The sequence below is a fragment of the Crocuta crocuta genome, unplaced genomic scaffold, assembly GCF_008692635.1.
Source record: "Crocuta crocuta isolate KB4526 unplaced genomic scaffold, BGI_CrCroc_1.0 scaffold70, whole genome shotgun sequence".
In the NCBI taxonomy this organism is placed as follows: domain Eukaryota; kingdom Metazoa; phylum Chordata; class Mammalia; order Carnivora; family Hyaenidae; genus Crocuta; species Crocuta crocuta.
The window spans coordinates 944,730-1,087,838 of NW_027528417.1; the positions used below are offsets into that span (position 1 = coordinate 944,730).

General features: G+C 48.9%; 1 protein-coding gene and 1 non-coding gene across 2 annotated transcripts; both read left to right on the top strand.

The window, feature by feature from the left end:
* Positions 1-9,450: 9,450 nt before the first annotated feature.
* TRANK1 (tetratricopeptide repeat and ankyrin repeat containing 1) lies at positions 9,451-82,852 on the top strand. Its single transcript, XM_077754258.1, has 23 exons — positions 9,451-9,658; positions 13,839-13,965; positions 17,141-17,288; positions 20,501-20,619; positions 22,117-22,200; positions 22,441-22,579; positions 23,964-24,098; positions 31,193-31,363; positions 40,204-40,365; positions 42,541-42,795; positions 44,498-44,674; positions 45,313-48,231; positions 53,764-53,963; positions 54,277-54,414; positions 58,629-58,775; positions 60,662-60,818; positions 63,722-63,810; positions 67,919-68,022; positions 68,119-68,251; positions 72,986-73,131; positions 76,287-79,339; positions 80,403-80,501; positions 81,554-82,852. The coding sequence occupies exons 1-23, from the start codon at positions 9,528-9,530 to the stop codon at positions 81,652-81,654; spliced, it is 8,934 nt and encodes a 2,977-aa protein (XP_077610384.1). The 5' UTR covers positions 9,451-9,527; the 3' UTR covers positions 81,655-82,852.
* On the top strand, positions 28,634-28,718 carry TRNAQ-UUG (transfer RNA glutamine (anticodon UUG)). Its single transcript has one exon. It is a non-coding gene; the product is annotated as a tRNA-Gln (tRNA).
* Positions 82,853-143,109: the final 60,257 nt, after the last annotated feature.

Here is a 143,109-nt window from a genome sequence, read left to right on the forward strand (position 1 = left end):
TTGGTAACTAGGAAAGGGCAGGGGAGCAGCGGGCCTCAGAGGCAGGGGAATGTGGGGGGAGCCCCTCTTTCCGCCTCTCCCGCTCTCTGGGTATGGGTACTGTGTTCTCTCAGTCCAGAGTGGCTTCTCTCGGGGGGCGGGGGAGGCTGCTTCCCTCCGGAGCCTCCTACCTCAGCTGCCCGTGCCAGAGGAGTGCTTCCCAAAGGTCAGGGGCAAAGTCTCAGGGAGGGTTCTGTCAGGGAACACTGGCCTGCAGGTCTGCCCCACGGAGCCGGTGCGAGGCCCCGGGCTGCCTCTGCGCACCTCACACCTGCTGTCGGAAGGCCTCTGTGACGAGGCCGGACCGCGTTCACGCAGGCGACTGTCCTGCTGACAGTTTATAGGTTCCTTAAGGCCTATTGCAGGTGGTGGGCCCCTCTTTTCAAAGGAACAGTCACAGCAGAGAAAGAGAAACTTGGGGGCCATTTTCAGATGTTACAGTGCTGACCCCCTCTCACCCCTCATCCAAGGCCTTGAATCTCAGATTTTCTCATCCGTAGCTTCTTAACTGACTGATAGTTTCAGGGATCTCCCTGTGGAAACGGGCTGTTTTTGCACCAAATATTTTCTCTTTGCCGGGTAAACAAAGCAAAGGTTCTGTAAATGTTGCAGGGATTACACTGAAATAACCTACGGAGGTTGTCATGGCCGGTACCATGAACCTGAACCAGACCTGGGTTCTGGCCCTGGCATTCCTGCCCACGCCTCCGCCACAGGCGGTGTGGACCGGGGTTCCGGGGCCCGGGGTGCAGGTTTCAGCTCTGGGGCTCACTACACTGTGACTGTGGTCAGCCCCCCCAGATCCTTGAGCCTTGGTTTCCTTGCTCTGGACATTTTAACCCAGTCGTGTCGCTTTATTCAGTCCTTTCTATTTATAGGATTCTGTGAGCATATGCAGCGACGTGTCATGCTCATTTGGGGCTGCAGTAACAAATTGCCACAAACTGGGTGACTTAAATCCATACAAGTTTATTCTGTCATAGTTCTGGACTATGCTTCCCATTCCGAGGCCTACTCCCCAGAGATAACCACTCTTGTTCGCTTCCCAAGGCCTTGCAGAACTTCTCCCGGTAGATCAAGTGTACACACACACACACACACACACACACACACACACACCCTTAAGCTTTCCAAGTGGCTCCACAGATTGTTCTCTAGCTTGTTTTATTCACCTTCATCGCGCATCTTGACATGGCTTCCTTAGATCAGCCTCATGGCTTTTAAAAAAATTTGTTTATTTTTGAGAGAGAGGGAGACAGAGCACAGAAGTGTCAGCATAGAGCCCGACAGAGGTGGGGGGGAAAGGACTCAAACCCACGAACTCCGAGATCCTGACCTGAGCCGAAGTCGGACGCTTACCCAGCTGAGCCACTCAGGCGCCCCTCTTTCTTTCTTTCTTTTTAAACACTTTTGTAAGACTTCGCCGTGGGGAGCTGCACTATAATTGATTAAACCAGTCTCCTGTCAATGGGCATTAATGCTGGTCCCAGTCTTTTCCTATTACCAACAATCTGACAAGTGAGTAATCTTGTATGTGTTCCATTTCCGGTGTGTGCACTCCGCCTGTCAGACGGATTTCCGGAAGTAGAGTCGCCGGCTCAAAGGTTGTCACTTGGTTCAGTATTCCCAAATTTCCTCCTAGAGCAGCTGAAGATGATCCAAAATGTGTTCCTACATTTTCTCTTACTGCTTTTATGGGTTTTTTTCTCAATGTTTTTTTTTTTTTTTTAGTGAGCTATTTGCACGTAATAAAAGTCACAGATTTTAAGCGCACTATTCAATGAGCTTTAACAAGTATATATCTCTGTGTGGCCACCAGTCAATCAAAATGTAGAACATTTCCATTCCCCCCAGAGGTGCATGCATCCCTCTTTGTGGTCCGTAGCCCTCCCTCCCTAGGCAACCACTGTTCTGATTCCTGAGATTTGCCGGGTCTAGAACATCGTCCAAATGGGATTGCACAGTATGTACTCGTTTGAGTCTGGCTCCTTTCACTCATCATATTTTTGAGGTTCTTTGTGTTGCTGTGCCTTTATTGTATGATTTGTGTTGGCTTTCTATTGCTGCCACATCAAATGCCACAGACTCAGTGGCCACGTAAATGAGTTGTGTCACAGCCTGCAGGTCCGAAGTCTGGGTTAGCGTGGCAGGTTCCCCAAGGCTAAAGTCAAGGTGTTGCCTGGCTGGGCTCCTACAGGGAAGGTCTGCAGAGAAGCGCCTTCGAGGCGCATTCACAGCGCAGGCAGGATCTCGTTCCTTGCAGCTGCAGTGTTGAGGGCCCTGTGTCCTCACTGACTGTCACCCAGGGGCCTCCCTCAGGTTCCGGGGCCACCTGCCTTCCTCTTGATGTTGTCTCCTCTCCATCAGCAAGGCAGCCGGTGATGGATCTGGGCTTTTCCTCGTTCCGCATCATCCGCTACCTCTCTCTTGCTGTCTTCTCCGGCATCTTCCTGACTCCAGCCAGAGAAGGTTTCCTGCTTTTAAGGGTCCAGTGATTAGACTGGGTTCACCAGATAACCCAGGATCATATCTTTGTCTAAAGGCCTATAATCTTAAAAATACGTCTACAACGTCCCTTCTGAGTTCCCAGGTTCTGGGGATTGGGGCCTGGGTGCATGTGGTGGGGTGGGCGTGCCCATTGCTTAGCTTACCACACGCTGGGAGTTAGAAATTGAACTTCTTTTCCAGATATTCAGCCAGTTGTACCAAACCGACTCCTTCTTTTCCCGTCTGTTAAAAATCCGTCTTTATCACACATGGAATTCTTTGATAGTAGTGTATGTTTGTTTCTGGATATTCTATTCTGTTCTACCGATCTGCCCACTGTCATGTTACTGTCATCCTTTTAAAATTCAGTAAGTTTTAGGGGCGCCTGGGTGGCTTAGTCGGTTAAGCGTCCGACTTTCGCTTAGGTCATGATCTCGCGGTTTGTGGGTTCGAGCCCCGCATTGGGCTCTGTGCTGACTGCCAGCTCAGAGCCTGGCGCCTCCTTCAGATTCTGTGACTCCCTCTCTCTCTGACCCTCCCCTGCTCACGCTGTCTCTCTCTCTGTCTCCTAGAAATAAATAAACATTTAAAAAAAAAATTCAGTAAGTTTTATAAATATATTTTAAACTGTTAGAGAAGATTTTCTCTGGATCCTTTTTGTTTCTTTTTCCCGTAGACTAGATTTCTACTCGGTGCATCCCTCACGGTCACACGTGACCCACTCTCAGGTTTTTGCGTATTTCCCCAAATTGCATACTTCACACCATTCGAGTCAGTGGCATTGAAATGGCTGTCCTCGGGGGCTAGGCTCTGTGTGTGTGTGTGTGTGTTTGTGTGTGCGCGCGTGCACGTGCGCAGAAGATAATTCAACATTCAATCCATTTATGGATTAATAGCCAGAGCTCCTATTTCTGTCATGCAAGGTAAATTTTGACAAAAAGCTTTGGAGTTGACCCTTCCTGCCCTGCCGTCCTATGGAGTGTGGCTGCCTCCCGAATGTGCCTGACGTCAGTTCATGTCTCTCCATCTTGCCTGCAGCTGGCCTGCTGCGCTGACTTTTTGTTAATCCGCAACTCAAAACCCTCTGGCGCTGTGCTCCATCCGGTGTGGTAGCCGCATCCAGTATGTGGCTATGTAAATTAAGGTTAGGGAAGGTTAAATAAAAAATTCACTTCTTCAGTTGTCCCATCCCTATTTCAAATGTGTAACAGCCACATGAGGCTAGTGGCTCCTGTCTTGGATAGTACAGAACAGAACATTCCCATCGTCTTAGAAAGCTGGAGCAGATGGGGCTGCTTTCCCAATTGTAGTTAAGATGAATTCCGGTACCCCTGCCTGACCTTCACGATCCCAGATTGTTTATCTTTTATAGCCGTTACCTACCTCCCAGCCTCATTTCTGTCCCCTGGCCCCTGGCAGTTCTTGAACTACGAAGCTCAGAGCCTTTGCCTATACTATTCCTTTGGCCCTATTCTTCTTCCCTGGGCCAAATACTCACTATTGGAACTTGGCTTAAATGTCACTTGCCCTCTCCATTCTAAAGTTATATTCTCACTTTGTATGCTTTCTTATACCCTCTACTTTTCTGCTTCAGAAGAAAAATCCATTGGCTATAATATTTGTGTGGTTATTTATTTTATGTCCATCTCTCTAACAGACAGTAAACTTTCACCACCAAACCCCCGATGCCCAGGACAGCGCCTCACCCAGGTTAATTCCACGTAAATATTAAAGTTGGAGCATTCTAAAGTTCTAGGTCCTCTTGAGAGGCACAAATATGTTGGGTGAGTAAGTGAAAATCTCATCAAAAGAGGCCTAGATTTAAACAAATTTTTAATCTTTATTTATTTATGAGAGAGAGACAGAGTGTGAGCAGGGGAGAAGCAGAGAGAGACACACACACAGACTGAATCCAGAGCAGGCTCTAGGCTCTAAGCTGTCAGCACAGAGACTGATGTGGGGCTTGAACTCACAAACCATGAGATCATGACCTGAGCCAAAGTCAGACACCCAACCAACTGAGCCACCCAGGTGCTCCAGAAGAGGCATAGATTTAAAAGCAATCAAGAGACCCCACATTGTTATGTATGGTGGAGATTGTTATCTACGGTGTTTACTTTTTGCTGGGAGTATGGTTTTTAGGATGTAAATTTCACAAGGGTAGTTTGGAGCTGGACTAGCCCACTGGTTTTTGAATCACCATCTTGACTTTGGTGTATGGATAGTTTGGGGTGACTGAGGCTATAAATTAAAGTGGAAGTCATTTAAAACTGATGGATAAAGGGATCGGCTGGAGTGGGACAGCCCCGGGGTTTATGTCAGGCCACTGAGCTGGGCTTCCGTGGGTTGGGGCAGGCTGGTGAGACCGCTGAGGGGGGGTGGACGTGGTGATCTGGTCTTTCTCGTTCTCCTTGAACACCCAGGTAGGAAAAGCTTGGGCCCAGCACTTCATACTTTTCACAGGCCTTTTGAAAAAAATTTGGGAGAGTTTCTTAAGAAAACCTCTACTCCCCATCAGCATTTACAACCCTTCTCCCAGGGAAGAAGGAAACAAAGAAAGAAAGGCCAAGGAAACATATTGGAGTCTCCAGAATGAGTCCTGACTTTGGAGTCATATCCCAGACTGTCTGTGGCCACCTTCTCTCCTGTGGGGAGTAGGGAGAAGTCTGTTTTAAGAATGTTTTCCCCTGGCCTGGGTTCTGAACTATCTCTATCCCTAGTATTCCAGAGTTCGTCTTAGATCAATGACTGTCTTTGGGGAGGTCTTTGGAAAGGATTTTCATAAAACAGGAAAAAACCCCAGGAACAAGACAAGTGAGTTAGCTCTCAAGGTTTCGACCACTCAAATGACGCACGCTGGTGAAGCCTCCCTCCCTCGGCCATTTTAGTGGCCACACACCGAGCCTGTTTGAAGTTTTCGCTCTATGCCTGTAAGTCAGTTGCAGGATTTCATGTGTAGATACACAAGTCATGAAAGCTACAGCAGCCTGGGTCTGCTTTGTTTCAGACTTGCTGGTTTAAAAAACCTACTGCGTGCACTTGTATTTTTCTTATTTCTACTTCCTTGGGTGTAGCCAGGCAGCCCATGACCCCTCCCCACACTGGACCTTGAATCCTGCTGGGGACGCGGTGAAAGTGACTGAAAGCCAGAAGCACAGCTGTGAAACTCTCTGCTTTTAGCTTCCATCACACCACAGCAACTGGAGGTGAGGGCTCAGGGCCGCCACATCCCCACACGCCTTGGGCACTGACTGGGTGCCGACCTCTGGGCCCGTCTTGGCCTTTCAGACTGTAGTTGAAGGTCACGTCACCTCGGTGTGCATTCTAGCGCTGCCACTTTCCATGTGACTGTGGCAAGTAGCTGAACTTCTCTCTGCCCCAGTTTCCCTATGTGTCAAATGGGGATACAATCATGACCATCTCGTGGGTTTTCTTGTGAGAATGAGGTGGCGTGACTGACATCAGGCACATAATGGGTGCGTGGTACGTATTAGCCGCCAAACGTATGTCTTTGCCACTTGTATTTAACAAGCTTATCCTATAAACAGACTGCCCAGTTGTTTTATTTATTTCCTTTTTATTAAAAAGAACAATTTTTTAATGTTTACTTATTTCTGAGACAGAGAACGAGCGGGGAAGGGACTGAGGGGAGACACAGAATCCAAAGCAGGCTCGAGGCTCCAAGCTGACAGCACAGAGTCTGACATGGGGCTTGAACTCGCAAACTGCAACATCATGACCTGAGCCGAAGTCGGGCACTTAACTGATGGAGCCACCCAGGCGCCCCTGCCCAGTTGTAAAAAAAGAAGATTCAGCAACCAAGCCCTCTGTGTTCTAAGGAAGAGATAGAAAGCATTCTTCCCTATAATGAGAATGTGGCAGCCAGTATATCCTATTAAGAAGCAAAAAGCCAGGGGGGCGCCTGGGTGGCTCAGTCGGTTAAAGAGTCAGACTCTTAGTTTCGGCTTAGGTCACGATCTCACGGTTTCATGAGTTCGAGCCCTACATCGGTCTCTGTGCTGACAGTGTGCTTAGGATTCTCTCTCTTGCTTTCTCTGCCCCTCCCCCACTTATGCTATCTCTGTCTGCCTCAAAATAAGTAAATAAAAACTTAAAGAAAAAAAGAGGCAAAAAGCCTTCCTTGTGGCTGGCAATCCCCCAATTTCCTGTGATGTGATTTTACCAAGAAAAAGCAGAAACAAGAGAAGGAATACATTTGATGTTTGCTCACGTGACATTAAAAGCTCACTCTTGATGTCTAGAAGAATATGAAAGAACCCCAAAATTCTGACCTGAGTTGTTTTTATTGTTTTTGTAAATATAGTGGAAATGTTTTGTGTTTGAATTCTTCACTTAAGCCCTTAAAGACTCTCATTTCAATAACTGATTATGAATAACATTCTGATTATTAATGTTGTACATTGCATGGGAGCTGGAAATTCAAAATTAAAACCCTGCCTAATCCTGACGGTGTTAACATTTTGGCATATTTTCAATATATTATATGTGTTGAAAAATCAATTTGGGATTATACGTCTACTTATGTAGACTGTATTTTTCATTTACTAGCATAGCCAATCACTAAATGTTCTTCTACAACACGACTTTTTAATGAATTGTGTGGTGTTCTACCGTATGGATAGTCTATAACCGATTCAGATCCATTACAAGTTATAGGACAGTTAGGGTTACTTCCACATTTTCCCTGAGGCAAACATCCGTAAAACTTAATCTGTCCATGAGGTAGTGCATTTCCCCTGTAAGCAGTGTATCACAGCCCCCAACACTTGGGGTCATTCTTTCAATTCTTTAAGTATTTTCCCATGATACATCGTTGCTGTAATTCTTCATTTCTTTGCTCTCTGGTGAGGGTGGTCTTGTTTATCCACTCTCCATATATTTAGAAATTACTTGTGTTCCTCTGTGAACTGTGGGCTTATGGCCTTACACGTTTTGGACAGATTTGTGGCTTTTTCTTGCAGTGGAAAGGTATTTCTTTTTTTTTTTTTTTTTAAAGAGAGAGAGAGCGAGCGAGAGAGAGAGAGAGAGAGAGAGCAAGTGAGCTAGCAGGGGAGGGGCAGAGAGAGAGGGAGAGTGAGAATCCCACACAGGCTCCGTGTTCAGCTCAGAGCCTGACATGAGGCTTGATTTCACGACTGTGAGATCATGACCCGAGCCAAAATCAGGAGTCAGACGCTTATTAAGCAGCTGAGGCGCTCAGGCGCCCTGGGGGAGTATTTCCAGAAGAGGCATTACTGGGGCACCCGGCTGGGTGACCAGTAGATCATGCCATTCTTGATCTTGGGATTAGGAGTTTAAGCCCCGCCTTGGGTGTAGAGATTCATAAATAAGTTAAAAGAGGCATATTAATCCTTTGTCAGATGTTATGATGATTTTTTCCCCAGTTGTGTGATCACGGCCAGTTTAAAAAGCTGGACATACAGCTGACAATACTCAGAAGAGAAACATGTTTATATTCTGTCGTCAACCAGCTCTGGAACATTTTTTCATGTTCTCTTCAGTCATCTCTGTGTAAATTTGAGCCATGGAATGGGAGAGGTTACTTAGTGGGAAGTGTGGGTGAAGTTTTGTATTTGCTTAGGAACTACGTACCTCCTTCTGATGCAGTTCCTCTGCCTGATGAACGCAGCGCTGTTCCAGAACCCCATCCTCAATAAGCTCATATGGGTTTAAATAAGCCACCACTTATGTCTGCTTGGTCTGCTTCTCCCGTCCCCAAACTCCTCACCACTACTTGAAATGACACGGTTAATAGGAATCATTATCTATCCAAGACGGCTGATAAGATCTGCCATAGATTGTACCGCCTGCCCCCCCAGGAACATGTCCTATGCAAGCGTCTGAATTGTCCTCATAGTTAAGACCNCCCACTGCCGTCCTGGGAGGAGGAGGTCCATGGGCAGGCAGGGCTCCGGACACTTGTCTCCGACCACACACTAGAGGGAATCAGTAATAGACAACCTTCTGGGGGCGCCTGGGGGGCTCACTCTGTTGAGCGTCCGACTTCAGCTCAGGTCATGATCTCACGGTTCGTGGGTTCAAGCCCCGTGTCGGGCTCTGTGCTGACAGCTCAGAGCCTGGAGCCTGTTTCAGAGTCTGTGTCTCCCTCTCTCTCTGACCTTCCCCTGCTCACACTCTGTCTCTCACTCTCAGAAATAAATAAAACATTTTTTAAAAAGTTGTTGGTTTTTTTTGTTTTTATTTTTTTTTTGTAAAACAGACAACCTTCTGGGTTTGGCATTCCAGTCTATTCCACCACGAACACTTAAGTGGCCATTGGAAGGTAGTCTGGGGGACCACAGCAAAGAACGAGGCAGAAGTTGCGATGTGCAGGAAGCAGCGTCAGGGACACATACTCTGGGGGCTGTATTATAGTGTTTTAGGAAGGGAGGGAGAGGCTGTGTCCCTGTGTCCCAGCCCCTTGTATCTGGAGGCCCTAGAACGTTCCCCCTTCAAGAGAAGCCAAGGGCTATCCACTGAGTTTCGCCTGTACCAATAGTCCATGTGGTGCAGGGGTCAAGAGCAGAGACTTGGACGTCAGGTCAGACTGAGGAATGCCTCTCGCAGATCCTGAGGCAAGTGACTCGCACCTCCAGGAACCTCAGCGCCCTCCCCTGCACAGAGGGGACAGTGGCTCCTCGGGGGCCGCGTGGCGGCTAAAGGAGAAGCCACCCGTGGTGCCAGTTACGGGGAGAGCTGCCTGCGGGGGGGGGTGGTCCTGGGCGCCCCCTCCCTCAGTGCCCGGCCGGTCACTAGCACAGAGTCAGTGGAATGGCTCTGGCCCTGCTCCCCCGGGGCGGGAAAGGACTGAGGGAGCCCAGTGTGGTCCCCTGGTGGTGAGGGGCGTTGTCAGGATGTGCTCGCAGCAGGTGGGCGGGGCCAGCGTGAACAAACCTCCGGCCACACTCCCAGCGATGCAGATGCAGCCGTGAAGGGAGCTGGGGCCCGGCTCAGCCTCCCCTCCGCTCTCTCCTCCCAGGATGGACCCCGCAGCTTACGCCGAGCTGTTGAAGGAATCTGGCAACCAGGTTCTTAAGAGCGGGAACTTCTCTCTGGCCATCAGGAAGTACGACGAGGCCATCCAGATTCTCCTGCAGTTATACCAGTGGGGGTAAGTGCTGGGGGTCCGGCCTCCTCTTCCGTTTTGGTAGTAAATGGAAACTCACTCTGCTGCTAAGGTTTTCTTTTCCTTTTCTTATCAGCCCGCCTGGCTTCTGTTTTCTTTCTCCCTCACTTCCTATTTGTCTGCTCTGGACTGTGAGCTCAGAAGCTGCACAGAGAATACCAAGTACTTGGAGGAATGGAAAGTGAAACATAGGACACTGTTGGTAAACACCGCCCCGTTTCCCCTTCTGTCTGGTTAGCGGAATCGGAGTTCCTGGGATGACCTAAGGCTCCAGCCTCTCAGTTGCCACTTATTTCACTTTCTTGGTGATCCTTGCCGGTTACCCGCAGGCTGCGGTGCGCACCCCGGGGGGGCTCAGGCCCACCTCCTCCCCCGCCCCTCCAGCAGACCTGTTTCCAAATATTTCAGTATCACGACGCACTTGGCCACTACAGAGGACCCTGAGAGCAGCTGTCTGTGTAGCTTGTAGCTGTCAGTAGAGCCTCTATTTGAATTTAAAGCTGAGATGAACTTAAAATATATTTTCGTCATCTATTTAACATGTCAATAATAAGCTCATTATTCATTAGCATAAGTAACATTTTAATGAAAAATAAGTATGTTTTCCCAAACTGAAAATTCAGTCAGAAGGGTGGCCGGCACAGTTTTTATTTTTGCAGATAGATCTCTTTACTCTTTATTTTTTATTTTTATTTTTTTTAAATTGTGTTTTATTTATTTTTGAGAGAGAGAGAGATAGTGTGAGCAGGAGAGGGTCAGAGAGAGAGGGAGACACAGAATCTGAAGCAGCTCCAGGCTCTGAGCTGTCAGCACAGAGCCCGATGCAGGGCTCGAACCCACGAACCGTGAGATCACGACCTGAGTGGAAGTTGGACGCTTAACCGACTAAGCCACCCAGGTGCCCCTTTTGGAGATCTCTTTAATGTCAGTCTCATTAGAAGACATCGACTTCTCGTATCTGCTTCTGTTTTCAATCCATTGTGATATCACGCATCATGTAGCCTCTGGAAGATTCCCTGAACTTGGCAGAGAATGTGTGAAAAAGGCACGTACATGGCTCCCTGTTACCGCTGTGACTCCTGACCACAATTTAGTGGTGTAAAACATTTATTATCCTGCAGTTCTGGTGGTCAGGAGCTGAAATGAGTCTCCCGAAGGTAAAATCGAGGTGCTGGGGGCTGGTGTTTTGCAGAGGAGAATCCATTTCTTGCCTCTGTCGGCTCTGGGTGGCTGCCTGCATGGCTTGGCTCTTGGCCCCTTCCTTCATCGTCAAAGCGTCTCCTTCCCCGTGAGCTGCCACATCATGCCACTCCCTCCTGTGCTGTAGCCGCGTCTCCCTCTGTCTCTGTCCCTCATCCAGCACAGTCTCCCCCCGAGATCCCTAAATCGATCACATCTGCAAAGTTTCTTTTGCCAGTAAATGGTAACATTGCTTATGCTTACGTGCCACGCCACTATCGTGAAAGTGGTTTGACCTTGTGGCCCACCCGAAATGGTCTTGAGGAATCACCAGACGCCCCCGGACTGTACCTTGGGAACTGCTGCAGTAGAGGCGAGGTCGGCACGCGTGGGGTGCCCACAGCCTACACCCGTACTGGGAAGCGCCACTGAATTAAACGCCTGACGTGCGGTCCCCACTTCCTACCTCTGTCACCTCGGTGTCTACACACTAGCTGGGTGTGAGTCGAGTGCCATTGGTTTGGGCCTGTAATTCCGCCCCTCCTGGCTCAGATCAGAGCCGGGCCTCGAGCGCCAAGCACTTCACTTTCTTAAACATGCAGCGGTGTGCGTGGCGGCTGCAGGCTGACGTAGGGATTTAGGTGCCTTTGGTTTACGGAGCCAGTGCTCTCGGGAAAAGCGGACTGAGGGACGCAGGATGGGGGCAGGGAACGGCTGCGAGCAGGGAGGCGGCTTCAGCCTGATGGGCCCAGCCCCACCCTGGAGCGTGAGCTGCTCTGGGGCAGGGGAGCTGACCTTTCGGCTCCCAGGCCAGTCGGCCATCAGTTGGTTGCAGGCTGTCTGCCCGGGGAGCCGTCCTAAGAGTGGGGTTGGGTGGGCATCACACCGCGCCAGTGACTGGGTGGGGCAAACAACAGGAACCTATTTCTCCCAGTTCTGGCGGCTGGGAAGTCTGAGGTCAAGGTGCTGGCCAGTTCAGTTCCTCCTGAAAGCTCTCTTCCTGGTTTGCAGATGGCTACCTGAGGGCCCCACTTCCTGACCTCCTCTACACCCAGTTACCTCCTGAAAGGCTTCCTCTCCAAATACCATCACGCTGGGGGCCAGGGCTTCAACGTAAGGTCGGAGGGGCACAATTTCGTCCACAGCGGGGGCCCAACTTCCAGGAGGGAGGGCAGCTCCCCCGAGGCTCAGGGTGAATCTCAGGGCCACGGGAGCCCCTAGTGGCAGCCACGCTCACTGCGGCCGGGGGTGCCCCTGCCCCTGGTGCCCCGGCTGGACACCCGCGGTCACAGCTCCCTTGCTGATCCCCCACTGACGGCCCTCCTACCTCTTCTGTGCACTTCTGGGGCCTCATCCCTTCCCCTCAAGGGAACGACGGGCGGTGACAGAAGCTGGAGACAAAGCACTGACGATGGGGCAGTCGTAGAAGTGATTTTTACTTTGCTTTTTATTTGTGCTTATCTGCATCACCTAACTTTTCTATAGTGATTTGTATTGCTTTCACAATGAAAATATTCAGTAAAAAGGAAGTATAAGCCTTGCTTTTTTGCCCTCGTGTGTCTTGAATCTGATGGCACCCAGGCTGCTTCTGACACATTGTGGTATACTTTGTGTTGGTCTCCACCTTTTTTTTTTTTTTAACGTTCACTTATTTTTGAGACAGAGAGTGACAGAGCATGAGCAGGGGAGGGGCAGAGAGAGAGGGAGACCAGAGTCTGAAACAGGCTCCGAGATATCAGCACAGAGCCCGACGCGGGGCTGGAACCCACGAACCGTGGGATCATGACCTGAGCCGAAGTCGGACGCTTAACCGACTGAGCCCCACAGGCGCCCTGTCTCCACCTTTTGGAGTGGTTTCGGCCCTAATCTGGTAGTTGTGTTATCCCTAGACTAACTGAGCAAGAGGGGCCCTGCCCTGGCGGGTTTCGGAGCACCCTCTTCTGGCCTCCCTCCAGCTGTGCCCACCCCACCGGCAGGAGTCTGTGGGGCCAAGGGTTCTACCCGCCCGGAATCTTTGCCTCCCTCGGTCCACACCACGGATCCCAGGACCCTGGAATTCCCGCCCACGAATGGGCCTTTGCAGACCTCCTACCCGCACCCCACTCATCCGAGGGCCGACCAAGTTCGGGGGTGTGGACAGCACTTGGGACTGTGTCTCTGGCAGTGCGGGAAGAAGGCGGAAGCGCGGGGGGCGGGCGGGGGTGCAGTCCCGGCTCCCTGGGCCTGGTCACACTTCCTGCAATTCTCAGTTTGAATGAGTTATTTTCAAGTAGGAAGACAGAATATATTATATTGAACCCATTGTAAACTTGATTTGTGACCTTCAAATACGTAGACTAGCCCTGTCCAATAGGACTTTCTATGATGACAAAGATGTCCTATAGTATACAGTGTGGCTCCTGAGTACTTGAAATGTGTGGCCAATACAGGGAAAGAACTGAATAAAAAAATTTTTTTAATGTTTATTTATTTTTGGGAGAGAGAGAGAGAGAGAGAGAGAGCAGGGGAGAGGCAGAGAGGGAGGGAGACACAGAATCCGAAGCAGGCTCCAGGCTCTGAGCTGTCAGCACAGAGCCCGACGCGGGGCTCGAACCCACAACTTCTGAGAGCATGACCTGAGCCGACGTCGGAAACTTAACTGACTCAGCCACCCCGGTGCCACAGGACCAGTCACCATTTCCACAGCAGCTTCACCAATGGTCTCTAAAAAAATGAAAAGATCCATGGAGATCAGTCAGAGGTAGAACGAAGGTGCTGAGGACATGTCATGAAAAAGAGCGGGGGGTTTGGGGGGGGACGAAGGACAGACTTGGACTTTGCCAAGGCCCTGGGATTTCCGGGGGGCTGGAGGGTCCGATGGGCTGGGTGTCATCGGGATCATAGCCGGTGATGGTGGCAGCCAGCCCCAGAGCTGTGGCCTCGCAGGGCGTTGTCTGTATTTGCAGACAGATGCTTCTACTGACCATCCGTTTGTTCTTTGTGACAGGGTCCCCCCCAGGGAGCTGGCTATCCTGCTGTGTAACAAGTCCAGCGCCTTTTACAGCCTTGGGAAATGGAACGAGGCATTTGTGGCGGCCAAGGAGAGTCTCCAGTGGGACCCGACCTACGTGAAGGTAGGGTGACAGCTGGGGTGCCGCCTCGGTCCTCCGACCAGCCTCCGTCCCTCCCTTCCTTTTAAAATGGAAATGCGAGGAGCGCATCGCGTTCAAGTCTTTGCGCGGCGCACAGATGCCACAGATGCCGTAGGGCCGGTGAGCCGACCTGGAGAAGACGCAGGACACTGAGGGCAGGTGTGGAAATGCCCCGGTAGGCGGAGCCCAGCTCCGTGTACACAGGCTGAGCTGTACCTGGATGTTTCCAAGTGCCACTTGGGCAGAGCTGTGTTTCAGCTGCAAGGTGGGTGGACCGACCTGGACCTTCCATCGAAATCAGCTCCACTGGAGGGATCGGGAGGCTTGAAGGGCCAGTCATCCCCCCGCGAGGCGTTAACAAGTATCAGTAAACGGGCATTTGTTTACTGATTTTTGTTTTCCTCTGCGAAAACGCGGTCAGTGCCCCGTCTGCAAGGCCCCTTCAAGCTCTTCGTGCCTCAAGGCAAACAAAGGACTGGAGGACACCCTCCGGCCCTTGAGTAACTCACTCAAGTCGGGGAGACGACAAGAAAGCACAATCAGGGACCATAGGGGGCCGCCCTTCTGGAGCCATCTGAGGCACGGACAGTTAGTGTCACGTTAGCCAGAAAGACCACTTACTGCGTGGCTCCCGGGTCAGAAAAGCACAGGTGCCTCTCCGCGGCGCTCCGCTCTGCCGCCGACTGCTTTCAGCAGCCGGGAGGAAATCCTTTTCCTTCCGTAAGGCTTCCGTTCCCCGAGTGTAAAGGGCGTTGCGACCTGCGTCTTCGAGTTGCTTCCAGGATTAAGGAGACTCGGCTCAGCTGTCGGCACGCGGTATGTGGGAGGGAGTCTGCGTTGTCTCCTCGGTGGTCTGCGCTTCGTGCCCAGAGCAGTGGGAAGGGGCGCCGGGCTGTGACCTGCGGATTCTCTGTCCCCGAGGGAGGGATTTGTCTATTTTGCCTTAAGTCTTTTCTTTAAAAAATGTTTACAAAATATTTACTCATTTTTGTGAGTGAAAGAGACCGAGCGTGAGCGGGGGAGGGACAGGGAGAGACAGGGAGACACAGAAGCAGCGCCAGGCTCCAAGCTGTCAGCACAGAGCCCGACGCGGGGCTCGAACCCATGGAGCCCGAGATCACGACCTGCGATGAAATCGGAAGCTTAACCGACTGAGCCACCCAGGCGCCCCTACCTTAAGCCTTTTCTTTTGGAGCAGGGATACTTCAGAAATCATTGAATAGTTTAAAAAATGGGACGAGGAATGACTCAAAGGCATTTTAGGATTTCCCCCCATCTTCCAACTGGGATGGCGAGAGGAGGTGTGGTGTGTGGACTTCCCCAACGGCCAGAAGGACTCATGTGCAGTCCCAGAGCAGCACAGTGACCGGGACCCGCCCCCACCCTCAGTCCTGGGTGTCTCCCTCTCTCCCCATTCCTACTCACCGCCCGTCCTCCCCCACTGTCCTCTGTAAGGGAGGGGGAACGCTTTCCACCCACCTTCTTTCGGTTCGGTGGCTGGGGCCCTGCAAACTTGACCGACCAGGGACACATTAACAAGAGAAGAACATACAAATTTTATCTCCCGTTAATCTCCACACGGCGCAAGGGTCTTCCTCGGAAAGAAGCGAAGGCCCCCGGAGAAGCACATAGGCCAGAGGGCTTCGTACACTTAGTTTTAAAGTTTATTTATTTATTTTGAGGAGGAGTGTGCGAGTGAGGGAAGGGCAGAGAGGGAGTGAGAATCTCAAGCGGGCTCCACACTGTCAGCACGGAGCCGGACGAGGGGCTCGAACCCACGAACTGTGAGACGGTGACCGGAGCTGAAATCAAGCGTTGGACGCTTAACCGACGGAGGCACCCAGGCGCCCCTCACATACGTTTTTAACGAAGAGTGGTGAAGTGTGGACACGGGACAGACCGCAGAGGGCGTGACAGTCCTGGGGCTGCGGACTGTGGGCACGCACACGCACACACGTGGGGGACAGTCATGGCAGGGAATGAAGGCTGTCTGAGCAACACTGAGCAGCGCTGGGCCGGCTCAGGGCCCGTTTCCATCTTCCTCGTGGCCGTTAAAATTCCCTGGAGGGGGGCTTATGGCAGTCCTCGGTTCTTAGACTTTCTGCTTTGACTCAGAGAAGAGAAACTCCAGGAAGCTTTCCTTCTGCATCTGTTGAATCTCAAATGCCTTGGGCTGAAGACAACCCTGAGGCCAAAGTGTTCATATTTTAGCCCGGCAGATTCTGACCCCCTTTCATCTCCCCACCAAAATAAAAGATGAGAGAAACTTAAATCTGGAGAGGCAAAGGAAGTGGGGGAATTCTGTACGCCGCTTACTACGGGGGTGGGGGGGAACACACACAATCTCCCATCCCTTTTTTTTCCCGATTGTCATCGAATGACGTTTCAAACAAATCAAATAGAGAACAAATCAATAAATAGAGATTTGGCGTTAAGTGGAATTTCTAGGCGCTCGCTTTTTTTATGAACCCGGTTGGTGAACACCCTTCATCGTCTTAGAATGTTGTCTCGGCGTGGATTCCTTCAGAGAACCCAGGAGGGCAAAGGCGATGATACTTTGCTCCCGCACCATTTTACGTAGGCAAAACCAAAGCGTTTTCCTCTGTCCGTCGTGGCAGTTTTCCTCTCCACGGGAGTAAGAGCAGTTTCGCCTCCGGGGTACGATGCCTACGCCGTGGAGCTCGACGCATCTCAGTGTTGTCGTGACCCCTGTGCTTCCCAGCTGTGCGCCCCGTGGAAGGCGTGTTCGCTTTCACTGGAAGGGGCAGGGGCGCCTTCTGTGTTTACACGACAGTCTCGTTCTTTGCCGCAACGCCGTTGTCCGAGGGCTTCGATTCCCTTCCTGCCCCGGCTGTGACCTGAGGCGTGAGCCACGGGGCCGCACGGAGGGCTGGCGGCTGGCATCTGTGTCCTACGTCAGATGCGGCAGGAGTCGTGGATTTGCCAGGGCTGCTCTTCTTGGCGGTGGGAAGGTGACAGGAAACCTGTGGCCCGGACGTCGCGTGGACATCCCGTAGCCAGCGCCTGTTAGGAGTCTGCTCACACCGGAGGGAAGCCGCGCCAGCCCACTTCCCGGGTCCTCGGCCCTGCCTTTCCGGGGGTAGCAGCTGGTCGGAAGGCACGGGCGAGTCACGGCTTTGCTCTTCTTCTGTCCCAGGGCTACTACCGCGCTGGCTACTCCCTGCTGAGGCTGCACCAGCCATATGTGGCCGCTCGGATGTTCTTCGAGGGCCTGCGACTTCTCCGGGGCGGCCGCGACCAGATCCAGNCTTCCTTCCTTCCTTCCTTTCTTTCTTTCTTTCTCTGTTTCCTTCCTTCCCTCGCTTCCTTCTTCCTTCCTTCCTCCTTCTTCCTTTCCCCCCCCTCTCTCTCTCTCTCTTTTCTTTCTTTCTTTCTATGTCCTTGTTATTTTATTCGAATAGTTCCTTGGGGAGATAATTCCAGGGTGTTTCCTTGTGGCTGATTTACGTAGCTTGAATGAAACTGATTTTCACATTAGAAAGCATTTTGGAAGCTGGGGTGGCTCGGGTCCTGGTAAAAACAGCAACACGGTTTGGCAGAAATCACTCAGGGCTCCGCCACTCTTGTTTCTGGCTTCTGTTTTCTGTGTTGCTGCTGAGGGAGACTTCCCTACTCACACTGCTCATTTTATGTGATTTCTGCTCTTTCCTGTGATTTTTGCATGTGTTTCTCCAACACGCTATTTTTGTTCGCTGTCAGAATAGCCTGGAAGGGCCGATGGAGGTTCCTGCGGGCGCTGACGCGGCGCTCGGGGTCTCGGCTGCTGCGGTCAGTGGCGCACAGGGGCCTTTTGCGTCACTGCCTTGAGTGATTACTCTAACGACCCGGCCCGTGAGCCGGCTGTGTCAGTGGCCCGGATCGGACGGGGACAGGAAACCGTGAGACACCATGTAATGTTCTCGCTGCGGGTGACCAAGGACCTCTGTCCGTGTTTATCCTGGCGCAGTCTGAGGCTTCTGCCGATGACCAGGCCACCGTTTCCAGTGCTGTGCTCGGCCACATTTAAGATTGTACTGATCTAAGCCGTGCCCCTGGAAAACGCTCTGCCACTGAGAGACCAACTCCGTCATCGAGAGATGTTAGGGTGTGAAAAACGGCACGTGCTAGAACTGTGGGAAAATGGTCTGGGGCTTGCAGAGGCGGTGAAGTAAATTCAGCTGTTACGGGTCCAGCTGTTCCCACTGGGCGTGTGGGAAAGCAACTTTCGTGGCGTGTGGCCAGCATGCCTCAAATTTTGGCACGTTTCGCAGACGGGGGGTGAGAGCCATATCAGGTAGTGAGTGGGGGGGGGTTGGAGGTGGACACAGCCGAGGCCCCCCCAGCAGAGAGGTGGCAGATCCCAAGATGATGGGGCGCCTGGGTGGCTCAGTCAGTTAAGTGTCCGACTTCGGCTCAGGTCCTGATCTCACGGTTCGTGGGTTCGAGCCCCGCGTCAGAGTCTGCTGACAGCTCAAAGCCCGGAGTCTGCTTCAGATTCTGTGTCTCCCTCTGTCTCTGCCCCTCCCTTGCTCACGCTGTCTCTCTCTCCCAAAAATAAAATAAACATTAAAAAAAATTAAAAAAAAAAAAAGAAGATCCCAAGACGAGTGCTGCTGGGTCACAGCTTTCCAGACAGCCTTTTGCTGCCGCGAGGAGCCCCTTCCCTTTCCTGGGGGCCTGATGGCTCGGCTGCCCCCCTTCCATCCCTCATGTCTCTTCTGTAGCTTTGTAAAGTCACTGTCCTGGGTGACTGCTCCCCTGAGAAACCTGGGTGGTTTCCATCCTGCGCCCATCCTGAGAGCAGGTGCTTCTTAGGACCCCTTCCAGCACCGCACACTTTTACACCGAGGTCCCCTGTCTGGGCGCTGAACGTATGCCCACGGCCCAGTTTCTAAAATTTGAAAAATATATTTATGGAAATGTTGTGTCCGTTTTTGCAACATCTCTATCGTGGTATGTACCTCGCTTTGGAAACGGATAATCCTGGGGCAGGCGCCATGCTGTTCTGCTACTTGCCCTGTCTCCTCGGACCATGTCACCCCTCAGCCTGAGAAATGTGGTTTGGAGGCTCACAGGCTGCGATGGGCCAGTCGGTGAGAAGCACACGTACGGAATAGGAGAGGTGTCTAGGTGCCCGTCTGTTTTTGTCGTTGACTGGTCGCACAGTAGGCCACAAAGGCTGACCTCATTTGTCTTCCTTGCGCATTGGTTGGGTGAAAGTATATTTGTCACATTTTTCTTTTCTTTTATATAATTTATTTTTAAAATTTACATCCAAGTTAGTTAGCATATAGTGCAGCAATGGTTTCAGGAGTAGATTCCTTTCTTTTTTTAAAATTTTTAATGTTTTATTTATTTTTGAGAGAGAGGAAGAGAGAGACAGAACGTGAACAGGGGAGGGGCAGAGAGAGAGGGAGACACAGAATCGGAAGCAGGCTCCAGGCTCTGAGCTGTCAGCACAGAGTGACGTGGGGCTCAGACTCGTGAACCGCGAGATCATGACCCGAGTGTAAGTTGGACGCTTAACCAGCGGAGCCACCCAGGTGCCCCTGGAGTAGATTCCTTCATGCCCTTCACCCATGTAGCCCACCCCCCATCCACAACCCCTCCAGCAACCCTCTGTTCTCTACATTTAAGAGTCTCTTATGTTTTGTGTCCCTCCCTGCTTTTATATTATTTTTGCTTCCCTTTCCTTCTGTTCACCTGTTTTGTATCTTAAATTCCTCATATGATGTCACATCTTTCTTTTTCTTGATTTTTTAAATATTTATTTATGAGAGACAGTGAGAGACAGAGCATGAGCAGGGGAGGCGCAGAGAAAGGGAGACACAGAATCCGATGCAGGTTCCAGGCTCTGAGCTGTCAGCTCAGAGCCTGATGTGGGGCTCCATCCCATGGACTAGGTGTCACATCTTTCTTAAGGGAAGTGAGTTTTTTTTTTTTTTTTTAGCTTTTTTGAGATTCTATTTTTCCCTCTGTCAGTGGAGATAATAGGCAGCACCTTGTTCATATGTTTGAGGGATTAAATATTAGTACATATCACTGGGCTTGGCATATAGAAGAGCTAAGTGAGTATTAACTCACATTATACTGCTTAACTCTTGGAGCACTGGGTTTATAGGTGAACTTAAAACGATTGTTACTTCAGTCAATTACATAGGACTTTTACTATGAAAATGCCTCTCTTTCTTTCTTTTTCAGAAAGTTTATTTATTTATTTTGAGAGAGAGAGAGTGTGTGTGAGCAGGGGAGGGGCAGAGAGAGAGGGAGAGAGAGAATCCCAATAGGCTCCTCACTGTCAGTGCAGAGCCTGATGTGGGGCTCCAACCCACAAGCCATGAGATCATGACCTGAGCCTAAGTCAACCGACTGAGCCCCCTGGTGCCCGAGAATGCCTTTCTTTCTGATATCTTTAATTTGCCATTTGTTCACGCTTGGTGCTAAATGGAGGACTTTCCCCCAAATGTTCTAGACTCTGCCTGGGTTAAAATTTCTAACCTACGGAACTCTCTTCCAGGTGACCCCATTGTTTTGCAGAGCTTCTTGCCTTGCTTTGATCATATTTTTACTACTGGATTCTCAAAAGAAGTGTGGCAATCTGTGATAGAAAAGTTGGCAAAGAAAGGATTGTGGCACGTAAGTCAAAGATGAATCTCTTGTGGGAAAAGCACATTCTTGATTAAGCAGATTCTTTCTGCCGGCCCTGGCGAGGGAACTGTCATGTATTATCTGGGCATCTTGATGCCGAAATAACTTTTTAACTGCAACATCCTCAAAGATGGAAAGTCATGAGGTATTGTCATCACAGAAGCGTAAAGTCCAGATGCTAATGGTGATGTGGGATGAGGAAAATAAATTGCTGCATGTTCATCTTCATATAATCTTTTTTTAATGTTTATTTATTTTGAGAGAGAGAGAGGGAGTGTGCGTGAGCAGGGTAAAGGCAGAGAGAGAGAGAGAGAGAGAGAGAGAGAATCCCAAACAGGCTATGCACTGTTAGTGTAGAGCCCAATGCAGGACTCGAACTCACAAACCGTGAGCTCATGACCTGAGCCAGAATCAAGATTCGGACACTTAACCAACTGAGCCACCCAGGCGCCCTCATATCATCCTGTTTATATTGCATTTGCTAGTGTGGGCTCAGAAGGCCTGCCTGGGCCGCTCTGACGGCTTCCGTGTAGCTTTAAGGGACCGCTGCCCGCAGGTAGCAATGAAGGAGCCACACCCAGGGCTGGAAATCCACAGAAAGGGGGAGCACAGAGCCCCTCGAGCCTGGGCGTCCGTGTCACACAGATGCCTCCTCGAAGCATAATCTTCCACTTTCTAGTTTGGACTAAGTATTTCCCCTCTGAGCCTCATTTCCTCATTTGAACGTTTCAGGTTATAAACTTACACCAAATAGTAACATTAGCTGTTGTTTGTCGAGGGCTCACGATGTGCCAGGCATTGAGCTCACGGAGCCTCATCATAGCTGGAATGTGCTAAGTGCCCAGTGAGTACTCGTTGTCATCGGTGGTGGCCTCTCAGTGCTGGTGAACAGGGCTGGCCGAGGGTGGGAGGTTAGGTCAGGAAGGGTCTGGGGGGCTTTCTAAAGCTGGGAAGTCCAGAAAAGTCACCCTTATGGCAGTTCATAAGGACTCTAGAGCCAGGCAGGGCGAATGACTTCAGAAGCCGGAATTCTTCAATTTTTAGAAAGCTCAAGGATTCCCCGGGAAGCCTAACGAGATCGATGGGGCTCGCTCTGTATACACACACAGTTGGGGCTATAGATTCAGGGGGTTCATGGGAAATCCCCTAAAATCCAGCCACGAGCTCCCTGAGACTTAAGCATGTGACTTCGGCTCAGGTCATCATCACACAGTTATTGAGTCTGAGCCTCGCATCAGGCTCTCTGCTGTCAGCACAGGTCACTTCACATCCTCTGTCCCCATCTCTCTCTGCCCCTCCCCTGCTGTGCTCTCTCTCTCTCTTAAAAACAAATAAACATTAAAAAAAAAGAGAGAGAAAGACAGGGCTGGAGGGTATTTTGTTTCCGTTTTTGCTTGTTTGTTTCACCCCAAAGGTCACGTTTGCTTTAATAACCTATGTGGAGAGCACTATTATTCCAGGTGTTTCTTTCTCCCTTCTCCTCAGTCATTCTTACTTCTGTCGGCGAGAAAAGACCGACTGCCCCGAAATATCCACGTCCCAGAGTTATCACTGAAGAGTCTCTTTGAGGTAAGGTGGCTTCTTGAGACATATGGTGCTAAGTCCGGCCACTTCGGGCTTGTCTCTGGGACCTCTGCTGGTGTAAGGGGACTTCAGCCGCCTCACTGTGAATTTGTTATTTGTAATAACGTCAGGCGTGGGCCGCAGTGAATCCAGTTGTGCCGATCCCCAACTTATGAGTGAAGGAGTTTGACGTTTATAATGATGTAGTGACTTCCAGGATCCTCCCTATGTGTGTTTTCCCCCCAGAAATATGTCTTCATTGGACTTTACGAGAAGATGGAGCAGGTGCCCAGCCTGGTGCAGTGGCTTATCTGCATCGGTGCAAGTATCGAGACGATAGGACCTTACCCCCTTCATGCCCTCATGCGGCTCTGTATCCAAGCGAGTGAGTGCTCTTCCGTCTACACCCCGCCCCAGCCGCCCTCCCAGCTCTGAGCTCAAGAGAAGTCAGGATTTAGCCACTTGAAGGCGCAATACTCAAAGGATTTGAATATTCAAATGGTTCGATTATTCAAATGATAAAGGCAGCAGGGAGACAGCATTGTTCTGTTTTTGTTTTTTGTTTTTGAAACACTTTTTTTAAAAAAATTTTAGAGAGAGAGGGAGTCCGAGCAGGGGGTGAGGGGCAGAGGGAGAGAGAGAGAGAATCCCAAGCAGGCTCCACACTCAATGAGCCTGGGATTTCAGCCGAAATCAAGAGTCAGACTCTCAACTGACTGAGCCACCCAGGTGCCCCAAACAGCATTGTTTTTTTAAGTTTTATTCATTTTGAGAGAGAGAGAGAGAGAGAGAGAGAATCCCAAGCAGGCTCTGTGCTCTCAGTGCAGAGCCTGATGCTGGGTTTGCAGTCAGAAACCATGAGATCGTGACAGGAGCCAAAGTCAAATGCTCAACCAACTGAGCCACCCAGACACCCTAATTTTAATTTCTTTAATGTCTTATTTATTTCTGAGAGCGAGAGAGAGGCAGTGTGAGTGGGGGAGGGTCAGAGAGAGAGGGAGACACAGAATCCGAAGCAGGTTCCAGGCTCTGAGCTGTCAGCACAGAGCCTGACGCAGGGCTCAAACCTACAAACGGTGAGATCATAAGCTGAGCCGAAGTCGGATGCTCAACCGACTGAGCCACCCAGACCCTCAGGAAAATAATTTTTAAATATATGTCGTATCAGGGTGCCTGGGTGGCTCAGTCAATTGAGTTGTCCAACTCTTGAGGTTATGATCTCATAGTCATGGGATCAAGCCCACATCGGGCTCCCTGCTGAGCGTGGAGCCTGCTTGAGATGTGGGCTCATGCAGATGCACTCATTCTCAAAATGAAGCAATAAACATTAAAAAAAATCGAGGCACCTGGGTGGCTCAGTCAGTTAAGCATCCGACTTCAGCTCAGGTCATGATCTCGCAGTTCGTGGGTTCGAGCCCCACGTCAGGCTCTGTGCTGACAGCTCGGAGCCTGGAGCTGCTTCGGATTCTGTGTCTCCCCCTGACCACATCTCTGCTCGCCTCCTTCCCTGCCCCACCCTGCTTCCCTCACTCTCTTTCTCCTGAGCTCCCTGTCAACAGCTCCCACATACAAGAACCCTTGCCTCAGGCTCTGCTTCTAGGACGTCTGACTGAAGTCAGAACTCATCCTTTTAATTTCTAGACTCTGTGTCTCCCATTGTTGTCCGGGGCGAGTGGCACTCGTGCGTTGGAGTCCCTATTTGATGTGCCTCTGTGTTGATTTTCTGTATGTGGAAAATAACATCGTTAACTCATTTTAATTCCCTTCAGAGGAAAACCATCTTTTCAGGTGGTTAATGGACCACAAGCCCGAGTGGAAAGGCCGCATCAACCAGAAGGATGAGGAGGGCTGCACTGTACTACACGTCGTGGCCGCCACCCACCACCCGGGGTACCTCATCAGACGTAAGCAGCGACAGCGGGCTGGGGCGGGTGCCATGGGCTGGGCGGCTTCAGGCAGGAGGGAGCCTGCGTAGCTGGCCACGCGTTTTACCCATTTCCTCCTGGGACGGGCTCAGAGGGCTAAACTTTGAATTAAGGTAAATTCTTGAATTAAGTAAAGTCTGGGATTAAGCCTGAGTGGGAGGGCAGGCTGTACGCAGGAAGGAGGAAGAACGGCTGGGCTCCGCATCCTCTCTCAGCTTCGATGGCTTCTGTGGGGTTGAGTGTCTCAAGGATATGGGCTTCTGGCTCCCCTGTTCCTTCCCCATCACGTAGTTTCGATAAGTGCTTAGTTTTAGGCCACATCTGTGCTAGTGAACCAGCCACAGACATGGCCCTGCTTCGTGGCCACTTGGAGTCGAACACAGAGATTCCATCCTCCATACCCGCCGAGGCCAGACGGGCCAGGAGGGAGAGTGAGGCTGGCGCCTGCAAGGACGAAGCCAATTCTTTTGGTGTAGACAGACCTCGTTAGCCTCCGAAACAGGAAGGCCTTGTGCGCTCCCACCCAGCTCCCTGATGCCTCTTGTTTTCTTGGAAACTCTCATGGGGACAGTACATTTTTTCTATAAAAATGGTAGGGTAGCTGTGACCATGAGTGGGAATGGACTCTCAGCCCCAGTGGAAGGGAGGTCGAATTTGGGCTCGATCCCACGAACAATGAGATCATGACTTAAGCTAAAGTCAAGAGTCAGATGCTTAACCAACTGAGCCACCCAGGTGCCCCAGAAAGATGGATCTTTTTTTTAAAGATTATTTCTTTTTGAGAGAAAGAACGCAAGCAGGGAAGGGGTGGAAAGAGAGCAGGACAGAAGATCCAAAGCGGGCTCTGTGCTGATGGCAGTGAGCCCGGCGTGGGGCTCGAACTCACAAACCGGGAGATCATGACCTCAGTCACACGCTCAGCTGACTGAGCTACCCAGGCACCCCCTGGAAAGATGGATTTTTAAAAAATAAGACAACTCATGATTATAAAGTGTCTGCTCAACATTAAACATGCCTGTGGACTAGACACAGCCGGAGGGCTCTGGTTGGGCACCTCCTGGCGCGTTTGTGGTCTTCTTTCCTCGGCACGACCCCGAGAAGCCCAGTGAGGCTGGTTTCTCTAATGTCATTCCCCACCAAACTGCGTCCCAGGACCCCACGTCTGGGGAAACGGAGAAAGGGTGTGTTCCGGATACTGTTTGGAACTTTATCGAAATATAATTCACATGCCGTGTAATTCACCTGTTTCAAGGGTCCAATTCCCTATTTTTAGCACATTCACAGCGTTATGCAGCCTTTACCACAATCAGTTTTCAAACATCCACATCATCTCCATTAGCAGCCATTCCCTATTCTCCCTACGTCTCCAGCCCTAAGCAACCACTAATGTACTTTCCGTGCCCGTGAACTTGTCCCTTCTGGACATCTCATACTGATGGAATCGTACAGTCCTGTGACTGGCTTCTTTCATAGAACGTGCTCTCAAGGTTCACCTTGTAGCAGGTATCAGTACTTTGTTCCTTATTCTTACCAAATAATATCCCATTGTGCAGACAAATCACATCTTATTTATCCATTTATTGGGGGATGGACATTTGTTTTGTTTCTACTTTTCGGCTATTATGGAATAATGCTGCTGTGAACTTTTGTGTATATGCTTTTGTGTTGGAATATATTTTCATTTTTCTCGGGGTGATACCTAGGAGCGGTAATCCCAGATCACATGGTATCTATGTTTAATCCCTTCAGGAACTGCCAGACTGTTTCCCAAAGTGGCTCCGCCTTATAATATTCTCACCAGCAACGCAGAAAGGTTCTAATTTTTCTAAATCTTTGCCATCACTTGTTTTTGTTTGTCTTTCTGGTGTCCTGTATATTTTAGTACCTTCTTTTTTTTTTTAATTTAATGTTTATTTATTAGAGAGAGACACACACATGCAGAGTATGAGTGGGGTAGAACAGAGAGAGAGGGAGACAGAATCCAAAGCAGACTCCAGGCTCCAAACTGTCAGCACAGAGCCCCAACGCGGGGCTTGAACCCACGAGCTGTGAGATCATGACCTGAGCTGAAGTCAGACGCTTAATGGACTGAGCCACCCAGGCACCCCTTTTTGTACCTTCTTAAAGGCAATGTCTCCTGGCTAATGTTTGACAACTGGGTCTTCGAAAACAAAAGCTCTGAACTGTAGTATTTGCCAATTTTCTTGGTGTAAATGAGCCCCCTGTGGTGGATTTCCAGGTATCAATGTGATGTCCTTGACCTTGGGGCAGGGAAATGTGCACTAACCTACTTTATATAGTATTTCCCCCCCCCACATATGTGTTAAGATAGATATAAAGAAACCTCATCATAGACAATAGCAAAGTGTAGTAAAATAACATGGAAGTGATGAGTTTGGTTTTTAATGTAACTTATTTATCGTAAGTTTAAATGGCTACATTTGTCAATCATCTTGTAGCATTTCTAGACATTTGGTCATTGGCCCTCATGGACTGGTGTGAGCTGGTTTGCAGTGAATGATAATTAGCCTGGTAATTTATGGTTAACATCTGTGTCTCCAGTCGCTCAGCTTATACATCGCCGCCCTGAAAATGCCCAAGAAGAAGTGTTTCCAGACAGGACTTCTCAGTTTGCAAAGCAATGCAGCTCCAAGTCTCCTGAAATCCAGGTTATTTGAGCAGTGTTGGGTGTTTCACATGCATGCAGATACCAACCGTTTGCAGTGATAACTGGCAAGCATTTCTTTTCCTGGGACTTACACGAGTACTGCCCCATACAAGCCTAATGAGAGCTGCATATTAACATTTAAAACTTTCTGGTAGCCGTATGAAAAAGTAAAAACAAAATAAGTGAAACGAATTTCCGTAACATATGTTATGTAATCAGCCTATCCAAAATACGATCATTTCCCCATGCAATGAACATAAAAATCATGGAAATATTTTACATTCTGTGTTTCAGCTTGGCCCTAAGTCTTTGAAGTCCAGCAGGTACCTCACTCTTTGGGCACATCTCAGGGCAGGCTCGCCACATGCCAAGCGCTCAATAGTCATCTGCGCCTCGCGGCGGCCATCTTGAACAGCACCACTTTATACTATTTCTTATAAATGCAGAATCTTCCTGACGTTCTGGAACATGGGAGAATAAGCACGTGAAGTAAAGAGAGGCTCCTTTCTTCACGCAGGTGTGAACATGGGCTGCCCTCCCCCACGCCGGGCACTGCCAAATGAGGCTTCACGACTCTTGCGGGATGCTTCTCTTCCTTTTTCATCCACCTGTCTCTCACTACCCACGTTCTCTTCCTCTTTTTCATCAGAACAGCTTTTTATTTTTAATCTTCAATTGGAACTAATTTTAGACATACAGAAAAGATGCACAGATAGTTCAGAGAGTTTCTGTATGCCCTCCCCCAGCTTCCCTTCATCTTAGCATGTTGTATGTCAGAGTTTAACTATCAAAAGCAGGAAGTTAATTTTTTAGAATGCTGTGAACTAATGTACAGACCTCATGCGAATTTCACCACTCTTTTCACGAATGACCTTCTTCTGTTTGGACACCTGCACCGTGCTTCCTGGTCGGGGCTCCTTAGTATCCCCCAGTTTTTGACATTCCCTGGGGTTCCCTTGACCCTTTTGAGGAGTGCTGTTCGGTTGTTTTGTAGACGGTCTATCAGTTTGAGTTTGTTTGATGTTTTCTCATCATTGGGATAACGTTAGGCATTTTTGGTAAGAATTCTACAGAAATAATTTTGTGTTCTCAGCATTGAATCAAGGAGCTCGTGATGGCAATATGTCCTGGGATGTTAACCTTGATTGGTTGGTTCAGTTGTGATCTGAGGGGTCTCTCCATTGTGAAGTTACTATCTTTCTCTTCGTAGCTGCTAAATACCTTGTAGGGGATACTTGGAAGTGCGGGAAATACTGTTTATGCCAATACCATTTCCCTTTCAACTTTTGCACACTAATTTTAGTATCCATTGGTGGCTCTTGTCAGCATCAATCATTACTGTGACCTTTGGTTAATGTTGATTTTTTAATTTTCTTCTTTCTTTCTACATTCATTACTGGGGATTGTTTTGCAATAAAGAACTAGCCCTTCATGTATGTATGTATGTATTTTAATATGGACTCATGGATATTTATTCCATGGGATAAAATCTAATACTATCATTATTTATTTTGTTGCTCAAATTGCTTCAGCTTTCTTTTCAGAAAGAAGTTTACCCTAATATAATTTATACTTGAAAGTCTTATCAGTCATCCAGTGATCTTCTTTGGGAACAAAAATATGTATATAGCTTTAAATAAAAAATTATTTTCCCTGTGCTTTAAGGCTCTAGGGTTAGTCTCTTTTCTGGATTGAATTATTGCAAAATTGTTACTACAGATATTAGCAAAGCAACAACTATATTAAAATCTTTTGTAACTAATTATTAAAGATAAACATAATAATTTTGGAGGGCAGTAAGAGAAGAGTAGATTGTAGTTCCTTTTAAAACAGAATTGGTGGGAGTGCCTGGGTGGCTCAGTCGGTTAAGCATCTGACTTTGGCTCAGGTCATGATCTCATGGTTCGTGGGTTCGAGCCCCACGTCAGGCTCTGTGCTGACAGCTCAGAGCCTGGAGCTGCTTCATATTCTGTGTCTCCCTCTCTCTCTGCCACTCCCATGATCATGCTCTGTCTCTCTCTCTGTCTCTCGATGATAAATAAACATTAAATAAATAAATAAAACAGACTTGGAAGTCACCTGATTTTCCCTTCAGTTGGTCGTCTGGAGGTCAGGAATTTTTACCTCCTTGGGGCAGTACATGAATTAGTAATTAGTTCTCTATGCTGTGTAGCAAATCACCATAAATGTAGTGGCTCAAAACAACACCCACTTACCAGCTTACAGTTGTGAAGGACAGTAGTCTGATAGGATGTGACTGAGTTTTCTACTCAGCGCCCCCTGAGGCTGATATCAAGGCATTGGACAGGGGCTTTGTTCCCATCTGGCGTTCTGGGCCTTCTGTCAAGTTCACCTGGTTGTGGCAGAATCCAGTTCCCTGTGGTTGTAGGACTGAGGTCCTCGATTCCTTGCTGGCTGTCAGGCAGAGGCTGCTGTCTGCTTCGACAGACCCCACACATTCTTTGTCACGCGGCCCCTCTCTCTTCAAAGCCACCAGGGGAGAATTTTCTTTGTGCATCAGACCCCTCTCATATTTTAAATCTTTGCCCTCTTCCTGACTTGCATACCTTTGACCTTTATAGTTCAGGTGATTAGGTCAGGATAATCTCCCCATCTTTTTTTTTTTTTTAACATTTTTCTTTTTTCTTTATTTTCTTTATTTTTTTTTAATGTTTTATTTATTTCTAGGAGAGAGAGAGAGAGAGCGTGAGCAGGGGAGGGTCAGAGAGAGAGGGAGTCACAGACTGAAACAGGCTCCAGGCTCTGAGCTGGCAGCCAGCACAGACCCCGACGCGGGGCTCGAACCCACAAACCGCGAGATCATGACCTAAGCGAAAGTCGGATGCTTAACCGACTAAGCCACCCAGGCGCCCCTTTCTTTATTTTCTTTTATAGTTTATCGCCAAGTTGGTTTCCATATAACACCCAGTGCTCATCCCAACGAGTGCCTTCCCCCATGCCCATCTCCCCCTTTCCCTCACCCCCACCCGCATCAGCCCTCAGTGTGTTCTCAGTATTTAAGAGTCTCTTATGGTTTGCCTCCCTCCCTCTCAACTATTTTTTTCTCCTTCCGCTCCCCCTTCCCCATGGTCCTGTGTTAAGTTTCTCCTGTTCCACATGTGTAATCTCCCCATCTTAAGATCAACTGCTTTGGGACCTTAATTACATGTGCAGTCTTATCACATTTAGATTGTTTTTTTAATTTTTTAATGTTTATTTATTTTTCAGAGACAGACAGACAGACAGAGACAGAGACAGAGAGGAAGTAGGGGAGGGGCAGAGAGAGAGGGTGACCCAGAATCCAAAGCAGGCTCCAGGCTCTGAGCTGTCGGCACAGACCCTGACAAGGGGCTTGAACTCACAAACTGCGAGATCATGACCTGAGCCGAAGTCGGTCGCTCAACCGACTAAGCCACCTAGGCGCCCCATAGATTCATTTTTGATTGAATCACTGGGGGAGGTGTGTGTGCGGCAGGTGTTGGGAATCTTCAGGGCTATCTTGTAAGTACCGCATGCTAATCGATTGTGTCACTGAGGCTGCAGTGGGGGGGTGGGGGGTGTGTCTTAGAATCCTGCCCGCCCCAGGGAGGTACTGGATGGGTAAGAAGTTTGACTTTTGAGTTGTGTCTCACTTTTGTAAACAGGAGAAGGCCAGTTGTGACTGGGGACGCGGGCAAAGGGTGCTCCATGAACAAGACGATACCTGTGTAGATGCCTTGTCCAGGCGGCGAATTTGGGGAAAGCCTGGGTTCGGAAGGTGGGGGTCAGGCATTGATTTGCTTAAGCCTCCGTACCCCCAGGGACACACCTGTTCCATTCGGAGAAGTGTTGCATCTGTGGTCGCAGAGACACCTCGGTGCTTGGCAAATATGTCACAGCAGCGAACGGAGCCGCAGCCAGGGGTGGGGGCTGGGAGGGAGGAAACAGACAACAAAAAGACCCTGACGCGAAAGCAATCGCCACTTTCTTCTCCTAACCCCAGACGAGCTTTCTTTCTTTTCTTTTCTTTTTTTTTTCCCCCTTCTGGAAGAATAGTCTGTTTCCTCTCTAGGGAATAAAGAAATCTGAAGTCCCCGCTTGCTGTTATCCTTACAGCTGTAACTGTTGCTTAGTAACCAGATTCCCCCTCTCCTTGCTTGTTGCCAAGGAGAGGGAGAAAGGTAGAGGGGAGCGCACTTGGGAACCTCTTGGAAGCTATTGTCCTGCCCACTCCGCACAGGACTTCTGGCTTCTGGGAGTTGGGTGGATTGCCCAAGGCCGGCAGTTAAGAGTCTGGGAGCAGAGGGGCATTGCCTGCTCGCCCCGGGCCGCCCGGGCAGGGAGCTGGGAGGAAGAGCACTCATGGGGACGTCTCCTTATGGAAGGAGCCTCGACATCCCCCCCTTCTCGTTGTGGCCTGCTCTAGGACAGACCGAGGATGTGCAGATGCTCCTGCGCTTCGGGGCCGACCCCGCCTTGCTGGATCGACAGTCCCGCTCCGCCATGGATGTCCTGAAGAGGAATAAGAACTTCAAAGCCATCGAGAAGATCAACAGTCACTTGGAGAAGCTGGCCGCATGTTCCAAGGACTTAGCAGGTACAGCTTCTGGAGAGGTAACTTTTCTGGAGGGGGTGCCGGCACCGGTTCTGGGCTATCAGATGCGAATCGGATTATACTTTCTCAGTGTATAAAGGTGGAAGTGACCCCCGATCTTTGGAAAACTTGTTTGCCTTTTTGGAAAGATAGAATAAGACATCTCATTATTTAGAGAGTGTCTATGACATTCTGATAACTTTGCCAGGTCCGCCTCTGGGTGGGATAGGTGATTTTTTTCTTTCTTTCCATGCATTCACATGGTAAAAAAAGAAAAAAAATTTCATACGAAACAGGAGATAATAAAAATCAAGCCTACTCCCCAGAAGCAACTACAGCCAACAATTTAAAATACATTCCTATCTCTGAAATAGATATGGCTTATCAGCTTGGGACAGCACCTATTGACGGGCTGCTGTATCCAATGACATGCAACAAGTTGGCTCTAATTGTCGAATCTTGCCTAGTGATGTCATATGTGGCGTTTACATTCTGTTCTTTGCCTCTGAGTTTTCTGTGCTTCATCCACAGACGAATTTTAGAAATGGAATTCTAATAAATGGCATCTACACGGTAGTATGATTATGTAAATGATTATGTAAATTCTGTTCGGCCCCTGGTAGCCTAGCTGAAGCCTCAGTAAAGAGTCACCAAACGTCCTGAAAACTTTGCTCTTTAAGTGTGATACTATTTAAGCATCCCAGTCTAATGAAACCTTTATATTACTATGTGTATATACCATTTGGACCTTATTTAGACTGGACCTCCATAGATACCATTTGGACCCTATTTAGACTTTAGCCCCAGCATGCATCTCTCTATCTCCATCTCTATCTCCATCTCCGTCTCTCTCTCCCCTCCCCCCATGCTTCTTTTAGTTCTTGCACTTACGTATGACTCTGTGTCTCTTGTCTGTTTAGATCTCTCTTGATCTGCTAGGTTACCTACTTCAGGAACTTCTCCCTGGAGGAGACGTGGCTCGTAGATTCAGGGAGTTTTTGACAATGTCTTTATGTTGTCCTTATATTGGTTGAATGTAGACATTGTATTTTTGAATACAGGCGTTGTGTTTGATCGATTCTAAATAGCAGGCCCCCCCCCCATATTTTAACACAAGATTGGAGTGTGTTTCACAACTGGTGGTGTGTTGGTGTGAGGACAACCGTGTCTGGTGTGTCGCACAGTGCGTGGGACCGGAGATCGGGAGACTAATCTGCAAACAACTTCCTCACAACTTGGAGGAAACTGTGTCATTGTATTCTAGCCTCCGTCTGCTACCGATTCGAATTCTGATGCCAGTCTCAGTTACTTTCCCGTCTAGGATTTTCTCTGTCCTCCGAGTTTGGAAACGCCCCTGGGATGTTCGTAGGCGCGGGTCCTTTGTCATCTTCCCCACTTGGCTCTCATTGGCCCCTTGCAATCTCACGTTTTCAGCTCAGGGAAATTGATGTTCTATCCTTTGGTCCCTTCTGCTGCCCTTTTGCTGCTACCATGAGACGGCTGAGCTTTCTGGATTTATAACACGTCTGTCTACGCTTCCGGAATGTTTTCTAGGTACTTTTTCTTCCCAGATCTTTAACTAGGTCTACAGCGTTTCTTTCATAACTCAGCTTGCCCTTTGCATTTTTTAATTTGGAAACTCAGTTTTAATTTCTAAGAACTCTGGTTCTTTCTTATCCACGGCAGCTCGTGCTTGCTTCACACTCTTTTAAGAATATTGAGGATCTCAGGGCACCTGGGGGGCTCAGTTGGTTACGTATCTTCGGCTCACGGTTCATGATCTCACGGCTCATGAGTTCGAGCCCTGCATCAGGCTCTGTGCTGACAGCGCAGAGCCCGCTTTGATTCCTCTGCCCAACCCCCCTGCCCCTCCCCACCCCCCTCTTAAAAATAAATGTTAAAAAAAATGACAAGAATTTCTTTTCTAAAAGGACACTCTCCTCTCTTCTCTAATTATTTGTTTCTTTGGAGGCTAGTAGATTCATTTTCTTATCTCTCTTTTGTGCTGTTGCTCTTCCTTTTTTTTTAAATTAAAAAAAAATTTTAATGTTTATTTTTTAAGAGAGAGAGAGAGAGACAGAGCACGCGAGCAGGGGAGGGGCAGAGAGAGAGGGAGACACAGAATCCAAAGCAGGCTCCAGGCTCTGAGCCGTCAGCACAGAGCCTGAAGCAGGGCTTGAACTCATGAACCATGAGATCATGACCTGAATGGAAGTCCAACACTTAGGTGACTGAGCCACCCAGGCGCTCTGCTACTGCTCTTCCTTAACCATCTTATGATCTTTGGATGGTTTTTGTGCACAAATGGACTAGACTGATTAACACTTAATAGATGGTTAGTGTGTGTTTACTGAAGTTATCTGGATGTGTTTCCTCCAGAAACACTGCCCCACCCCCCTGGAGTGGTGACAAGTTGAAGGAAGCCCGTTGGGTGTGTGTGTATTGGAGCGGAAGGGAGTGGGACAGGCAGGGATCATCCCAATTGCCAGGGTCTGGAAGGTTAAAAAAAAAATTTTTTTTAATGTTTGTTTATTTTTGAGACAGGGAGAGACAGAGTGTGAGCAGGGGAGGGACAGAGAGAGGGCGAAGCACAGAATCTGAAACGGGCCACAGGTACTGAGCTGTCAGCACAGAACCCCATGCGGGGCTTGAACCCACGGACCGCAAGATCATGACCTGAGCCGAAGTCGGACGCTTAACCGACTGAGTCCCCCAGGCGCCCCACAGGGCCTGGAAGGTTTTATGTGTAGAAGAAGCTGCTTGTCTTCTAACATCTCTGTGTCCCTCATTTCCCCATCTATGTTTCTATTTTCATTTACTTGTTTAAAATATCTTCTGTTGTTTCCATGAGATCGTGGGAATGAGGGGGCAGAAGTGTATCTGCAGAGTCCTCTGATTGTCATAAATGATCTTTTAAAGCTGTGACGTATCTGGTTTCGTTTTTAAATGGCCTCTATGTTAAGGACTTGCGATTTCTTCTGTGAGGTGGTGTAATTAACACATCATCGTGGACTGCTTTCCTGAGAGTTTCATGTCTGTAATCTCAGCCTCGGGATGGTTTCTACTGTGTGAGAAATTGAAGCTAACCAAACAGATTTCTTTGCCAGTGAAATTTCCAGGTTTTAAAATAACAACAAAAAAGGACCACCCATTGATGGTAGAAAATGGCTCATTCACTTGCCGATTTTTCACTTAGATTTAATTTTGTGTTTGCAATTAATCCTAACCTTAATTCTTAGAATGCTGTATATATGTATACGTATGCTATATTCAGTGTTATAGACGTTAGCATAAGTCATTCATTTTTGTTTAGTTTTTAGAGTTTTGATTTTTTCAGGGTTTTTTTTTTTTTTGTATAATGGAATCTTTGAATACCTGTTAATCCTAAAAACATCTCAGTTTCTGCGACAGGGTCTTGTTCTTCTTTTCTCTCTCTCCGCCTTCACCAACTGAATGTGTGGCCCAGGTTTTGGGCTGGGAGAGGAGATTCAGTAGAATAGCGGCCGGCTCCCTTTTTACTTATTAGAATTCAACTATGCTCTCGCGGGGAGAAAAGCACATTCAAGAGGAATGTGCCTCGTTCCAAGCCTGCCATTTGGCTCCCTGGGTAGTTTGTGATGGCCGTGGATGCCGTGAAACCTACAGCCTACATTGGTAAGCTTACTGCATATTACGTTAAAGTTTTCCAGACCATCAACCACGATTTCTTTCTTGCCATGTAGAAAAATATCCAAAGACTATAGGGAAACACTAAGTCAAAAAAAGCAAAAGAAACTGATAGAAACTGGGGAAGAGGAGGATGACATTACGACAAGCTAGCGAGTCGGAGTCTTACGGTAGTGTATTTCCCAGACTCCCAACGTGGAGCCTTGTACATAAGTTGTTGGAGTAAGATGTCCATATTGAACATTGTTTCAATGTTTGTGCATCAATATGTCTGTATAGAGTGGTCATTTCTAAGATCCTGCCATTTGTACAAACTGCAAAATCTAAGGTGGGGTCGGGGAATCTTTTTAGAGGAGTACCATGCAATATAATTTTCCATAGTGATGTAAGGGCTCTGTATCTGCCCTGTCTCATATGATGGCCTCTGGTCCCACATGGCTATTGAAGCGTTGAAACGTGTGTGACTCATGCGACAGAAGAACTGAAAATTTAATTTTATTTAACTCATTTTAATTTTACTCAAGTTAGCGGCCATTGTAGTGGACAGTGTAGTTTCAGACTTTAGCCCCAGCCTGGTCTTTCTAACCAGTGTAGTGGTTGAGAAGACAGATCGAGGGAGGGCTCAAGGCCATGGGCACAGAGGTAGCTCTCCAGTCATAAAAATGAGGATATTATGGACTTAGTCCCTCCCCATCCTCATACGTTAATGGGCTTGATGGAAACGCATCTTTGGGAAGAGTGCCTGCTAGGGACTTGGGGACCCTCGCTTCTGACCTGAGTCCACACACTTAATGCTTTGGGTTTTTACATTTGTGGTCCCAAGTAAAGTACCTTCAAGACACTGGCTTTTTTCGCACCCGGACGAACAATATTCTAACCACACAGTAGGGTAAAAGATGTTCTCACCCTTGGCTCATCCTGGAGTCTCTGTGCCCCGTTTTGATGAGTATGGTGGCAGTGTCTTTGGAGAGGATGGCTTTTGCACCTGGGTCACAAATAAAGGGTCTTCCTGGAGAAACCGGAGCTTCCTGATGTTAACGGGACCATTTGGGAGGCTGTTAAAATGCAGATTTTGATTCTGCAGGTTCTGGGCAGGACCTGAGATGTTGTGGTTCTTACAAAAGATGGGGGGGGTGGGCTGTGGAGCCAGAGCCCACGTGGAGGAGCAAGCCTTCAGTCCTAAGCAGTCAGGATTGTGTACAGAGCCTCCCCCTGCCCCATCTGCATGTTCTGGGACTCCGGTGGATGCCCCAAACCGTGGGTAGTCCTGAACCCAGATGTACTATGTTTTTCCTATTCGTACATCCCTACAATAAAGTTTAGTTTATAGATTGGGCACAGCAGGAGATGAAAAACATTAAACTCATAATCAAATAGAACAATTACAACAATCTACACTGTAGTATGAGTTAGACGAAGGTGGTCTCTCTCGCTCTCTCCAAACACCTGATCTGTACTGTACTCACCCCTGCTGTGATGACGCGCGATGACGGCATGCCTGCCTGATGAGGTGACATTAGTGTGACGTGGGCACTGCGACAGAGCATTCGGCCACTACTGACCGCCTGACGATTTGTCAGGAGGAGGATCACGTGCTTCTGGACTGTGGTTGACGGCTGGTCGCTGGAACCCTGGAAAGGGAAGCTCGAACGGCCTTTCCCTGTCTCTCTCACGGCCGCCACCAGGGGGCAGCAGGCCCGCCGCTCTGGCCGCTGTTGCTCCTCAGGATCCGAGCCCCCGTTTTCCTCAGCTTGGACAGATTCACTTAGAGTGAGGACCATTCCAGAACTCTGAGGCCTTCCCTGTGGGGCTCCAGTGGGAGCCAGCTGCTTTCCGCTGTGTGATCAGGCAGGCACCTCAGGCACAGCACTCAGACGACACTGGAACCTTCTCTCTGTGTCAGTTTCCCCTATAGATGCAACTGGGGACTCAGAGGCCCTGGTTTGCACCCTTAGGACCCTCAGCACCAGGATGGTGCCCTGTTTTCGATAAATACAGGCGTCTGGAATCGACCTAAAAGGTGTTTACTTTTTCCTTATTAAAAAAGCAATGTATTCTTTTAAAAATTTTTATAAAATATAAAAAAGGAAAACAAGAAAATACTAATTTTCCAGAAACTCGCCCCCCCCCCATGAATATATTTGTGATTTGGCCATTTAGTCTTATTCCATGCTTTTAATGTTATACATTTTTCTTTTCTTTTATAAAAGTGAAATGAATACATACATTTAAATTGATCAAATGTGTGTACTAAAATTTAACCGGCTTTGCCTTTTTTAGCTTGAAAGAAGAATTTCAGGCAAAAACGAAATCTCCTTTTGAAATGACTTATTTCTATGTTCTAACACTTCTGAGCACTAATGCAACTTGGGAAGATCTCTTTCCGTTTTAACTTTTAATTTTAAATCTGCTTATATATGTCTAGTAAATACGGTCATTGTAGAAAATTTGTAAAAGCACAGTCTTACGTAAAAACAAAAATTTATTGTAATTATTCTTTGGCATATTTTGTCCAGTCTTTTTGTTGTGTTATTCATCACTTACATAATCATCTTTAAAAACAGCCTGTGATTATAATGTGTAAGCAACATATTCTGATGTTTCTTTTGTCTCTTATTTAGCTTATAAAAAATTTAGAACAAAACAGATTCAGAGTTATAAGCAAGTCACCCACATCTACCCACACCATCATCAGTGTGTTAGCTCCTTTCCTTTTATGAGTCTTTTATAATTTTTTTAAAGTTATCTATTTATTTTTGAGAGAGAGAGAGAAAGAGAGAGCACGAGCTGACGGAGACGCGGAGAGAGAATCCCAAGCAGGTTCTGCACGGTCAGCCCGGAGCCAGATGTGGGGCTCAAACTCACGAACCCCGAGATCCTGACCTGAGTGAAACCAAGAGTCCGATGCTTAGTCGACTGAACCACCCAGGCGCCCCCTTTTATGCAACTTTACATTGTTGATATCATTCTCCGCTTTCTTTCCCGACATGTGGAATTTTCTCTGACCCATGGCTTAACTATTCTGAACCACACAACCGTGAGTTTATTAGACAACTGCATCTGATTGTATTGTCAAGCAGAGTCTATTTCTGCTCAGTTTCAAGTGACTTTTATACTAATTTCCCTAGTGGAAGAGTGATATTCTAGAACAGCTTTTAATGGCATGAGGCTGGCCACATGAGGGTGATGGGAGTTGCTCCTTTTCTGAGGGTCCTGTTTGCTCTGTACTCTGAGCTTTCACTGTTTTCTGTGTGTTCAGTGGTATTTTAGGATGAAGTTGGGAGGGCTGAGTCTGGGGCTGCCAGTCGGCCACTGTCACACCACACACACGTTTCTGGGGCTTCTGGCTGAGGTGACGAAGGCTTTCCTTTGTCAGGCGGTTTCCTTTTTCTCCGGAGGATGGTGCTAAGTGGGTCTTGCTTCTCTCTGGCACCTGGAGGTCAAAGGGCATTTGTCCCTGATATCATTGTGTGTGTGTGTGTGTGTGTGCGCGCGCGCGCGTGTGTGTGTTTCTGGTGCTCTGACTTGATGTGTTGAAAGGTGACCCAGGTGTGTATCAGGAGGCACAGCAGGGAGTGNACTGTCACACCACACGTTTCTGGGGCTTCTGGCTGAGGTGACGAAGGCTTTCCTTTGTCAGGCGGTTTCCTTTTTCTCCGGAGGATGGTGCTAAGTGGGTCTTGCTTCTCTCTGGCACCTGGAGGTCAAAGAGCATTTGTCCTTGATATCATTGTGTGTGTGTGTGTGTGTGTGTGCGCGCGCGTGTGTGTGTTTCTGGTGCTCTGACTTGATGTGTTGAAAGGTGACCCAGATGTGTATCAGGAGGCACAGCAGGGAGTGTGGGAACCGCAGGGGATCCCCTGGGTCCCTTCCACCGTTGTCGTGTGCTCCCTGACATGCTGTGCCCTCAGTTTGGGAAGGCGGCGCCCAGGGCTTGCTCTCAGGCCAGCCTGTGGAGACCAGCCTATGGAGTGCCTGGGGATTTACCTCCTGTGGGGCTCCACCCTGGAGCACCCCCGTGGAACCAGCCAAGCCCCCTGGCTGCCCCCCGACCCGTCATCTGCTCCCCCCGTTCCTGCACTGGTCACCTCCGTCATGAACGACTTGCACGCAGATACTTGGCTCAGGGCCTGTTGCTGGGGAAGCTGATGACCAGACGATGCCTTTTTTTCCTTTTTTCTCATTTTCAAATAGTTTGTCTCTTTTAAAGCACCGCTGCTCTGTTAGAACAGGGCACTGCACGTGCGTTCATCTCTGCACAACGTGATGGCGCTTGACGCGGTGGGTCAGGCCTGTTCCGTTGGGGGCGAACACACACGTCCTTTGTGCTCTGTAAGATGCTGTTGTAAGCCGGAGTGCTTTCTGAGTGCATCAGCTGATGCCACATTAAGCATTTGCCCTTTGCAGCATTCTGTCCATGGACGTCTTCTGAGCATGATGACTTCCTCAAGGAAATGAAACCACGGGGGTGTGTTCTTCCATTCTTTGGCCAGAGAGGTGGCTCCTTCCTCTTGGCTTTCCGCCTGCCAGTAAGACACATGGGCGGCCGGCGTGTGGTTGGATGTTGCTGTAGCGCTAAGCCCCCCTCCTGCTGTCTTACTTCCCTGAACCAGTGTGTCAGTTATCTGCTGCCGTGTAACAAATCGCTCCCCGTGTTTAGTCCCTTGAAGCAACAAGCACTTATTTCGCTCATGGTCCTGCAAGTCAGTAGTTTAGGCTCGGTTGTTCTCGTAGCTTTAACTGAATTCCTCCGAGTGTCTGTGGCCTTGCTGATGTTGGCCAGGCCCCTTCACACTTACGGAGCCTCAGTGTGGACAGCAGGACCGATTCCTCTCTGTTCTGTGCCGTCTCTTGTCCTCCCGAAGATGAGACTGGACCTTGTCCTCGGGGCAGAGGCCTGGTTCTCAAGAGAGCGAACAGAACTAAGCCAGGCCTCTTGAGGCCCCACCTCAGAACGAGCATCAAAAGCACACCCACTGCGTTCTAGAAGTCCAGAAGCCAGGCCAGAAGCCAGGGCGGGGAGGAGAAAAGGCTCCACCTCTTGATGGAAGGGCGATGCGAAGTCACTTGGCAAAGCGAGTGCACACACGGAGCGGTGGAGGAGATCGGGGGTAGCTTTCGCAGCCTCCCACAGCTGTGGTCCCTCGATTCAGAAGCACCGTCTGCTGGTTTTGCAGGACCGAACAATCGTGAGGGGCCTGCTAGTGAGACCGACATTTTCCGGAAGGCCACCGAGCACCTGGTGAAGTACATGAACTCCGGAAACCAGCTGCTGCCTAAAAACTTTCTGAAGCAAGAAGTAGTTCAAAGGTTCCTGCGCCTCCTTTCTTCTCTGCAAGGTAAGTTTGCTCTCAACATTCGGTTGTGCCAAGGTGATTCATGCTCACCAAAACTCGTTTCTAATATCTTAAAAAAGGTTTTTTTTAATGTTTATTTATTTTTGAGAGACTGAGACAGAGCGTGAGTGGGGGAGGGGCAGAGAGAGAGAGGGAGACACAGAATCTGAAACAGGCTCCAGGCTCTGAGCTGTCAGCACAGAGCCCGACACGGGACTCGAGCCCACGAGCCATGAGATCATGCCCTGAGCCGAAGTCGGATGCATAACTGATTGAGCCACCCAGGTGGCCCCTCTTTTCTAGTATCCTTAAAGAATTAATTAAAAATGGGGCACCTGGGTGGCTTAGTCGGTTAAGCGTCCGACTTTCGCTTAGGTCATGATCTCGCGGTTCGTGGGTTCGAGCCCTGCGTCGGGCTCTGTGCTGACTGCCAGCTCAGAGCCTGGAGCCTGTTTCAGTCTGTGACTCCCTCTCTCTCTGACCCTCCCCTGCTCACGCTGTCTCTCTCTCTCTCTCTCCTAGAAATAAATAAAACATTTTAAAAAATTAATTAAAAAAAATAAAAGTGATGAACTACATGTAAAACCTTCAAACAGCGCAGGACATTATTCGGTGGAAAGTCTCAATCATCCACCCTGAACTTCGGCTCCTAAATCCCATTCCCAGCATCAGCCTCTGTTTCTGGTTTATCATGTTTCCTGCAACAATTATTTTTGCATATATGACCCTTTTTTAAATACCACAGGTGATATGTTTCTCTCTTCTGTAGATGGTGGCTGATATTGGTATATAAATTATTATAGAATTGGATGTAAATTTTTTCATTAGGGGAAAATCAGGGGAGTTCCAGAAAAGAACTTCAGAGACACATTTTAGACAACTAGGGAAGATTCTAGAAACCCTAAGTAGGTGAAATTTAGTCCTTTTAAAATTGGCGGTCGGTATGGGCTGTAACGCATTCACTCGGGCCATCCAAAGGGCTGAGATTTCTTAATTTTCCAGAGAATGCAGGAAGGGGTGGCCTGTGGAATGAATAGGCTCTTCAAGGTATGCAGCAGACCTTTGCAATTAAGGCTGGGAGTTTTGCATTTGGGTCTTAACTCTACCACTTACCAGATCTGTAATTGGGCCTTGGGCTAATTATTTAGCCTCACAAGCTTCCGTTTCCTCAACCCTGCATTAGCTAGGGTAGTAACCAGCTGAGATGATGGACGGAGTTGTACTCCAGGGTCCTGCAGAATTGTTTTTCTTGTTCTCAAGTGACTATTTTCAATACTAAGGTGAATATTCATTTTAGAAGCCTTAGGGAAAGGTGGGAAGCAAAAACTAGCCAATGCAAATTAAATTGCCCTTATTGCTCTTGATTTCTTCTCTTCTTCTCTTCTTCCCTGCTTCCTTACTGCTAGGATTGCCAGGCAAACTGCAAAAGGCCAGTTGAATTCTAATTTTAGATAAACAACGAATATACCTTAAGTATGTCCAAATATAGTACGTGGAATATTTCAAGTGGTGTTCACTTGCAATGCAAATTTAACTGGCATCCTCTGTTTTTATTTGCTAAACCTGGCAATTTACTCACTGAGGACCTCTTTGAGAAGTTTTCCATCCCTAGGCTATACCAGCGTCGTGAACTGGGATGACCATTATTTTGTCTCCATGCATCAGAGATCAGATGGAAATACTTAGCATCTCGTGGTAGGAAATTAAGAACTGAGGGTTAAAACCATCCTCTCACTCCTATCCAGCAACTCTTGAGATTGTAATTATTCTGTAGTGTCTCGTTGTATTTCAGTCTTCCTTAAGCAGAACACACTCTTAATATTCTGCAAAACGTAAGCCGGGCTCTTGCCCTTCTAATCTCTGAAGCGTGCCCTGACTCACGTATTCTTCCAAGGCACAGTCCTCTTTCTGCCCTCCTCCTGGGCCAGGCTCTACTCTCCTTCGAGAATCTCTAACCCTCCCAACCAGGTCACGTGGCTGGTGCTTATACTGATGCTCATGAGGGGTTGAGTCATGTGCTCAGAGTAATGACTTGCTTCTATTTTCCCCAGCGCTTCAAAATACTGACTAGTAATTTATGTTAACTATGCCTACATGCGTGGGGTGGTTGGTCTTTGGGGACAGAAATCATACAAACCCTTTTTTTTTGGGCGTGTGGTGTGTTCTTATTTTTGAAAGAAATCCCTCCTGACCTGGTCTGTGAGATTAACCGTGACTGCGCCAACACCTTCATCAAGTTTTTGCTGGAGAAACAGAAATGGCCCGAAGTGCTTCTGTTGCTGACCCGCAAAGTAAGTGGGGAGCCGCCCCTCGGAGACTCCCTCATCAAGGGCTGCAGCTTCTCCAGTCTTGACCTCTGCACCGTCATCCCCCGCCTCAGCGCTTGGGACCCTCGGAGGATGCAGCTCCTGGGCTGCCTCATCGACAGAGGAGGTGAGACGGCCCGTGATGAGCGCTGGAGACGTGGCCCCTAGGGTGGCAAGCCACCGCTGGCCGTGAGGCTTTCACTTGACGTTGGAGATTCCCCTGAATTTTGCCCCATTCTCTTCTCGGGGAGCTTCTCATTTTGCCACAGGGACCGAGTTAATGCCCTGGCAGTGGGTGCTGGCCCGTAGGAACTCTGCGCTTTTGTAAATTCCTCTTACCTCTGTTGTCTTCTGCCTTGTGTGCGGAGGGAGCCCTTGGCCCTGGGTGTAGCCCACCAGCGGTCTTTTCCTTCCGACGGCCGGCTGGACTCTTCCCTCCACTCAGCCCTCCACTCAGGATGCTCTGTGCATCCCCGTCAAACTCTTTGACATTCTTTTCTCATCAGTGCATTGGGATTTGGTGCTTGTTTTTAAAGAAACGGCCAGATAATTGGTGGGTGGAAACATCTCCTGCCATAATCAGCACAGTCCCACTTGGCTCCGTGTACGTCCGGAGTATGCTGTTGAGTTTGTCTCCTACCTTCCTCTCTTCCCCCGCCCCCACTCTTTCTTTCTTTCAAGTTTATTTATTTACTTTGGAGAGAGAGAGAGAGGGAGAGAGAGAGCGAGCGCATACAGGCAGGGGAAGGGGCAGAGAGAGAGGAGGACACAGAATCCGAAGCAGCTCCCGGCTCCGAGCTGTCAGCAGAGTCGGACATGGGGCTCGAACTCATGAACTGCAAGATCATGACCTGAGCTGAAGTTGGACGCTCAACCAACTGAGNCTCTGCCTCTGCGTCCTTGTTTGTAAAATGAGAATGCTAACAGTCCCCGTTCCTTAGGGATGTTTGAATGTTGAATGAATTCACGCACGCAGGTTCTTGGAAGAGCCCCGTGGCTGCGTGGTCTTCAGCTTGCTTGGCTCTTTGAGGGGGCAGGGCCTTTACTGGTCCTTGGCTGTCAGCTCTCAGAGGGCCGTGCAAAGGCTTCGGGTGTGGACTGGACCCACACGTTCCAGGAGGTAGATGCAATGCCTCCTGTGCTTTGTTTTTTGAAATCCATTCTTCTGAGCGGAGTGTTATTACCTTTGCCTGGAAACCAGCCGTCGTGCAATTTCTCCTTTGTTCCCGAGTCAGCAAGCACTTGGGAAGCACCTCTCTGGAATCAGTTGCTCGGGACCAAGGACAGAGTCAACGTGTGGCTGCTGGGGGCAGATTGTAAGGGTGGAGGTCGGGGAGCCTGTGGTGCAGAGGGGGTGTGGACCGAGCTAACAGGAAGCCGATGCTGGGGGTGGAAGATGACATATGAGGGTAGAAGGGCATCCTCGGGAAGAAACTTGGTAGAAGCAAGGATGTCAGAAGCCACGCTCGTGTCCTGACCACCTACTGACACCTACCTAGGGTGTCAGGCAGGCACCGGGATTTCGTTGTTCACGGGCCCGTCCCCACTCCCGGCAGTACTGAAGGTGGGGTCTGGGGGGCGCGAGGGGGAGCAGAGGAGTGGGGGGCGGCACAGCCCACGCACCAGATTCCTGACGAGTTCGGCTTTCACCCTGAGGACTCTGGGAAGCCTTCGCCTCCCAGAACGGATGGTGGGAAGAGGGGCTGAGAAGTCGGGTCAGCATCAGCTCTTGGAGAAAATGGTAGAAGGAGTCCCCTCCGCAGGTGAGCCAGGCTGCACCCTGTCACAGGGATGTAGCTCACGGGCGCCCCTCTCCTCTGCCTCCTCAGCCTTGCCCGACGGTCTCCAGGACGGCCAGCAGACGCCGCTTGGCCTGTGCCTGAAACATGAGGACTTCGAGCTGGCTTTTCTTCTCTTGACCAAGGGCGCGGACCCCCACAGTATTACCCTCACGGAAGGTGACACCCCCCTGCACGCAGCACTCCGCATCTTCTTAGATATCAAAGGTAGGCTGTTATTTTTTAAGCAGTCTTTTCCTTGAAGAGGCAGCTGGACATTAGTACCGATGCTGCATATGCTTTTTCGTCTTTCTGAGTGGGAACACCGACGCTCTGAAGAAGGCCCATTTCTTGGTCAGGCCCACTTGTCTCCTGGCCCCTCAGCCATGGCTTGATGAGAAGGGGCAGCCGTCATGGCGAGTGGTCGGGGCGGGCTGACTGAGGAGGGCTCTGAGGCTGGCTGTCCGTGGCCACCAAATACTTCCTAGTTAACTTGCACCATTTTCAGGGGCCCTGACGTAAGTATTACGTCAGGAATACTATGAAGCTATTTTAGAGCCTGTCAGCCTTGACACTGTTGACATTTGGACTAGATGGTTCCTTGCTGTGGGGCTGTCTCGTGCATTGTGGGATGTTTAGCAGCATCCTGGGCCTCTGCCCGTTAATGCCAATCGCACCTCCCAAACTGTGACAACCGCCAAGGCGTCTCCAGACGTGGCCAGATGTCCCTCGGGGAGCAAACGGTCCTTGGTTGTGAACTTCTGGGTTGTCAAGTACTTGGGGGAAGTCCGGGGTTCTGAGATGCCCTGGCTGGGTCCCCGGGGAGAGTGGCTCAGCGCTCACAGGGGTTCCTTTGTGTCTTGCAGCGGACATCGGCTTTAGCTTCCTCAGCCACCTGCTGGACCTGTTCTGGTCCAACCCCGCTCAGTTTTGCTACCTCAACCCCAACATCCAGGACAGCAACGGGAACACGCTGATGCACATCGTCTTCCAGAAGGGCATGCTGAAGCGCATGAAGAAGCTGATAGACCTGCTGGTGAAGTTTGACATCAACCTCAACCTGAAGAACAAAGAAGGCAGAGACGCGCTGTACAGGATTAAGAAGAACGATGCGCTGCTCCTGGCCTGGAAGAAAGCTCAGACGGAGAGCCGGCGAAGGGGCCGGCAGGATCCTGCCGCCCACCCGGGGCGGCTCCTGAAGCCCGCTGCCCCCAGTCACCCGCCTCAGCTCAAGTCCCAGGGCTCATCCAAGTCGCTGTCGTGCAGCCTCACTGCCAGGACCCTGCCTGAAGGGGCCGCGGTCCCCGACAGCTGGGAGACGCTCCCGGAGGCGCAGGCGACGAGGCAGGAGCCTGGGGCCAGCAGGGCCTGCTCTCTGCGGGAGCGCCTGGTGCAGGACCTCACAGGCTTAATCCAGCAGGTGGAACTGAGTCCGCCCCTCCCGGAGGACTGTCCCCACGACCCGGAGTCCCCGGAGGCAGGAGCCGGCATGGAAGTAAAGAAGGACGAGCTCCAGCGAGCCCTGGGGGCGCGGGGCTCGGACTCCAATGGGAACAACCACGCCGTCCTTGAGGCCGGGGGTGGACGTGCTCAGGCGGGCCCCGGGGCCTCGCAGCTCGTTCCCACCGGCCACAGAGAGAGAGAGGGCGGTGAGGACCCGGGCAGCTGGAGCGCGCAGGAGATCGAGACCTGCCTCCAGGACTTCGAGAACATGACGTGGGAGATCGAGTGCACTTCGGAAGCGCTGAAAAAGCTGGCCAGCAAGGTGATGACGAAGGTCATGAAGAAGAAAGTCATCCTCGCCATCCAGCAGCTGGGGAACGGCGAGTGGACCCAGGGCCTGCAGAAGCGGCTGAAGCATCTGAAAGGAAGCATCCAGCTCTTCGAGGCCAAGCTGGACAAGGGGGCCCGGATGCTGTGGGAACTGGCCATCGACTTCTCTCCTCGATGCAGCGAGAACCCAGAGAAGGTCGTCACCGCCGAGCGGAGCCTCCACTGCCCGGAGAAGTCGGGCCGGGTCTACACGGAAATCATCCGGATCTGGGACATCGTCCTGGACCACTGCAAACTGACAGACTCCATCCGGGCCATCTGCAATGCCTACAACCGGGGCCAGTCCTGCGTCCTGCGGAAGAAGCTGAAGGGCATCCACCAAGGCCAGCTGTCGGCCAGCGTGAAGGTCGTGAAGCGCATACCCCGCTGCTACGTGGAGGACACGGAGGCCGAGAGGAGCCGGGAGCACGTGGAGCCGGAGTACTTCCCGCCCGCCAGTGCGGTGGAGACAGAGTATAACATCATGAAGTTCCACAGCTTCAGCACCAGCATGGCCTTCAACATCCTCAACGACACGACAGCGACGGTGGAGTACCCCTTCCGGGTGGGCGAACTCGAGTATGCCGTGATCGACCTCAACCCCCGGCCGCTGGAGCCCATCATCCTCATTGGGCGCAGCGGCACCGGGAAGACCACCTGCTGCCTGTACAGGCTGTGGAGGAAATTCCACAATTACTGGGAAAGGGCTGGGCAGGCGGGAAGCCCGCTGCTGGCCAAACAGATGTGGCTGAAGAGGAGGCTGGAAGAAGAGCCCGGAAGGGAGGGGCCGGGGCCGGAGGAAGAGGGGGAGGAGGAGGAGGAGGAGGAGGAGGAGGAGGAGGAGGAAGGCTCCCCGGAGGTGGAAACCGTGGACAGCATAGACGAGCAGCAGGACGGCGAAGCCTGTGCAGGGGGGCCCGGTGGGGAGCCGGGGAGCCCCGGCCAGGGGGCAGAAGCGCACCCGCCCGAGGACCCCCAGCAGCTGGAGCACTTGCGTCAGATCTTCGTGACCAAGAATCACGTCCTGTGCCAGGAGGTGCAGCGGAATTTCGTCGAGCTCTCCAAGTCCACCAAGGCCACCGGCCACTACAGACCGCCGGAGCCCGGCGCCTACAAACTCCAGGACCTCAAGGACGAGAACTTCCCCCTGTTCGTCACATCCAAGCAGCTGCTGCTCCTGCTGGACGCGTCTCTGCCCACGCCGTTTTTTCTGAGAAACGAAGACGGCAGCTTGAAAAGAACCATCGAGGGGTGGTCCACGCAGGAAGAGGTGACCATCCCCAACTGGCAAGAAGACGAAGAGGAAGCCGAGGGGGACGGCGACAACGGCGAGGAGGAGAGAGCTGCAGAGGCGCGTACGTGTGACAGAGACCCCCGGGTGTACGTGACGTTTGAGGTGTTCGCCAATGAGATATGGCCCAAAATGAACAAAGGGAAAACCTCCTACAATCCCATTCTGATATGGAAGGAAATCAAATCTTTCCTGAAGGGGTCCTATGAGGCCCTCAGCTGCCCCCAGGGGAGGCTCACGGAAGAAGCGTATAAGAAATTAGGGAGGAAGCGGGCCCCCAATTTCAAGGAAGACCGGAGCGAGATCTACAGTCTCTTCTGCCTGTACCAGCAGATCAGGTCCCAGAAAGGTTATTTCGATGAAGAAGACGTTCTGTACAACCTGTCCAGGAGGCTGTCCAAGCTCGAGGTTCTCCCGTGGTCCATCCACGAACTCTACGGCGATGAGATTCAGGACTTCACTCAAGCCGAGCTGGCGCTGCTGATGAGATGCATCAATGACCCCAACGCCATGTTCCTCACGGGGGACACGGCCCAGAGCATCATGAAGGGGGTGGCCTTCCGCTTCAGCGACCTGCGCTCCCTGTTCCACTACGCCAGCAAAAGCACCGCGGACAAGCAGTGTGCCGTGCGGAAGCCCAGGAAGGTCTACCAGCTGTACCAGAATTACAGGTCCCATTCGGGTAGGTCGGGGTGCGTGCTTGGGCGCTGACCGTGCACTGCTTTGGTGAGGCTCTTGTGGCTGAAGTGAGGGGGGCGTCGTGGGGTTGGTGAGGAAACGCACCCGTGACTAAGAGATCCTACGGTTTCTGCTGCGACTCGTTCTTAGGTTGGTAATTCAAGCTGCGTGTGAGTGGAAGTTGCCTCTAAGGGGCTTCGCCATGACCTGAAAAGGTTACAGGGAAACATTGAAACTGCTTGAGAACGTCTGTTAAGACACTTGGGAAATGTGCTGGCACCATATACAGCGATATGCCAGCGACAAGTCCTCAAGCCCCAAAGCGGCTTTGCCCTCAAGGAGAAGCCAAACCTAGAGGGCTCGGAGGCATAGGAAATAGCGCACATTCAGGTGCTTCTCGCTTGAGCCTCAGGCGTGCCCCTTAGGCACGGTGCCGGGCAGCTGGCACAGAGGGCCTGTACTTGACCCTCATACAGACCCTGCCAGGTAGGCATCTGTCCCATTTTTCAAAGAATACCAGGGGACAGAGGGCTTAAGCAACATGATGTCCGTGCCAGAGTCCATCCTTTATGGGTTATAACCGCTCACCCCGTGTCCTGCGTGTGTCCACGAACAATAGTGTGTTACTTGACACGCTTAGAAACTTTACCCAATGGCATCATGCCAGACACATCTTTCTGCCACTTTGTATTTTTGCTTCATGCGATGTGTTGAGATTTCTGTGTATTGGTGATGTGGAGCTAGCCCTGCGTCTGTAACCCCCGTCGACATTCTGTTTTATGTCTATAGCACCGTCCGCGACTCAGTTTCCAGTAACGGGCATTAGGCTGGTGGCAGTGTTTTACTATGCCCTGTAATCTCGGAGTGAGCCTCCCTGAGCAGATCTCTCTGGATCTGTTACAGCCTCTTGCTTTGCTCTTGCGTCGGTGTGAAGGGGCCTCTGGTGTGGTTTGAATTTCCATTTTCCTGAGACGTGGCACCTTTTCATGCGTTTACTGGCTATTCTGTATTCTGTGAATTGTCCGCTCTCCTTTGCCTGCCTTTCTAATGAGTTGTTTTTCTTACCGATTTGTTCAGAGTTCTCTATGAATTTTGCCTTCGTATCTTTTGTCGTTGATTATGTTAATTGCAGATCCTTCTCCAATTGTGGGGCGTGTCTTTTTAACTTTGTTGTGGGAAAGCGGTTTTACTTTATGGTGTTCTTTGTAGGAAGATACTTTAAGTTTTAACCTATGAGTGTTTTCTTTTATGATCTGTTGTTTTCTGTCTTAAGAAATTCTTCTAATCTGGAGTATTTAAGTTATTCTCTTATATAATCTCCTAGTGATTTTAAAATTTGCATTTTACATGTAAGCAGGTATTTCATGTTTATTTGTTTTTGAGAGAGAGAGAGAGAGAGACAGAGCACGAGCAGGGGAGGGACAGAGAGGGAGACACAGAATCCGAAGCAGGCTCCAGGCTCTGAGCTGTCAGCACAGAGCCCAACGCGGGGCTCGAACTCACAATCTGGGAGATCACGACCTGAGCCCAAGTCGGATGCTTAACCGACTGAACCACCCAGGCGCCCCTGTAGGCAGGTATTTAAATGTGGGTAAATTTAATTAACTAAATTTAATCTAAACCGTATGTGTGGTGTGACATTGTCTTTATGGACCAACGCTGCTTCTCTGGTCTAGTTTTACTTTTTTCCGTAAGGAGAATCAGTTGTGCTGACACCACTCACCTTTTGGCCCATCTTAGCCTCTGATTTGTAAGGCTGCTTTTCTCCTGTATCTGTGACTCCCTGTTTTCTCTGATTTGTCTCATTTGTCTGTCTTGTACTATTATCACGATATCACATTTCCATAGTTATCAGAGTCTCTGACTCTTTGTAATTTTGATCGGCATTTCATTGAACTTACTGCTCTTTGGGAAGGATTCACATCTTTACATCACTGAGATTTCTGAACCATGACCTTGGCATATTTCTCTATTCAGATCTTCTTTTAGTGCCTTCAATAATATTTTATAATTTTCCCCAGATATTTTACACAGCCGTTAGATTTATCCTAGGGATCTTATACTTTTTGTTACTGTCACGACTGCCCCCTTTTCCCTCTTATTTATTTATTTATTTATTTTTCATTTCTAATCAGTTATTACTGGTATAGAGGAACACTGTTGGGTTTTATATGTTGATCTGGTTAATTTAACAATCTTGCTGAACATCCTACCTTTTAGATTTGGCATTTTTCTGCAGATAAGGGCAGTCTTTATCTTTTTTTCTATATTTATCATTCTTTTTTCCTGCTTTATCTCATTGGTTAGGACCTTAAATAGTAGCTTTAACAGGCATCTGTTAGAGTCCAAATAAGATGGTACTAGATTTTGGAGACTTTATAACAGATGCCTGTTTTTTCTGAAGTTAATGAGAACATTTCTAATATTTCACCACTTAAGTTCTTCTTTTTTAATGTTTTATTTATTTCTGAGAGATAAAGAGAGAGAGAGACAGCGTGAGCAGGGGAGGGTCAGAGAGAGAGGGAGACACAGAATCTGAAACAGGCTCCAGTCTCTGAGCTGTCAGCACAGAGCCCGATGCGGGACTCGAACCCACGAACTGCGAGATCATGACCCGAGCTGAAGTCGAATGCTTAACCGACTGAGCCACCCAGGCGCCCCATGTTCTGATGTTTCTCGTAGGATTTGATAGATACTCTTTTTCTAGATGCATCTCAGGTTGGCTATGGTTTGGTGGAATGAGAAAATACATACCACATATACATGTACACATGCACGTATGCATTCTCTCTCTACCTCTCTCTCTCTCTCTCTCACATACACACACACACACACACACACCCACACACACACACACGCTGTAAAATTAGATTTGTTCAGCTGAAGAGTCAGAAAACGATCGGAAGGCAGGTGGCCCCCCAGAGTGTAGGGGACACCACACAACTCACCCCATCTTCCAGGGCTCCGGAAGTCCTCACGGATGTTGTATGTGAATTGCAGGACCTGGCTGGGTCTGAGCAGTTCGACTTCTCGTTCTCCCACGATGCTATCCCTGGGACTTGGACTGGGTAGGAAGAGCTGGCACAAGGTAATTTGTGCTCTTAAGAGGAAATAGAGCCCTGGCGCTCTTGCAGCCGTTCAGGAGTCATTTATTGAGCCCCTACCCTGCCTAGCACTGTGTGTGGGCTGGAGACTGACACACGTGACTTACTCTTTGTGTCCTCAGGGAGTGGCTCCGACGGCTCCCATTTTCTCTTGCTGGAGCCAGTAGAAGGATCTGGCATGAGTAGTTGAGTGAGCCCCTCACTCTGATTGGCCCTCTGGTTCAGGGCCACTGCTCTGAGTGGCCGTTGGCACGGTAGAGCCTGGCAGGCGGAGTTGTGCCCGGGACCAGCTCTGCTTACTCTGGCTAAGTCACCCATCAGGACAGCGACTGCATACGCCCCGTCTTCCGCCTCCTCACTCAGGATGGAGGGAAGACTGTGTGGATACGTTTCTGTGTATAGAACCAGAAAAAGCCCAGAGGAGATATACCAGATTTTAGAGACTTTGTGAAACACAGAAAATGTTTTAAAAAAATTACAGGCTACGCTACCTGTAGGGCCACCCACTGCTAATGTTTTGTTTTATTTCTTTTTGATCTTTTTTCTTTATATACATTACATGCATTTATCATGTATATGTGTTTGTTGATTACAGAGTAAATATATACTCTGTTTACTGAATATTTTCCCTTATGTTGTAGAATTTTTTTAAAATTGAAGTGCATATAGTGTTGCATTCACCTGTTTGTTTTTATTTAAAAATTGGTTAACATTTATTTATTTTTGAGAGAGAGAGAGAGGGAGACAGAGCATGAGTGGGGTAGCAGAGAGAGAGGGAGATACAGAATCTGAAGCAGCTCCAGGCTCTGAGCTGTCAGCACAGAGCCCAACGCGGGGCTCGAACTCATGAACTGTGAGATCACCACCTGAGTTGAAGTCGCATGCTTAACTGACTGAGCCACCCAGGTGCTCCCACATTCACCTGTTTAAAATATACAAGTTAGTGGTTTTAATATATACTTAAGGTTGTACAGCCATCACCAACACCTAATTCCAGAACATTGTCATCACCCTAAAAAAGAAACACCGTACCACAAGCAGTCACTGCCCGTACCCTCACCGGACTCCTCTGGGAACCCACTCATCTACTCTCTGTCTCTGGATTTGCCTGTTCTGGACATTCGATGTAATAGGGATCATACAGTGTGTGGTCTTTTTTGCCTGGCGAAGGGATTGGCATCCTGTTTTCAAGGGTCCTCCGTGCTGTAGGATGTATCAGGATTTCATTCCTTTTTGTGATGGAACCCTCTTTTATTCTTTGGGTGTGCTCGTTTAAGTTTCTCCAGAAGGCCATTTAAGCGGGTTCCCATTTATCACTGCAATGAATGCTTCCACACCCTTTTCTGGTGCTCCCACGAGTGTGGACCTCTGGCCTTTACTAGCTCTTAAGGGGGAGGGAGCCCCAGGAGCAGCTGATTTGCTTTGACTCAGTAGTTTCCACTCGAGCTCGCATTGATGCATCTAGTGACATTACTATTGGATAGGAATACTTCTCCTTATTATTTGGTCATAGCAATTGCAACACGTATGCCCATTTCATGGTGTTTCACCAAGAACATAATGTTCTATCTGGTGATAGGCAAAGGACACACGGCCCCTGTGAACAGTGGAGAGACCCAAGATGATCTGTGTTCAATTCAGCTTCAAATCCTGTCACTTGGAGGTGTTTACTAACTTCTTGGACCTTGGAGCCTCTGCTCGTAAAGGTGGGATGGTCTGGTCTATCCCACTGGGCCATCCTGAGGATTAAATGAGATAATTTTATGAAGGTGTTTGTTGTGTGGTAGTGTTCAGCCAGCTGACTGGATGAGATGAGATGAGATGAGATGAGATGAGATGAGATGAGATGGGAACTTAAGTGAGAAATGGGTCCCAGGGAGAAAGCTCTCTGGAAAATCCTTTCTCCAGCTTCCTCCTGTCTCTGGGTGTAAATGTGGTGGAAAGGTGATGGAGGCCCTCGCTGCTGCCCCCAGCTAACATCAACACTGCTGTTACCATGACAACATTTCCAGTGCTCCAAGCTCCAAGGGTCAGAGTCATTTTTGTTTCCTCGCCGTGTATACCAGCCCCTTCTATTAGCATTCTAATAGCACTAATTGTTCCAATTACATTTCTGCCTGGACTTTTCTTTATGAGGTCATTTTCTCTGATCTGAGCATAGGTGGAGAATGAGAGCCCACCGCAGCTTAGCAACGCATCTGTGCCTTTATCCCCTGGACCCAGAGTCATTCTGTGCAAGGCCAAAGTGGTAATCTACCGGGAACCGGAAACTGGCTTGCAATTATCCGTGCTCTCAGGGCCAATGCTGCTTCTGGGGACAAAACCAACCAAACACACACACACATAAAAACAAACAAGCAAAAAAGCACAAAAACCTCAGTCATGTTGCTTTGTTGTTCATTACCTGGCGTGTGTTTTCTCTTCTATCTCAGGAATCCTTAATCTGGCATCTGGAGTGGTGGATTTACTTCAGTTCTATTTCCCAGAATCTTTTGATCGCCTTCCGAGGGACTGTGGCCTCTTTGATGGTCCCAAGCCAACTGTCCTGGAGTCTTGTAGCGTAAGCGACTTGGCAATTTTGCTACAAGGGAACAAAAGGAAAACGCAGCCTATTGAATTTGGAGCCCACCAGGTGAGCTTCCCGGGACTGCGCCTCATGAAAGACACAGCTGCAGGTGCACAAAGGTTTGGGAGGCCAGATTGGTCCACAGTGTAGAATTCAGCAGCCCCTCTTCCAGAATGGGTACATTTCAGAGACGGGTGAGTGAGCAGCTGCTAATGTTTCAGCCAGCCTCCTTGACCAAGTCCATGCCGGCCACTTCTTTATTTAAAGACATTACTTGCCTCAAACAGAAATCGAGTGAACTTTTACCAGATTTCTCTTGGTAGAATTTGATGTTTTTCCTTTCCCACCTTCTTCTCTCCCTGCCCCTCCCCCCCACCAGGTAATCCTTGTAGCTAATGAAATGGCAAAGGAGAAAATTCCAGAAGAGCTGGGGTTAGCCCTTGTGCTCACCGTTTACGAAGCCAAAGGCTTAGAATTTGACGATGTGCTCCTTTACAACTTTTTTACTGATTCTGAGGTATGTTATACTGAAATCTTCTTGCGCTGTGCATGCGTATGTGTGAGCTGGGCTTCCACTCTGGGCGAGAGAACTTGGAGCTGAGTAGAAGGGAGTTTGTCACAGGTACTGGTTTCCGTTTTAGAGCATCATCCATTCGGTGGGCGCCTTCGTGTGTTCGGAGATGAGTTTCATCAACGGCCGTGGCCACAGAGTGCCGTGGGCTGGCTCTCCCGTCCCTTGCCCTGTTCTCTTGCGTTCGTCTTCTTCCGAATGCCTGCTACCCACGGGCCAGCTTCCAGCTTTCACTAGCTGGGTTATCCTTGACTGTCAAGGAAGCTCCGGTTGGAGTGGGCTCTAAGGAGAGCCTTACAAAGCAAGGCAAGGTTAGCACTGCCCACCCTGTGAGGACAGAACTGGGCACGTTCAGTTCATAGAAAGAGAAAACTCCGGGAAGACAAATGAGGCTTGGCTCCTGCCCGCTGGACCAGGTAATGTGGGGGATGAGGGCAGCTGCCCCATCTGGGAGCTCCCTTCTGGCATGCCTTCACCACTGCTTGCGGCCCACGCAGACAATGGCGGTGACAGAGTCCCTGGATTGACGCCCAGTGACCTCCGTGCCAGCCCACACTGCTTTGACGTGGCCCCTGAGTCCTGGGGATGGTCTTCCTTCCCAGGCTCAGCGCACCGTGGGCAGAGTCACCAGCTTGAGCCCCCGGTTTCTCTTCCGCACTGTCTTTTGGTGGGGGCTCAGGCTGGATGCTGACTGTGCTCCGGGCTCTCCCCGGGGACTTAGCTGGCCGTGTCCTGGTCCCCGTTGCAGGCTTCCCCCTGCACCTGGTGCACGCTTGAAGACGCTGTGTTTCATACTTAATTTAGGAGCACTGTTAGCTTTGACACCTTAAAATCTGCCCCAACGCTGACCGTTCAAATGGAGTCCTTAGGTTTTTTTCCTGGTCTTTTAAAAAGTACAATTGCCTTGAGGGTACCTCTGACTAATATTGCTACGGGTGCTTTACGGTTTATGAAGGCCTTTTCGATTGCATGTTTCCCTTATCCTCCACTAACCCTCTGAGGTCATATGTGTTTTCATTACCCTCATTCTATCGATAGAGCTGAGGGTTGTGGAAATTCAGTAAATTGCCCATAGTCATGATATAGGTGCCAGAGCCTGGACACCAGCTCAGATGCTTTCAGTTCTAAGCCCTGAGACCTTTCCTCTGTACTCCTTTCCTTTTAAAACCCCGCATGCGATTGGGCTTCCAGAATCTTCCACAACGAGTGTATCATTGCCAGACCTTAAGTGCATTCTTTTTCTGTTGACTTTTACTAATGAAATCAGATGCACTCTCATTAACCCTGGAACCATTTTTAATCTCTGAGGACTAACTCTTTTTTCTCATAATACATCCATTGGTCATGGTTGGACCGAGGCTCTGCTGAAAGAGGAAGGGGTAAGACTTCGTTGTTCCTGTCCTTTATTAAGTGCCAGCTGTATGCTTGTGCCCGTAAGAAGCCCGAGGCGCTCTGGACTTACGGATCTGTAACTTGTGGTCGATTCCAATTGTGAAAGAAAACTCCAGTCATTCTGTCTCACCTTTATCCTGGGAATGGCAAAGGCAAGGATGTCTTGACCGTGTGCTCCCACCAAGGGCTCAGTTGGTCACATGAAATTAAAATAATCACAAATCGAATCTTTCGGTGACATCCACTTCATCCTACGTGCCCAGTACGATTTCTAAAAAGGCTTCTGATGTGGTGTTTCTTGGTTCCTGGGGAATGTCACTCTGCGTTCCCCGGCGCCGAGCACGCCCTCTGTTTATCACCAACAAACTCAAGACCAAACAATCATCTCATTTCTAAATGAGAGGAGATGCTATAATCAAAGCAGAGGGAAGACAGCGATCACATAAGTCTTCAGTCGCCTGTAGTCTGGCTCCTCAGGTGGGGTTTCCTTTGGGGTGACTGGCCGAAGGCTGCTGCAGTTGACGCAGGGGACAGCGGAGAGCTCCCCTCTCCATCCCTGGCCTCTTCTTCCACCCCAGTTTGTGTTTCTGGAAGACGCTTTCCTTGGACATATGCGTGTGGGGGGCTGGGGAGTCCTTGTTGCCCTCGTTTGTGATTCTTTTCTTTAGAGGATTTGTTGTTACCTGTTCAACCACGTAGGTACCAGGGCCATCTTCTAAGATGGGAAAGGGACCGAGAATGGTTCCACCAAGCCCTTCTCCTCTAGGATCTGGCCTCATCTGGGGGAGCGGTAGTCATTCTCCCAGTCACCCCCAAACTCTCCTCCTGTGGGGACCTGGAAGGGTGCTTGCCATTTACTCTGCCCCGGTGGGGACTCCTTTCCTTCACACTGATGTGTGACGAGGACGGGAGGGATTTTGAAAACCACAGCTTTTGTGGGTTGATCACTTAGAGAACAGGTCCTCCTGTGGCCTTGCCAAAGATCAATCCCAGTACAAGAAGCCGGAAGAGTCAAATCCTGCTTCTTTCATTGCCAGAGGTGCCGTGGGCCTGGATTCTTGCCGCAAATACACGTGCTCGCTCCTCAAAGGCTCTGTCTGGAATGTAGAGTGTGTTTTATTCCTGGAATCGGGTTAGTCGTGTGCCATGCGAGTGGCTTTGCTTCTCACTCAGCAGTTTTAAAATACGCTGTGCCTCACTAGCCCTTCCAAGGTCAGCCAGCCCACTCCTCGTACTGTGAGCCAGGAGAGCCTCACAAATGCCCGCCCACTTGCATCGTTTGTCCGCCTTCCCTGGCAAACAATTCAGTGACGTGAACAGCTCTACAAGGAGCATAGTCATAAGGACGCCCTGAAGGCTTTTTTTTTTTTTTAACATCCAACTACTCAAATGCTTACACGATTCACATCTTGCTCAAAACATGGTGGTTGATCTCATAATTGGCTAGTAGTGTCTCCATTTTTATTTAGTAGGCAGCGTTGAAAGCATTTACTCTAATCCTTATATAGTTGAAGTCCTGGGGTGACGTGAAGGAGGTCATGAACTGTATCTGCCTCATGTTTTCATCGTCCTTGAGAAGGCACATAGGTGGCCAGTAGCACCATTTTATAAATGGAAAAGGTAAAGGCTAGGGAGAGTTAACTAGCCATTTTCACAGGACAGAGTAAAGTCCGAAATCTGAAATTTCATAGGAGTTCTGCCCTCTACACTCTGCGTTTATTCTGGGCACTTTTGCTCCATGAGGATCCGCCAACTGTAAGGGCCAAATCCAGCCTCCTGTGGCCTAATAGTGGTTTTTACATGTTTAAGTGGTTAAAAAAAAAAAGCAAAGGAAAATAACGTGATATGACACTTGCAAATGACATTATATTCAGTTTCAGTGTTGAAAAACAACGTTTTACTGGAACACACCATGCCCCTACCACTACATAATTGACCATGGCTGCTTTCGCATCAACATGGCGGCAGTCGTGGTGAGAGACCCTACATGGCCTGCAGACCTTAAAATATTTATCACCTGACCTTTTAGAGAAAAAACTTGCCAACTTCTGGTCGACACAGTTACTTTGTGGTATGAGTTTGAATAAAGGGACACGTGGCTAAAATATCAACTCTTTGTCAAGCATTGTATTAGACACTTGATGTTGATGATCTCCTTTTATTTGCCCCAAAACTCGTGTAGTTCTCTCACCCCCATTTTGCAGAGTAGGAATAGGAGACCTAGCAGAAACAAACAATTTGTCTGATGTCACGTAGCTAATAAGTAAAGAACTGAGATATAAATACGTTCTGCCTGACCTCAGTCCACTGTGCACACTATACTCCTCAGTTCCTGAATTTTGTTTCACCCTTGGTTGAATAATTTAGAGAGAAATGTTGTCATATGTATTCTAACAGCTGACACCAAGGGGCATCTCTTACACCTTGTGAAAAGGGGTGAAGGACACTGGATTCCTCCCTCCATACTGCTTGCTGAAATGATTTAGCGAAGAAACTTGCTGGGTGCTGAGCATTCCTTCTGGAAGTGGGCACGCGTGCCTGGCTTCTCAGCTGTCTTGGCCAAGTGTCCGGGGGAATTTTTGTGGTAGATTCCCCTTTCCCTGCCTGTGCAACCTAAGGTCCCCCCAACAGAGTCCATAGGATGGCCCCCTCCTTACAGCTGAGGCGAGGGCCCCAAGCCAGGGAAAGGGGGACTTAATTCACCATGAGGCTGTGTATACAGTTCAAAAGCACATTCTACTGGTCTCTAACTCTTCATTGTTGTTCAGGCCTACAAGGAATGGAAGATCATTTCCTCGTTTACACCTTCATCATCTGACTCCAGACAGGAAAACCGGCCCCTGATTGAAGTGCCCCTGGAGAAACCCAGCTCCTCTCAGGCTCGATCTGTTGCGATGAATCCAGAAATGTACAAGGTGATTTTCTACCGTTTGCACGCTTATCTGATGGGGAGCCAGTAAACAAGGTTTGGATGAGAAGACGAGGTTAAACTAGAGCCTGGTACTTGACTGGGGTTCTTGCCTATCAGCACTGGGGAGTGGAGGATGGCAGGGAGCTCACTGTTGGCACACCCCCTTTCTCAGCAGAAATTGGGGCTTGATGGGTGGGGCACTGTCTTGAAAGTGGAAAGGAGAGCACTGTACTTTCTGTTCATCTCGGGAAATCCGCTCCGTTTGGAAATTTAGACGTCGCCAACTCAGACGTAAATGCAGGGCAATAGTTAATAGAGACTTGTACACCAGCCTTGACGTTGTTGGGGAGGAAAAATTTTCTGCACATTTGAAGATTCTTCTCTCTTCTAGTTGGTCTAAAAATTAAATTGACATGAGGCAGATTAACAGAAGAGAATAAAATGGAATTATGTACGTACAGGAAATGAACATACCTGAGATTCCAAAAACAAGCAAAGTAAGCTGTGTATGTCGTCCTGAGCCAAGGAGAAGGGGGTAGGGCTTTTGGGCTTCAAAGGGGAAGAAAGCAAGTCACAAGAAGATGAAAATGATAAATGTTTGGTGAGCAAACGTGCGCTGGGTCATCCAGGAGCAACGGGACATAGGAAGGAATTTACACAGACTTTGCTACCATTGCTCCCTGTTTACCGCCCCTAGTTCTCATTGTACTGTAGTCGTTTGCGATGATTGTGCCCTTCCTGGAGCAGGCCCTCCGTCTAAACTCTTTTAGGCAGTCAGGGGGAAGGTCAAAGTTTCTTCCTGAGCCTTTTGTTTCTTAAAAACAATTGGCCCAGGGCGCCTGGGTGCCTCAGTCATGAAGCATCTGGCTCAGCTCAGGTTATGATCTCACAGTTTGTGAGTTCGAGACCATCGGGTGAGCATGAACCCCGCTTCCCGTGAGCCCCACTTCCCTATCTCTCTCTTCCTCTCACTCACTTGTGCCCTCTCTCTTTATCTCTCAAAAAATATAATCCACATGCCAGAGAGATGGTAATCCACATTTTGGGGTGGCAAACTGACTGTTTTTACTTTACCCTATCCTGTTAAGGGACTTGGCTTCCCTTTCCCTTCACACCCCAGCTACCTCACTGAGAAGGAGGCTGAGACTGAGCAGTTCAGCAGAGTTCGTGCCTGGGGGAGGGTGATCGGGCCTCAAGAGAGTAAGGGCAACACCCCAGAAAACTGAACCAGCAAAACCAAAAACTGGGCGAGAAACTACTGCCTTAGTTTAATGTCTCATGCGAAGTGCAAAACAAATAAACAGCAGCTATCAGGTTATTCTCGTAAATGCCTACAAGGCACCGCAGAAAGATCACTGCCAAGCGATGACAACCTCTAGGTAGCCACAAATCTTCTCTTGTTTTGAAATATGCGTTATTTAATCAAGTAGGCCTAATACCCTTATATCTGTAGCCCTCTAGCATGGCACAGGTCATGAGTACTTTTGTACGAGTGATAATGGTCATAGACGTGTATGAGTAGCTTAATTTTTAAAAATAAGTTACAATGATCGTGTAAGATGTAACCATTGGGATAGATTCAATGAGGGGTACCTGGGACCTCTTTACACTATCTTTGTAACTTCCTATGCACCTCTCATTATTTCAAAATATAAAGGTACAGCCCATCCAAGGGCAGTGTTCATCCAAGAGCAGTCCTTTGCTAATGTTGCGCTCCCTTGTTAGAGCTTTGCTTATCTCTGCTGTGACCCCAGTGAGGTCCTTGCGTCCCTCTCATGCCTGTGCTATACTCATATTTGCTTCTTGTGTTTCACCAAAATGAGTAAGCGCATCGAAGCGTGTCGCGTTGAAGCTGTAGACAAGAGGCTGTCCGTCTTTGTCCTAATTTAGCTCCTCAACGGAGAGCTGAAGCAGCTGTACACCGCCATCACACGGGCCCGGGTCAACCTCTGGATCTTTGACGAGAACCCGGAGAAGCGGGCTCCCGCGTTCAAGTATTTCATGAGAAGAAATTTTGTCCAAGTTGTGAAGACAGATGAAAATAAAGGTGAGATCTCATTCAAATATTCTGGCTGTTGGGTACAAAACCTGCTCCTCTCAACTTCTTCTTGTGGTCAGGTGTACAGGGTATGGGATTTTGAGAGAGCGCTTTCTTTCCTTCCCACATTCTTCTGAGAAATGAGAGTTCATGTTTACTGCTAAGGTATGTGGGAAAGTGTGGCTGTGATGGGCTCGGGGGCGGTTCACTCCTTCAGGGAAGATCTTTAGTTGGTCCTTTGAAAGTGAAGGTCATGGGGGGGTACCTGGCTGGTAGAGCATCCGACTCTTGATCTCAGGGTCATGAGTTCAGGCCCCATGTTGGGTGTGAGCTCTACTTAAAAAAAATAAAAGTGAGCGTCATGGGCGAGGGTGACCAGAAATAAGCTTCACTGGGGGAACACAAATTGCTATGGTCTTTGGACAGCCGATTGGCAATATCTATCAAAATAAAGAGTGTGCTGCTTTAATAGTGACTCAGCAATTCTTGTTCTGGGAACCTATTCTAGAATATCCTTGTATAAAATGTCAGGTATATGCAATTCTTGTTCTGGGAACCTATTCTAGAATATTCTTGTATAAAATCTCAAGTATATATAAGATTTTATATATAAAATCTCAAGTACTTAACAGTATATGCAGAAGACCGTTCATTGCAGAACCATTTGTAATTATAAGAAACTAAAACAACCCAAGTGCAAGTGCCCACCAACGAGGAACTGTTTATAGCGGCTCCTCTGGTCTTAAGACTCGTGCATGTGGGTTGTTGGGTAGATATGGATACCTTCCCCCTTCCCCCTTCTGTGCTGTTTGCAGTGTTGAAAAAGCCAAACCAATATTGCGTGTTGTTTTGATAACTTACAGAGACTGGCTAATGAGAAAATGGAGCAGAGGTCTCAGGATAGAACTAACAGAGAAACAGCCCTTCATAAAGGAGAAAATGGTTGTCTTTCTTGTGGGTTAGCTTCAGAGTTGACTCCCCTAGGCCGCAGTTAATTTCTCCAAGGATGGGGGAAAGCACAGGGCTCGGCCACGGTGCAGAGGTCTGCTGGTTTCCTGAGCGCTTCCCGGCCAGTTTTATGGAGGCTATTTCTGGGTACAGCCAATGGCTCAGCCGGGGACCAGGGTTAGAGGCTCTATTCCCGGGCCCTGGCCGTTAGGTGGAACGGGGAAAGTTGAAGCCTTGGAGTTAAAAAAACCTAGCTTCTCATTAGAACTTTCCACCTCTGCAGCCTCATGACCTTGTGCAGGGGCCTTCACTACCTCAACGCAGAGGGAGCGAGTGGGCGGCGCTGCCGGGGTCGCTCCTCGTCTTTCCGGCAGCGCGCACTCCCTTTATTCTCAAGTTAGAGTCGGGCACCTGTGTTGAGAGGTCACAAGGAGAGGCAGTTTTCCGTAACTTAGAAATTCAGAATGAAACCAGAGCACACTTTATTTCCCGTCTCGGTAGCATTAAGAATACAGGGAAAAGGACAGTCTCCACTGTGTCGTACGGTGACGTGGTGAAGTCTGTGAGAAACCCGTTCCCACCGAGCAGGGGCGCTGGGGCTGAGCCAGGAGACTGCGTTGTTCGGGTTTCTCTATCGCAGCGGCGGCGGAGTTCACGGCCCCGTGCCCAGCTACGGCGGAGCCCTGCTGTGAAGGTGAGCCGTCACCAGAAGGCTAGCGGCACATGCGGAGTCAGGACCAGACCCGCGAAGTCCTCTGTGCACGCGGTGCTGCAGGGCACGGCGGAGGGCGGGCAGGAAGGACTCGCACCTTCTAAGCAGAGCTGGCATGCCCGCCTTGCTTGCCCCCTGTTGATACCCGTGGGCCCGGGTAGCCCGGACCCTGTTGGCCCAGATTTGGCTCTCAGCCTGGTGCCGGTATTCAGGCGGTCATGTACTCCTTGCAGCTGCGGCTCAGAACCTGCAGAGAGGGTTACCCGCTGCTGGCGATGCCTGGGGTGGGGAGGCTGCAGGAGGGGTGTGATCTAGTTGCCAGCAGGCTGATGTGACTACAGAAGGGCCGGACAGCAGGTGGTTGCTTTAGTCCGTGTCTACCGGTGGGGATGGGTCCCGCCACTCACCGTGAGGGCAAAGTCTGCACGTTGGAAAACGCTGTAAAACACTCCTACCTCCTCCTTGCTAAGGCCCCTGTGTGGGACTCTGGTAACAGCTACATGGCGGTGGATTTTCAAGGAGGAATAGAATTTCCTGTCTTTAGAAAAGTTTTTTTTTAATGTTCATTTATTTTTGAGAGAGAGAGACAGAGTGAGAGCCGGAGAGGGGCCGAGAGAGAGGGAGACACAGAATCCAAAGCAGGCTCCAGGCTCCGAGCTGTCGGTGCAGAGCCCAGTGAGGGGCTCAGTCCCACGAACGATGAGATCATGACCTGAGCTGATATCAAGAGTTGGACGCTTAACCGGTTGAGCCACTCAGGCACCCATAAGCTAAAATCGATGTTAAAATGAAGACTAGAAAGGCAGCATGGGTCCATTTGTTTGCCAGGGCTGCCGTTTTAAAATGCCACAAACCTTATTGTCTTACACATTAAGTATTTGTTTCCAGTACCAGACGCGAGAAGTCCAAGATCAGGGTGTCGGCACCTTGATCAGACCTCTTCTGAAGCCCCTCTCCTTGGCTTGTAGATGGTCTTTCCTCCGAATGAGTCCCTGGTGTCTCTTTCTCTGTGTTAATTCCCTCTTCTAATAAGGACATAAATTGGATTAGGATCCACCCTAACAGCCTCCTTTGAACTTTATAACTTCTTTAAAGGCCCTGCCTCCAAATATAGTCACAATCTGAGGCACTGGGGGTTAGGGCTTCCACATGTGCATTTTTGGGGAGGGAGGGGGGCACACTTCACCCAGAGCAACACGTTTAAGGGAATGAATGTCCAGAGAAGCAAACCCACTTTCTGTTTTCATTTTAGACTTTGATGACAGCATGTTTGTTAAGACCTCCACACCCGAGGAATGGATCGCGCAAGGAGAGTATTACGCTAAGCACCAGTGCTGGAAGGTAAGGGTCCCGCCCAGGAGCCTGGGGCTGAGGTCTTTGTGACCCGTGGCCTCGTCAGGCCTCAGAGACAGGTTTTCCACCGTCAAGCTTGCCACCAGGATATAGGACAAAAGTTATGGCTCTGTGTTCCCTCTTCTGAAACCTCAGGTCACCCCGTGATGAGCTTCCNGCAGGTTTTCCACCGTCAAGCTTGTCACCAGGATATATAGGACAAAAGTTATGGCTCTGTGTTCCCTCTTCTGAAACCTCAGGTCACCCCGCGATGAGCTTCCTGTCCTGCTCCTTCCCCAGTAGGAGGGTGACAGCCCTTCACTGTGGCCAAGTGCCAGCGTCACTGACAGGAAAGTGGAGTGTCGTGGCTTCTGCCCCACCGACAAACCCTTTTGTTTATTTTCCTTCCCTCCTGTGCTCTATGTTTACATTTTCTTTGCTGTCACCACTGCCTTTTAAAATAGTAACAGATGGAGGGCGCCCGGCTGGCCCAGTAGGTTGAACGTCCGACGCTTGATTTCCGCTCAGCTCACTGATCTCACGAACCAGCGAGCTAGTGAACCACGCCCACAGGGCAGAGCCTGCTTGTGTCGCTCTCCCTCTCTGCCCCTCCCCGTGTGGGCCTGGGCTCTCTCTTTCCCTCAAAGGAAGTAGGAAATAAACATGAAAAGAAAGAAAACAGTAACAGATTGATCCCCTGTTTTCAAGTTGATCCGACAGGGGCTTGACTGCCAATCTGGGTCTCGTGAGCGTGGGTTAAGCTTTGTCACGAGACTGGGTTGACCAATTCCAGGCCACAAGCCACGATGAGCAGCCTTCCTCCAGGGAATGTCATCGCTGCTAGTCCTCTTGAAATATTGGAGCCAGTGCCAGGAGCCCATCCCTCCCCCCCGCAGTGAGCATCCCTGCACACCGCACGGCCTCAGGCGGTCCGTTTCCCAGGATGTGATGGTGTCTCCGCCTACCGGGCACAGACACCGTCAGCCCTCCAGCTCGTCTCGGGCCCGTGTCACCTCCGTGTCTTCCCCGTGTCACCTGCAGCCAGCCAGGTGACACAGTGACCCCAGCAGGAGCCAAGCAGCCCATTCTCCCCAGCGGCCGCCCCAGCGGGGCTGAAGGGCGGCACTTTCCTTCTCACGGGTCTCTCTTTTTATCGTGAAGGCCCCGTGGACTTATGCTCCCATCTCACTGCTCAGTACTAGGTCACGTCCCTGCGTCTGCTGCAAGGGAGTCTGGGAGAGCAGCCCCATCTTGTGATGTGAGCCCTTCATGGAGGGCAGGCGCTGCCATCACACAAGGGGGTGGGCAGTGCCGTGGCAGCTACCCACTGCTGAGTTCGGCCGTAGCTCCTGTGGCCTCAGCCCCGCAACCCACGTCTGAACTCAGCAGCCAGCCAGCAAGCAGGTCTGCTTCTGGGGTTTGTTGGTCTTTGGCTCACATGATGGGGGTGCATGGGGCTCCTGAATCACGAGCCCTGCATCCTCCAGCAGGCGAGCCTGGGCTGAGCAGCGTCCTAAGAGTAGGGACAGAGGCAAACCGTAAGAGACTCTTAAATACAGAGAACAAACTGAGGGCGGATGGGGGGGTGGGGGAGAGAGGGGAAAGTGGGTGATGGGCATCGAGGAGGGTGCTTGTTGGGATGAGCACCGGGTGTTGTGTGTAAGCAATGAACCACGGGAATCTACCCCAAAACCAAGAGCGCGCTGTATACCCTGCATGTTAGCCAGCTTGGCAGTAAATTACATTAAGAACAAAACAAAACAAAGAGCAGAGCAGCACACGAGGCGCCCTGAGGCTGGCCGTGGAGCCGCCCCGTGGTACTTGGCTGCATGTGTTGGCCGAGCAGGTCACAGCCCAGATCTCAAGGGAGGAGACCCAGGCAGCAGTCTGGGTGGGAGCAGCTGCAGAATTACACCGTACAGGGGTGTGGACGGCTACAGGGAGCGCTGAAGGACTGTCGGCACCTTGCAATCAGTCCCAAGGGGCTAGGAGAGCGAGCCCGCACTGTTGTGTGTTTGGGGGTCAGGAAAGCGTTTGCATGAATATGTAGCTACTAGAAGTGGATGGAGCTCTGATACTCTATTCACTTCCCATCTTTGTTATAACTTGGCCGCTCTTATAAAACCAAGATTCTTTTTGCGGGGAGCAGCAGGGAGGGGAAGGATGGGCAGGTATGGACATGAACTTGGAGAACTAGACAGTCTCTCCCTTTACTGCCTTCAGAACACTCTTGGTGTAACCCGTACATGCTGCCCATGGATTTCCAATTCTTTAGCCTTTTTAAAAATCATTATTATGTTTTTAATGTTTATTTTATTTTGGGGAGAAAAAGAGAGAGAGAGAGAGAGTGCAAGCAGGGGAGGGACAGGGAGAGAGAGAGGGAGACACAGAATCCGAAGCAGCTCCAGGCTCTGAGCTGTCAGCACAGAACGTGACGCGGGGCTCGGACCCACAAACCGTGAGATCATGACCTAAGCTAAAGTCAGTGCTTAACTGACTGAGCCACCCAGGTGCCCCTCTAATTTTTTAGCCTTTTATTTATTTTTTATTTTATTTAAAAAATTTTTAAATGTTTATTTATTTCAGAGAGAGAGAGTGAGAGAGACAGTGAGTGTATGAACAGGGGAGGGACAGAGAGAGAGAGGGAGACACAGAATCGGAAGCAGGCTCCAGGCTCCAAGCTGTCAGCACAGAACCCGACTCAGGGCTTGAACTCAAAAACCATGAGATCACGACCTGAGCCGAAGTCGGTGCTTAACCGACTGAGCCACCTAGGTGCCCCTTAGCCCTTTAAAAAGACCTTTTCAATCCTTGAATCTAAAATTTTTTAATAGGAGTTGGTGCAGATGAGAACATCATAAAAAGCTTTCTCTGCACCTGGTTTTGTTTTGGCTCCGCTGAAGGACTTCAGGACTCAGGGGCTTCATTGCGTTTTGGGCTGCATGTCAGTGAAGGCTCCAGAGCCACCATATAAATGGCAACCACTTGGGGTTTATTCATTCAATAAATTCCTGTAGAACTGCTGGCCGAACATCGTGCTTGGGTTGTAGGGATGTGACAGTGAGCAGGACGCACACGCAGAGGAGCGCCCAACTCCCTCTCTCGCTGGTGTCACAGAAGAGACACAAACTGCCTTTAGAGCCACCTGTCCTGGACGGGGAGGCCGGGCAAGGATGCTCTAAGTAGGAGCCTTGAGCTGAGCCTTGAGCTCATCTATAGGATGAGCGAAGTTAACCGGGCAGAGAAGGGATGGAGGAGCCTTAGTCAGAAGGGGCGGCGTGTGCAAAGGCCGGGTGGTTGAAAGGAGTGTGGCACAGGTCGCTGGAAGGCAATGAGGCCCATGAGGCTGGGGAGGCTGAAGCAAAGGGCCCGAGGGAACAGGCTCTTGTCTTGTCTACTTAACCCTTCCCTTGCCCACGCTGAGACCTAAGCTTCCCGTGCTGGACCACACGTGACTTTTCACCCTGGAGTCTGTGTGCAGAGACGTGGCATCAGCACCCCTGTTTTAGGAAGCGGCTTTCGGCGGGCAGGGCCGGGGGGCCGGGCGCCTCCCCTGGGACGCTTGGATGCCCACCTTCTGCTCACCCAACACAGACGCGCGTGACCCAGGGGTCTGGGCAGGTACCCTCCGGGATGTGCTGTGACACTTCTGTGCTTGCTGTCCCACCCACACTGCCGGCTAGCCGTTACAGTCCCCGACTAGGAAGGACCCGTGTGGGGCCCAGAGGAGCCACGGGGACACTTTGGGCCATTGCTCCATGTCTCTGACCTGACGTTGCTACCGTACCCAGTGAGAAGTTTGAAGCTTCTCACACGTGGCTTTTGGAAGATTCAGACGGTGTTAATTCCGGTGGCCTGTAAAATATGTCCTGCTTCCCTTTTCCATGGGTTCTGGGCACTTCCAGAAGGAACCTTTGAATGGGAGGTGTTCGCTGGTGATGCTCCTGGGCTTTATCCTGTGAGGCCGTTCTCTTTAGCTCATCAGCTCGTGCCTGCTCCTCCCCCAGGCCGGGCTGGGGTGAGACTCACTGCCTGGTCGGTGTGTGTGTGTTCAACCCTTGTTCTGGGCGTCACCTCCGTTCCCTTGTTGGGAATCAAAACCTTATGCCTGTTCCAGGTTGCAGCCAAGTGTTACCAAAAAGGAGGGGCGTTTGAGAAGGAGAAGCTGGCGCTGGCCCACAACACCGCCCTGAACATGAAATCCAAGAAACTCAGCCCCAAGTAAGAGTCCCGGGGGGCCACCCGGGGGCGGCTCTGGTGAGACCGGCTGGTGAAGTCTGCCGTTCCATGGGCGCTCTGGTTTGTCTCCTCCTCCAGGGAGAAGCAGGTGGAGTACTTGGGACTGGCCAAGACCTACCTGGAGTGCGGCGAGCCGAAGCTGTCCCTCAAGTGCCTCAGCTACGCCAAGGAGTTCCAGCTGTCCGCCCAGCTGTGCGAGCGGCTGGGGCAGGTAAGGCCCAGCCTGCGCTCTCGCTGGGAGAACTGGGCTGCTCTGGAGCCCTCTCCCTCGGCCCCCGCTTGCGTCGGGGAGGGGCCAGGGCGACACCAGCCCTGAGGACTGGAGGCACCTGCTGTTCCTCACCTTGCCCAAGCATTTCCGTGGCTCCACGTGTGTGCACGCACGTCCACGTCTGTGTGAATGTTTGCGATCCCATGTTCATCACAGGGGCCAAGTGTTCACGTCAGAGGGAAGATGGGTTTTGGAATCTTCCTGCCTTCCTGTCCCCCGTGTTCAGGCTGGAGTCTGCCTGTGCGAACCGCCTGGCGTTACATGGTGCTTTTCCTACGTTCTCCGTAACCGCTCTAATTAATTGCCAACCAGTCTGGCACCCACTAGCCGCGGGTGGCTATTTAATTTGTAATTTAAGTTACTTACAAGGGAACGAAATAAAAAATTCAGTCCCTTGGCCCCTCTAGCCACGTTTCAAGTGCTCATTGCTATTAGAACACCTCCATCATTCCAGAAAGTTCTGTGGGGCAGAGCTGCCCGTCTAGCTGTCACAGAGCAGTCAGCAGACTGGCGGTGGGCCACGGAACTTGATTGGATTGCCCCGAGATCGACGCCAAAGAGGAAAGTAACCAGTGAGAGGCTGTTAGGCGATTCAGTACTGCTGTGATGTCCAAGTGGTGAGGACTTTTTTTTAGCGATTCCTTTGTCTTTTCTTCACTGGGATAGAATTGCCGTGTGAAACTGCATTCGTTGTAGATGTACAACATAATGACTCGACACACGTACGCACCGCGAGGTGATCCCCACGGTGGGTTGAGTTAACGCCAGTCACCATACAAAGGTTTTTATCCTTGTAATGAAATCTTTTAAGATCTGTTCTCTTAGTGACTTTCAATGGTACCATACAGAGTTAGTGACACCCCCGATTCCCGATTCACGTTGAGTGTATCCCTTGTGAGGGATGGGAGGTGTAGACCTAGGTGGTTCGAGAAGCCTTGCTCTGGAAGAATGCCCAGCTCGGGCTTCTGCACCCCTATAAAGGCTTTATGGCTTTCCGGCAGGGAGGTGGGGTGCCCAGTAGCTCCTGGATCCGCAGATCATCCCGGGCGTTGGATGGGGCGGGAGCGGCACCTGCCGGGGACTTTGAAGTGTGGCCCCAAGTCGGTGTAGAGAACATAAGGCCCCCGTGGTGCTGAGGCCCCGCCCCACATTTATTAGGGTATGTGACCTGTTAGGGCGTGGGAGGTGGGATGGGATAGGGATTTCAGTGCCGACGGGAATTTGGGTCCTAGGATTCTGGGAACTAGAGTAGCCTCCAATCTCTCCATGTTCCTGAGCGACCAAACCCTCGATCCCCAGTGAGGCCACCCGGACCTACATGGTGTCAACTACAGGGAACCAGCCTAAGCCTTTGCTTCCCCTTTTTGCCCAGCAGTGCCCGCCTTGACTGAGTCCGACACTTCTTCCTTATTGACTCACTTTGCCCGCCCACCCCGTGCCCCCGGCCCGGAGAGCCCTTCCTCTGAGAGTAGGGGCCTCGGGGACCAGGAGGCCGTAAGTGCAGCCTGTGTTCCCTTCTCCGGGACTTCAGCGCCTTCAGAATGTGGAGGCCACCGGGCTCCCCTTCCACAGGCTTGACCACCCGTGGTGGCCTCTTCTGCATCCTCTCGCCAGTCCCTTGTAGCAGCACCAAGCCCCACCCAGGGAAGGGTCTGGTCCCTTTCTCTGCTCAGCCCCCTTCCTGGAAGGGTGTGCACCCCTCCGCCAGCCGCAGACCTCACTGGCCATCCTGCCACACTAACCAGCACGATTCTAGTTGACCAGCTGGCCTTTGTCAACATCCTTAGACCAGACTGCCCCCTGTTCCCAGCCCCTAAAGGTGTGCTGCCCCTGCAGGGAAATGTTTGCGAGGGGCCCCTGGGAGTGCGAGGTTCCCCTGCCTCACCTGCTTCTTGCCTCTTCCCTGAGAGCGACACTGGCTCCCTTAGAAACCTCTTGAGGCCCTTGCTCTGGATGGCAGGTGGGGACCTCGCCCCTCAGGGTGTGCGGAGGAGGGAGCTGCTGTATAGAACCAACCTCTGCTCTCTCTCCCGTTGAGCACACCTGGCACCTGGAAGGGCCCTCATTCGCACTTGGGGGGTTTCCTTCAGAGTGATCAGCACTGTGATACTGTGATCAGCACTGTCAGGAGAAGAAAGAGAAGAAAGAGATGGGGTGAGATATTCGTCAGATGGGGTTTTATTCATGGGGCTGAGATGGGCCTGGCTGCTTCCGGCTCTGTGAGGTCTCTGGACATAGAAGAACCTTATATCTGAATCTCTTCTTGTTTTTTCACATTTATTCATTTCCTGAGAGAGAGAGAGAGAGAGAGAGTGAGCAGGGGAGAGGCAGACCAAGAGGGAGACACAGAATCAGAAGCAGGCTCCAGGCTCTGAGCTGTCAGCACACAGCCCAACGCGGGCCTCGAACTCATGAACTGCAAGATGATGATGACCTGAGCCAAAGTCAGACGCTTAACTGACTGAGTCCCCCAGGCGCCCCTCATACCTGAATCTTCCTTGTGTTTTGGCACTCAGCGTAGATTGTCTAGATAAATAAAAGCCAACTAGGATTTATTGGAGGAGCTGGAATTTATGTTTTGTCTTGTTTCATTTTGATTTTGTTTCCTCTTTGGACCTCAGGTGCAGTAAGTAGAATTATGAAATGGACTATTCAACCAACAGATGGGCCCCGGCTGTGTGCCGGGTACTGTGGGAGCTCAGTGGGCAGCAGGCGACAAGGCGGGGGCCTCTGCCTCGACAGAGCTTCCCTTCCTAGTGTGGGAGAGGGGGGGGGGACAAGCCAGTAGTGGAGCAGATGCCGGTGGTGATGAGGCTGGGTGAGGGGAGAGGGGTCGGGTGCTGCTGTTTTGGGCCAGGGGCGGGCAGGGAGCCGCCTTGTGAGCAGAGAGCGTGTGGGTGAGCTCGAACAACAGTAGGGAGGCTGGTTGGGCCGGAGAAGAGGGGGTGGGGTGCCAGTGGTAAAACGAGCAACTCCTGCAGGGCCTCAAAGTGCACGGTAGGGACTGGATTTTGTTCGAGTGTGACAGGGAGCCAGTGGAAGGTTCTGCGGCAGGAGCCACACGGAGCTGGTTGTTTGGAGGCTCTGGCGGGGGAGGAGGGTAGGTCTGTAGGCAACAATAGTAGAAGCAGACAGGCCGGGAGATGTGGCCTGGGTTGTCATGATGGTGGTGGGGTGCTGGGAAGGGGGGGTGCGGAGACGTTGGGAGAGCCGAGCACAAAGGATTTACTGGGGGGCTGGACGGAAGTGTGGCGGGAGGAGCGGGATATAATCTTCTGTTCATGGCAGACCCACTGTTGGTTTTCATGTGTTCATCCTCTTCGTCTTCAGTCCCATTCTCTCCTCACTGGAAGCCATTCCAGGGAATTTAACGTGTCGTCCCCGTATGCATGCCTATTTGAATAACAAATTCTAGTATTTTCTATACATGCATATTTTAAACTTTGGTAAATAGCATATTATTCTGTTTTTCACTCTTTCCACCCCCTGCTATCGTGTTGAGGTCCGGCCAGGTTTCTGACCGCTGGTAGGATTCCAGAATGGGCATCCACTGTGTTTGTCTTACCCATTTCCTGGCAGTGAATGTCCAAATTGCCACCAGCTCCCGCTGCCACACACAGTATGGAGGCACAGCACGTCTCCTGCCAGTCGTGGGTACCGCAGGAAGCGGGCTTGCTGGCCCGAGGGTATGCGTGTACTTAATTTCACTACTCGAAAGTGGAAGACGCTTTGCTATCTAGAACAGCCGGACCACTTTGTGCAGGAGGGCTCCATGTGTCCCGCATTCCTGACCACATCCAATGGGTTCTGGCTTTCTAATTTTTGCAAATTTCATGGACGCATCTCACTGTGGCTTTAACTCTTGTTACTGTATCAGTGAGGTTGAGCATCTTCATTGATTCGTCAGTCGTTCAAGTTTCCCCCACCGTGACCTGCCTGTTTATATCCTGGGCCTGGTTTTCTGTTGTGTTTTCAACAAAGTCTTTTCTTGTGGTGGAAAGAATCCGTTCTGTGTTCTAGATCTGTCCAGTCAAATATGGTAGCCATTAGCCACGTGTGGAAGTTAAAGTTAAAATCAATGGAAATGGAATGAAATGAAAAACTCGGTTCCTCAGTTACGCTGCCCACATTTCACGTGCTCGCTCTTCACGTGTGCCTGGTGGCTACCATGTGGGCGAGCATACATATAGAACATGTCCGTCTTCACTGCAGAGTCTCTTTGACAGCGCTGTTCTAGACGTTTCCGTTTGTCATCTCTCTGTTAACTTTATTTCAGATGCCCTCTATTCAGCAGTTTTAATGTAATCAAGTCCATCAGTTTTTCCCCTGAAGATTATGTGTTTTAGGTTTGATTGAAGACTTTCTTTACCTCAAGGCCACAAAGATATTCTCGTACTTTTTTTTTTCCAAATAGCTTTCACGTGTAGGCCTTTATCCTGTCTGAAGGTTAAGTTTGTGTATGGTGTGAGATTGGGATATAACTTTATTTTTCTCTCTATAAAGAATTTTACATAATTTTATATAAAGAATTTGTCTTCCTAATATGACCCATGTCTTAGCATTTTTCACTGGCTCCTAACAGATAGCAGACATTATTGTTCGTGGTGTTGGCTTATTTTTAAGATAAAAAGTTGTGCTATGAACACTCTGAGAGTTTATTTTACTCTGTCCTAGATAAAAGATGCTGCGTATTTCTATAAGCGAAGCCAGTGCTACAAAGACGCTTTCAGATGCTTTGAGCAGATTCAGGAGTTCGATCTAGCTCTCAAAATGTACTGCCAAGAGGAGCTTTTTGAAGAAGCTGCTATCGCCGTGGAAAGGTAGGTGGTTTTATTCTCTCCCTACCCCCCCCCCCCCGGCGGCCCCCGGGNCCAGTGCTACAAAGACGCTTTCAGATGCTTTGAGCAGATTCAGGAGTTCGATCTAGCTCTCAAAATGTACTGCCAAGAGGAGCTTTTTGAAGAAGCTGCTATCGCCGTGGAAAGGTAGGTGGTTTTATTCCCTCCCTCCCCCCCCCCCCCGGGGGGCAGCCTGGCTCGGAGGGTGTTCTTCCGCCCTTTTGAAGCAGTCTGCCCGTGTCGCCCTCCTTCCACTGGAGTGGTGGCCTCGGTGCTGGATCAAGAGCTTCTTGAAAAGCAAGAGCCAAGCCTAAAGGATTAACCGAGAAGCTGAACGGGAAGCGGGGGAGGAAAGCGAGCGGAATAGAGTCTTCAGTTCGCAGCAAAGTCACCGTCGGTTTTAGTTTGTTCATCCTCTTCCTTCCTCTTCAGGGCCGGCCTCCGTTCCCACCCTCTCATGGGCGGCCATTCCAGTGCGTGTAGTATGCGGGCGCTTACTATACGCACATTTAATATAGTCTACTCTCTTTATGAGCTTTGACGCTGTCATGAGAAGAGGCAGCAGAAGGCGAAGGTTTTGTTACAAGTGTGTGTATAAGACACGTGGCAATTTTGTGCTTAGTGATGGTTCTGTCCCCGACCCTTACCTGCTGCTGAGGTAGCAGCTTCACTGATGGATGGATGAAGGTGAGGGCGCTAGTGGCCTCAGGGTTTTGCTTCACGGTGATCTACTGGCAGATCCTTAGCCATGAGGTCACACATATGTGTGTGAAACGCACGTACACTTAGCCTCACAAACTTCGCACGTGACCCACGAGAAGCCTTCCGGAACCTCCCTCCTAGCTCCTGTTCCAAAGGTGATGTCAAGATGGCCAGGGCTAATGGTTGGCGAGGAATGTAGAAACAGCGTGTTATTGATGCCCCTACGAGATCTTCTTGGTAGCACTGACCGCTAGAAGGACCCACACTGCCATTCCGGGGTTCTGTTGAGCAGGGGTTTGAGTCCACTCTCACCTCCTGGAAAAGCAGAGTGCGGGTTGGTTCTACATTTTCTTTGCTTTCTACCAAATTCTACCTGTGACCAAACTAACAGATCTGACCCAGATGTTCAAACTTCAGTTTTTTGTTAAGTTAGCTTTTGTTAAAGTATAATGTATACTCAAAAGGGTGCACATAATTCTCACGAAATAAATGTAGTTGCGTAACCAGGACCTCGATAAAGATACTCAGTACCTAGAGTTTTATTTCTGGAAGCGGAAAGTAGGTGTTCTGTGCCATGGCTGGTAAAGTGAGCGTATTCCTTTATGCAGGTCTTTGGTACCCTTATGTATATGATAGACACAATGGGTGTGTAGTAGTCGGTTCAGGCTGCCAGAACGAAATGTCATGGATTGGGTGGCTGAAACAACAGAAATGTACTTTCTTCTAGTTTTGGAGGCTAGAAGTCCAAGATCAAGGCTCTGGCCAGTTGGGCTGTTGCTGGGAGCTCTTTCCCTGGCTCGCAGATGGATGCCTTCTCACTGTGTCCTCACGTGGTCTTTCCCTGGCCACATGGAGAGAGACAGTGAAGGAGAGCTCACTCTCTGGTGTCTTCTTATAAGGACACGAATCCTATTGGATCAAGGCTCCACCTTTGTGACCTCATTTAACCTTAGTGGCTTCCTTAGAGGTCCCATCTCTAAATACAACCACACTGGGGGTTGGGGCTCGAATGTATGAATTTTAGGGGACACAACTCTCACTCCATGAAAGGGTGCCGGCTGTGACATTTATTGGGTACATAGTTATCAGGGTGCTATGCGGTGGTGGTATGGGTAATTGACCAGACCAATTCCCTTGTGAGTTCATATGACAAAACTGACTGAGAATGTTTTTTTTTTTAACTTTTACTTCTTTATTTAACCTTCTGTCCTCAGTTTTTCAGAAGAGCATTGAATAGTCACAGATCTTCCCCAGAAACACATTTTTCTCTCATTATTCTTTTTCGGCTTGATTGAGGTATGCAGCTGAGAGTTTCTAACACGTTGAGTTGTGATCCAAGTGTTATCTGAGTCTTAACTGGAACCTCACGCTAGATCTGTCTGAATGTCCTTTGAGCACCATGCATACTGAGTGTAGAATTCAATTGCTCACTGGCCTGACTCAAAGTTCATGGTGGGCCTTGTAGATGTGAAGAGAAAATACCTGGGGAGCTCTTTATGCTTGCTCAAAGTACTCGCAACTCCATTAGTCGATGCTCAGATGCAAAGTATGCTCCTTCATCTTCATTTACAGCCCTTCATGGGAGGGTTAATATATTCTACTCTATATTCTTCTAATATATTCCTCTCGTAGAAGAGGAAAAGCTAGGAAACCTGATGTTTGTAGGATGACTCTGAGCCATCAGAAGGAGCCTGGGCACTCTTCTGGTTGTGAGGAGGTGAGTTTTATCCTAACAGGGTTCAAAAGCAAGCATGTTTTATTGGATTGCTCCGATGCCTGGAAAATTGGTAGTGTGGGAGGCGCTGACTTTGACCAGCAGAGTAAAGGAGAGCATTCGGAGCTTCCTTAATCTCACTCTTAACCACACTCCTACCTGGCAGAAGAGAAATTTCACAGGTTGGGTAATGAGAGGAAGGCCAATGGCATGCTGGCGTGTCTCAGGCTCTGTCTTCACCCTTTCTCCTCAGTCCTGTCTCCAACTCAGTGGGGCTGTCCACCCAAAATGATTATCATGCTTTTATGAAAAGTGAAGGTTTTCTTCCCCTCTCCAACCCGGGGATAATTTTAGTTATGCATAATTGTTGCCCTTCAGATTGACTTTCCTTTATCTGTTTATTTTTCTTTTCCACGTTTTACTTACTTTTATTTATTTAAATTCTCAGATTGACTTCCAAACCTAACTTCCATTTGCTGAGGTTGCCACTCCATAGTATTTCATTAATTGAATATACAAAAGCTCCGTTCCTTTGGAGAATAAAGAATTAATTTTATCCCTCTGATATGAAGCACGTGTAAAGACGCTGGATAGGTTTGGGTCCTATCTTGTAATTTGTATGTACACATAAGAATGGTACGTGACTTGCTTTGTGCCGTATTTTGAAGGAAACTTTCCGTTGGGTAGTAACAAGCTGACGTTGTGTCGTCTACCGTTGCAGGTACGAAGAAATGCTGAGGGCCAAGACCCTTCCCATATCCAAGCTGTCTTATTCTGCCAGTCAGTTTTACCTAGAGGCCGCAGCCAAGTACCTGAGCGCAAATAAGATCAAGGAGATGATGACTGTCCTCTCGAAGCTAGACACAGAAGACCAGCTGGTGTTCCTCAAGTCTCGCAGACGGCTGGCGGAAGCCGCGGACCTGCTGAACAGGGAGGGCCGGAGGGAGGAGGCTGCCATGCTCATGAAGCAACATGGATGCCTGTTGGAGGCTGCCCGGCTCACTGCCAACAAGGACTTCCAGGCTTCGTGTCTGCTGGGGGCTGCCCGCCTCAACGTGGCCAGGGATTTGGACGTAGAGCATACCAAGGCCATCCTGAGAGAAGCCCTTGACCTCTGCTATCAAACCAATCAGCGGTCCGGCATTGCCGAGGCCCAGTTCCTTCAGGGGGTCCTCCTGAGAGACTTTCAGAAGCTCAAGGACGCCTTCTTCAAGTTCAACACACTCAACCACTCGGCTGGCGTGGTGGAGGCACTCTACGAAGCCACCAGCCAGTGTGAGGCCGAGCCCGAGAAGGTCCTGGCCCTGGCTCCGGGGGGCCTGGAGGTCCTCCTCAATCTGGTCAAGGCCCTCAAAAGAGTGACCAACAACGCCGAGAAGGAGATGGTCAAGTCTTGTTTTGAGTTTTTTGGGATTTCACAGGTGGATGCCAAGTATTGCCAGATAGCTCAGAACGACTGTGGGCCCATATCAAGAATAATTCTTGACCTGGATCTGAACCTGAGAGAGAAGAAAACAAAAGACAATTTCTTGGTCATGACTGACCAGGTGAAATTAGCCCTCAACAAACACCTTTTGAGCAGGCTGCGTCAGATCACACAGCGCGTGCTTGGGAAGACCTACGCAGGAGTCTGCATGAGGTTTATCGTAGGCCTGAAGTGTGAGGTTGAAAACTGTAAAGATTTCCACAGGCCTTTGCGGCGTTGTGAAGCCAAGTGGTTGGTTCAGTCAAGAATGCACTTGGTGGCCATCAGTGGGTTGCTTCTGGAAGCCAAAAAAGTGTTCCCTAAAATCTTAGCAGAAGAACTTGAAGAAATTGATTACATCTCGTCTGCAGATATGTATGGACTTTGTAGATCCTTCCTGAATGTGCTCTTCCCTAAGCACTTCCATCAGAGGGTGTTGTCAGAAAACCCCATGGCGTGCAAAGAAATCCTCAAACCCAATTACACGTCCTTTCGGTCGTACAGGTCAGCTATGAAAGAGTACATCCATTTTCTGTTTCAAAACGAAAGGCCCCGAAGCCGCCGGGAGTCTACAGACCTGTGGCTGCACGCCATGCAGGCCTTCCTGGTCTCCTCCAACTACCCAGAGGAGTTCGAAAAGCTGCTCCATCAAGAGGAGGACAGCTACCACAGGGAACTCAAAGCTCTGGAGGCCGAAAAGGAGGAACGGGGCAGGGGGAGAGGCAGCAAGATGAAGGGAGTCGAAGGAAAATTCGGCATGTTGGCGCCCAACAAGGATGAAGAAGGTACCGAGAAGACCCACCTGTGCTTCATCCGGCTGCTGGAGAACTGCATTGCCCAGTTGTACGTGTACCGGAACCCAGAAGACTTCAAGAGGCTCTTTTTCCGCTTCATGAACGTCCTTGTCAAGAGGTGCAAAGAACTGCTCATCCCGAGCATCGGAAACACGGTGGCCTTGTTGGAGTTCCAGTTCGTCCAGTGTGGGGTGGTCCTAGCCCGCCTCCGGAAGAACACCATCCTGTGCCTCCCCAAGAGCTACCTCGCGCTCTTGCACTACTGGGAGTTCCTGTTCAGCAGGAAGGACAGGGAGCTCGGGGAGGTGTTCTGCATCGTTCAGGAATACAAGCCTAAGGACGTGGCCAGAGCCATTCAGGACTTCCGGTTCCACCTCTCCTACCTCGTCAAGGTGCTATGTGGCCGAGAGAATGTGAACTTCAACGTCCTGCTCGATGCCTTTGGGGAGATAGACTGTGTGGTGTCCGGGGAGGCAGAGCGGACCCTGGTGCTGTGCCTGGTGATGCTGGTGAATGCCGAGGAGCTTCTGCAGCCATACTGCAAGCCTCTTCTGTGCCGCCACTTCCAGGAGATCCAGACGAGGCTGCAGCTGATGAGCAGGCAGTGCCCGGACCAGGTTCCCGAGAGGCTCCTGAAAGTGGTGAAGCGGGTGTTGATGGCAGACAATGTGAAGTCCGTGGCCGAGGCGCTGCAGGACCTGCTCTTCGAGCGGGATGAAGAGTACCTGATGGACTGCCACTGGCGGTGGGACAGCGCGCACACCAAAGGGTCCACAGTCCGCGGCCTCTATCACGAGGAGGTCAAACTAAGCCGCCTGCTCTGTGCAGAGCCCGTGGACTACTTTGCCGGACCAGAGTGTGAGATCGGTCAGGACGAGACAGACGAGCTGGCGTTAGAAGACCGAGACCCCGTCCTCACCGCCATTCTGTCCCAGAAGCAGCGGAAGGCTTCCATCCAGCGCAAGTTGAGGAGGGCGTGCCTGGTGGTGTCCTTGTGCATCAGCTGGAGGAGAAGGGTAGGTGCCCAGGCGGAGTGCTTCGGAGAGGAGACCAGGGGGCCCGGGGCCGGGAACTTTAAGAAGGCCGACATCGACAGGACCCAGTGCGACCTGTGTGGGGTGAAGTTCACCCGAGGTCCTGACAGCTTCTTCAGCCCCGGGAAAGAATTTGAAGGAGCGGCTTCGGAGGCTTCAGAGGCCCTTTCCAGGGCCGAGCCGGGAGACCAGGAGGGTCTGGAGAGGAACAGCGAGTCTTACGAGCAGCACATCCTCCTGGAAGGCCACCAGAGGCAGCAGGTTGCCTACCAGAAGTACTTCGAATTTTTCCATGAGAAGGTGGACCCGGCCATCGACGAAGGCAAGCTGGTGGTGCAGGACATTGAGCAGAGCGTGGGGATCCGCAGTCACCTGGGCTCCAAAGAGCACAGCCACATGCTGCAGAGGAAGGTCCAGGAGAACATCAAGAAGGTTTCGGATACGGTGGAGGACCTCTACAGGCGGAAGGCCTGGGCTGGCGGTAAGGCATCCCCCGAAATTGGGGCCCAGTTAGAGCCCAGGCTGTGAGAACACCTGTCAGATCAAGTCCTGGGGATGACAGAACATGGCGTTAGTGGAAATACAAGTGAGGAACAGGTGCTCTTAAATTACAGCAAAACCCCATTATTTGAACCACCCCGCCCCCCAATCCAAACCTTGTGATTATCTGGAGTCAGGAGGGCCCTGGCACGGTAGACAAGAGAAGGGCTTGTGAACTAGTTCCCTGACAAGATATAGGGAGAGCGTTTAACGTCTCAAGGAAACTCTTTAAGCTTCTGATCTGTTCTTTAGTGATCATTTTTTGAGCATCTACTCTGTACTGGACGTTTGACTAAGATCTGGGGGTGCCTAGCTGGTCTCTTCCTTTTTAGGAGCGATCTTAAAAACCATACCCAGTGTGAGACCTTAACAATAAAAATTCGTATGTGGTTTTTGGATCAGATTTCCTCTAACTTCCTTGTTAGCTATTTCTTAGCAACACTGAGTGCAAGTCATGTTACCTATAAAATTAGCAAAAGTTCATATTTAAAACTCATTCTATGATCCAGAGACTCCAGTTTAAGGTTTAATGGCATTTTGATGTTTATTTATTTTTGAGAGAGAGAGAGAGAGAGAGAGAGAGAGCAAGCGAGAGACCAGGGAATGGCAGAGAGAGGGGGAGACACAGAATCCGAAGCAGGCTCCAGGCTCTGATCTGTCAGCACGGAGCCCCACTCTGGAGTTGAACTCACGAACTGCGAGATCGTGACCTGAGCTGAAGTCGGATGCTCAACCAACTGTAGGTTTAATGACATTTTGAGCAAAGTTCCTTGAAAGAATTGCTGTTGGCCGTCTGCAGTCACACAGTAATGGCGTCAGGCTAGCATTTCATTGTAGTTTATGTCTGTGGTGGCAGAAGGTGGCTGTGGGTCCTTACCTGTCATTCCCCTCAGAGGAAACACAGAGACAGCTCTTGGGAGGTAGGGGCTTTGGCTCTAGAACTGAGTAGTCTGGTCCCCGCAGCAGCCCCTTCACTCAGAGCCTTTGTCCTTTCGTTCCTGTAGCAGAGGAGGTGATGGCTCAGTTGGTCAATGTGCTGATCCCGTCAGTCAGGGATGCGCGGGAGTGGCTGATGAAGGCAGAGCTCCACTTAAATGAGGAAGGTAAGGAGCCCTTTACCCCAGTGGGAGGCTCGGGGTCTCGTGGTTCTGGGTTCTGCTGACTCCCATGTCGATGTGAAGGGGGGTCGCCTATAATGTCAATAGTGGCCACTCACTGTCTAGGTCATCTTCTCCCAGTGAGTCAAATTATTAGCATCATAATATCGGAGTTTCCCCATCTGACCGAGGGCTCATGGTAATTGCTTTCTCCAAAATATCGTCTGCTGCTCACGAGCTCCTATCGATGCCATCCAGTCACTACTCAGGCTCAATACACCGACTCCCAGAGACAAAGTATTGAAAAGCCATCTTTTGGCAAACATGTTTGCCTGTGTCAACCATTCATGCAAGTCAGCGAGTATTTATTGAGTGCCTAGGATGCTTCAGCACTGTTTTGGCCTCAGGGATATAAAACAAACACATTTGTGAGCAAAACAAAATCATTGGGGAACGTGCACGCACCTTCCTACAGAGGGTTAAGGGTTTGTACAGAGGGAGTGAGGTTTCTCTCCTGACAGGTAGAATGATCTTGCCAAATTCTGTATCATCCCTCTTGGCCCAACCTAATTTTTTCCTACTCCGTATATTTCATACGCCCCAGATTGCCTTTCTGGGGGTCCTCCTCATCCACATACTGCTGGAAAATCCAGAACCCGGAGCTGGGAAAACTAAAAGGGGCTTGGCACAAATATCCGTGCCAGGCAAAAATCCTTAGGATATATTCCCTGCCATGATTTTCGTGATTGCTTCAAAAGGGAGAGAACTGGTATACCAACTCGAGTCTGTGGTTGAGTTTAGGTCTGTTTAAATTCTTTGCCATCTAAAGTGTCTCTAAATAAGAGCAGAGGAACTAGCCTGTACAAGAACTTAGTTCTAGAGAAGAGAAAGGTGTTTACTTTGGCCCCGGTCCGGGCTTTTTTGCCCTTTAATTTAAAACAGTTGCAGAGACATTAGGTTCTATTAGCGCGTTGTATTTTACAGCGGAGTGGAAAAAAATCACCATTCTGTACTTGGTTTCTAGTTTTTTGTTTGCTTCTTTTTGGCTTTCGAAACAGGGATCGTTCAGGAAGATGATTATGAAAATGAGGTCGAAGACTTTGGTGAACTCCGTCCTCGAAGGCGTGCGCGGAAATGTGGAAAGCAGAGAAAATATTAACGTCCACTCAGCCGCTGCCTCCTGAGCCTTTGGAACTTTCCATCCTGACTTAGAATTCTGAGTGCTGGCGCAGAGCAGAAAAGGAATGTAAATTAGCTTAAAAAAGTAGGGGAGTCTAGCAACACCTTTGATTTTTGTTCTTGTTATTTCTCTCTCACTAGCGGCTTAGATCTGATCGCTCCATCCCCTGTAGGGACCTCTTAAGTGGTTTCTGAGTTAAAGCCTAGCAGGGTGAGTTCTCTCTAAAACTTGTCCAGATGAGAGGAGTCCTAGCTGAAATAACCTTGGGACTCCTCACCCCGAAGCTCCGCGGTTCTCTGGCGCATCGCCGTCATGGCCTGAGTCAGCAGCATGTCAGGGCCCCTGACCTCAGAGTTGGCGCTGCTCTGGCGGGAAATCCCTCCTCAGACTCCCTCATCGCCTTTCACACGGCTGCAGCATCAAGCAGCACAAGAGCTCCGTGTGCCCGGGGTCCCCCGCTGGCCGCTCATCACCCCAGGCCACCCTCTGAACCTACTTATAGCAAGGTCCCTTCTGTCACAGCCTCTTCTCTCCGTGCAACTTTCCTGCCCTCCTTCTCCCCATTTTTGGTGACCATTTTCAGCTACCTGTGCACGTCATGGTTGGACTGCCTCAGGACGTAGTCAAGAACCCCCCCCCAGCGTCCTGTGCCCTAGAAGGCAAGCCTGGGGGCTGTCGTGGGGGGTCCCAGCCTGCCTCTCCAAGGTGGCCCTAACTCTGCCTTGGCTACGGTGCACACGTTCCAGCAAGTGTTTGTATGTAGCCCTAGCCGTCTCGTTCGCTTGGTTGAAGGAGGCTCTTGCTTCATCCCCGACTCCCGCTGAGCCAGCGGCCATCAGTGTAGTCCCATTCCGAGGCCTTCGTGCCGCTCCCGGCTCCTGCCCTCCCTCTGCCCTGCCCCTCGGCTCAGCCTGTGCGGGAGCCCGGCTTACGTTGGCCCTTCGCTGATCTGTCCTCACAGCAGAGCCAGCTTTCTCCCTGGGTTGCTGCTGCTTTTGCTGCTTATCGTTTTCTCTTTACTGCCTTTCGAAACGACTCTATTTCCTCGTTTCTAATTTTTATTAGGTTATATCTCTAATTTTTATTCCAGGTGGTTTTTATAAATTTCACTTGCTGGAAAAAGAAATCAAATCTTGCTGTATTATCACATTTTTATAAAGTGAAATCATTTCTCTTACATGCAGGTGTCCGTTTATGTATGTCCGGTCTCCACACCGGAAAGGGGTGGGTCCCGCGGCTGGTTCTCTCTGGCCGGCTGGGTGATGCCGTCTGAAACAGAGACACCTGGGGACTCACAGTGGGTCGCGGTGTCCTGAGGGCTTGGCTGTGCCTCCTGAGCGTTTAGGGTGTGGACGTAGGAGTTTTGTCAGTGCTGCCTACTGCCCCCAACAGGAACATTGCCCTGGGAGGCAGGAGACCCGAGATCAAAATCTCTTGCCCTCACTGAGCCGTGTAACCTGGTGGTGGGGGTGGGGGTGGTCAGATCACTGAGTGCCTGGATGTGGTGCTAGAGCCCTTGGGGGCTCAGGGTCTGCTGTGGGACAGAGGTGGTGACGTGTAAAAACAGCAGGGATAGAAATGCACATCGCATGGGGTGGCAGCTTCATTTACATAACCCAGTGGAGCCTCAGTTTCCCCTTTAGGGGAGCCGAACGGCCTAAGAGCCCTTCGTGCACGCCCTGATGCCCAGTGGCTCTGTAGGTTGTTGCCGTGGGTTTGAGCGCCCTCGGGTCTTGGCTCTGGGACCTCAGGATTTGCTTGTGTCGGGTGAGCAGGACAGCTGAGCCTCAGGAAGCAACGCGTCCTCTGTCCTCTGATCCTATGCTTCAAGGTCCAGGAGGCTCATGACTGGGCCAGGTGAGCCTGCTACCTTCTCTGTCAACACCGTCTGATAGAACTCCCTGGAGAGGACCACTCCTGAGAATCTACGTCCTCAACTCCGAGACGTCCCCAGAGTGTGGGTGCAGAGGGTGGGGAGAGGGGAATGGGATTCAGCAGCACAGTCAGTAATTTCCACCGATGGCCTCAATCTCAGACCCCACCTAGTAGCAGGGGCTTTGGCGTCCCAGGCCTTGCCTGGAAGTCCAGGAAGTGGGGTGGGTGCACAGGTCCCTGAGAGCTCTCTCATGTCCGGTAATTCACTAGCAGGGCTCCCAGGACTCAGCATGTGTCCGAAAAGGGAAAAGACACATGGGCCGAGTCGAGGGGGTATCAGGTGCAGGCTTCTGAGGGGCCTCTCCCAGCGGACTCACACAGGACACAACCCCCCCACTGACAGGTGTGACAACACATGTGAATTGTTGCCCATCAAAAATTGTTGGAGACTCAGAGCTCAGAGTGCTTAACGGGGGCTGGTCAGGTAGGCGTCTTCTGCCAGCCCCTATCAAAGTCCCAGACTCTCAGAAGGAAAGCAGGTGTTCCGCAAAAACTACGCTGTGCAAGCAGCACTGCGAGGCATGGGTACCGGTTCGGAGCTGGGCAGGACCCCTCCAGAGATTCAAGCTCCCAGACCCCAGCCAAGGAGCGCCCTGACAAGCAAGCCTCTCNAAAGCTAGCAGTCGTCCCTGCCGTGTTAACTCTCTTCTGCCTCAGGGATCCCCCTGGGTTGGAACTCCATCCTGACCACTCACTCCCCCCCATAGCTTGCTTTGTGGCTTTTCCTGCCCGCCATGTACCCAGCTCCTGGACAAGCATGGACGCAGCTAGTGTCTACCTCCCCAATCTAGAGGGTGAATTCTCAGGGATAGAGGATCTTTCAAAAATTCATCATGAAGAATCAGCTGTTTTCCCAGCTGCCTCGGACATGGATTCCACTTCTTTACAGTCAGCAGGAACCACTTAGGGAGGTGCTTGGGGCCCGTGAGGCCTGTCGGGGGAAGGGAAGGGGCTGGATGTCTCCTACTGACACGCACGTGCTTGGGCCTGACAATTCTTAGCTGAGAGACACTGTGGGCCCCTCGTCTTCACAGCTGGCTGAAGATGCATGCCGTGGGACGGGGTACGGCTGGGAGGGGAAGCCCAGGACCAAGGCCAAGCTGTGCGGGGCCTCTGGGCTTTCTAGAAGAGCCTCTTTACTACTGATGGTCGTCACACAGACCATGTGACAGTATCACCTTCCAAGCACCTGAGGGGGTGAAGCAGGTTCTCCTCTGACCATCCATTTGAACAACACGTATTTGCCCGCTGCTCCTCTCCAGTTTGGTTTCTAAAAACACCTTTCCTGTTTTCTGTGATGGCCAAGAGAACCCAAACTAGTTTTAAAAATCCGGCTCTTAATGGCGAACTCAGTCACCAGCACCACCGATTTGGAGTTAGATTTTTATTTATTTTTACAAAGTGGATGGAACCATAGAGCCTGCACTTCCGCTTGCGTTTGCAGCGTGCGACTGATTTTTGCCATATTTCCAGGCCAGCGCATTGAGCTCTTTTTAAAAACCGGGCCATATTCACGGTGTTTAGCCGTGTCCCCAGCTGAATCCTGGAGCTGCTTCCAGTTTTGCACTGTCCCAGATGCTCCTGGACACTTGGTGTGATATTTCTCTAATGTAAATCCCTAAAAGTAGGAATGCTGGTAATAAACATACCATTGACTATGGTTTAGCCTCAAAAAGGAAGGAGATTCAGACACTCGTTAGGACATAGATGAACCTTGAGGACATTATTCTAAGCAAAGTAAGCCAGTTGCAGAAAGACAGGTACTACACGAATCCACTTACATGCATCACCTACAGCACTTGAAATCGTAGAAGGGGAAAGCGGGACGATGTTGTCCGGCGCTTGGGGGAGGGGAAATAGGGAGGTTTTGCCCCACGGGTAGAGAGTTTCGGTAAGATAAAGTTCTGGAGGTCGGCGTCACAATGAGAAAGTACTTAATGCTACTGCACCAAAGTTTAAAGGAGTAAATGACATATTCTGTGCATTTTACCACAATTAAAATAATAATAAATTTTTTAAATCCCCCCAAATAAAAATTGGGACTGTCACAGTCAAAGGTGATCCTTGTTTTAATTTTAATAGATGTTGGCAAAGTGCTTCCAGAAGGGCTGCGCCGGCCTTCTTTCCACTGCAGTGTGTGTGAGATCCCTTCCCCCACAGCCCCTCCAACACGGCCATTGCCAGTCTGTTCTCCGTCATGATTCGGCAGTGGCAAACGGGGACGGAGAGAGGGCAGAGGCTGGCACTTGACTTGAGGTGTAACAAAAGAATGTCCTTCTGTTCAGCCCATCTAGACACTTGAGTGGCCACAACGTGGATTTGGGTTACGGCGTTCCGCGGGGGGGTGTGCATCTCTGCCAATGCCTCTGCAGACCCCAGAGCTATTCTAGCTCCACCCCATGCCGTCCCACTCCCTCTCTTTAAAATCATGACTCCAAATATCACGGACTGGCCTACATATTTCCCTGAAACAGCTGTCCTGCAGAATCTCTAAAACTCGGGTTAAAAATAGCCTCGGTCTCTAAAAGAAGGTTGAGTCCCCGGAAACAAAGCCCTCTTACAAATGTCCCCACCTCCGTAAAGGGCTCACAAAAGCTGCCCCAGCTCTTTCCCCAGAGCCAGTCTCTACTTGTGACCGCCCCTCCGCCCTGGAAACAGAGTCTTGCCTGAAATCTTTTCCTGTTCCTGGTCCATCGATGAAAGAAAAGCAGAGAATAAGGGAGGATAATGCAGTTATAAACAAGCTACAAGCTCGTGTCCTTATTTCCATTTTATAAATGCCCACGTGGGCTCAGAGACTTTAAATAACGTGCCTGAATTCCCAAACCTAGTATAAGGAGCCAACTTTCAATCTTCCGTCTCACTTCAAGGATTCTGAGTTGACAGTACCCTGCTTCCCAAGCGCAGCCCCTCCCCCCAAAAGTTCCATCAGTCATTCAGGTCACAGCACCACTGAGGAGGGCCGGAGGATGTGTCAGGCAGAGAAGAGAGAATTCTGCAGCACCGGGAGGCGTTTCTAGACAACAGCCCACCTAAGGAACGCCCGGTACCTTGCTGATGGCTTCTCCCCCCCCGCCCCCCCTTAGCAAGCGGGGGGACACATCCTCCTGGATGGTGGGTGGGAGTGAAGATCAGCTGCCTACTGTTGTTGGCAGAGCTGGCTTCTCTGCCGTGGCAAGGACTGAAAGTTTATCAGGTTAAACAGGGAGGCTTCCCACGAGCCCGTAACCCCTGTGCTGTTACAGGAATGGCGGGCTGGGGAGATGGCCTCCGGCTGGCCGTCAGACTGTGTGCTCTGCGGTCGGGATCTCCAAAGCACATTTAGAGTGACAAGATCTGGCAGAGCCAGTCTCAGTTGCTTAGGAAAGATATTTGTGGCTGCAGGGAGAGCAGTTACCTGCTGCGGAGATTTGCCCATCGTTCGGGTCATAAATTTAAGGATGACCCCAGGGACACAGATGTCTGACAATTACATGGTATTGATCCAAAAGCACATTCAAGGCATCCCAGACCCCAGATAAGCTTGCTGGAGAAGGCCAGGGATAATTTAGTGAGTGAGTGAGTGTGAGTGTGTGTGTGTGTGTGTGTGTGTGTGTGTGTCAGAGAAAAAGAGAGAGAGAGAGTGAGAGAGCGAGATGGAGTTTGAGATGTTAGGCATTGAGATGGTTACATGGCAGGAGAATCTATGAATCCTGGATTTCTATCCTGCAAGGACTCTGAAGGAAACAGATGCGTGAGAAGGGATGACCAAGAGAAGTGCCACAACACTGTATTGTTAGATAAACACTGCCCCAAACCTGCAAAAAGGGTAAATATACACACCCTTCTTGAGATTATATCCCAGTAGCTAGGAGACCCTGCTCAAATCTTACTTTAAAAAAAAAATTTTTTTGACATTTGTTTATTTTTGACAGAGAGAGGCAGAGCATAAGTGGGGAGGGGCAGAGAGAGAGGGAGACACAGAATCCGAAGCAGCTCCAGGCTCTGAGCTGTCAGCACAGAGCCTGACGTGGGGCTCGAATGCATGAGCCTCGAGATCCTGACCTGAGCTGAAGTCGGACGCTTAACCGACTGAGCCCCCAGGTGCCCCCCAATCTTCCTGACCCTCCTCCTTGCCAATGTGCTGGGTCAAGGGGGAGCCAAGGGTGGCTGTTTGTCCTGCTCTTAAACCTCTTGGCTCTAGACCTTCTTACCCTCTGGCAGCATCCTTGATCTGGAGTCTCCCAACTGATGATAGTCTCCTGCCACATTCCAGGGCATCTGTCCTGAGCTATGAAGACACACTCATCTAGCTGTGGGGCTTAAGACAAGGCAAAGAGCAACAATAATCATAACAACTGCCATTTAGTAAAAAAGTACTTTAGTACTGGCTCACACAAGTGCTACTTTAGTGAGTACCCACAGCCATCCGCATCAGACCCATGGAGACTAAGGCTCTGAGCGCTCTATCCAGCCCTGTCCCTCAGGACTACCTGCTCCAGCCCTGGCCCATGGGGACCACAGAGAAGTTAGTTTGTTTATAGAGGCAGAAAGGGCGGAGGCTTTCTTGAGAATAGAATCACTCTTCTTCCATCTTCCACTCCACCAGCTTCCTCTCCTGCTCAGTTTTCCTTCAAGCAGATGTCAGCATGTTTCCAATTCTCTGAGGTCCTTTGGCTTTTTCTGTTGCTGACTTGCAGGGGTTGATTTGGCATTGGGGGGAGGAGGTGGCAGCATCTGTGTTTTTGTCATGGTTCACGACATGGTGACATTTTGGCTTGGTGACAGCTACGATGGCGAGCCCCGTGTCGGGATTCTTTCCGCCATGTTGCTGGTCTTGTTGACCTTGAGGGAGGACCCCGGGGCCAGTACAGGGGTCTGGCACCTCCCGGGAAGGGAAAGAGTCTCTCACAGGGAATGCCACTGATTTCACAAGGGAGGAAACAGAATCACAGGTCAGGTTGGTGACTTTTTCAACTTTTATTTCAAGCTTTTCCAGAGCTTCTGGGGAAGAGGTGGGGGAGAAACACTTTAGCCCTTCCGCCAGGGCTCTGAGACGTCAGAAGAGCTGCATGACAGGCAGTCAGTCATCTCGGCCTTCGTGTGCCTGATGCCACACACCTGAGTCCCGGGAGCCAACCACAGGATCGCTCTGCTTCATCCTCAGCTCTTGAGGCTCATCAAAACCCAGACCTTAAGAACCCAAACTGGGTTAGAGTTCTCAGGGAGATCTAGGCTTTTAACTGAGGTGCTTTCCTGGAAGAGCGTCAGTCTTCCTCTAAAAAGGGCTTTCAAATAAAAATTTTAAAGCAACAGAAATCCTGTTAGAACAAAAGCAGGCTCTGGAGATGCTGGGCTGTGAGGCTGTCTATGCAGAGGAGGGGGAGGGTGGCCTGGGCACCCAGGACACAGCGTTTGAGCAAGCAGGACGCTTGCCAGGTGTAGAGAATAGCATCTCTGAATGCCTGCCTGTGTGTGTGTGTGTGTGTGTGTGTGTGTGTGTGTGTAGGGGACTGGGATATAAAGGAGGAAGGTACATGTGGTTGAATTTTTCATCCCGTCTGTTCCTTTGCATTTAATTTAAAGGAAAAAAGGGTGCACAGGCTGCCCCGGGGGTGTCCAGGTGGAATTAAACTACTGCCGTTTAGTTCAAGCGAACTGCAGTCCACAAATATATCTGAAAAGGAGTCTTTGCCAAGAGACAAACACTGTTTTGTCTACTCTTTTTGCAGGGGTCAATTAAACAAATCAAGTGGGAGCCTGCGATCCGAAGGATCTACAAATCCCTGGTGTATGAGGGCAGGGTGGGTGGGGGTTGGGGGGGAAGCTCTGTGCAGCGGGAAGGGGCTGTCTGACAGGAGAGGAGACCTAGAGGCATTTTGACTAAAGCCCCCTCCCCATGATGAGAACCGTGTGGATTAGTGGCCAGGGCCATCATGTCAAAGCACCACAGACCGTGAGGGCTTAAAACGGCAGAAATGCATTTCCCCACAGTTCTGGAAGCTGGAAGTCAGAGATTAAGGTGCCAGCAGTTTGGTTCTTCTGGAAGCTTCTTCTCCTGGGCTCGGCAAAGCTGTCATGGCTATGTGTCCTCACATGGTGCTCCCTCTTTGTGTGTCTGTGTCCAAATTTCCTCTTTTCTCAGGGACCCGGGCCATACTGGATTAGCGCCCACCCTCGGTAGACTCATTTAACTTCACCACCTCCTTTAGAAAGGCTCTACGTCTTAATAAAGTTACATTCTCGGGTAGTGGGGATTAGGACCTCAATCTATGAATTTTGGGGGCCGCAGCTCAGCCTGCAGCACCCGGTAAAGGCATCAGCTTTGCCCTGAACAACACTTGAGGCAGAATGACTTTGGCTGGAATGATTAGCCCCAGTTGCCCCAGTGCCGAGGGCGGGGCCGGTGACCGTGAATTTGGGCTGAGGAGAGGGGCTGAGGGTTGATGTCACCCTGTTAACTCTACTGCTGAAAGTGGGGCGTGGACAGCTGGCTGGCCATGGGGACCCGAAGGCTGCCCAGCGAGCTGTCTTCTGCCTCTCTCTGGTCTTTTCTGATCTCACTACCTGAACGTCTCCCTCACTCCTGCAGCCTCAGTTTCCCTGCTGGGGTCGTGACTTCATAACAAGTCTTCCTCCCCCAGTACCCCTTCCAGGGACTTGCGGACCTTTTCCACCCTGATGTCTCACGGGCACACTAAACGCAAGTGTCCCAAATAAGTGCTCTGCCCCTTGGGCCATGTTTTGGTCCTGATTTCTCAATTGCCATCAAGGGCCCTCTTCCCTTCAGCCATGAGTCTCAGAAGAAGCTGCTTGCATCCCTCAACAGGACTGTGATGTCCCTGAGGACAGGGCGTGGGCTGTCTCACTGTGGCACCCCCCGCGCCTCTGGGTGCAGCCTTCGGTGGGCACCCAGTAGCTATCTGGAGACTGAGGGAATGAAAATCTAACCCTGTTTCATCCCCACAGCTGATGTATAATCAATCACCCAGCCCGAGAGATTGCTCAGTCTCATCCGTCCTTCTGCAAACATTTATTGGACCCACTATGTGCTTTGATGGTCGATTTTATGGGCTGAAATGTAGCGGGTGCCGGGGATGCAGGACAGAGAAGGAGGTGCTAGGAGTGACCTTGAAAGACAAGTTCACACTGCACCGCCCCCACTGTTTCCTCTGTCCTGACTCAGCTCTTCATTGCCTCTCATTTGGACTACGGCGCCCTGTTGGAGGGGGTCATGGAGAGGATGGACCCGGGGACCCGGAGGCTCCTCACCCCGCCCCCCGTCCTTGGAATGTCCCTTCCAACCACCTTTCTCACGGCGGGAGCTGTTCTCAAGGACACAGCCTTGAGAGAGCATGTGTTGTTGAAATCCCCCGACACTCTGGCCTCAGCTTCCGGGCCCCAGTGTGGACGAGCACGCCGCCCGCCCCGTCCAGGCGGCTCAGCTTTGTGCCTCATTTGCATCTTAGCCTTACCATCTGCCTCCTAACCCTCACCTGGACCACATGGCTCCGCTGCTCAGGGGCAGCTGGGCACTAGCCTGCTGCTCAGGCTCTCACTAGCCTGCTCGTGCCGACTCCTCTGCCCCCAAGGAACTTACTGTCTTTCCTAACATGTCCGAGTATGTCCTGCCCTTTCCAGCATCTGCACTTCGGCCTCTTGCTAGTTTCCGCCTGCAAGTCCCTTTCCAGCCAGACCCACCCGAGGAAACCTTTTCTTTCGCTGAATCCTCTTTTTCCACCTCCAGGCCGCCACCTCCAGGAAGACCCCCCTCAACCCTACGTGGAAATTCTCGTTCTCACGCGAGGCGCTGATGCGCTGCTCCCCGGCACGCGGTCGCCGTCTCCCCTGCGCATTCTGGCCGTCGTGGAAGAGGGCTCTAGGGCACGTGCCCGCCTCCTTGGAGTCCACGCTGGCCGGTAGAGCAGTCGCTGGCCATGTGTGGTGAGGTCAAGTAAAATTAGCTTAAGTGAAATATGGCTGAAAATTCGGCGCCTTGGGCACTCCGGCCGCACTTTGGGCACTCTGTAGCCACGTGCGGCTGGTGGCTCCGTGGTGCCCCACGCAGGTCTAACGCGTCGTCTTTGCCACAGCACAGTCTAATCCGGACCTTCCCGGGCCTGTCCTGGTGTAGACAGGGGGCTTGGCCCACAGCCAGGGCTCAATAAAGGCTTGTTGAATTAAGTCGGACATAGGCTTTGGAGGGAGTACAAAGGGTCAGGGACCATTAGCAAAAGACTCTTAGGTGCCGTTGAACCAGTTTGCAGTCTCCCAGAGCGAACGGAGCGCTTCCCGGGGGGGCAGGGGGCTGGGGAGAAGGCAGGGATGCCTGGGAGCTGAGCTCCTACTGCTTTGCCAGGCGTAACGAACAGGCCCCAGGTTTGGTGGGGCTGGTGGGGTGTGTGTGTGTGTGTGTGTGTGTGTGTGTGTGTGGGTGCAGACAATTGCTATTCTAGACACATTTTCCCATCTGGATGAGACACATTTTTGGCTCACGGCTTGAAACAGAATCAGGGCGAAGAGTGTGCTCTCGAGCATGTGCGCCTGGGACTGTCATCAGGCTTGAGAGCTGCCGGCTTTGTTCTCTGTCCCACTGCGCTACCTGCGCCGCCCCCCCGCCCAGCCAGCCAGGCAGGAGGCAGAGGAGCCGGGCCATCCCCCGAGCCTGGCTTCTGAGACTGGACTTGGGGAGAGCAGAGAAAACGCACGGAGGCCCGTGTACGAGGGGAAGAGCAAGGCTCCTGGCTTTTTTCCAGCCCGAATCTGGGGCTGTGTGTCAGTCTTGGCTTCTAACGGAGGCACTTCCCTTGCAGCAGCAACGAGCTGGTTCCTCTGGGAAACCCAGGCTGCAAGCCCTCCGGCTGCGAGTGGGAGGCTCCGAGCTCTGTCAGGTGCAAAGCAAGAAGTGGGGCCTCTCCCCTGCCAGGCTCGGTTGCCTTCCCCCTAAATGCTGTTCCTCATCAAGGAATTGACCCTGAGCTCCTTTTCCTCTAAGAACGGTCATGAGCGACCCAAGCATAGTGACTGTGGCCCGTGTGTGGAGCAGCCAGGGGCCGGCGAGGAGCTCAGGGCGTCACTGTGCTGCATCTTGCCGGTGACCTTGAGAAGCAGCCAGTGTCCGCTCTGCAGATGTAGAACCTGAGGTGTGAGGAGGCGAGGCTGGGTGCCAATGTCGTCCCCTCACCCTCTCTCGGGGCACAGCGCCACACCTCCCTGGTGGAAACACGAGGGGTGTTCTTGGCTGCCCCCTCCATGTCCTGGGCAGCAGTCACATTCGCCTCTCGTGCCGGCCAGCCTGAGCCACCCACCCCACCCGGGACCCGAGATGGCTTCAGGTGCCTGTGACCCCCTCAATGCCTGTGACACCGTCAGCCTCCCACACTGCCTTTAAGGAAGGTGACGCTCGCTGTCAAGCAGCACACGACAGCTCTTAGCTGCCTCCCACGTCTCCCTGCGCTGCTTCCACCACGGACGGGGCACCGACTTCTTGCTTCCTCTCTTGGGCTCTTAGCCACTGAACTTGTCATGCCCTCCCCGTGTTCCCGCCTAAGAGACCCTCCCTCCCCCCGACCTCATCTCTCCTGTGCTCCCCTATCGTCTTCAATTTTCTCTCTCCACCCCTGCACGGCAGATTGTGTTTTCCAAAAACTGGCACGGAAATGTTTCTAGTCCACATGCCCGAGCGGCACTTTGACCCTCGTCACCAACAGGTGCTTCATTTCCCCTCCTCTTGAACCAGTGGGACTTTGCCACCATCTTAAGGAATAGAATATAGTAGAAGGGAACTATGATTGCCAAGGCTAAGTCATAAGACGTGATAGGGCTTCGTCCTGGCCCTCTCTCACGGGGCCCAGCCGCCATGCTGTAAGGAAGCTTAAGCAGCCGTTTGGAGAGGCCATTTCAGGTGCTCCAGCCAGCAGCCCCGACTTAGGTCTCAGCCGACATGAGATGCCCAGTCACAAGACACGTGGGTGAGCAAGCTTCCGACGACTCTAGATCCTAGCCTTTGAGCTGCTCTACACGATGCCAAATGGAGTAGATGAGCCGCCTCACGGAACCCACACAACTTGCAGACCTATAAGCAAGACAGATGTTATTTGAAGCCGCTCTGCTCTGGGGTGGTTTGTTCTGCAGCCGTAGTAACTGGAACACCCCCAAAGGGCTTTCAATCCCCCAAATTAGTAATAATCGACACAGCCTTTTTCTGATTCTTTTCCTTCACACCATTCCTGCTTCCGGCTTATGCTGAGCGCATGTCTTATAGGATGAAGTCCGTAAGGCCACAGGGAACATGACCCTGTGTGTTACAGGTTTAAAAGATACTCCCCTGATCCAGTTTTGAGACCCTAACTAGCGGCTGGTTAGTTCTTCTTACTGATTAGCTAAGTCCACCTTCGATCTTATCAGGCTTTTACACCTGGCCCAGCACACACACGGGCTTGCCCCACAGCTGCCCTAATTTCCAGGGGGCCAGGTCCCAAACAGCCAAGGATAGACTCTACGCCCCAGAAATCGTTCACGCTGGCTCATCCTTCCCGCCCCGTCCCTCAGAAGCTACGTACCGGCTCTTACCCCCAGTTCTCTCTTCTCCTTTGGGCTCCTGACCAGACCCAGTGCTTCTCTGAGTGGCCGTGCACGGTGTGCTGGGTTCTCCCAGGGAGCCGCGAGTCACAGAATCATAAAAGTCTTTCAACTTTCTCTCTCTGGTCTCACCATACATCACCCAGGGTAATATTTAAAACACCTGGACAGCAGCCCGATTGGTTAGAAGTTGTTGTGTAACAAAGCACCTGGACAACCATTTAGAACAGTGATCTTTCCTTATGATCGCTCCCAGGTCACGAGGCTGGGCCGGGCTCATCTTAGCGAGGCTTGCTCATGGGTCTGGGGGTCACCAGGGGGCTCTGTTCCAGGCTCAGCATGGCTAAGCGATCTCATCTGGAATAGCTCCTGGGACCGGTGGGTGAGCCTGGGCTTGTCCTTTTCATGAAGAGAGCAGAAGCTCAGGGAGCAAACTGAAATGCAGTCTCTCGAAGCCCAGGCTTAGAGCTTACATCCATTCCTTCAATCCCATTGTATTGGCCAAAGCAAGTCACATGGCTGTCAGGAGTGGGAAATTGTGTCCCTCCCCTAGTAAGAGACTCCTCAACGAGCTACCTAAGAAAGGCAAAAGGCATGGATACAAGGAGCAGTGAGGAACTGGGGTTATGAATGAGAATCTACCATTTCCTCCAAATGCGGCTACATCTCAAGTTAGATTGGTCTTCATAAAGCTATCTTTTATTCGTTGTCATTAACCTAAAAACAGCTATTTTGGATGGTATATTTTGAAATTAGTTATTTTCAACTGAACTTTTACCTATAAACACAATAATTATGCACACAAGGTAAAACATTAAAATTACCCAAGGATATACTATGAATGTTAAATTTTCTTTCCTCCTGACTTCTTAGTTTTTATTCCAACATGATTGCCCTTTTTCTTTTTCTCTTACTAACATACCTTATGTGTATTAGTACATAATAACATCTCTCTCTCTCTTTTTTACAGTTACAACATATATAGCTTAACAAGTCTCATATTGATGGATGTTTAGATTGTTTCCATCTCTTACCATCATAGACAACGATATGGTGCCCACTTATCTCTGCATACGTACGAGAGCATGTCTGCTGTGGGATAGATTTTCTTAGAAATGGAGCTGGCAGGTTAAAGTGTGTGTGCATTTGAGATTTTGGTAGATTTTGCTAAATTGTCATAAGCTGATGATTAATTTAATCTTCATTTCACAATGTCTGAGAAATGTATTTTCCTATATCCTTACCAAAGTGTTACTACACTTATTGACCTTTGTCAATGGAATAGTTATATCCTGGAATCTGAGTTTTAATATTCATTCCTCATATTATTAGTGCATTTATGAGAATCTTTTCAAGACATTTAAAACCCATTTGTGTTTACTTTTCTTGGAAGTGTGGTATTCATACTGTAATAATTTTGTATGGTGACATTTGGTAACTATAGCTATTGGGGTGAGCATTGTGTAACGTATATAATTGCTAAATCAAGACCTTATACACCTGAAACTAATATAACATTATGTGTCAACTATACTTCAAATAAAAACAGAGATGGAGTAACAGGGACTGGACTTAGCTTTCTGCTTTAACAACCACAAAACAAAATAGAGAACAATAAAGGACATGATGGCATCTGACCATCAGGAGTGTGATTCTTGAGATATAGGAAACAAATCGGGTGAGCCCTATGATGGCAGAGTTTACTGCCCAGAGGCCATTCCCAGGACTGATGCATGGAGAGAGGAGCCAGGCAGAGACCATAGTCTCCCAAACTGGGACAGAGTGGGGAGTCTGGGAGGGAGTGGGGAGTCCGGGAGGGAGTGGGGAGTCTGGGACGGAGTGGGGAGTCCGGGATGGANAGGGGCTAGAAATCTCAGGGCACAGTGCCAGTGAGAGGTGAGTTGCACAAAGAGAGAACTGCAGACATATGCAGAGGGTGCTAGTCAAGTACCTAGCCTAGTACTGCATGTGAGAAACCACCAGGGGCAGAGGAAGAATTATTCAAAAGGATTAGAGGGGGAGGCTTTGCCGAGGATCCCCCCTNNNNCCTGCAGCGACGACCACAGTCCCTTCAGGAGCTGGAGGCTTTGCAGCAGCGCCTGGGGCGCAACGGTGCCCTCCAGAGGAGGCTGTCGGCTAAGGGACGACCCCCTCGGCCATGCTGGGGCGGTGGCTGCTCGAGGATCGAACAGAGCATGCTGAATCAGCAGGACTGGCCGGTGGTGCAGCAAGCATCATGAGTAAGCGCAGGGAGGTCTGTCCCTTATCACACGTGTAAGGGGAAAAAGGGCTACCTCAAGAAACAAGCCAAAGTACACATGGTGGAGAGTCCCAAATACCACTACGAGTAGGAAAATAAAATAACCAAGGTCTCAACAAGAGAGACCAAGAGATACCATTCAAAGAACACTTTCTGAATGGACAGGCCCTGGACAGTCAAAGCCTTCTTTGGTACAGCAGCACTTATAGGTGCAGAGTGCATAACAAGCTTTTAAAACTAACAAAAGATAAAAAGCTAACCAAAATGACAAAACGAAAGAGCTCTCCTCCAAAGAAATTTCAGGAAGAATTGACGGCTAAAGAACTGCTCCAAACAGATATAAGCAAAATAACTGAACAAGAATTTAGAACAATAGTCATCAAATTAATCCCTGGGCTTGAAAAAGGCATGGAAGACATCAGAGAAACTATTGCTACAAAGACTATGGAGCTTAAAAATAGTTGTGATGAAATAAAAAATGCTATAAATGAGATGCAAAATAAAATGGAGGCGTCCAATGCACGGATTGAAGAGGCAGAAATGAGAATAAGTGATTTAGAAGACACCATTATAGAAAAAGAGGACACTGAGAAAAAGAGAGATGAACTGATACAGGAACACAAAAGGAGAGTTCAAGAGCTCGGCAATATAATCAAACGAATAATATCCGTATCATAGGAATTCCAGAAGAGGAAGAGAGAGGGAAAGGCGCTGAAGGAGTCTTTGAACAAATTATAGCAGAGAACTTCCCCAATCTGGGGAAGGACACAGATGTTGAAATTCAAGAAGCACAGAGAACTCCCCTCAGAAGTAACTTGAATCGATCTTCTGCACGACATATCATAGTGAAACTGGCAAAATATAAGGACAAAGAGAGAATTCTGAAAGCAGCTAGGGAGAAAAGGGCCCTAACATACAAAGGGAAACCTATCAGAGTGGTGACAGACCTATCTACTGAAACTTGGCAGGCCAGAAAGGAATGGCAGGAGATCTTCAATGTGATGAACAGAAAAAATATGCAGCCAAGAATCCTCTATCCAGCAAGCCTGTCATTCAAAATAGAAGGAGAGATAAAAACCTTTCCAAATAAACAGAAATTGAAAGAATTTGTCACCACGAAGCCAGCCCTACAAGAAATCCTGAGGGGGACTCTCTGAGGGAAATGTTTAAGGAACGCAAGATACCAGAGACACCACCACAATCATAAATCCCACAAAGGACACGATGACTCTAAATCCATATTGTTCAATAATAACACTGAATATAAATGGACTAAAAGCCCCAATAAAAAGACATAGGGTAGCGGAATGGATAAAAAAACAAAATCCATCTATTTGCTGTCTACAGGAAACTCACTTGAGACTGGAGGACACCTTCAGATGAAAGTAAAGGGATGGAGAAATATCTATCATGCTACTGGAAGTCCAAAAAAAGCTGGAGTAGCTATACTTATCTCAGACAAACTAGACTTTAAAGTAAAGACAGTAACAAGGGATGAAGAAGGGCATTATATAATAATTACAGGGTTTATCCATCAGGAAGAGCTAACAATTATAAATGTCTATGCACCAAATATGGGAGCACCTAAATACACAAAACAATTAATCATAAATAGAAAGACTCTTATCGATAAGAACGTGCTAATAGCAGGGGCCTTTAATACTCCACTTATAGCAATGGATAGATCAACTAGACAGAAAATCAATAAAGACACAATGGACTTAAATGACACATTGTACCAGATGGATTTGACAGATATATTTGGAACTCTACATCCTGAGGCTATGGAATTCACTTTCTTCTCAAGTGTGCATGGCACATTCTCCAAAATAGATCACATACTGGGACATAAAGCAGCCCTCAATAAATATAAAAGAATTGAGATCATACCATGCACACTTTCAGATCACAATGCTATGAAACTTGAAATCAATCACAGGAAGAAGTCTGGAAAACCTTCAAAAACATGGAGGTTAAAGAACACCCTGCTAAAGAATGAATGGGCCAATCAGGCAATTAGAGAAGAAAATTTAAAAATATATGGAAACAAATGAAAGTGAAAATACAACAATCCAAACTCTCTGGGATGCGGCAAAGGCAGTACTAAGAGGAAAGTACATTGCACTCCAGGCCTATTTTCAAGAAATCAGAAAAAGCACAAGCGCAAAATCTAACAGTTCACCTAAAGCAACTAGAGGAAAAGCAACAAGAGCACCCCAAACCCAGTAGAAGAAGAGAAATAATAACAATCAGGGCAGAAATAAACAATATAGAAACTAAAGAAACAGTTGAACAGATCAATGAAACCAAGAGTTGATTTTTGAAAAAATAAACAAAATTGACAAACCTCTAGCCAGGCTTCTCAAAAAGAAAAGAGAGAGCACTCAAACAGACAAACTCATGGATGAAAATGGACTGATTACAACCAACCCCTCAGGAATACAAGCAGTTATCAGGGAATGCTATGAAAAACTATATGCCAACAAACTGGACAACTTAGAAGAAATGGGCAGATTCCTAAACACACACTCACTACCAAAATTTACACCGGAAGAGATAGAAAAGCTAAACAGACCCATAACTACTGAGGAAATCAAATCAGTTATCAAAAATCTCCCAACAAAGAAGAGCCCTGGGCCAGATGGCTTCCCTGGGGAATTCTACCAGACATTTAAAACAGAATTAATACCTATTCTTCTCAAACTATTCCAAAANTTGATGAATACGGATGCAAAAATCCTCAACAAGATACTTGCAAGTCGAATTCAACAGCACATAATAAGAATTATCCACCATGATCGACTGGGATTCATTCCTGGGTTACAGGGCTGGTTCAATATTCGCAAATCAATCAGTGTGATACCTCACATCAACAAAAGAAAATATAAAGGTCATATGATCCTGTTAATAGATGCAGAAAAAGCATTTGACAACATACAGCATCCCTTCTTAATAAAGACCCTCAAGAAAGTTGAGATAGAAGGAACTTACTTAAACATCATCAAAGCCATCTATGAGAAGCCTTCAGCTAACATCATCCTCAATGGGGAAAAACTGAGAGCTTTCCCCCTGAGATCAGGAACACGACAGGGATGTCCACTCTCACCACTGCTGTTTAACATAGTGCGGGAAGTCCTAGCATCAGCCATCAGACAACAAAAGGAAATACAGGGCATCAGAACTGGCAAAGAGGAAGTCAAACTTTCACTTTTCGCAGACGACATGATACTCTACATAGAAAACCTGACAGACTCCACCAGAAGCCTACGAGAACTGATCCAAGAATTCAGTAAAGTTGCAGGGTACAAAATCAATGTACAGAATTCGGTTGCATTTAATACACCGACAATGAAGCAACAGAAAGAGAAAGATTAAAGAGAAAGAGAAATCAAGAAACTGATCCCATTCACAATTGCACAAAAAACCATAAAATACCTAGGAATAAGCCTAAGCAAGGACACAAGAGATCTGTATGATGAAAACTATAGAAAACTTATGAAGGAAATTGAAGAAGACACAAAGAAATGGAAAAACATTCCATGCTCATGGATAGGAAGAATAAATATAGTTAAGATGTCATTACTACCTAAAGCACTCTACACATTCAATGCAATTCCAATCAAAATTGCACCAGCATACTTCTCAAAACTAGAACAAACTATCCAAAAATTTGTATGGAACCACAAAAGACCCCGAATAGCCAAAGTAATACTGAAAAATAAAACCAAAACGGGAGGTATCACCATCCCAGACTTTAGCCTCTACTACAAAGCTGTCATCATCAAGACAGTATGGTATTGGCACAAAAACAGACACATAGACCAATGGAACAGAATTGAGAACTCAGAAGTGGACCCAAAAGTATACAGCCAACTGATCTTTGACAAAGCAGGAAAGAATATCCAATGGAAAAAAGACAGCCTCTTTAACAGATGGTGCTGGGAGAACTGGACAGCAACATGCAGAAGAATGAAACCAGATCACTTTCTCACACCATGCACAAAAATAAACTCAAAATGGATAAAGGACCTGAACAGGAGACAGGAAACCATTGTTTACATATTATATAACTATAGAAAACATAAACTAGGAAACTGACACTTGATTTTCCATTCATCAGTTGATAGGTATCTAATTGTCCCCACCTTTTGGCTGTTGTGAATAAAACTGCTGTGAGCATACAAAAAAAAAAAAATGGATTAGAGGGGATGGTGGTGTGTGAAGCTCACTCAGGGCCTGTTCTCAGAAACCAGAGTAGAATATCTCGTAACTCACAAGGCGTCCCGGAAGTCCTAAGAAAGGTCTTGCCTCGGAAGTGAGAAGCACTGACCCTACACTAGATGGCTGTGCAGGCCACCGAACGAAACTTAGAAGCAAAACATGAAAGGATCAGACTGCGCCCAAGTTACTTAACTGTGTCCTTGGAGGTTGAGGACCGTAGCCTTTAGTTGCCGCCGGCATTCTCGGCCAGGAGCCCCTGAGAGGTCCACCTTCCCTAGCGCCTCGGCCACTTTCTGTCAAGCTTTCTGCTTCACTCACCTTCGAGAATTTCTCACAAAGACAAGGTATCTTGTTTACTTGTTTTCTTCTTCACTGTCTGTCTTCTCCCCACAGAACGGAAATTCTTTGAGAGTTGGAATTATCTGCTTTATTCACTTCTTTAAAAAAGTTTTTAAATGTTTATTTAGTTTTGAAGGAGTGAGAGAGACAGAGTGTGAGCGGGGGGAGGGGCCGAGAGAGAAGGAGATGGAATCTGAAGTGGGCTCCAGGCTCTGAGCTGTTAGCACAGAGCCCAACTCGGGGCTTGAACCCACGAACCGTGAGATCGTGACTTGAGCCGAAGTCGGATGCCCAACCGACTGAGCCCCCGGGTGCTCCTGCTGTATTCACTTCTACATTTTCAGCCCCTAGCAGTGTCTATCATAGGGCCCCTATACATACTTCTTGAACAAATGAATGATTGGAGGTGCAGGGGTGTGGTGATGAGCTTCCTAGAGCCTGTCTAAATTTCCCTCCATCCTTTCCCAACGGTGGGGAGAGGCTAGGTTGTCAAGGTTACAAAATGAGAGACCTTGGGGCGCCTGGGTGGCTTAGTCGGTTAAGCGTCCGACTTTCGCTTAGGTCATGATCTCGCGGTTCGTGGGTTCGGGCCCCGCGTCGGGCTCTGTGCTGACTGCCAGCTCAGAGCCTGGAGCCTGTTTCAGAGTCTGTGTCTCCCTCTCTCTCTGACCCTCCCCTGCTCACGCTGTCTCTCTCTCTCTCTCCTAGAAATAAATTTAAAAAAATATTAAAAAAAAACAAAACAAAAAACAAAACAAAACAAAATGAGAGACCTTATGAAAGAAGAAGAGGAGGTAGGGCGGGGGAGTGCATCCCAGATCAGCCCAGGTCTGGGCTGGCAGGATGTGAGGACCTAAGTGTGGCAGGTGACATTTGCAGCAAACGGATCTGTGTCAGCTGCTCTGAGAGCTTACTTTTCTAAAATCCCCGGTTACGCTTGGCAGAAGCCTTCCGTGGCATTAGGTTGAGTCCAGATCCCCGTGGTTCTTCTCTACGTTTTTCCTGAACAAGTTCCCACAGAGAATTTAGTGCTGACTATCGGCATGCTGGCCCTCCAAGCCCACTGGACTGGAACCCTCCAGACAAGTCTGCGGGCATTTCAGGTGGCAGGTCTATCACAGCTAACCTGGGTGTGGCCCTAAATTTTAGCCCGATTTCTCATGATCTCAACTAGGCAGTACCGGGCATGGCAGCTGCGTTATATTTGAAGTGTCTGCAAGGCTCTTATTGAACAGAGCCTTCTAGGCAGGCAGCCCACTCAGTTCCTCACTTTCGGGAGAGAGAAGAGGAGCATCTTTCCACCAGCCTACAGGGACTCAAGGCTCTTTTACAAGCTCTGCTTCTCCCAGGGGCTGAGGTAGATGCTGCTTGCTCTGTGCCACCTGTATACTGTATACAGTCCCACCGGTATAGATTGCTTCCAGGCTGTCCCAGTTGGTCAAGCCCAATGCTGCTCCTAACAGGAAAAACTCAGATGGCATTGCTGCTGTACAAAAAGTGATTCAGTCTTATCTTCTTCCGTAGACCAAGCGTTAGGACCCTGTGCCTTCATGCAAAACAAGGCCAAGGTCGTGTAACCTTGGCTGCAAGACTGGTCTAGGCATGTTCCAAGCAGAAGGCGGCGATTTCAGAAGTAGGCAAGACATCTTGAAATCTTGAATTGATGCCCATTCATGCACAATTAACTCCCCAAATTCCTTAAGCTTATCCCTTTTAATTTTAATACAGGAGCTTATCCCTTTATATTATTTGGGAGTCTCTTTCCCAAATGCCCTGGCTATTCCTTTTTGAGCTCTTTCACGTTCCGTACACCAAGCCTCCATAACACTATCTCAGCACAGAACTCCCCCAAATATCCAGTAAAGCGTGGTGTCCGTGGGAACAGCAGTTAGGGGAGCATGAGCAGTGAGCAAGTGGGTCAGTAAAAGCCAGTTGAGAGGCACACATTAGGTACCTGCCTTGTTTGGCTGTAGTCATGGCAACCGTTTATAAGGCACTGCAGATAAATCCCCAGAGCTCCTGGGAGGAGCTTTGCCAATTAGGGAAGACGGTTTCTGGTCTAGCACCCATGCTCACCTCCACGGGATGGGGGAAGGAGAGCGAGCCCGCTTTACTGAGAGTCGAACAATGCCCGAGAGACATCGCTAAGGGAACGTCATTGCTCTGCCCAAATACTTGCCACATCAGAGTGATGATTCCAAGAGGGGCTGAGGTTTTGGCACCCATTGTCCTTTGGGTCAGATAACATTTACTGTACACTTGCGAACACTTCAACTCACCTTCCTTTCTGGAGTTTTGCTCACTCTCGCCTTGGTTCTTATTCCTCTTGGGAAGACTACATCCTCTCCAAAGTCTGGGTTTGAGCACTCGTGTGTGCCCATAAAACCTGTTGTTACTGCCTTTTTGCTTGTCTGTAACCCCAGCTGGCTTGCTGACTTCTATAGATGGGGCATTCATGGCTATTCTGTTCACTCTTGTATCCACGGGGCAGAGCAGTGACATAGAATATATTCACACATAGTGAATGTTTATTGTATGAATGAATCCGTATAATTGAAGCAGACACTCAATTTAGCCAAACCACTGAACACAGAGGTGGCCTCTGAGAGACGTCTTGTTCCTTTTTTACCCCTTTTGTAAATCAGCACTCTGGGATTTTTTTCCCCTAGACTTTCTCACTCTGGCTTTATTTTTAACATTTTTTCATTTTGAACAATTTCAAACTTCTAGAAAAGTTGTAACGGGGCCCAGGTCAGTCTGCCCCCAAATAGCCAAAATGGTGTATAGATTCTTTTTAATTAAAGTGACTTAAGAAACAGTGGATTTGGGAAGGACACTCAGACCCTCTTTTTTCTCCCTGGAAGCAGGAGATAAGTCTCCCACGTGGACAGGAGCCTCCCAGTACCAGGAGGAAAGGAGGCACCTTTATTGCTAGAGATGGGGAATTCAAGGCCAAAAATGCATGAAATGCAACTTGTCACTTCTTTTTTTTTAAGGTTTATTCATTTTTTAGAGACATAGAGAGACACAGTGTGAGTGGGGGAGGGTCAGAGAGAGAGGGAGACACAGAGTCCGAAGCAGCCTCCAGTCTCCGAGCTTGCTGTCAGCACAGAGCCTGATCCGGACCTTGAACCCCCAGACTGTGAGATCATGACCTGAGCTGAAGTGGGATCCTTACCGACTGAGCCCCCCAGGCGCCCCACAACTTGTCACTTCTTTACTAATTTAGTACCCCAACGGCAACCTTCTTTGTCTTGTCAATTCTTCACAAATTTATTGTGTCTTTGTCTAAAAAGCATCAAGGCTCCCTGCTTGGTCGCTTCTTCCGGTTGCGGTATGAGACCTCCATACGAATGGCTTAATTTTTTTTTTTTTGTCTTCCTGTTGATGTGTCTTGGTCCATTTAATTAGTAGACCAGCCAAAAGAACCAAGAAGGGTAGGGAGAAACTTCCCTTCCCCCACTGTTTGGGCCCAGTTGGCAGGATCTGCTTGCTCCTGGGACTGCTGTAGATGAAGAGACCTGAGACCCCGGACGTGAAGCCGGCAGAAGGTGAGAATTCCTGCTACGTCAGCCCCCTGGATCTCTGTCTTCAGCGTGTGGTGGCCCCAAAGGTACACGAGTCTTTATCCAAAGGTAGATGAGCAGGAGAAAGTATTTGTGGAACTAGTTCCTCGGGTGTGGTGACTCTGCTAAAGGTTTGCTACAAGCACTCTCGGTTTTTACGGATCCCTTATCTTCCAGGGATGGCTGCTGTATTTCTTGGTCTCTGTCTGTTGTGCCATTAGTCATAAGGGGAAAAAAACCCAAGGTCCAGGGCACAGGCAGAGGATGTATCAGCCCGCTGTTCAAGCTGGTCTACAGACTGGTGAGTTCAAGGTTCTCAGCCTGGCGTCTGATCAGACAAGCTTTGCGGTGGGGCCTCTGCGTAAGAGCTGGATGGGGTTCTTCCTTTTGTCTGGTTCTGTGTCCTGAGAGTTCATCTTTGTGACCAGTGAGAATATTCTCTTCGGCCTCTGCCATTCAGAAGGCATACCTACCAGCGTGCATTGGTGACCTGTCACATAAACCCTCCGTGTGTGGCTGCGCCAGCGCTCAGGAGACTTTGTCGTCAGAGGTCCCAGCGCATAAGGGAAGCTTGTTCGTCCCAACCTTTGTAATCCTGTTAGTGCCGGCGATTCTCCTTCGCGTAGCGTGTGCCGGGGGCTCCGGTTAGCGGGCCCGCGACTGAAGACATCTCATGCTCCCAAGAGAGGCTGGAGACACCGCTTTCCCTGCATGGTTCTTACCACCTGTGACAACGAAGCCCTTTGCTATTTTTAGGCTGATTCTGGGAGTAAACTTTCTGCATCTTGGAAGGGCTCTATCTTTTGTACCCTCTTTGGGGACAGCTCTCATGTCCCTGGTTCAGCCATAAAAGGGCCTGAGGTACTGTGGACGGTTTTTAGATGCAGGAACCCCGTCCTTCTGTGAGAAGGGTGAAGTTATTTAAATAAGGTCACAATCGGGGGCACTGAATTGAGGCCCTTGCTGAGGATAATGAAAATGGAATCCGATAGGGAAAAGGCTGAGTGAGGAAGCTGGGAACATCCACGGGGACCATTCCTCTGGGGAAGGCCAGAAACCCTCTGTGAGCTCCCAGGGTGAAATCTGAAAGCAGTGGAGGGTAGGGAGGGTTGGAGGAAAGAGGCAGGCCAGCCACTCCAGGCTGGTAGCTGGCAGGTTTAACAAGGAAGGGAGTTGACACACAAGGCCTGTCTTCGGCCACTCGAGACGAGTGTATCCCTACTCCAGCTGCCTATAAAGAGGCCTCCACTGGGCTCGGTCCCATGCACCGTGCAGTTGCTTGCCACACCACATCGCTCCCTCAAGGCTGTGTGCGTGGGGCAACCTCTGGGAGCGGCAAAGGCAAACGCAACCCACATTCCAAGGATGGGGAGGCGGTAAGGAGTCGCTGAGCATCTGGGCCCAACCGGTGGCTGCATCTTTTTAATGACCTGCCCCAACGTGCTGCTCTGTTACTCCTTCAAGTTCCCACTACTCTGAGATTGTCCCAACCATTTGGCACAGAAAATTGTATGTGTATGCTGTGATGGAGTGGTTTGGTCTGGGTAGGAGCCAGCAGTTCCGGATGGCTCAAGGATGGAGAGACACGCCCTAATTGTGGGATTCTAGAAGCAATGGGACCGGGGGAGTGAGAAGGCTCCCCTGTCACCTTCCCCCAGCCACGGGCAAACTCTTGAGATTTCAAGGGGGAGTTTCCAGTAATTATTAGGGACAGTGGAAGGGACCAGGAGCTGGTGGTATTAGCAGAGAAGACACCTATGTGTGGGAGACAGTGTGTCCGAGCCTCTTGACTGCCTTCATAGAGGGGAGGGACTCTGGTGGGCGTCCCCTGCCACTTGGCGTCACATGTACAATCAATAGCCTACCTACATAAAACTGCGATGGTCACTGTAAAAATAGGCATCAAAACTGGAAAAGAACTTCAATGTTTTTAAAAAAAATTTTTTTTAAACAAAGGAGAGAGAGAATACCAAGCAGGTTCCATGCTGTCAGTGCAGAGCCTGACACAGGGCTTGATCCTATGAGCATGAGATCGTGACCTGAGCCCAAATCAGGAGCCAGACGTTCGACCTACTGAGCCCTCCAGGCACCCCCAAACTGGAAAAGGACCTCAGCGATTTACTCCTCCTACCGTTCGTTCCGTCCACTCGTCCTCCCCTCCCCTCCCCACTTTACGGCAGAGGAACTGAGGTCAGAGAAGGACTGGACACCAGTTGTGGTAAATTGTATCTTTCCCGATTGTTAACTCCTGCTCTTCACTGGGTTTATCATTTGGGGGCCTCTCCCTGTTGCTCTCGCCTGCAGATGGATGACGTTTCTGCCAGTGACCTCAGAGTTGGCCATTTTGACTTTGTTCTGGCCAATGTGCTGTGCCATTTCCCACGTGTAAACATAAACTCTAAAGGCATCAGAGTTTCCACCATCGCCCTTGCCTCTGCCATGAGAGTGGTGGGCCCCAGGGAAGGTCTGTGCTCTCAGCCTGGATCCCAGAATGAAGAAGGTGTATGGAGCAGCCCTGCTGCTGACATGGCCCACATGTAACATGAACAAGTAATAGTCCTTTGCTGCTGTAAGCCACGGAGATCTTTAGGTGGTTGTCGTTGGTGTTTTTCACAGCATAACGTAACCAGAGTTGACTGGTATAGGCATGATATGTTGTGTATTTAGGGGGTGATCAGATCAAGAGGAACCTGATGTAAAGACTATCCTGGATGAGCTTTTGCTGCATAACAAACTATCCCAAAACTTTATAGCTCACAACAACAATCCTGAATTTAGTTCACGGTTGTTTGGATCTGCAGTTAGGATTGAGGTCAGGTAAGTGATGGCATCCAGCTGGTGGGTTAGCCGAGGTTGGCTGGTCTAAGATGGCCTCATTCACTTGTCTGGTGTTTGGCTGGCTGCTAGTTAAGGCAGGGGTAACTGGGTTATTTATCTCACCATCTAGTAAATGAGCCTTGGCTCATTTACATAGTAGTCTCAAGGCTCTAATCCAACAGAACAGAAGAATCTAATCTAATCCAGCAGAAACAGGGCAAGTCCCAGTGGTCAAGTCCTCTTGAAGCCTCTGCCTGTCTCATGTTTGCTAATGTCCCATGGCCAAGCCCAGATTCAGTGGGTGAAGAGATGAACGTGCCCTTTTATGGGAGCATCTGTGGATCTGCAATATCCCTTTGCAAGGCTGAAGACATGAGGAGGGGCAAGAATTAATGGCTATTTTTATAATCTGCAATAATGAGATCCTGGACTGTGAGCCCGGTGCTGTGGTTAAAAAGAGTTTCTGGCATATTTTCCTTGGACGAATGACGACTGGATTCAGCTTGTGTAAGGCAAAGAAGAAAATATTTGTGACCAAGAGGGAAAATGTATTGAATGTATTATCAGTCTTGATTATTGGCTGTCCTTCCTTATGAGAGGACATTTATCTTCGATGGTTGCCATGTGACTTGCAGTCTCCTCTATGGAGGAGGAAAAGATGCTCTGATCCCAAGGATATCAGGCTCAACCAAATGACTTCCTCTGGCCAAGGAAATGTAAATGGAACCGATGTGTGCTGCTGGCCATGGAAACTTTGGGAGCCATTGTGTTATCTTGACAATGTTCTCTTTTCTCTGCCATGACAGGGTTTGCTTTGCCAGCCATGGATCCTGTTATGAAAACAGGAAAAGTCAAAGCTGAGCTGCAGAAGATATGCCAGAGATGTGATACATAAACCACTGATAAAAGCCACAGAGTATTATTTGTTGCCACAGTGTGTCCTAGTAAAAACTGATCTACTAGGGACTCCTGGGCCCCAGGTTAGATTTCTAATGAATTGTTGCTGACGGGAGCCTGGAAGCTCCTTGCCTCAGCATATTGGAGAAAGTGGTATAGATGGAACTCCACTCGGGCCCCATGCAAGGATTCTGACCTACCATCTTCAAGGTCTTATGGAGAGGAGCATAGCTACTCTTGTACCCTTGAGCAAAGAACAGTCTTCTATTAGGGAAGGTTGTCTTCTTTGACCAAGTGTACAGCTTTGGGAAGGTCATGGCAGAGTGGTGAGGAAGGAAGGGGACACTCACCTAGGCAGCCAGATCAGCCAAATCAACTCTGACAATCAATGGGCTGACGGATGTTGCAACCAGCTCGACTTCACCTTCCCCACATGGTACCTTGGAAGGGTCATGTTCGATTCACACGTAAGCTCTAGTTAGACTTGGAGCCAGGTCTGAGAGAGCTGGGGATAAGCAGAATGGATTTCAAAAGGTTTCATCAGAAAAGGATAAGCCTGGGAAAACAATTGGTACGGAAGGGTCTAAGACAGAGAGTTTGCTGAGCACAGATCATCTTGAGTGCGGCAATTAAGCCATTGGTGTGGGCATATAGGGTCAAATTTAAGTCTTCAGTCACTGATACCTCTAGGCTTTCAAGCTTGTGGCAAAAGACAAAAGATCTGTCTTCGACTGTGGTGACTTTAAGGGTCCTCATCATCCTTTCTAATAATTTGGTTAAAATTGTCCCACTGCTGCTGCTTATCGCTGCTACTACCTAGCTACAATGGCGATCAGATTATTTACTACTGACTGAGCACTTCCTAAGCACCAGGGACGGCGTTCACTGCTTTATGTATCTAACCCTATTCAATTCTCACAGCTGATAGATGGATAGTTGTTTAAGAAACAAAACATTCTTGCTAAAATTGGACAATGCCGAGACGAATGCAGGAGTGCAAAGGTCTGGCCTGGTTCGGAGGAGAGTGGGCAGAGTTTGGCCCCTCGGAGATGTTTTGTCAGAGTCTCCCTAGGAGTGGGAAAACGGCCTCTGAGAAGGTAACTGATTTGCCCCCGTTGACGGAGCTCTAAGCGGTCTGGCTGAGGTTTTGACACAGAGAGATTATCTCGATGCTTTATTCCTAGAGACTGGTTTTCAAATGTTGTTGTTCCTGAGATTCAGTGTGAGGATTGGTGGAACAGGAAGGTCTTAGGTCCCACCAGCAGGAATTTAGATGCAGGAGGTGAATTGCTAACCAGCAACCCTCTCTCGCTCCCAGTGATTCTTAAGCTTCTGACTCTAGAACCATACTTTGGAAAGCACCACCACTCGGAAGTTCCTGCCACCCTGTGTGTGTGTGCGGGGGGGATATCTTGCTGATTTGCTTTCTTATTTCAGGGCTGGTATTNATTCCTGCCACCCTGTGTGTGTGTGTGGGGGGGGGGATATCTTGCTGATTTGCTTTCTTATTTCAGGGCTGGTATTCAGTAGGGGGCCCCCCATAACCCTCAGCCTGTTCAGGCTCCTCTCCTGATGAGGGTCTTACCCTTGTCCCTGATGAATCAGTTCTTGCAAAGAGAGACCACCAACTATGACTTATCTTAGGGAGTCTTTAGGATATAAGGATCCATTTCAGGACAATTCTACAAAACCCATTTTCTTAAAACAAACTCATCAAAAGTCCTAGTCATCAGAAGACAGGCTCATTGGAATTCCACACTAAGGTAGTCTTCAACCAAGTCCAGAACATAGCCTTCTTTAGTTCTATATGGCTACTTGGTTCCTTTAAATTATTAGAATCCCCCTTCTAAAGAGAACTTTCCATGGGACAGGCTGAAAGCTGGCTCCCTCTGGGATCCAGCAGACCCACAGCTGAAAGTGCAGTGGAAGCTGTGGATGGAAGCACTGTCGGCCATTGTTTCACTGAAATGCTCCCATGGCTCGACTACCACTCCCAGCACCTCACGGCATTCTCTTCCGCCAAACAACTCAGCTCTTAGCAATAAACACCTGCTCCCCACCAGACTCTCAACCTTGGTGGCTTACAGCCACTTCAGACTTAACACCTCCAAATCCAAGTGTCATTCCTGCCCCCGGGTGGCCTGCTCTTGTCCTCCAGACCCAGATTGGGTTGCTGGGTTCCCCATCTGCTCCGGCTGAAGGCTCAGGTCCTATCAGGCCTCTTCTTGTGAGACTGGAGACCACTTTCACCCATAGAGCTTAGCAATCAGGACAGAGAACTAGATCACCTGTCCACTCCAGAACATTCTTGCCTGGAAACGAAGGCTTTGGACCCAGTCAATAGCTTCCTCATTTGCGTCAGGGAATTCCCGTAACCCGATTTGTGTAGTTTGTAAAGAGCTCTTTTCTCAGGACCATGCATTGGTCACCAGGGCAAACATTCACTTATCAAGCAACTGTTTACTTATGAACATTACTCTAAGGCGCTCATGGTGCCGTGTCCACTGAGGGTAGCAGAATATGCCACCCAAAGTACGCCACAGTGGTACAAGCATTGTTTCAGCAGGCGGCACGTGGGCAGATGCAGATTCGAGAAAAGCTCTCAAGCTTCCTCCCTTGTGTCTAAAAGCGGGGCAGAAGTTGGTAACAGTGTCCCCTCACCTCTTTACCAGGAAGGACAGAAGTTAACAGCCCAGAGAGGAAACCAAAGTAATCTGCAGAGCAAACCTTACTCATTAGCCCTTATCTGCCATTAGTTTCCCTATATATTTGCCTTCCCACAATTTGCTGCCTTTCATGTTTATTTATTCATTGAGAAAGAGAGGGAGAGAGAGAGAGAGAGAAACGCCCAAGAGTGGGGGATGGGCAGAGAGAGGGGGAGAGAGAATCCCAAGGAGGCTCTGCACTGTCAGCACAGAGCCCTACGCAGAGCTCAATCTCACGAACTGTGAGATCATGACCTGAGCTGAAATCAAGAGTCAGATGCTTAACTGCCTAGTTCCCAGGTGCCTCAGCGTGCTGCCTTTAGAATTGAAAACCCATTTCCTGTCTTGCCACTTCCCTAAAAATGTATTATTCTTTTTTTAAGCCTAAATTCTATTTCTTTGAGCTACTCCTCCCTGGGTATGCTCATCTGTATAAGGGATACATATGCTAATCACCTTCTCTTTGGTTTCTCTCATAGCCCTGTCTTTTGTCAGTCCGATTTACAGGGTCCCGGGGAGAGGCCATGGCTGATAGAAGAGCTGGATTTTTCCCCTTTCTCCCCTACGCCACCAGCCCTAAACTGTAATGTGCTGGGAAAAGAGATTAAAAACAAAATCTTCTCCTGACCCAGAAATCCTCCCCACAAGAACAGTAGAGAGAGAGAGAGAGACCAATTTTAATATTGCATAAGCAGAATGTGGTTGAATAACCAGAACGTGATCCACATCACGGGCGATCTGCTAAGTGGTCACAAGCCAGAATTACACCCGTGTCTATGGGTAGAAGCCGCCACAGTCGTGTTTTCAAGATACATGAGAACTAGTCCTCAAGTAAGGACACTTGACAGGAGCTTTTTATTTTTATTTTATTTTTAATTTTTTTAATGTTTTATTTATTTCTAGGAGAGAGAGAGACAGCATGAGCAGGGGAGGGTCAGAGAGAGAGGGAGTCACAGACTCTGAAACAGGCTCCAGGCTCTGAGCTGGCAGTCAGCACAGAGCCCGACGCGGGGCTCGAACCCACGAACTGCGAGATCATGACCTAAGCGAAAGTCGGACGCTTAACCGACTAAGCAACCCAGGCACCCCAGCGGCTTTTTATTTTTTAATTTACTTATTTTGGGGTGCCTGGGTGGCTCAGTCAGCTGAGCGATCAACTTCAGCTCAGGCCATGATCTTGCAATTCACGAGTTCGAGTCCTGTGTCGGGCTCTGTGCTGACAGCTTGGTGCCTGGAGCTGCTTTGTATTCTGTGTCTCCCTCTCTCTCTGCTCCTACTCTGTTCATGCTCTCTCTCAAAAGTAAATAAATGTTAAAAAATAAAAAAAAGTTTAGGGGCGCCTGGGTGGCTCAGTCGGTTGGGCATCCGACTGTGGCTCAGGTCATGATCTCACGGTTCATGAGTTCGAGCCCCACGTCAGGCTCTGTGCTGACAGCTCAGAGCCTGAAGGCTGCTTCAGATTCTGTGTCTCCCTGTCTCCCTGGCCCTCCCCTGCTCATGCCCTGTCTGTCTCTCTCTCTAACATAAATAAAAATATAAAATTAATAAAGTTTATTTATTTTGAGGGAGAGGATGAGAGAGTGGGGGAGGGGCAGAGAGGGAGGGAGGGAGAGAGAGAGAGAGAGAGAGAGAATCCCAAGCAGGCTCCGCACTTGGCAGCGCAGAGCCTAAGAAGGGGCTCCCACTCTCCAGCTGTGAGACCGTGACCTGAGCTGAAACCAAGAGTCTGGAGACTTAACGGACTGAGCCACCCAGGCTCCCGACGGCATCTTTTGCTACACATGATTGTCCTAAATAGCGTGCTAATTGGGAGACTCCTTGGGCTGGCTTATTGCAGGAGAAACACTTCTCAAATCTCTCTTTCTCTCTTTTTTAATATTTATTTGTTTTTGAAAGAGAAAGAAATGGGGTGAGGAGGGGCAGAGAGAGAGGGGGACCCGAGATCCAAAGAGGCTCTGCACCGACAGCAGAGAGCCTGACACTGGGCTCGAACTCATGAACCCAACTTCCCCAATCTTTATGTTGGGACACTGTTTTGAGAATTAGAGCCAGATGCCCATGGAATTTAGGAATTCAGGCACCACCGGAATTGGAAAGTAGGAGTCCTTTCTCCCTTGATGTGTGCACTTCAAAAAGCTGGCTCTCATGGCCTTGAGGCACCCCTGAGCTGTGAGGCTGAGAAGAGGCTTCTTCAGTCATAGTGAACATATATGCACCTTTGAAAAGGACAGAGAAGTGTCTGACACTTCTCCAAAGAGGACATNAACTGTAAAAAGAAAGAAAGAAAGAAAGAAAAAGACAGAGAGACATTTGAAAGAAAAACAAGGAGAGAGAAGTGTTCTTATTTTCAACAAGGAGAATGAAGCCTCTTGAAAAAAACGGTATTTGTTTTACAAATGTCGCAAACTTGTCTCAGTACTAATTAGCGCCCCTCCCCCAGGCCCTCTCCTAAATCCCTGGACCCCAGACCCCAGCGCTGCAAACACCCGCCCCTGCTCTGCTGGCACCAGCGAGAGTGCACCCAGGCGGCGCCCTCCCCTCCTGCCCCATCCCCTGCGTGGCTTTGCCTACTCGTCAGGGTTCCCGGGCAGGCTTCGCAGGAAGCTGGCATTGCATTCTATGGTCCATCAGTCATCAGGTCCTTTTGAGATCTACCTTCAAAGGGTGTCCAGGGTCTCCTCCTGGTCCCCGGGCGGTGAGGGAGAGGCGGTCCCCGAGCTGCAGAATGTCGCAGCTGAGGACGGATCGTGTGCTCGGGATGATAGGTAGGTTTACAGGCAGTGAAGTAAAAGCATTGAACCAGGTCGGGAAGAGACCCCTAGAAAACATCCTGCAGTTTTCTCAGCCTCAACCTTTGCCCCTTCAGGAGCCACGTTTTCAGACCCAAGTCTCCCGATCCCCTGTAGTCAGCGGTCATTTATTAACACAGGTGCGTCCCGGTTGCCTCGTTTCTGGCCCGGGCGCTTCCCAGGCCCTGTGTTGGTCTCTTGACGTCTGGATGTGCAGGGCCGCTCTGCCCCCGGGCTGCTCAGGCTGAGTCTGCCGGTTACCCCCCTGCCCGCGGAGCTCACCAGAGGCACCCCCTGCACGGGGGAATGACTCTGGGACAGCGTGGCCCTGAGTTCTCTCCAAGGGAGAAGCAGAAGTCCCCTGCGATCCCGGTGATGAAACAATGCAGGTGACGAGGAACTGAGCCTGCAGGCATGTTCTTCTGTAAGCTTTCCAGGCTTTAGTGGAAACTATTGTCTGGGTCTGTGTGTGTGTGTGTGGGGGGGGGGCATTTGCTCTTACTTTTCTTTCTTTAACTCTGCTCTTTTAGGAGTGGTAAATGTGGAAAGGGAAATCTATGGGGGAAACTGATGGAAAATTAGCATTATTTAGTAAGATGTCTTATGCAGATTCAAGTCCATGCTTTCTCTACTGATCATAGTTGGTGATTAAGAATCTAAGACTGATCCTCCTCTTCCTGGTAAGGAAGGAGACACCTTTACAAAGAGAAATTGATGTGACCTTAACAAAGGGAAATTTATATCCTGCCTTTCGGCAGATAAGGGGGAGGGTAGAGAGCTTCCTTTGTGTCTGTTTCCTCTCAATTGCTTTCCACTCACACTAACCCTTATGCCAAAGTGGCGTGTGTTAGGGTGGCATATTCTGATCTCCTTCAATAGTATTTTATTTATTTCCTAGAAGATTATCTAACTGGAGTTTGCTTTGTAAAGAAATGGGATTATCTATTTGAAACACACCATATAGAGAGGTAAACATATCGTGAGAGGACAACTCACTGAATCTCCACCAACTGAGCGCATCCACTTCACCAGCGCCCAGATGGGGAATCTGAGCATGACCAGCAACCACCTGTGCCTCCTTCAAGTCACACCGCCATCTGCCATAACTGCCACGGCCTTGACTTCTAACTTCCTATGTTCGTTTTGCCTGTTTTTATGCCTTGTGTAAATAGAACCAGACAATGCATATCTGGCTTCTTTCGCTCAATTCTGTGTTTGTGAGATCCATCCATGTTGTTGCTTGTGGTTGTGAATCATTCCTTTTCACTGATTGTAGGATACTTCAGTATGTGACTATATCACCATCTGTTACTGATGGGCATCTGGGTGGCCTGTAGTTTGCGGGCCAATGTGAAGAACAATGCTTACAGACATTTTTGAACATACGTACATATTTCTGTAAAGTATACATCCAGGAGCTGAGGGGCTCCAGCAAAGCGTTTGTCCAAAATGATTGAATTGCTGTTGATTTTTCTTTCGGTTTTAAAAATTGTGGTAAAATACGCATAGCATACAATTTACCATCATAACCATTTTAAGTGTGCAGCTCAGTGGTATTAAATACATTCATGACACTGCCCAGCCATCACTACCCTCCATCTCAGAAGTCTTCTCATGTCGTAAAACTGACACTCTGTACCCATTAAATAATGATCGCCCTATTCTGTGCCCCTTATAATTGATTTTTATATCCTAGCTGTGAACTCTTATTTATTCCAATAGTCTATTCTGTTGTAATATCTATGTGCATGAAAATTTTTTAGATCAGAGCCCAGGATCATTTTTGGGTCCCTGTATGATTTGGTGTGTTCGTTATCTGATTTGGATGAGAATTGGGTCACTTCTCAGAGTTGCCCATCAGTCTTTTAATCATGTCTTAATGAATCTTAATTTGTTTGAGGAAATAAATTACACTAAAGGAATCTTTGGCTTAACAGTCTCAAACATGGTATTTCCTTCAAGTTCTCTGCCATTTTTCGATTTTTCATTTTGCTCTCTGTTTTCCTTAGTGCTGCTGTTTACTATGTAATTGATAAAAGAGGCTCATGGGGGAGACCCAGCATTTATTAAATGCCCACTGAGTATGAGGCACTATACAAGGCACATTACCAGTGTATCTGGTATACTGAAAAAGCATAGCTCATATTTTTTCCTGCTAATGTAAAGTTATATAGGAGGGCTTGTTCTTTCTTGTATTGGTCCCTCATAGGTCAAGGAAAGTCTGAAGTCCAGTGTCACCAGTTACATAACAATAAACAAAACCTTCCTTACAAGAAAACTGATATCCAGCCCTTTTTTCTTAGAGGTTTTTTGAAATAACATTTAGGTCTGATAAAATCCCTTGCTTTTTGGTCTACAATTCCAAGAGTTTTGACAAATGTTTTTAGTTGTAAAACCACCACCATCACCATCACCACCAGAGTCAGGATTTGGAATGTTTCTGTCATTCCAGAAAGTTCCCTTGTACCCCTTTGTAGCCAATCCTGTCCCCCATTTCCAGTCGTTATGTGATTTCTAGTGCTACAGTTTTGCCTTTTCCATTTGTCATGGAAATGAAATCATACACGTGAGGTTTTTGTGTCCAATTTCTTTGCAAATGCAGTTGAGAATCATCTGTGTGGCGTCACATATAGCAGTTTGTTCCATTGTTGTGGTGGACGTACTGTAGTTAAGTTCTCCGCCCACCAGTAGGTGGGTATTTGGGGGGTTTCCAGGTTGAGGTGATGAAGAGTAAAAGTGTAGTAAACATGAGGAAGGAGTACATTTTTGGATGAGGGACTGAGCAAGAGCACGTGGGGCAGAAGGTACAGGCTGGGCAAGGACCCTGAGGCCTAGAAGAACTTCACCGAGCCTTGAAGTGAGGCCAAGGTTCAGATCAGATCAAAATAGCAAGTGGGGGAGAGAGGGCCAGAGAGGTGGACACATGGGCCAAATCGCGTGAGGTTATAGGCTGTGGGCAACTTCACATCTTACTCTGAGAGCAAGGGAAGCCATCTGAGGACCTGAAGGAGGACACAGCCATAGAAGAAAGGTCCAGGAGTACGCAAAATATGGATCCAGGCTTCCTTGAACAAAGAACATGTGCTGAATTCTGAAAGATGATCAGGAGTTAGACAGATGAAGGTAGAGCGGGCGAGTGAGAGTGCTTGGGGCCAGGGATTGGCAAGGTTTTCTTTCTATAAAGAGCTGAGTAGTAAATATTTTCAATTTTGTAGGTCATACAGTCTCTGTTGCTGTCGTTTTACTAAGCAACTGTAGACAATATGTAAACGAATGGGCATGGTTAGCTGCCTTCCAATAAAACTTTATTTACAGAAACAAGTAGCAGGCAGGACTGGCCTGTGGACCAGCCAGTTTGCCAACCACCACTGTAGGCCAAGGGGGCAGCAGGTACAAAGGCACTGAGGTGGGAAGGAATGAAGTTCAATCAAGGAACTGGTCTCAGGTCAGAGTGGCTGGAATTAGCAGGCCAGGGGTGAGCGGTACACAAGAAGGCTGGAGGTGTGGGCAGCTGCTAGGTGATTTACGGTCTCGTAGCCATGCTAAGGATTTGGACTTTCTTCTTAATGGGAAGTGATCGAGTAATCTAAATAATTTTTGTTTAACCATAAACACATATGGAAAAGTGCACATAAGCACACAGCTTGCTGAATTTTTCACAAACAGCGTGTCTATATAATCAACACCCAGATCAGAAAATAGAACATCACCAGAAACGAAGAGAGACTCTTCTTGTGCCTGCCTCTCGTCCTTCCCCCTCCTTCCAAGAGTAAGCACTGTCTGGACTTTCAACAACACACACTGTGTTTGTTTGCCTGGCTTTGTACATTATATGAATGGAATTATACAATATGTACTCTGGTATCTGGCTTCTTGCCCTCAAAATAATATCTATGAGATTTATCTGTTATTTTCATAGCTGTAGAGATTGGTCATTGTCATTGCATGGATATATCACACTTAGTTTATCTATTCTTTTTTTTAATGTTTACCTGTTTATTTTGAGAGAGAGAGAGAGAGAGCGAGCAGGCTCTGTGCTGTCAGTGCAGAGCCCAATGAGGAGCTTGAACTTACGAAATGGTGAGACTATGACCTGAGCCGAAATCAAGAGTTGGACATTCAACTGCCTGAGCCACTCCTTGGTTTATCTATTCTAATGTGGCTGGGCCTTTGGGAAGCTTCTAGTTTGTGGCTGTTGTGAATCGTGCTGTGTGGAACATGTGTGAACATAAAAGATAAGTACATTTTTGCATTGGATATATATACTTAATGGTATAATTCCAGAGTGACAGCATGGATATTATGTTCACTTTCATTAGGTGCTATAAAATTGTTTTCCAAAGTGGTGGCATCATTTTACATTCTCCTCAGCAAGTATGAGAGTTCCAGTTCTTTCTCTAGATTCATGCACACTTGGTATTTTGCATCTTTTTAAATTGTATCTCTTCTGGTTGTTTTGTAGTGGTATCTCACTGTGGGTTTTTAAAAAATGTTTATTTATTTGTTTCTTTAGAGGGAGAGAGAGAGAGAGCATATGTGTGCGTGTACAAGCGAGGGAGGGGCAGAGAGAGAGAGAGGGAGAGAATCCTAAGCAGGAGCTATACTCAGTGCATAGCCCATCTGGGGGCCAATCTTATAACAGTGAGATCATGACCTGGGCTGAAATCAAGAGTTGGACCCTCAACCACCTGAGCCACTGGGCACCCCTCAGTGTGTTTTTAATGTCCATTTTCCTAATGGATAAACAAGGACATGTTTATTGGCTTTTCAAATGTTTATTGGCTACTGGAGACTTTCATGCAGGAAAATGAGCCAATCATGTTTGTGTTCTAAGAAACTCTCTTCAGCTTCTGGTATGGGATGGGCAGGTGAAGAGCGAGCATTTAAGCAGGGATATGAACTAGATCATGACAGTGGTCGGGGCCCGTTGTGATGATAGCTTGGAAGAAGATGGCGGTAGTTGAGGTAGAGATGGATCATCTGAGAGTCTCTTTGGAGGCAAGTTTGTGGGACTTGTGGTGTGTTACATGCAAGGGCTGAGAGATACAGCAGCATAAAAACTGTGGTTGGAACATTTCTCATGAACCCACCATGCCTTTCTCTTCTATATTTAGGTTGCTTTCATACATATATTTTCTTTAAGATTTTTTTTTTTTGGTTACGTTCCAAAGACTGAAGAAGAAAGTTTTAATTGGAAAAAAGAAACAATACAGTAATTGAATATGACCTTTTTATTATTCATTTTTTAAATTTGATTCTTCTCTGCTATTCTCTAGGGCTTCTAAATTTTAAAGTTTCAGATGACTCAGAGATGAAACAATGCAAGCGCCTGGAAAACTGTTATGCTGGTCATGAGGGAATTCTCAGAGGCACAGAGACCTTTGGAGACTGTGGGTCTGGCTGGTGGCTGACGTGTTCCAGGAGATTCTTTTATGACATGCTCTTTCTGTGGCTTGTCTCCATGAAGATTTTGGGGAGGAGGCAAATCCTATGGGAATCCAAAGGTTCATCCAGGATCTTAAGGGCACCCATGCTGAGAAAGCTCTCCCCCAAAGCCGTCAGAGCTGCAGGGGCTTCCAGAAGTGTGAGAAGCAGTAAGGAGAAGGGTGGCAAACTAGGGAGGGAGGGCAGCACCCTGATTCCTGGCAAAAGCTCAGATAGGCTATGGTCATGAGTGGCCATTGCTTTCTTTCATATTTTTTAATTCTTTTAGAAAAGCCAAATATTACTGTTTCTTTCCAAGGTACAAAGCCTGATCTTAATCAGGACAACAAACCTTATCTCTGGCTTCCAACAAGGTAAGTGTGCACCTGAGCGACCTTTGGCCTCCACCCCAAGACCAGCATGGCAGACATCAGCCATCTCTCAAGGTGCTCCTGTCCACAGAATCCATATTGGAATGGAGGAGGTGGCAGGGCGGCCCCATCTGTGAATTCTTTCCTTGGGTCCCTTTCTTGGGGGGAGCGCCTTCCTCCTCTGACCTGACTACCCAGAGCACTGGAGCCTGACGGGCCTCATGTAGGCTGAGCAGAAAGGGCTTTCGGGAAGTCTCATCCACTGTTCCCTGGAGTATCCCTGAGTCACGTTGGACGTCCCATGATTTAGGCCTCACGGGAATCACTAACAGCTATTAACAGTAATATTATTTTTATGTCTCCAGAACACATTTTTTTCCATTGAGGGGATTTCCTGTGGGCAATTCCCAAGACACACTGACATCCGTCTCTATGCACTTGAAGACGGACTTTTCATTGAGAACTGAGAGTTTTATGATGAGCTCCCACATTTGCACTCTTGGGTTTGTCTCAGAATTTCCTTTTGATGCAGCTGTTTTCCTCTTAAGTTCCCAAATGTAAAAAAAGCAAAATTTCATCTGGTGACATTTGTTTGGAACGCAGTCAGCATCCTCCCGCTGAGGGCTTCGGGTGTGCCTCTTAAACCTCAAATTCCCACTCAGCTTCTCACAGCCATTGTGACTCCAGGTAAGAGGGAAGGAAAGCCAGGTGGGAGACCAAGACGTATGAGGCATGGTGGTTCTTCTGAGTCCCAGTTGTTGATCATCAAGAAATTGCAGGAGCGCCTGGATGGCTCAGTTGTTTAAGCATCCGACTTCGGCTCGGGTCATGATCTCATGGTCTGTGGGTTCGAGCCCCACGTCGGGCTCTGTGCTGACAGCTCACAGCCTGGAGCTGCTTCAGATTCTGTGGTGTCTCCCTCTCTCTCGGCCCCTCCCTTGCTCACTCTCTGTTTCTTTCTCACAATAAAATAAAGACATAAAAAAAAAAAGAAAAAAAAAAGAAATTTCAAGGACACTGAATTGTAGTTTTCAGAATTAGATAAAGATGGACTAGAATGTCTAACTGTGTGATGTTAGGTAAGTTACTTAGACATTGTAGATAATGGAATCAATAGTATCCATTTTCTATCTAACTCATGGTTTTTCAGGGTCTGAAACCGCTAGCAAAATGTCTAACAGAATAGCCATTCTTTCATCTTTCTGTATCTAAGATTATTTCTCCAGGACAGAGCCTTAGAAAAGAAATTTCTGAGAAAAAGTTTCCAAATATTTTTTTTACAGAGTCATACAACTAATTATTATTATTATTTTTCAAAAAGTTTATTTTTTATTTTTTTATTTTGAGAGAGACAGCATGTGAGATAGGGGCAGAGAGGAAGAGGGTGGGGAAGAGAGAATCCCAAGCAGGCTCCGCAATGGCAGCACAGAGCCTGATTTGGCGCCAAACTCACAAACCACGAGATCATGACCTGAGCCGAAGTTGGACACTTCACTGACTAAGCCACTCAGGTGACCCCAAAGCCAGTTATGCTTTAGAGGTGGTGCCACTATAAAAGCGACACTAGCGAGTGTTCATCTGCCTGCATGTTCGTCAGTTGAGCACTATGGGCAAAAAGAGGTTCTGTCATTATATTGTTTTTTTCCTCAGTGCATGATGTTGCTGTGAGAGCGACTGCAGCTGAACATTTTCTCACCAACTTTTTACACTCCACAGACTTCTCCGTACCTTCCCCCCTGTATCCTGGGACAACTTGCGTTTTGGATACCAGCATTTATATAATATCTTATCTTTCATAAGCTCTTATTTCAAAATATGTTCTCAAAAATGTCTCATTGCATCACTTAACTTTACCATGAGTATGTTATAAATTTGACTATATAAAATGAATCTTTACCAAGAAAATTCTGGTAAAGAATTTAATATCATGTAAGATGCCAGTTGGAAAAAAAGTATTCTGCTTTAAAAGAAAGAATTTGAAAATGGCTGTGATATCTACCAACATGGTGCAACAATAAAAAGAACAACTCTCAAAAATTCATAAATAGTAAAAAAATCACTAAAGATATATAAAATTTAAAAAACACAGTTAATAAGAATGGTCTAGAAGACACATATAGAACATTGTGTTCAGAGCTGATGAAGGCCCATTCTTTTTAAGGACATGTTGAACATGTAAAAAAGCTGACTGCGTGTGAATCCATAAAGCTATCCTCAGCAATTTTTACAAGAATAGTATTATGTCTATACACAGTTAAGTTAGAAATTGATAATAATAATATAATAGAAAAATTATACGTTTGGAGCTTAAAGATAAAGACGCCCATTTTTAAACAACTTCTGGGTCATAAAAGAACTCATGATGGAATTTAAAAAATACTTAGAATAGAACAAAACTTGTGAGTAGTGCTTCGAAGAAAATGTAGAGCCTTCAAGTGCTTATTTTAGAAAGGAAGAAAGTCTCCAAATTAATGAACTAAGCATTTACCTCTAAAAGATAGGAAACAGAAGACAGGATATACCTAAAAAGTAATAGAGTAGAGAAAAAGATAAGTGCAAAAATTAATGAAATATAGAACAAGCATATAATAGATGCTGATCAAGCCCAACGTTATCTTTTTCATGAGTAAAATATGCAAAAAGACGGAGGGCTCAAATAAATAATACTCAAAAGAATTATATCATGACAGTGCTGAAGAGATCACACAGAAATTGAGAGGGTGTTATGAATTAACTTATGCCAACACATTTAAGAAATTAAATTAATGGGTGAATTCTTAGGCAAACACAACTTATGAAAACCTATTCTTTTTTTTTAAATATTTTTATTTATTTCTGAGTGAGAGAGAGAGAGGCAGCATGAGCAGGGGAGGGTCAGAGAGAGAGGGAGACACAGAATCTGAAGCAGGCTCCAGGCTCTGAGCTAGCTGTCAGCACAGAGCCCGTCGCGGGGCTCGAACCCATGAACTGTGAGATCCTGACTTGAGCTGAAGTTAGACGCTTAACCGACTGAGCCACCCAGGTGCCCTGAAAACCTGTTCTTAAAACAGCAAAGAATCTATTTATTCCTATAGGCCTATGATAAATTGAATCAAGCATTCAAAATCTTCCTTCAAAGAAAATACTAGACCTGGCTGACTTTACAGGGAAATTTTATGAAACATAGAAATAACATTAACTCTAATTTCACATTTACTGCTATAGACAATATAAGAAAATGGAATACTCCTGTTCACTTTTAAGAAGGAGGCAAGTACAGCAGCGCTATCAAACTCTTACAAGGAAAAAATGAAGTAAGGTAAATTATAGACGTATCTTATTCATAAATAGCAACGGACATATCCCAAAGAAAATATTATCAAACCAAATTCAGCAATGTCTGAAAAAAATCAATATATTGTTACTTAATTGAGTTACTCGTACAAAATTGTCTTTTAAAAAATTATCTTAATTCTAGGAAATTATATAATTTAACGTATGGTTAATTATTCTAGTTATTCTGTTGTTCTAGTAAGCACAGAAAACATTCAACATAACTTAATTCAACTAAAATTCAACATACCTTAATTATGAAAAGCGCTTAGTACATTAGGAATGGATAGGAATTTCTGTAACCTAACAAATGCCATCTATGAAAACTACAGCAAGTATCCTAATGCTATAATAGGGAAAGCATTCTCTTCAAGGTCAGGAATGAGCAGGTAATTTTATAACTCCTCATCCAAACAGTACACTTTACTTTATAATAAACTATACATTTGCTTGGATTTCACCAGTTTTCCCACCAATGTCCTTCTTCTGTTTCAGGATCCAAGTCACTAACCTGTGTTGCTTTTAGTTGTCTCATCTCCTTAGGTTTGCTCTGCCTATCTGTAACAGTGCCTCCATCTTTCCTCGCCTTTCATGACCTCGACACTTTTGAAGAGCACTGGTCAGTTACCTTGAGGAATACTCCTTAATTTTGGCTTCTCTGGTGCTTTCTTGTGGTTAGAGGAAGGCCATGGATTTCTGAAAACAAAGTCGCAGAGGTGGTACACGATGTGGCTTTGCAACTCCTCTCTTGAAGAAGTGAAGTCCATGTCTCCTCTCTTGAATGTGAGCTGGCATTGTGACTTGCTGTGGGCAATAGAACATGGTGGAAATGATGTGAGGTGTCTGGGTCTCAAAACATCTTACACACTTCTGCTTGTTTCTTGGGACACTGAGCAGCCACTACGGGTACAAGCCTGAGCTAACCTGTATGACCAGAGAGCTCATGGAGCAGAGATAAGCAATGCCAGCCAACGTCACCCTGGACCAGATAGCCTCTAGCCAACCTAGCAGCTAACTGCAGGTGCACGGGGGAGCCCAGCCAAGATAAGAGCGACTGCCCATCTGAACTCAGCCTAAACCATTAGCTCGTAAGATCATAGGCTAAATAAGTGACTGTGATTTTAAGTCACTACGTTTTGGGGTTATTTGTTACATGGTCAACACTAACCAGTACACTCATTTCCCAGCCTGCAACAGTGTGGTATAGTAAGCAAACATAGACTTTGTCGTCGGGCAGGTGTGCATTCGCATCCTGTTCTTGTTGCTTATTATCTATGTGATCTTGGAGAGTCACTTTATCAGATTCATTTCTGAAATGGGAATGACAATTTCCATGGATAGGTTGTTGGGAGGGGTAAATAGGACAATTCGTATTAAGCTAGCAACGCAGAGCTTAGTACGTAACAGATGCTCTGTAACTGAGGTTCTAAGAACCAAGGTGAGACCTTCTTGAAGTTCAAGGAGTAGGAGGTGCCATCCTTCTGGGAAACAAGTCTCCTGTCACTGATGCTGTGTCATTTGCTTTCGTTTTTCAGAGAAAACATTCTCAAATCGTATCTTGGCTATTTTCATTAGCATTCATTTCCATTTGCGCTTTTCAACTTCTGTTTTCCTAAAGACTGAAATACAGTGGCTGTTTCTGCGAGACATTTCCTTGGTGATGACCTTGTTCTGACCTAGAGATCTCTGGAGATCTGAGCCACAGGGTTCTGTAGACATGAAGGAATCAAACGAATCCCACCCATTCCTTTGAGCGAAAGTTACCACGCTGACGAGTGCTGTGCAATTATATAATTATCAGTTTTGCTTTGTTAGATAATTGTGCTTTTTAAATGCTTTCTTGAAAATAGCTTTTAAAAAACCTACATTTTTCTACCTTCTCTGAAACTTAGGGGGATTCTGTCCAATTTTCTTGGTTCTAACTGCTGCAAGAAATGATATTATTCAAAGCGAACCAAAACAAAGTTAGGACTTTTTTTTTTCATCCTTAGTCTTTTCGGTGACACAGAAAAGGCTGTTTCATTTCCCTTGGCCTCATGCTTTCCACCCACTCTCAGTGCAAGTGGGATGGTCTAAAGATTCATGGAACACTTACAACATTCTTGAAATTTCTAACCAGGCAGGTTCTGTGCAGCTGTAAAGACAACTTCAAGGACTACATACAAAGGACAATGGATATCCAGGCCCAGCAGTAAACTGCTCTGCTTTCATATTGCAAACATAGCTGTGCTACCGTTGTATTTTTATTTTTAACATGCTTCTTGGGAAATATATTCTGTCTTTTAATTTAGACCACTATTGGGGATTTGGATCACACGACTTACCAACTTTAGGTTCAAAAAATCATCACAGTTTCCAAATGTTACAAAGCATGATATTAAAAGGTCAAGACAATCAGCCATAGGTTCAGATCACTAGAAGAACATTTTTTTTTTTTTAAACAAGAGCATTGATATCTGCCAGCATGAACCGTAGGTCAGGCTCACTTTCTCTCTAGTTTTCTTTCCTAACTGCTTTATTTCTACTAAACCTCAATGGTAGGCATTCAGGATACCAGCAGGTGTCTGATAGCCCTGTTAGTTGGTTTGGACATTGGAATTGGACTATCACCCAGAAAATTTCTTGCTGAAGATTATACTCAGAGTCGATTAGGTTGAGGGTGACATTGCACTTTGAGCCCTGGAGGGTCGCTGAATTTCGAAGAGATTCCTACCTGCGTTCCAGTTCTGCTCTTGCTTGACTTGGCCCAAGGATGACTTTTCTTCATGGTCTGGTGCAGTGTTCGAATGTGGCCTTAAAACATGCTCGATAATATGATAGCGACTTTTCTCTGACAAATAAAGAAAAGAAAGTGGTGGATAAAAATCCCTCTCTGTGATGGACTCGTTGGTGACACAGTTCAACCTCCCTCTGAAGTGCTGCGATCTTATTTTTGCTATTTCCACTTGTGATATATTTATTAGCTTTGAGGTTAAGTCCAGCCTCTCTAAGATACTGAATACAGCACTGACACTTGCCACTTGGAATCAGAGAGGAGGTCTTTTTTATATTATCAGTGACATGAAAAAGCCATTTCTACGCTCTCATCTTTATGTCTGTAATTTAATGGAAGCACACTTCTTGGGTCGTCATCCCCGAGTGCGGGAAGAGCAGAATTGTTCTTGTTGCTCGTTCCTTGTCGCAGCAAAGCAAACAGTAGGTCGCTGTAATTTGATCGTGTTCATGATGCTCACTGGCTCCTCTGAGAAGCTGCTGACCGCTGACCATCCTCTGCTGATCGAGCTGTGTATAGATTGCCCCTGAATATTCTTTTTTGCTTCCCGTGCGGCCGAGGCTTCATCAGTCTCCAGTCCCACACTTGTTTTCCAGTTCACAGCACAGGTGACAAAACAAAAAAACAAAAAATCTCTTCCCCTGGAGCATGAGGGTCATTGAGAACTTTCCCCTCATATTTTTATCAAGAGCTGGATTCCACTCTTCAGTGCTTTGTCCAAATCTAGGCCGAGAGAACTTCCGTCATGCACACACACAGTGCAGGCTGCCCTTTCCTCTCTCTCCCGCTGATTTTATGTGACTCCCTGTATTGTCATTAGATAAAGGACTTTGGTCACCACCTCTCTCTACTTTCCCTTTGGGCAGAACTCTTTCTTGATCGTTGTGGCTGGTTTTATAAGACATTCCCTCCTGTGTTTGCTGTGAGGAGGGATATCACGGAGTGACACACCCGCAGCCTCGGTCTTATTTTCAGCCATGAATTCACAATTTGTCAGTTTCACACTGGGGCACATAACACTCTGGCTGGGGTGCAGAGAACCCGGGTAACGTGTAAGTGTGGCTCTGTCACTGCACCTCGTTTGAAAATGATGAAAAACGTCGACAACTTCCCGTCGTTTGTTCAACAGGGGTTCAAGATAGATTGCTTTTGAGCATTGGGGTTTAGTAGAAGGCTGATCCAGTGAAGGGAAGCTCTTACATCATCGCTGTTGAACCTTCTACTTGCAAAAAAGCCCCCGTGTGTGTGTGAAACCACAAAGCATTCCCTAGCATCCTTCACTTGTCACAGCCCGGTCTCACATCTGATGCTTCTACTGGAGTTTTGCAATTTACAATTGTTTTCAAAGTTTATTTATTTATTTATTTTAGGAGAGACAGAGACAGCGTGAGTGGGAGAGGGGCACAGAGAGAGGGAGAAAGAAAGAATCCCAAGCAGGCTCCACGCCGGCAGTGCAGAGCCGGACACGGGGCTCGAACTCATGAAACCATGAGATCCTGACCTGAGCTGAAATCAAGACTCAGACCACTTAAGCAACTGAGCCACCCAGGCGCCCCACTATTTGCATTTAAAACATTATTTAGAGTGGCAACATTTACAATACTATTTTCTCTACCACTTTTAGGCTTCTACGAAAGGCTTCATGCAGCTATGAAGAGTCGGTGGAAAGAAATAGTATAAATTGTCTTCAGTAACCAGAGTTGTCACTGGAAATTTAAGATGCTTCACCAGGACCGTAGAATAAAATTCCAATTTCTTAAGTTTCAGACAAGAAAGACTGCCTAAGACTGTATTGGAAAAATAAAGACACCCAAGTTCAAAAGCCCAGCATGGTGACTGTGTCTAACTCTTCACAGCCTGGTGGGTTCTATGCCAACAGGATGCCAGAATTATGTCTGCTGTGATGGTTAATAGAAATTCGAAGGGAATCCAGATAAAGAGAAACTGACTCGTTTGAAGAAATTGCTTCAGATTTCATGAGCCATTCTCTGACACGATGCCAACAGTCTATACATAATGGATATGACCTAAACACTCAACATGGTATCTTTTAGAAAAAATAAAATCAGGGAACTATCATAAGGATATAGGTACTCTAATTTTTTTTTATAAGACTGTGGATTGAGGGGGATTCTGAGGTGGGGGAGGGGTTACAGCAATCTTATTTGAAACGTATCTTATTGTAGTTATCAGTCACTCTTCATTGTTTCTGAGGATCTTTGTGTCCTCATTGCCTGGCGTGGTGACATAGTTACTGAACATAGTAGATATTCCTGGAGTGTCTGGTAATTACTTACTGGGTAAATACGTGGATAAATCTATCAGACAGCAAGACATGGTGGGAGGAACATGGGCACTGGAGTCAGACAGACCTGGTGTCTGACGCTGTGTGATTTGGGTGGGTTTCTTAAACTTTCCGATCCTCAGCTTTCCTAAGCGTCTAAAAATAGCGGACAACTCAGAACAATGGTTAGATGACCCTGTCTCACAGAGTTATGAGGTTAATAAGAGGTGTCCCTTCATGGAAGTTCCTGATGGTTCAGAAATGCTGGTCTCCCCTCTTGCATTGGACTTCTCTCCTTGATAGGCAGTTTGAGAATGTTCAGAGAGTGGGTAAATCTCCTGAGTGGTGGGATACTGAAAGGGTTGAATTAAACCTGAATGACCATCTTGAACCCGAGAATGAGGAGCTCTCTCTTTTTTTCCATCAAAGTTTCCAATTTTATTAAACTTACAACAAATAAGCACACTTCAGTGGCTTGCTCTTTTCCCATTTCATCCCAAGAGAAACCACAGAAATGTGTTGATGATACAGAGGTCTGCAGACTTTTTCTCTAAAGAACCATGTAATAAATAGGTTTGGTTTTGTGGAATACACAATCTCTGTCAGAACTATTCAAAAGCAGCATAGACAATATGTACAGGAACAGACATGGCTGCATTCCAGTAAAACTTTATTTACACCCACCGGCAATGGGCCAGATTTGGCCGGGAGTTCCATACGGTATATGCAGACCCTGCCCTAGAGCAACAAGACTTCGACTAAATATAAGAACCAGGAAAGTTCCTCTTCCTCTCTGTTTATCTTTGAGGACAGCACCATTATCTGAGGTAACCTATCCTTTATATGACATCTAGGCAATCGGAAAGAATTTATTTAAGGGCAACTGAGTCATGGATACATTTATTTTAAAATTGTATATAGGATCGGAGCCATTGATTTAGCAATTTCATTATGGCTCTGTCAGTTTCAGTGGGTCCCATACATAGGCATGAACCATACATATGGATATTTTGCAAATGTGCCTGGGCCCATGTACATTTTTAACTTTGTGTGCCTACATGTCTTATTCTGGAAGCTTGGGACTGGATGTCATTTACTTACTATCTCTTCTTTTTTCTGAGGGCAAGTGTGGTAATTCAGTATAAATTACACATATTTTTGTGCTACAGTCTAGCTTTCTCAGACTTAGGGCCAGTCTGGTTTTCTACCTACTGTATCTAATGAGATTACAGTCTACAACCTTAGGTTCATGACTGGAGCCAAAGTCAAGAGTCAGACGCTCAACCGGCTGGGCTCCTCAGGCGCCCCACACATGGGTTTGTTTTTATTGCTAAAATGCAGAAACAATTACCTGCATCTTGCTTTCATAGTACCCAGTGCCATTTTCTTGGGCATCAGGAGGGCCTAAATGGCGATTGTAATAGACATTGGAAAGTCACTCATTCATTTAAAAACAGGAACTTGCACCAGAAAAAGTGTTAACATTTTAGATATCTTCCTCCAATCATGTCTACCTACAGATGACAACATTATGTGAACTAGACGGAGAAGAGAGATTACGTGCATGACAGACACCCAACAGGAAATTCTGTATTTTATCTTAGGCATCGGTTTTTTGAAACCTCTCACCAGTTGTTGACTCAGGCCAAAGCAGACGGGGCCGTTTGGACTGACCTCTGGTAGATAAGAATCACTGGCTGAATGGAATGTGCCAGTGCCTGGGTCAGTTGTCAGCATTGGGGAGAGATCACAGCGGCCATGCTGCAATCATTTCTAATACCCTACTTTCTTATTCTTCTGCTGGCAGAGAGGGCAGACTGGTGAGGGCTTGAATCGTGGCTTGGCAGTTTACCTACTGTGGGGAGGTGACGCTGGAGTAAGGGCTAGTCAGGGACAGATGGAGCAGAGTGTGGAAAAACATGGCAGCCAAGACGAAGCAAGGAGCGTGCCCTAGCTGGAGCCCAGAGTGTCCGTGGGCGAGCGGCAGGAGATGGGGCTTAATAGGTAGACAGGACCAGACGTTGAGAGCCCTGAAGATCATTCTAAGGGGTTGAGAACTTAATTCTCAGGGCACGCAGAGTCACTGGCAGATTTTTAGTGGTGAGATTATGTAACATATAGTGCAACACTGAGAAAGATTTCCTTGACTCCAGTAAGGCTGATGATCTGGGAATAAGGAGGGAAAGGGTGTAGCAGTGCAAGGGAGGAGGTGCTTGGGGTGGTCTGGGGTGGGATGTAATGAGAGCCTGGCCAAGGCAATGGTGGGGAGGTGGCGAGGAGGTGGTGGTGTTGGTGAGTGGAGGCAGAGTGGATGGTCATTCCCGGGGTTATGGCTGTCGCTGAATTAAATGAGACCAAGAATCCAGCAGGAAGAACAGATCTGGGGGGACGGATGATGGCTTTGTACTGGATATGTTGTAAGTGGTGCCAGCGAGAGAGGCCTCTGAGGACCTGTCTAGTTGGCCACTGAGCTGATCTTGGGAGAGGCAAGATGACATTGGCCTAAAGTTAGAACTGAGGCTTGGATCAGATCAACCGGGGTGAGTCTATCAAAACCAAGAGCAAAGCCCTACGACATAGCAATGGAAGGCCTGAATGGAGGATGAGAGCCCCACAAAGCAGTAAAAACGTTTGCTTTCAGAAGATGGGGTAGAATGAAAAGCAACGGGTACGGCAGAAGCCGAGAGAGGAGAGAGTTTCAAGACTGCTCACACGCTGCAGTGCGATGAAAGAGAGCAAGGACGGTGCGGAGCTCGCAGACTCGGGCAGGCGAGGTCGGTAGCAGTGTAGTCAAATCAGCAAGGCAGAAAGATAGTCCCATTGCAGCAGGTCTGGGGAGCTGGGGGTGGGGAGGCGCCTGGAAATGTCCCATGCGTCCGGTAGGGAGAGATGTAAAGTGTCCCTGGAGAAAGCACACTGCCAATTTGTTAGAATCGTGGTCTGTGTTAAGATTCTCCGTTTCTCTCCTTTGCCTCCTTCTCAGTCTGGAGTCAGCCTGGGCAACGCTGGGAAGTAGAGCAATTGCTCTTGGAGGCGTCGTCATCCCTTTATGTAGGTCTTTCCTGCAAGCTTCTCTGGCAGTGATGTCCCACCTGGGCGTGACCTCCCGGAAATGTTTCCAGCTACCTCCTTAGCAAAGCCTAGCCGGTGTCCTGGATATGTCAGTCAATTTCCCTGCCATTAGTAAATTTCCCCTCCAGGCTTAGAATATTCTAGGCCCAGCCTCTGAAAGGGCCCCCTTCCACCCCTTTAGCCTCTACTTCCATTCTACCTCCTCTATAGCTGCTTCCCGGCGGATCTACGGCTGTTTGGACCAGGGATGGACACCTACCCCAAAGCAGCCGGTCCAGGTCCAGGAGGTGGCCCGCGGTTTCAGTAGCCTCATCAGAATAAATGAGCTGGGAAGAGTATATTCCTTACTGGAGAAACTGGATTCTCAGATGCAGCAATCGCAGGGGACATTCATCGCAGGGCCAGGTCATGAGGTGGTTGCCCACCCGCTTTGGGATGTTCATGAGATTTCCTCAGATTCTGTGCTCCCTGTCATCTTGAGCCACGTGAGTGACTTTTGATCATTTGCAATCAAGATAGCTCGGAGGCCTTGACCAGACCACCAGGAGGGTCCTCCACTCTCTTCAGCCATGCAAAGTGAGTTGCTATTGAAGTGGATCATTGTAAGCGTGATGATTCTTTTCTGTGTTCCATTTGACATAAAAGATTGCAGATGTACATGATCAGTGTTTCTCTTCACATGAAAATAAAGTGATTTCCTCTTTTGAGTGAATTGATACGAACCATCCCTTAGCACCCCAAACAATGGACTCTGACAATGGCAACTGAAACATGCAAGGATTTACTTTCTCTTAAGAGGAAAGGCCGAAGTCGAGAGTTGAAGCGTTGTATGGTAGCACCATGATGTTGTAAGAGACTCGAGCTTCTGTTTTTCTGCTCTGCAATTCTGAAGGCGTGGCTTCCATTTTCGAGGTGACCACATGACCCGAGATGAATGCTGAAGCGCCCGCCATCGTCAACCATCATGTTAGCGAGCTTTTGCTACAATAATGCTGAGAGACAAGCCAGCCCCGAACTCAGTAGCTTACCGCAATGGACATTTGTTTCACTCCCAGGTCTGTACGCCTGATGGGGTAGTTCTGCTTTCATTGGCTGCATTTAGCTGCATGTCCAACTTTAGGTCTGCTGCGTGTTTCTTGACATTTCGCTTGGACCAGCTGCTACTTGGAGCACACACGGGCAAAGCAGACCACAGAAGTACCTTCCACGCCCCGTTATGTCTGATGCCATGACATTGGCCCAAGCCAGTTGGCCAAATGTTCAAGTCTAAAATCAAGGTTTGCACGAGAGACTCTTGAATGCTGAGAAAAAAACTGAGGACTGATGGATGTGGGAGGGAGGGGGGAGATGGGCATGGAGGGGGGCACTTGTGGGGATGAGCACTGGGTGTTCTATGGAAACCAATTTGACAATAAACTATTTGTAAATAAATAAATAAATAAATAAAAATAAAATCAAGGTTTGGGAAATACATTCCATGTACTGGTCTAATTCTGTTAGGGTTGTCTAATTCTATCAAGGGATGGGGTGAAGAGTTGAAAATAATAATCCAACCAACCACAGACATGTGTGAAGCCCTGGACAAAAGACGGAGGTTGAGAGGGACAAAGGAATGCACCTATTATCCACATCAGAGTCTTTAAGGAGCCCATTTGAAAGTCCCACACAGCACAATCTGTTCTATTTCATTGGCCAGAAACTTCCCATCTGGCCATTCCTGGTAGCAAGGGAGCCCAGCATATATATTCTTTATTCCAGGCTGCAGTGTGCTCAGCTAAACTTTGAGGTCTGTTTCTAGGTCAGAGAGAGGGAAGAAGTATTGAGTAGGAAACTCATAACGTCTTGGGCAGTTTTCAACAAGAGGCCTCATATTTATCCCTTACTGTTGCAAGGTAATCTGACAACTTCCGTTAAGGTGTTCACTGTACTTGTTGAACGTGTCTATCCGCTCAACAAAAAGATGATTATCTAATTAAATGCTGCTGGACTGTTGCTTTTTCAAGAAAGAAAACCCAAGTCACCTGATTTTTCTTCCACCAGTTAAACCTTTTTTTCTCACACTCAGTTTTAAATTTTACTGACTCCTAAAATATAAGTGGTAGGGCCAGGAGGAGTGGCTGCTAGAAAGGAAGTATTTGAGTAGCTGAAGGGCACTTGGCACCAAGAGAAATGTCCAAATAGGCTCTTCCTTCAGGCTTCTGCGTAAATATCCCTTTGTCAGCGAGGCCTTTCCTGACTGCCCAACTTAAAATAACAACACCCCCCTTTCCTTACTTCCTCGTTCTCCATATCATTTATAATCACACTTGATTATTTCATCATCTGCCTCCTCCCTCCACTAGAAGGTGAGTGACTGGAAGGCAGGCCATTAGTCCTTTTGGTCATTGTTGAACTGGGTTACTGAGTCCAGTCCTCGATGGTTGCTTTGGGTTGTCTCCTCATCAAACCAGCCAGAAGCAGAAGTTTCTTTTTTTGCTCAATGGCTTCCTAAGGCTGCTGCAGTCATTCTGTGATGACAACCCCCCTCCCCCCCAATAGCCTGAGTCGGAGGAGAAAAGACAGCATGTTGAAGGCGGGCATGTGGAAGCATGTAAAGAGATTGAGTCCTAAGCTCATCCCTGAGAAGCAGAAGTCTTCTTGTAGACTTGGGATGTGTGAGAAAGGAAGACATGCTGACCTCTGGGACCTGGCCTGGTACATCAGCTCAGCCAGGCTTCTGTTGAGCCTGAACAGTGTCACAGAACACCAGCCCTGGACAAGGCCACTCTGACCTGATGGGTCAGGGCAAAGTCAAGCCCACTTCTGTAATTCTGTCAGCAGACATGGACATGGGGACAGGTGGGGGGGGAGGGGGGTCCCCTGTATTCATCCTGTCTCCCCGAGGGGCGGAGCCAGTGCTCGAGGGTCTGAGTCAGCCGGGACAGTGACTGCATGCCTGGGATGTGTGCAAATGAGGACTGGGCACAGGGTGCTTGGAAGGGGCATGACAGCGCAAGGGGCATCGAGCAGCCTTTGGCTGGTGCCACGAAGACATGAGGCAGAGGGCTGCTTTGCAGCCTGCGGGCAGTGTGAGCAGGTCTCCGAATGTGCAGGGCCACAGGATGTAGGCGGCCGCAGGACCCGGGGTCCGCGTGCCAGGGTGGTGGGAACCGGGTGGGATGGAGGGAGGGCTGCGACCAGTCTGGGCCCGGATCTGCCAGGAGGCTCAAGGGCGGTGGGGGTCCTGGGGACGGCTTTGGTTTGCCACCGACAGAGAACGTGGGCGAGGCTCCAGTTCAAAGCGGGATCCCGCCGGGCTCCAGGGCGCGCGGGCGGGGAACGAGTGCNCAGAGGGGCCTTCCCGGGAAACGCGTGGGCGCCCCTCCGGGTGCGGGGGCGCTGCGGAAGAGCACCGGCGTCCGGCCGGCAGGTGCACCTCGTGAGCCTCTCGGGGTGCCGGTGCCTTCCCTGGAGTTGGCCTCCTTCCCCCCTTGTCACAACCTGTAAGGAAGGTGCAATTATCCCCATTTCTCGAAGAGACACAGCGGCGCCCAGAACTCTTGGCTTGCCCGAGGCCACATGGCTCGGTAGCGGTAGAGCTGGGGCTTGAACCCGGGTCTCCAGAGCTCTCCGACCCAGCTAAAAGAAAGGAAACTCCTTAGAACTAGAGAAACACACAGAAGAACTAAAGACCCTGGGGATAAAGGCTACAGGCAAAGCATTGGTGAATTAACAGAAAAAAATGAGTTCGCGAAATCTCCCATCACTTAATTTCAAATCTAGGACCTCGCTTACACTGCCTTCCGCGTCTGGCTCTGGGGGGTGGAGAGGACACTGCGCCAGAGCCGAGCAGAGGCGGCTGGGGACGCCTTTTCGGAGGATCCCTCTGCTGGCAGTGGGAGGTCAGGAGAAGTGGAGGGAGCTGGGTTGTTATTCATCCCAAGGTTAGTCACCCCTCTGCCTCAACCTAGCCCCCTCGTGTATTGTCCAAGATGACAGGGTCAAATCGAAGCTGGTCCTGCCACCATCACGGTGTTTCTCCAAGCATCTTGGCATTGGGTGGTCCCGGCCTCAGGGACTCTGTTAGAAGCTGTGAAGTCAGTCTGGGTTACTGATTGGAGTGCTCGGCTCGTGGTATCTGGTACCCACGGTGCCCGCCTTTCCCTTTGGTGACCTTCTGTAACCTCTACCTTCGGCCCTTCTGGTGGGGAAGCACAGCCCCTTTTGAAGATGTGTATGTGGGGGGTTCTTTGGAAGGGATGTTTCATTAACTACCCGGTAATGGTAACGTGGGTGGGAAGAGGGCAGCACAGGGAGAGTAGAAAAGTGGGGAAGGAAGACATTCCTGTTGGGGAGTCAGGGAGTTGAGGTCCCTCCTCAGAGCTGTGTGGCTTCCCGGTGACCCGTCACTAAACTTCTCTGGGAACCTCAGTGTCTTCCACTTTCTTTCTTTGTTTTTAAAAATATTTATTTATTTATGAGAGAGAGAGAGAAAGAGGGGGCGCATCCACATGTGTCAGCAGGGGAGGGTCAGAGAGAATCCCGAGCAGGCGCCATGTCGACAGCACAGAGTGTGACTCCAGCCAGGACTGGGAGTCAGGAGCTTAACCCACCGAGCCACCCAGGAGCCCCTTCCACTTTATTTAATCATAATTGTCCGGCCTCAGAGGGTTGTTTGATGATCAAAAGGGAAATGTGTTCATTGACTCATCGAACGATTATTGAGCGAGTCCATAAAATCCTTACCTGGGGAGAACGGACACCATCTGGGCGGTGGTGTCTGGGGGAGGCATTGCGGGGTAGGTACTAAGCTGGAGCCGGGCACCGTCTCAGCGGCTGTACGAAGGGGCAGGGAGGTCTGCAGGGGTGCTTGGGCTCGTCTTGAAGGCTAAGCGTTTACAGAACTTTGCCAACGGCAGTGTGTCGTTGTGGGGGTTAGAGCTCTAGAGTCTGTCCAAGCTGCCTCCCGATCCTGGCCCTGGTCTTCGAAGCTGTGTGGCCCTCAGCAGGGTACCCAGCTACTCTGAGCCCCAGTTTCCTCCTTGGGAGAAAGGGCATGGTCAAATTATTCTGAAGCTTTAGTGACGGAAAGCACTCAACAGTGGTTACTACAAACGGACACTGTTATTTTTTAAAATTTTGTCGTGTTTATTTTTTGAGAGACAGAGACAGAGCACGAGTGGGGGAGGAACAGAGAGAGAGAGGGAGACACAGAATCTTGAAGCAGGCTCCAGGCTCCGAGCCTGACGTGGGACTTGAACTCGTGAACCACAAGATCATGACCAGAGCCGAAGTCGGCCACTTAACTAACTGACTGAGCCACCCAGACGCCCCTAAATGGAAAGTATTATTAAAGTCACCTTTTAGGCCAAAAAGATGCTATTTGGGTGACTTGGGCCAGTGCTTCTTAAGTATTATTGGGTGTAGGACTCATTTGGGGACTTGCTAAAATGTAGATTCTGATCCGGGAGGTCTGGCATGGGCCAGAGACTCTGGTTTTCTCATCTGCTCCCAAGTTCTGTAAGTGGGACTTGTTTGGCGACCGCACTTTGAGTGCCAGGCCTTAGGCCACCCTTAGGGCTGAAGAGCCCTGTGCTTCGGGAGAGGATGGAGAGGGTTGGGGCCTCCTAGGCAGGTCGGGTCCAGTGCTGGGGCAGAGACAGCTGGGACTTGCCCCCTGCAGGGGTAATGGATCTGACCTCCTTCTGTGCCTTAGGACCGGCTCCCTGGAGGAAGCTCTTTCTGGCCAAATGGCCAAATGGTGCCTACTCCCCAGGCAGCTGGTCTCAAGGGTGTAGAGATGAGTGAGCCGCGGATGCTGTGACAGGGTGGTTGGGGGGTAGGCTGGGGACAGGCCTGGAAATGCGCGATTTTCACATGATAAGCTAAGCGTTCTGTACGGCTCATGGGTGATGGCGATGGGGGCCAGAGGGTTGGAAGAGGGAGGAAGCCTTCCTGCTGGTGATTCTATCTGACCTGGGTTTTGAAGGGTGAATCACAGCGGGGGCGGGGGAGAGCAGAAGAGTGTGAGGAACAGCATTCTAGGATTAAGGGACAGCACGTGTACAGTGTCATGAAACAGCTTGGTGTGTTCAGGTCATCGAAGAGCCGTTGGGGACGTGAGTGTGGCAAGAGGGGCTTGGGCGGGGAGGCCGAGCCCCGTTCCTGACGTGTGGGAGCGAGGATGGCCTGAGCTCTCCCGCAGTACCAGATGCTCAGAGCTTAACCCAGCCAAGGTTACCGCTCACTCGCACTCGGCGCCCCTCACGGGTCAGGGAGGGGCAGGTTGGCACAGCCCTTCCCATCCTGGGGACACGCCATTTGCAAACCGTGGCCAGTATGGCCGCCAGTGCAGGAGGAGACGGTGGGAGAGCTGGCCTCTGGCTCCTCTGGGCCACACCCGGGCACTGACGCGTTGCTCCCTGCGCCACAGCTCATTGGTCCAAACTCACTGGGAGGGGGCTGGGAAATGACGGGGGGCGGTGTGGGTGGAAAGTTCAGGGAACTGTCTGCCACATACGCTTCGTAATGGGCCTTAAGGCTCATGCTGAAGGCCGGGGTTCCTCACACGGGAGTAGCATGTGAATTCCTTTCAAGGAAACAAGATGTTGTGGAGTCCTAGTGGCGGCTCAGATTACTATTATTATTTTCTTACATAGTTTATTGTCAAGTTGGTTTCCATAGAACACCCAGTGCTCATCCCCACAAGTGCCCTCCTCCATGCCCATCACCCCCCTCCCCGCCACACCCATCAGCCCTCAGTTTGTTCTCATCATTCAAGAGTCTCTCATGGTTTGCCTCCCTCCCTCTCCCCCACCATTTCCCCCCTTCTTCTCCCCCATGGTCCTCCGTTAAGTTCCTCCTAATCCTCCTATACGTGCAAACATATGGTATCTGTCCTTCTCTGCCTGATTTATTTCTCTCAGCATAACACCCTCGAGGTCCATCCATGTAGCTACATGTGGCCAGATTTCATTCTCATTGCCATGTACTATTCCATTGTGTAGATAAACCACATCTTGATCCACTCACCAGTTGATGGACTCTTAGGCTCTTTCCATGATTTGGCTATTGTTGAGAGTGCTGCTGTGAACATTGGGGTAAAATGAGTTCATATATGGAGTCGTATTCAATGGGTCTGTCCTCTATGCTTAGAGCTCTTATATGACTCTGAAACCAAAACAAATGTCTACATAAAATATCAACACAGCTACACATTGTGACATTCACATTAGCTTGATGAATTTAGGGCGATGGATGAAGTTATTTTAGCTGCCATGAAATCACTGTTTCTGATTCCAAACACAGCCGTTCAGGTCTTGCGAATTTGGCGAGCCGTGTGCCGGGCCTCCTGGTGTGCCCGACGGCTCGGTTCTCCTCGGTTTTCTCTAGGTTCAGTCTGATTTGTTATTTTCTCGTTAGCCTGCGACAGAATTTCTCTTGTCACCAGCCGTATCCTAAATGCAGGAATGTGCATCGTGAAATGATGGGGCAGCTCTGGGCACGGCGCGGTTGTTCACACGATCCGGAATATGTTTCTATTGATTTTCCGTGGCCCATCTTCAAAACGATGATCATGGAAATGAAACACCCAGTTAAACCGGACTCGAGAGAACTTGCAACCCGCCTGGAGTGTGTCTGAGAATTCTCCAGAAGTTGAGAATCAAGAGGCAACGGCCGTGGAGTATTTGCTGCAGGAGGCAGGTGACCAGCTTTATGGTTCGGAGAGAACTTGCTAGTCCAGGTGGGGGTGGGGAGGGGTAGGGAGGCCAGGCCAGAGGCAGGTGGTTCAAGTCAGATGTGGACAGGAGGTAGTAGAGGGAATGGAAAGGAGGTGCCGGCTTTGAGAGAGATTTGGGCCGGGGGTAGAATCCACAGGACTGGGAGAGTGGCTGGGGCAGGTGAAAGAAGGGAAGACGGGTTGGATGTGGCTCGTCGTCATGGGTTCGGGGTGGCCGATGGTGCCACTCACCGGGGTGAGGACCACACGCGTCCCTAGAAGGAACAGAAGAGCTTCGGGCAAAGGCTGTGCCCCCACGTTCATCAACCTGCCTTCCTAACTGACGTGCACTTTCCTGAACCAATTTCTGAGGAGCTGTAGCATCTCGCAGTGTCTAATTTGTCCTCCCAGGACACTTAATTAGTGCTCCTTTGGAGCTTTGTTAACCTTGCTGTTGTGCCTGCTGCTTCTGATCCGGCGGAGTGGGTTCTGGGAACAGTTTTGCCTAATTCGGCACATACATTTTTGTCCTCTACGTATTTGAAGAAAGCAAAAGAAATTGGAGAGCACCGTGGATGGCTCTGGGAGGGAAGCTGTCATAACCGTGTCCGGGGAGATGAGTTATCTGCCTTCAGTTTTTAAGAGCAACGACTCTGGGGTTTTTGGACACCGATACTCAAAACTTCTCCGAGGAGAGAACAGACACGGTGCAGGGGAAATGACCTAGGTTATTACGTAACAAGGAATGAGGAAACTCGGCACTTTGGGGAGACAGAGAGCGGAGAACACGGGGGCACCCAGACAGACCAACGGGTAAAAATGTCACAGACTCAAAGCAGATGTGAAGTCTTGTGTTCATTCCGGTTATCAGCACGGAATAATTTAAAATGTAACTTGGTGTTTCCTCTTTGCCTGAATTATTAACCTAATCTGCCCTGATAAAGCACCTGGAGCAGGCTGCCGGACGCGGCTCGTTCCTGCTCACGACAGACTTCTGCTGGTCTCCTGGCCTCGGCACAGTCATCACCTTCGTGACACGGCCTGTGAGGTCCCCGAGGGGGAGGTGTGGCTCTCCCCCTCCGCTCCCCACGGCATCTCTTTGGAGCTTGGGACAAATGGTCCGTAAGCAAGTGCTGACCCGTCACCTGTAGCGACCACATGCTACTGGAGGTCAGGCATTGTGTCTCTTCGTCTTGGGATCCCCCCACCCCCAGACTAGTGGAGCATTTTTCCTAAAAGCTGTCTCCACACCCAGGAGCTAGTCCAGCGCACCTCTAAGAACCATCTTGTGGCCTCAGGGCTGGGAGGAGGAGCGGGTGTCCCAGGAGGGACCGCTTGGTTTTGGGACTGTCCCGTCTAGGAGTGGGTTGGGCGAACCAGCTCGTTCGGTCTGGTCCCGAGAATGTGTTATCTCACGTGGGCTGCAGCCCGGAGCCTTGGGTCTCTACAGCTGTGGCAGACCGTTTCCAGGCTCCCCAGATACCCACCCCCTGCAGGGGCAGAGTCATCAGCTCCCCCCTCCGCAGTCCCCGTTCTTACGGTTCCCCTGCAGCCCACCGCAGCCCTGTTCGAGGGCTTTCTCTGGCTGTAGGGGAATGGTTCACCCATTCTTGGAGAAAGCCAGAAGCGCTGGGGAGCTAATGCCCCTGGGAGCAGTCCTCAACCCTTAATAGAGGGGAACGGGTGGATAAAGATCACAGTTACTTGCCCCTTTGGTGAGACGACCCTCGGCCATGTTCTACCCATTCTTCCAGAAGGTTCCTCCCAGAGCTGAGCCCGGGTGGCCCAGAGCAGTGACCAGCTCGCCCGCACCACTGTGCTGCCTCAGTCCTTCACTCTCCTCCAGTGCTTGCCCAGGATCACCTCCCAGTTCAACTCCAGTCCTTATCCAGGCTTTGCTTTGGGGAGAGTCGAACCCAAGACCCTTTTGGGTTGACTGGGGCCCTCGGACTGTGGATGGGAATGCTGTGTGTCACTTCTCATGCAAAGCAGGTAAGAGCCAGGGCACTCCGATTGTGTCCATTCCGCTGCTGGGCCACCTTGGATGGTTCGAGATGGAGGAGCGCTGCTCAGTCCACAAGGAATTCATTTGGGCAAGAACCCTTATTACGGTAGCTGCCGCGCGTGGCATTCATCAGTCGAGGCCCCTGCCTCCCTGCCATGCAACACCAGCCCTGCCCCTTTGGGGGCCAACACTGGGGTCCACCCTCCGTTTCCCTGTCTTGTGCTGATGCAGAAGTTGGGATCTGTCGCCCGTGCTTCCAATGTCCAAACTTGTTCCCTCTTCAGTGGTTCGATAAATACTAAAGTACAATATATTGTATGCTTTTTATGGCTTTTAAGTCATCTAGAATTTATTTTGGTGTATACTGGAGAAATAAAAATCCAGATTTAGGGGTGCCTGGGTGGCTCTGTCGGTTAAGCGTCCAACTCTTGATTTCTGTTCAGGTCATGGTCTCAGGATTTGTGAGATCAAGCCCCACATCCAGCTCCATGCTGATGGCGGGCTCCACGCTGACTGCACGGATTCTCTCTTGCCCTCTCTCTCTGTCCCTCCTCCCCATGCTTTCTCTCTCTCTCTCTCTCTCAAAATAGGGGCACCTGGGTGGCTCAGTTGGTTGAGCATCCTGCATCAGCTCAGCTTATGATCTCACAGTTCATGGGTTCGAGCCCTGCATCAGGCTCTGTGGTGACAGCTTGGAGCCTGGAGCCTGTTTTGGATTCTGTGTCTCCCTCTTTCTCTGCCCCTTCCCCATTCATGCTTTGTCTCTGTCTCAAAAATAATAAATAAAACATTAAAAAAATCAAAATAAAATAAACTTAAAAAATACAAACGTATTTATTTATTTATTTTTATTTTGAGAGAGAGAAGGAGAGAGCACACAAGTGGAGGAGGGGTAGAGAGAGAGAGGGAGACATAGAATCTATATTTTGACATTATGTATGTTATTACTTTTTAAAAAAATTTTAGCTAGTGCAAGAGGGGGAGAGGGGCAGAGGGAGAAAGAGAGAGAGAGAGAGAGAGAGAGAGAGAGAATCTTAAAGCAGCTCCACGCTGAGCATGGAGGCCAACGAGGGGCTGGACCCTACCAGCGATCATGACCTGGGATCATGACTTGAGCCAAAATCAAGAGTCGGACGCTCAACCCCCTGAGCCACTCAGGCGCCCCCGTGTTGTTACTTTTTAAACCAGCATGTGTTCCAACTGGCTATGGCCGTTCTATAGTAAAGCTTAAAATAAATAGAATATAAATAGGTATAATTAGAAAAAATTTCTGGCCTTATAGCTGGCCAGTTTCTTATTGTATCTTGAAGTAAAATCACGGAATCTATTCCATGAGGTTTCATGGGCTCTCGTTGCCTTTCCAGGTGGCTCAGAATAAATAAATAGATTCTTGAACTGAAAGCAATTCGGGGAAGAGGGAAAAAGGGATAGAAAGACGAGGCATACAAAGGAGCTGGGCGTGTGGTAGGAGTTAGTATACCCGCCCCCAAGTCCACGCAGAGTTACAGATGCTGTGGAAACAAACAGCTTGGATTCATTGTGTTTCTCTTTGAGACCTAATCTCTCGTGAATTTAAAATTTGCCTGTCAGTGTCTCTGCCTGTCACTAGACATCACTGGCCCTGACGTCACGGTCTTCCCTGAGATGATTGACACTGCTTAGTAACAGCACGTTTATATTGTGAGTCTCGGTAGAAAGATGATGCCAGAGATGTGAGATGATGTCTTCAGCGGCCCTAGTCAGGGCCTCACCTTGTGTCGGAACTCAGAAAACCAAAATGATTGGACTTAGTAATTTATTTTTAAAAAGCTTTTATTTGAGAGAGAGAGAGAGAGAAAGTATGAGTTGGGGGAGGGGCAGAGAGAGAGGGAGACACAGAATCTGAAGCAGGATCCAGCCTCCGAGCTGTCAGCACAGAGCCTGATGTGGGGCTCCATCTCATGAACGGCAAGATCGTGAACTGAGCTGAAGTTGGATGATTAACCGACTGAGCCACCCAGGCGCCCCTGGGCTTAGCAATTTAAAAAGAAAAAGGAGACAGGAAGCAGTTGAGTTCATTAGATTGGAGCTCCTTTTTCTTTTTGGAACTTGGAGCCAAGTGATGCCCAAGGCTTCCAGACCTCCCCAGTAATCTGATTTTGAGGAAGCGCCTGAGTAAGGTTGTACAGCTAGGCGCTGGCTCTTTGGACCTTGTAGTGCTTTCCCTTTAATGCCATTAGTAGTAATTTAGAGTTCAAAGGAGTCGATCGTTTTCTACAAGAACAGCATAACTGAAGGTGTTTTACTGGTTTTGAAGATGCTATTTTCCAAAGGCGTCCCGCAGTGTGAAAGGGAAACAGGAGCCCACACTCACATTAAGGACAAGTAGAGAACAAATTTAAAAAATCAGGGAACCAGTTGAAAAA